The 144,036-nt window shown below is 36.0% G+C and overlaps 5 protein-coding genes across 9 annotated transcripts in view; 4 read left to right on the forward strand and 1 right to left on the reverse strand.

The window, feature by feature from the left end:
* The window catches only part of LOC129270769 (transcription factor atf-2-like), a 9,428-nt gene extending 2,600 nt beyond the window's left edge, over positions 1-6,828 (reverse strand). Inside the window, exons 1-2 of one of the 2 annotated variants that reach the window (XM_054908095.2) lie at positions 6,581-6,828; positions 1-1,040 (exon numbers count right to left, since the gene is read on the reverse strand). The exon at positions 1-1,040 is cut by the window's left edge and continues 2,600 nt beyond it. In XM_054908095.2, coding sequence (XP_054764070.2) covers positions 1-961 — 961 coding nt within the window. In that variant the 5' untranslated portion in view covers positions 962-1,040; positions 6,581-6,828. The remainder of the gene's footprint in view (positions 1,041-6,580) is intronic. The other variant, XM_064106592.1, reaches the window with a different exon arrangement.
* A 34,695-nt stretch (positions 6,829-41,523) lies between these two features.
* LOC129270770 (heterogeneous nuclear ribonucleoprotein A0-like) lies at positions 41,524-67,879 on the forward strand. Of its 3 annotated transcripts, XM_064106600.1 has the most exons (12): positions 41,585-41,692; positions 42,761-42,801; positions 43,959-44,125; positions 44,906-45,052; positions 48,537-48,585; positions 50,220-50,302; positions 53,870-54,056; positions 58,082-58,243; positions 59,846-59,896; positions 62,559-62,663; positions 63,564-63,641; positions 65,105-67,879. In XM_064106600.1, exons 1-12 carry the CDS (start codon positions 41,592-41,594, stop codon positions 65,230-65,232), a joined length of 1,299 nt encoding a protein of 432 aa, XP_063962670.1. In that variant the 5' UTR covers positions 41,585-41,591; the 3' UTR covers positions 65,233-67,879. The 3 variants fall into 3 exon arrangements, with proteins under 3 accessions (XP_063962671.1, XP_063962672.1, XP_063962670.1); XM_064106601.1 differs by lacking the exon at positions 59,846-59,896 and having other exon boundaries at positions 41,524-41,692; XM_064106602.1 differs by lacking the exons at positions 58,082-58,243; positions 59,846-59,896 and having other exon boundaries at positions 41,572-41,692.
* Positions 67,880-69,052: 1,173 nt separating this feature from the next.
* Positions 69,053-91,680, forward strand: LOC129270771 (spermatogenesis-associated protein 6-like). 2 transcript variants are annotated; one of them, XM_064106605.1, is made up of 11 exons: positions 69,053-69,514; positions 75,370-75,507; positions 75,941-76,165; positions 77,182-77,351; positions 78,450-78,549; positions 78,851-78,992; positions 79,766-79,887; positions 80,973-81,057; positions 82,440-82,762; positions 83,779-83,913; positions 86,878-91,680. In XM_064106605.1, the coding sequence occupies exons 1-10, from the start codon at positions 69,467-69,469 to the stop codon at positions 83,884-83,886; spliced, it is 1,461 nt and encodes a 486-aa protein (XP_063962675.1). In that variant the 5' UTR covers positions 69,053-69,466; the 3' UTR covers positions 83,887-83,913; positions 86,878-91,680. The 2 variants fall into 2 exon arrangements, with proteins under 2 accessions (XP_063962675.1, XP_063962674.1); XM_064106604.1 differs by having other exon boundaries at positions 69,319-69,514; positions 83,779-83,867.
* Positions 91,681-92,526: 846 nt separating this feature from the next.
* LOC129270777 (RNA 3'-terminal phosphate cyclase-like) lies at positions 92,527-117,940 on the forward strand. The gene is made up of 10 exons (XM_064106606.1): positions 92,527-92,775; positions 102,113-102,213; positions 102,636-102,779; positions 105,878-106,060; positions 106,903-107,044; positions 108,647-108,771; positions 110,651-110,709; positions 111,983-112,077; positions 113,051-113,155; positions 114,547-117,940. Exons 1-10 carry the CDS (start codon positions 92,731-92,733, stop codon positions 114,643-114,645), a joined length of 1,098 nt encoding a protein of 365 aa, XP_063962676.1. The 5' UTR covers positions 92,527-92,730; the 3' UTR covers positions 114,646-117,940.
* A 6,015-nt stretch (positions 117,941-123,955) lies between these two features.
* LOC129270774 (uncharacterized) lies at positions 123,956-133,123 on the forward strand. Its single transcript, XM_054908100.2, has 4 exons — positions 123,956-124,762; positions 125,848-126,060; positions 129,623-129,844; positions 130,446-133,123. Exons 1-4 carry the CDS (start codon positions 124,693-124,695, stop codon positions 130,619-130,621), a joined length of 681 nt encoding a protein of 226 aa, XP_054764075.2. The 5' UTR covers positions 123,956-124,692; the 3' UTR covers positions 130,622-133,123.
* Positions 133,124-144,036: the final 10,913 nt, after the last annotated feature.

Consider the following 144,036-nt stretch of genomic DNA (forward strand, 5'->3'; position numbering starts at 1 on the left):
GGGGTAGACTGTACTGTGGTAAACCAGACTGTTGCAGGTTAGGTTGGGCCACAATGGTCTGTGGTAAACTTTGTTGTACCATTCGAATCTGTTGTAAACCGGGCTGTACCATACTGGACTGTGGTAAACCTGGATGCACCATAATGGATCGTGGTAAACTGGGTTGCATCAAACCTGACTGAGCTATACCAGTCTGAGGTATACCAGGTTGTGCCACAATGGACTGTGGTACAACTGGCTGTGGTACAAGTGACTGTGACACACCCGACTGGGGTATAAGTACAATCTCCTGGGGAGGAGTAGGGATCTTTGACAAGGGGTTCTGGTAGGTAGGGAGTACCAGTGGAACGGGATGTTGGGGAGCACCAACAACTTCTTTTTGAGGACCTTGTGGTGGTGCCCTGACGTCAATGGCCACCAACTGCTTAGGCTCTTTAACAAGGCTATCCTGTACCAACCGTTTTATGTTTGCCAGCTCACTTCGAAGGTCTTCATTCTCTTGGGCTAGCTTGCTCACCTTGCTTTCCATTAAAATATCTGCCATGCGACGTTTTTCTCGAGATCGCTTCGCAGATAAGTTGTTCTTTATTCTTTTAACCCAGTATTTCTCGTTCTTCGTACTTTCTGGAACAAAATCACGTTGTTGTCTGCCGGTCGAACCGCCCATTAGATTCTTAGACACGCGTGTATCCTTCGGGTCATCCATTTCTGAGCTATCGCTGGTACTGGAGCGTTCTTCGGCATCCGAGTCCATACGAACACTGATCTTAATTCGGTGATCCTCCGAGGTCTTTTGAACGGCAGGATAGACCATCTGGACCGGTCTCTGGTGGAGTGGTGACGATGTCTTCAAGTTCTCGACAGCTTGATGAGGTCGCTTAAGTTTGGAACAATGCAGTCCATTTCTCCGAGTCTCATACTTAGGCGGAATGGTCTCCAGTACTACTATGTCGTCCTCCATTCTTGGTTATGACGTCGTACGATGTAATCTCCGAATGCAGTGGGTATATCACATCACGATGCTATCAGATATCGGGTACCTGAAATGAAAAAAAGAGAATAACAACATGGAATTACTTATCGAAAGCAAATCCCCTCAACCTTCCCCTTCCTTGTCTGGAGGCGCAAATGCAGCGTCATCAGCTGCGCAGGGCATATGGTGAGGAAGAGTGATTCCTACATGTAGATGACATGACGGCAAATCCTCCATGACCCTACATTTTGTATTTACAATAAACTTGAAATCAGTTACTTATGGAGGTGTGCTGTAATTGGGTGATATTTCAAAACTTCGTTTTACATATACACCAAAATCAGCTCAATGGGCTTTGTTCTTTTTTTTCCCCGTACGATTAAAAAAAGATCATATCATATTATAAAAAGAATGTAAAGCCTCCTGTGTATATACAAATGAGATAACATTACGGCTGGTAGCCCATATTCAGCTGCAACTATAGTTGTTGCTGTTGGTCTTCCATGGGGCCAGGCATTCGAATGAGAAAAAAATCAACAGACGATGACTATGTATTTTAAGACCACGCCACTTATATAATTTTGGGGGACGGCACCGCCCCCATTTTATCCCGATTTTTTTTAAATGTTGTCAATATCGATCAGGAAATTAATCTGCTTCAAATGAGATATGGAAAGCGTGGTAATGAAACATGACCCACTTTTTAACCCCTCTATAGCCCACCTCTAGTAAGAGGTAAGGGTTGCATTCCTCCAGGAAACAAAACCAAAATCAAGTCCCTAGGAAGAATGTATGCACATTGCACAAGATAACATGATCTAGATTCCCACTCAGAAATCAGATCAAGGATCACCAAATTTCGAGGGACGGGGATGTCACGCTAGGGATCGTGACAGTAAAATTAACCCGTCAGGCCCCATTCTGTATAAGATAATAATTAAGAACAAAATGTTCAGTCCGTTCATCCTATATTTACAGTAAACTGTGTTGAATCCATCAAGGGCGATTTTGAGTGTGAAGGTGTGTGTGTGTGAGGGTTGGAGGTGCCGTGGCCGATTGGTCAAAGGCGCCTGGCAATACATAAACAGTCCGGGGTTCGATCCCCGGCCGCGGCACCTATGCCTGTGAGCAAGGCATTTAATGTGCAATGCTCTTTTATCCTGCTTTCAAATAAATGGAAATACTATAGGCATTATTGGTAACTTGGTGTGCACTTGTTCTAAAAAAAAAAAAAAAAAAAAAGAGGGTGAGGGTGTTTGTGTGTGTATGGGGGGGGGGGGGTGGAAGGCAAAGGTGTTTGTGTTTACTCTAAAAAATTATCTCACTTTTAAAATGTCCGAAGGCAAGTGTAAAAGCGGTGGTTCCAAGGGGGGGGGGAGGGACAAATCTCTTTGCCCTCCTTTGATGCCGCCACTGCCAAGAGGATTGTGGGTCTGAAGCAAGTGACTACGGATTTATCGTCCTTCCCCTTCTACAGGGAAGGTTACTTGTTACAAGTCCCTGTACAAACAATACAGTATTCCGATCCCATACGCTCAGGGTTATGTAATCAGAATCATTGTGTAATAGTCTACATGCCAAGACCCGTTATTGAGATGCTTGATTTCATAATTGAGCGTCTTCGTAAAAGGGAGATTAGTGAATTAAAGATCAGGGCGGGGCTGATGCAGTATCCATTTATTTTGAAGAGTAAATGAGTAATAATTATGTTCAGGGTGACACACCCGATTAGCAGCTATTGCTATTGCTATTTTGTGGTCCCCCTTTACCAAAGATTTGTATTTTCTTGTTTCTATAACATTGTCTTTGCAGTGCATGTATTTTTTTTGGTAAGAAAACTTCACTTCTTCAGTATAATGGTAGATCGTCCTCAGTCTGCATGCAGACCTTTGGTTTTTCTAATTTCGCGCAATGCATAAATGCATGCAGAGACTAGCTGAAGTAGTACGAGGCGAATTTCACCAAGTACCGTGACTGCTACCCAGTGAAGAAGTCTGCAAGCACAGTGTCATGTTTGACACTTTAACCATGTCTATGGTGAAGACTAGACGCCAAACTCTATGTCTGTGTCGGTAGAGCCAGCCACAGTATATATATCTAGTCTCATTAATTCAGACTCTGCATTATGCACCAAGCGAGTTGCGAACAAGGGTCTGTGTCTGCAGACTACCAGCGAAAAAGAAAGATGGTTTGGAGTTTCGTCTTGATGGACTTGGTACAATTTGAGTCTGTGCTTATATACAGACTAGATCGTCCTTTCCCTTCACCAGCTATTCAGCAGCGATTGGGGATTATTGAAGAGTAGGTGATCCAGATATGTATAGTCTATTCAGCAGCGATTAGAGATTATTGAAAAGAAGGTGATCCAGATATGTATAGTCTAAGCGCACAGACTTTATACGCCATAGCTTGTTAGGAAGTAATTACATCACAGAACGACATTGCGGGGGTGGGGACGCCCAAATTGCAGGCGTGAAGGCGGCCTCAAAGCCGGCGTCGGCTTCAAACCCGACGCATGTGTACCAGGGGCCAAGGATCGTCCTATCCCAGACCTTCTCTGGCTGAATTATAATGCAGGTCTATCGAAATCGATTGCTCTAGTTTTGAGACAACCAATAAAAGTTGGTATTCTCCTTTTGTCAGACTAGATCTCTATCATTCTTCATTCATAATAAGCTGATACCGACACGCTTCGCAAACCATTTTATTGTCTTCAGAGTAACCCATTCAAGAAGGAGATCACTATCCGCAAACTGGCGCACTTATAGTTTCAGAGTTCACTTGGTCGGCAAATTGCGAAATGAAAGTTATGAAAGTAATTTTCTAAACGAACAGGTCTATAAAAAAAAATATATATATGAAAAAAACAAGCACAAAGCGTTTAAATGGCTGGCCACATCATTCAGTGACGAAAATTTTCAGTGTTCGGCCAATACCAGTCGGTTTCACCATCGAATTATTCTCATCATTATAGCAATTTGTATATTTGTTTTGGCCTCGCTCGCTTGCTGTTCAACCCCAAAAGTGCACCGTAGCCCCCGATTGCACAACTAGATGGGACAGATATTTGTATTTTCCTTGTTATATCAGAGATCTAGATCAATGGTTATATAACGTTCGCAAATAGTTCTTCTCTGTATGGTGGTTACGTAATCACACGCGTCACAACTTATTGATGAAAAGAAATCCACGATCACTGTTCAGAGGTGATATAGTCTCGTCACGCAGACCAAAGACATGACGTGGAAAAAGCGACTGGCCTAATTGGGGCAGAAAATGATCCAATCCGGATTCAATCTTAACATTCCCACTCTCCTTTTGGCAAGGCTCTCAGATGCACCCGCCCCCCCAAAAATAAACACACACACAGGGTGAATAAGTGAAATATTCAAAGGTCAAGTCCTTCCCAGAAAATTTACGCTGTAAGAAAAAATGATTTGAAATTACCCAATAGAATTGAGGCAAAAAATTGCCTTAATTTTCTCAAGTATTTTTAAGTTTGGCAGTTTTAAGTAAAATTTACTTTGCATCTATTTTACTCAAGTGAATTAAGTTACAACAAAAACAATCACTGAAATATAAAAAAAAACAAATGGGGGAGTGGACTTTCGAGATTCGACAGTCCGCTCCCCCACTTTCAGTGGCATCATTTTCCAAAAATTAGACTATATGCGTTGTCACTTACCTGGACATGATAGGTACTGACATTAAAACTTATACGCGACCGCTTCATCACAACAAATAAAACGGTGAGAATAATGATAACATTTTCCGAAAACCTAAAAAGAAATCTGAAATTTGCTGATGATTGACTATTTAATGGTGCTCTTTTTTATTCAACAAAATAATGAAAATATTTTGCACACCCCTATCCAAAACAATTTCAAGCACAAGTAGATATGACAGTTATTTAAAAATTTCAACATTTACTTGCTCTTAATGAATATTCAGATATTATTTAAATAAGGCGTTAATTGAAAAATATAAGTGCATTCAACATTATTTTATAAGTAAAACTTATCTTTGCCTAATTGGAGTTAGATTTACTTAATCGAAGCAAGCTAGCAATACGCGTGGAGGTGCCGTGGCCGAGTGGTCTAAGGCGCCTAGCTATACATGAAAAAGTTCGGGGCTCGATCCCCGACCGCGGCAGATATGCCAGTGAGCAAGGCATTACTAAATGCTCTTTTATCCTGCTTTCAAATAAATGGAAATGCTATAAATGGTAACTAGGTGTGAACTTGTTAAAAAAAATATAAAAAAAATAAGTGAATTTTCGTAAATGTATATTGAACCCAAATGAATCAAATAACTTAAAACTAACAGACAAGTTAAATCTACTGAAAACAAATCGAGAAATAATTACAAATATTATTATAAATTCTACGTATATACATTACATGTTAACTACTAATTCAGAGAATTTTTTACAGTGTAGATTTGAATAAATAGAGAAAAATCTAACTAGCATAACGCTTAAATTTCATCAAAATCGGATGTAAAATTAGAAAGTTATGACAATTCAAAGTTTCGATTATTTTTCACAAAATATTTATATACATTCACTCACTATTTCTTTTGTTTTTTAATGTTTTAATTGTACAATATTTCAACTTTTACAGACTTGACAATTAAGGACCAACTCGACCGAACAATAAAATGTTGAAACAATGGTAATACCACATGTTCAGGGCGGAATAAAACTTTTTTCGACAGGATAATTGGGAGAAAATTAATGAGAACATTTCATATAATAAAATACAAAAGAAATAGTGAGTGATATCATCAGTTCCCTCATTTGCATACAGACCAGGATGTGAATATAACTGTTTTGTGAAATTAATTTATTCGAATCAACATTTTGTTTGGGTGGACATGTCCTTTAATTTACTTTAGTACTGTATTTTCCCGGTTAGTTAAATTTACCTTCTGCACTTTAAATTATATTTGTAATAATGTCTAAATTCGTAAATGTTACCAACCGACCACACTCTAAAAAATAATGGGTAAAAGTGCTCCATGAGGGAAATTATGTGTCCAACAAAAATTGGGCAGTTCTTTTGGGGCATTTTTATTTATCAAATGTGATGAAAGTTTTGCCCATTCAAAAGTAATTGCTGCTTATTTTTAACCTTACTGGACGATATCATATATGCTTCCCACATTGGGTATATACTGTCTCAAATTGGTTGGACACAATTTATAATCACCCTCGTGTTGGTAAAAATTTTACCCATTATTTTTTACAGTCCAACCAACCAACCAACCAAAGTTGAGGTAAAATATGCCGAAGATAATCAGGAGCTGGACAGAGAGGAACCAGAAGAATCCAGCATCCAGGACCATGGGACTAGACTGGTATTATGAATGAGATTCATGACTAAAAAGTCATGGACAACTACCCCCCACCTAATTGAATATAAATATGCAATTTCGGGGATGCAATACTATTGCAATATATACCATCAAACAACGTACGAATAGCAGAAATAGTAACAGAACATGAAATGATGAAGGCAAAATTGTTTTTACAAGATACAAGATAGACACAGTGATACTGATAGACATGTATGACTGCAATTAATATAGTAATGTTGAATTATTTACCTACGTCTCTCTGTCCTGAGGTGAAGATGAATTAAACAATGTAAATATCAAACAGTTGAAGATGAAAAGAATTTTAAGTCACAACAGTTCTCAGCTTGTTATGGTGAAATATCGACAGCAAAAATGCACGTTAATTGGTAATGCACAAAATAGAAAAAGTGTTGGCCGACGAGCGGCAAGTGGTGATCTCGTAACCTACTTTCATGATTAAGCTCACTTCCCAACAGAGCAATGGTACTAAATGTTACGCAACCAGTTTGGCAATATGCGCATGCGCAGCAGATCATCTTGGGTGCACGAAATCTTCTTGCATCATCGTCTAGTCTAAGATCCATACCCTGATTTTGTTTTGGTTATTACTAAACCATGGAGGCATTATGATCCATGATTTTTCGAAAGGGGGTGGCACATTTTCCCAAGGAAAATTTTGACGAGAAAAAAAAAAAAGGGTTTCAACCAAAGATTAAAGGAATTTCGTCCACGAAATGATTTGACATGCAAAAAAGTCTTCACTTTCGAAGGGGGGGGGGGGGGGCATGATTCTGTTTTAACGGCATTTTTCCGTTACAAATTTTAATTGTGCCTCTCAAAGTTGGGGGGGGGGGGTGGGCACGGGCCGGCTGTGCTCCCCCCCCCCCTGGATCCGCCAGTAATGATCGATAGCAGATATAATGAATTTCGTTTTTCCTTTCAAATTGTTCGTTATTCCGAAGAATTTACTCGAGGGTTCGATGGTCTGAACACAGAAAATTAACTCGGGTGTCAAAGCTGACACCACTTGGTGTCTATACAGTAGAGGGGAGGAGATGTTGAAATTCCATCTGAGAAATGAACGTTAAAGGTCAAGTCCACCCCAGAAAAATGCTGATTTGAACAAATACAGAAAAATCAAACTAGCATAATCTTGAAAATTGACCCCTATTCACACACTTAACCTCTCAAATTCATTCTATTCTGGGTTGGGACACTATTCAAAAGAGACAGTATACTCACTTGATATTATTCATGTATAAGATTAGTAACAACATGTCCACTGAATATATGAAAAATATGTTTCATACAAAAGTTACTCCTTACCCTCTTAGAAATGAAAATAATATATGTTTACCCAGACCTAGAACCAATAGTTGTAAAAGATCTTTCTCTTACCGAGCTGCCTCTGAATACAACAGAATCCCTTTGCGCGTGCGTAATGTAAGTTTGTCACTACTTTTAATTCTTTTAAAATTACATTTTTGAAATATATCTGTGCTAAATGAAATTAAACCACTGATTTGTACCGGGGGGAGGGGGGGGGGTAGGTGTAAGTTATATGTTTTTTCTTTGTTTTTAATGATTTCACTTCTATGTATGATGGTCAACTTCCTTTAGTTTATGGTAATCATATCCTTTTTGCAAGTAAACTGGCTCCATGGAAGACCAGCAGCAATGCATTATTGCAGCTGAATATGGACTACCAGCCGTATAATTTACTTTATTTCTTACCTTTTATTATTGTATCTTAACATTGACCTCATCATCTCATGTTATATGTATTTGTATGTACTTTGTATCTGTTATTTTATATACGGAAATAAAACAAACAAACAAATAACGCTGAAAATTTCATCAAAATCGGATGTAAAATAAAAAAAGTTATGACATTGTAGAGTTTCGATTATTTTTCACAAAACAGTGATATGCACGACAGTTACATGCATGCAAATGAGACAGTCAATGATGTCCCTCACTCACTATTTCTTTTGTTTTTTATTGTTTGAATTATACAATATTTCATTTTTACAGATTTGACAATAAGGACCAACTTGACTGAACCAAATAGTATTAAACAATGATAATTCCACATGTTCACGGAGGAATTAATCGTTGTTTCACTTGACAATGAGGAGAAAATTATAACATTTCATGTTTTATGTAATAAAATACAAAAGAAATAGTAAGTGGATGATGCCATCAGTCTCCTCATTTGCATACCGACTCGGATATGCATATAACTGTTTTTTTAAATTAAGCAAAACTTTAAAATGTCATAACTTTCTTATTTTATATCCGATTTCGATGAAATTTTCAGTGTTATGCTTGTTAGATTTTTTTCACTTTTTATTCAATCAAGTTTTTGTTGGGGGTTGACTTGACCTTTATTGACTCAGAGATGAAAATCAACTTTAATTTATAGATATAGCTGAGTAAATGAAATAATAATGATGTTCAGCTATCAATCCTTCTAACAATAAAAAGTGTGGAAGCCACTGAACTGAATTCCAGGAGCGGATCTGGGGGGGGGGGGGGCGGAAGGTGCAGGCGCACCCAGTATAATGTAAAAAATTACATGTGCACTGCATTTGGAATGCAATAATTCTGCACCCCGTAAAATCAGTGATGACCTTATTTTTTGCTTGTCTAAGTGAACACCAATTTACTGATGACCTTTTACTTTTTATGCTTGTACAATTTTCAGGTACATTCGCATCGGCGTCCTATAAGATCGACGCGCGCATGAAGCCTATTCATGTCTTCGTATAGCATATAAGTGCACTTTTCCCGATATCCATTTGCTGTTTATGCAGAAATTGCTGGATTGGGAATTGGAAATAGAAAGAAAAAAGAAGACAGAAGGAAAAAAAAACAATATAAAGTGGAGCGCCTCTGGCAGTCTCGCCTGTATTACGCGATTCAATACAGCAGCATATGCAGTGCTGACTTTGAAAACGGCTATAGAGTAATTACTCACTAAAATCCCCATTCATATGATAATGAAGCACTATGTTCATTGACCCTACATGACATTTAACCTTGATCACGTGACCTGAGACTTGTTTGTTTGTTTTATTTTTATTGTGCAAGGTGATCAGTGCAACCTTGTGCAAGGTGATCAGTGATACTTTTTACCGCCATGTCCACATTTCATGAAATATATGTATATTCATAATATCCCTAAAATTTCAGTGTGATGGCCCAAAGTTTATCGACCTTAAATGGCCTTTGACCTTGGTCATGTGACCTGCAGGATAGTCACTGATACTTGATTACACTTATGACATATGTCCACGATTCATAAACTAGGCCCATAAAATTTCTAAGTTATGATGACATTTCAAAAACTTAACCTTAGGTAAGGATTTCAATGTTGACGACGCCGCCGCCGCCGTCGGAAAAGCGGCGCCCATAGTCTCGCTCTGCTATGCAGGCAAGACACACAAAAAAGAAGCTCAGATCGTATCGATCGGGTCTGATAGGCAGACTAAAGAAACTCGATAATTGGATCAGCGACCGAAAAAAAATGTCGATCACCTTCATAATAGCCTAGGTTTCATTGAGTCCTAAACATAATTTCTGGAAGTTTGATAACATTAACTGCGAAGGAAATTTAGAATTAATTTGAGATCATCCTCGAAGTTGACATTCGACTCATCCACATCACCATATTCTTGGTTTGGTTTATTGTCTATTAAAACACAAACATTGTAAAGCAGCTAATTTTGGTTTAAAGTATGAAAATGCAGACTATACTTACAAACTGCACGTCCGCGAATACGACCGCCCTAGTTTTCATTTTTACAACGCCGTCATAATCTTACGTAATATGACATCGCATCTCTCATTATAGAGGCTCATATAATGACCTTACGCAACCCAATCATGCGTGCGTGTATTGAAAGAAGGGGGAAGGGGGGGGGGGTAGGGGTGTTGAATCATATAACGAATCGCTCAATGATAGATATGTAAAAACATAAGTAGATCAAGGGCCCCCGGCAAGGGCCGCGGAAACGTAAAGGAGATCTGGTCACGATGCCACCTTTACGAGTTACTTGGAAAGCTATATTGATTGTAATAAAAAAGTACACGACCCTTTTCAAAGTGTAACCATACAGCTATGACAGCTCTATGGTGTAACGATGATAATTCTGGATACGAAAACAAATTTAATGCTACGGACATGGTGTTAGTCTTTGCGTGGAGACACACTTGTTGATCAAAATGTAAATCAGGATCTGTGCCTGCAGACTATAGTACTGAGTAGCTCATTGATAATTAAAGGACAAGTCCACCCCAACAAAAAGTTGAGTTGAATAAAAAAGAAATTTCCAATGAAGCATAATACTGAAAATTAATCAAATTCGGACGTGAATTAAGAAAGTTATGACATTTTTAAATTTTGGTTAATATCACAAAAGAGTTATATTTACATTCTAGTCAGTATGCAAATGTGGAGACTGATGATATCACTCACTCAATATTTCTTTTGTATTTTATTATATGAAATATTCTAATTTTCTCCTCATTGTCCTGTGAAACAAAATTTATTTCACCCTGAACATTTGGAATATTACCATTGTTTTGGTCCTTGTTGTCAAATCTGTATAAATTGAAATATTGTATAATTCAAACAATAAAAAAACAAAAGAAATAGTGAGTGAGTGACATCATCGACTCTCTCATTATCATGTCACTGAGTTGTGCATAAAACTGGTGTAAAATAAGCGAAACTTTAAATTGTCGTAACTTTCTTATTTTACATCCAATTTTGATGAAATGTTCAGTGCTATGCTTGTTTGATTTTTCTTTCTTGATTAAATCATTTTTTTCTGGGGTGGGCTTGACCTTTAAAAAGGTGAAAAAAAGGATTATTAATTTCTTTTGTTAAAATAATGGAAGAAAGAGGGAGTAAAAACGGAGAATGTTAAAAGAGAGGTTCGGGTTGCGAACCCCCCCGCACCCTCCTCCTCAACATAGTGCCCCTGCTTAGCTACTCTGTTCATCCTCAAAAAATACGGGAGGGGGGGGGTAAACTAATGGAGCTCATTTTGCAATAGGCCTATATCGATTCTAGGTGATGTTATCGTCCTTGCCCCTTCTGAAATAATTATCTTGTTATCAAAGTCAAACGAAGAATATCCTGAACTGACTGTCTTCGCTGCAGACCTCTTTCTGCCTCAATTAATGCAAGCTGGTGTAAATATGGGGGGGGGGGGTGGGGCTTGGAATCTTTCCCAGGACAATCACAGTGGGCTCATGTTTGTGTTTTGGTAGAGGCCTCCTATTCGGAAAGAATAATGTTTGAGTATTGATAGATAGGTAGGTAGGTAGGTATATAGATAGATAGATATATAGATAGGTAGGTATATAGATAAAGATATTGTAGATCGACATGCAGATAGGTAAATAAATAGATATAGGTATAGATAAATGGTTCATTGAGTTTTTAAAGGTCAAGTCCATCCTAGAAAATGTTGATTTGAAGAAATAGAGAAAAATCAAACTAGCATAACGCTGAAAATTTCATCAAAATCGGATGTAAAATAAGAAAGTTATGGCATTTTAGTTTCGCTTATTTGATATGCACAACTCAGTGACATGCAAATGAGTCGGTTGATGATGTCCATCACTCACCGTTTCTTTTGTATTTTATTGTTTGAATTATACAATATTTCATTTTTTACAGATTTGACAATAAGGACCAACTTGATTGAACCATATAGTATTAAACAATGCTAATTGCACATGTTCAGGGAGGAATTAATCGTTGTTTCACACGACAATAGGGAAAAAATAGGAATATTTCACATAATGAAATACAAAAGAAATAGTGAGTGAGTGATGTCATAAGTCTCCTCATTTGCATACCGACAAGGATGTGAATATAACTGTTTTGTGAAATTAAAAGCGAAACTTTAAAATATCATAACTTTCTTATTTTACATCCGATTTTGATGAAATTTTCAGTGTTATGCTTGTCGGATTTAAAATTTTTTTTTCGAATCAACTTTTTGTTGGGGTGGACTTGTCCTTTAATTTAGGGCCTTTTCACACGTGAATCTTGAATCGTCATTTTTATAATGATTTCAATTCGTCTTTAGAATCATCGGAACTTTCACACGCTCACGCAAAAACTGTGATATGAATTCGAATTCCTGAGCGAAGCCGGTATGTGTCCTTGGTGACTTGTCAATCAAAGCACTGCATCGCAAATGATGAGTGCATGACAATTGTATTATCTCCGAAAGTGCTTGAAAGGTCACGTAAGCTCCGCTCAACAAAAGACGTTTTAGAGGTCAAGCGTTTCACACGCAAAATTCATACCATTAACTGGAATTCACCTACGCAGTAAAATATGATTTCATGATTGTGATTAGCGTTCGTGATTCTAACCACCCTTTCACACGGTAAAAAAAAATCGTAATTTAAATGATGATTCTAGTGAAAAATAAGGCTAATGAAGAATATTTAGCACGTGCGAAACCAAACCAAATCACGATTAGAATCACGAACGCTAATCACAGTCACGATTACAATAGCAAATCATATCATTACAATGATGATTCAAGAATTACGTGTGAAAAGGCGCTGAACATGTTCTAGTTTGGTTTCACACGTGGTATTCGCCATTAGCCTTATTTTTCACTGGAATCACCATTCAAATTACGATTACGTATAGTCTAAGATATAGGGTTATTAGGGTTAGGGTTGCAATAGGGTTAGGGTTTAGTGTTAGGCATAGGATAGGTTAAAGTGTTAAATCCATATAGTTGAAGTTGGTCATTCCATTAGCAAATTACAGCGGAGCAATTGTCGACGGAGCAAATGTCATGGAACCAGATTTGGCAACAAGCCGAGCAACAGGCTAAGATGTGCACGTCTTTTGATCGTATTGTGACGAAGAAAACCCCTCTTACATCGCAACGCGCGCTCCCCTACACACCATCTCCATGTTGGTTCGCACACCCTCACCCACACACACCGTTATAATACTAGACCGAATGCTGCATGCGCGTTCAACGTAAAACAAATTAAGAGATTAAGCTCCGCCTACCGCTATCATTTGAAGACAAAATAAGCCCCCATGCTCGCACAATACCCTCACCCACACCTATGCTATTTTTTTTTCTATGTACAGAACATTCGAGATGTCACCAAAAAAAAACTACAACACAAAATTAGTATAGCGAGTAGGTCATTGCGGCAATGCGAACACCGATCTCGCATTTTGGAACCGCCATCCTCTTTCTCTAAGCATCCACATCTTCTCTCCCATTCGGTATTATGTCCTAAGACAAAGTGATCGCACACTGTAAAAACTGTGGTGTTAAAACTGACACCGGTTGGTGTTAATAGAGGACCACACCATGAGGTGTTAAAATTACACCTTAGAGATTGAACATAACACCAAAGAGTGTAAATGTAACAACCAAAGGTGTTGTAATAACACCTATAGGTGTTGTAACAACACCTATAGGTGTTAAACTAACACTGTCAATTTAACACCGGTGTAAAATCACTGATGTGGTCCTCTATGTACACCAGTTGACACCACAGGTTTTGCTGTGCAAGTGTTCATGAAGGAATCTTACCTAAAGTTGAGATGCGATGTGAGAATTACAAGAAAATAGCGTTGTCTGCATGCTACCCCAGACTGCCGCGTGTGTTCTCAACCATCAGTTTCGGAACTAAAAAAAAATTGTTTGACACATTTTACCAATCATTGGCCCCCAACAGGCAATTGCAAAATTACCCAATCAATTTTGGACAGACTGAGAACCCGGTCACGACTTCGGCAAAAACTAGGTTGGTTGGTTTGAAATAAATGCCTTTGTGATTAAATCAACTCATTATGCAAGGTGTCTTTGAAGGGTTTCAATAGACTTAGGTTAGGCATACTTCTTTTTTTTACAGCAAAAAGCGTTTAGTGTCCAGGTTCAACTATTATAAATCGTCAGCCATGAATTCATTATTCACCACCAAACAATGATTTGAGTGATATAATAGTACACTTCTCACGCAAAAAACAGCCGCAAGGGCCATCTGACCTGTACTCTCTTCTAAATATAGAATCCTCGCACAAAGCATGAATTTATATTTGGAATTTATGGAGGTTATTTTTAGCCGTCTTTTGTGAGTTATGGGCTATTTTTAGTGGATGCTTTTGTTGGGTCTAATCAATGAATTGAAAAGGATAACTGATCGTTATCTCGGTTTGTTCTTTTGATGTAATATTTTTATGTGGTTATTTTGTCCCTTTCTTCTACTCTCTATTAACTCCGTTCCTTTATTCAATACATTGTGCAACACACGCAATCTGATTTTTACCGAGCCACATCCATTGTAACCTATTCTATTGAATTCTCGGCATTAAAATGCATTCATAAGATTTGTAGTTTTTTCTTTGAAGTTAGACAAAGAAATATATTCCCTCCGTTCGCCATTTGTCAAATCCATTTCAATCAAAGTAGGCCAGTCAATGAGTTATCCAGCTTTATATAATAACAATTTTATTTATTTTTCCCTTGATAATAATTCGTTCTTAGAAATATTACCATGAATAACCTACATTAACTAAGTTCACAACTCGTCACCCGCTAAATGACTTTCACAAATCATCTAAACTTTTTATAATCACCCCAATGGTTTTCCATACTACTACTACTACTACTACTACAACTACTATAACTCCTACTACTATAGCTTCATGCTACTACTGTAAGCCTGATGTTACTACTACCATTGACCAATAGGTCCATACTACTACTTAGTTCTCGGGGGCGGGGCAGGTAGCCTACCTCCCCTATGGTCCGAGGAAGCAAGGGCACCCGGGTTCTGCCTAAATTATAAACGATAGAAAAGAAATAGAGAAAAGAGAGAAGAAAAATAAGAAAAGAACAAGAACAAGAAAATAAAAAAAGAAAAAGCATAAGAAAATAAAAACAAGACAGAAAAAAAGAAAGGAAAAAAAGAAGAAAAGAAGTAGAAAAAAGAAGAAAAAAGAAAAAAAAAGAAAAAAAGTAGAAAATTAGGAGAAAAAACAAAAGTAGAAAAGAATGGGAAAAATTAGAATGAAAGAAAAAGTAAAATATAAAAAAAGGATGAAGGGAAAGAAGTTTCCATCCTGCCAAAGAAGACTTTAAATCAAAGCAGTGGCAAAAATAGGCACTTTCTGACTGGTTGCCAACTCAACACAAGTCAGAAGAAGAAGTCTGTACACAAGTTATTGGTAGGATATTAGAAATGGGAACTGAGTATCATTTGATCCTTACGAGTATTTCATCATGTTCATGGGGACTGTTAGGTGCCTTGTTGATGCAACCAAGTTTCAGAGTAGTCTGGGTTTCAGACCCCCTTATCGAGCGAAAAAATGGCAAGGGTATGAATTGTATGCCCCGAATGGCGCAGACACATTTCCCCTACGGCGGCCACACGGCTAGACGAAAACAGCTAATTATTCATCATTTTTTATTCAAACCACCCTCGGTAGCTGGTATAATATTATGTTATAACGGCTGCTTTCGACTCGTCGTACGGCCGCCGTAGGAGAAATTTTACTGTGCCATTATTAAAGGTCAAGTCCACCCCAGCAAAATGTTGATTTGAATAAGTAGAGAAAAATCAAACTAGCAAAACAATGAAAATTTCATCAAAATCGGATGTAAAATAAGAAAGTTATGGCATTTTAAAGTTTTGCTTGTATTTCACAAAACAGTGATATGCACCACTCATTGACATGCAAATGAGTCAGTCGATGATGTCCATCACTCACTATTTCTTTTGTTTTTTATTGTTTGAATTATACAATATTTCATTTTTTACAGATTTGACCATAGGGACCGACTTGACTGAATCATGTGGTGTTTAACAATGCTAATTCCACATGTTCAGGGAGAAATTAATCACTGTTTCACTTGACAATGAGAAAATTAGAATATTTTATATCTCATATAATAAAATACAAAAGAAATAGTGAGTGGATGACGTCATCGGTCTCCTAATTTGCATACCGACCAGGATGTGCATATTACTGTTTTGTGAAATTAAGCGAAACTTTAAAATGTCATAACTTCCTCATTTCACATCCGATTTTGATGAAATTTTCAATGTTATGCTTGTTGGATTTTTTCTCTTTTTATTCAAATCAATTTTTTGTTGGGGGTGGACTTGTCCTTTAACACTTAAATTTAGTGATTTTATCAAATCTCAGTTTTAAAACCTGAGGCTATGGATGGGGAAATAGTTAGTACATGTGTGTACAACAGGTACACACAGGTACTAATTTAAATCGTACCCTGCAGCAGACCGCACGTGAATCATGTCCACCCACACACGCACACACAAAAAAACCCCAAGCACCAACTCCCTTCATTCTTTGATACAATATAAACCGAAGGCGTTGAATGAAATAACATTGTACTTGAAATCGTTTTTTATGGAAAATAACAATGATGCGAACAGGGATGATTCTATGATATGATTTTCATTAAAGGGGAAGTTTACCCTTACAAAGAGTTTACTGTAAAAATGGCAGATAAGATAATGAAAAATATTGCCGATATTATTATTATTAAATATCCCCTTTTTTTTTCTTTTTTTTTCTTTTTAATTTTACTTTATCTGTATTTTTTTTCTAATTATTATCATTATTATTATAAGACTATCGTATCTTACAGGTTACCGCATGATCCCGTCCCTTCTTACGACACCGTCCAGACATCGTCCTGTCTCTCCGGTGTAGACAGGGGGCTCCCTTTGGGATACTCTATATAGTCTTGAAACTCGAAAAAGAAATAGAAAAATAAACTGTTAACGAATCTTTTCCCGTGAAAAATGATCTCGCATATACCAATCAAATGTCCGTTTCGTTTTGTAAAGAAAAAAGATTAAAAAAAGGGTTTGCACAGCAGACTATATAGGTCATGGGCTAATATGAAATTGTAAGGTACACGTGATCACGTGATCATGCGCACACTTACCCGCTCAACCATCCCACACTCGCACACCCACCAGTTGTCCAATCAATACAGCACAAATATGTATTGTGTGTATTCAGCTTTATGGGTATTTTTCAGTGCCAAACGAGAAAAAAAAATTGCGGGGGCACAACACGGCGGCGTATTGGGCAAATTTTCCAAAGAGTTGGAGCGAGCGAACGAACGATTTTTTTTTGCATTTACAAAAATATCACTTTCTGACTCCTTTCATTGTCTCTTCCCTTCACTGTAAAAATTGAGGTGCTAATTTAGCACTTACAGTGCTTGCATAGTGACTGCACTACGAGTGCTGATTTTCTTGAAAATCAGCACTCGTAGTGCAGTCACTATGCAAGCACTGTCAGTGCTAAATTAACCTTCATTTGTTACAGTGTTTTAAATATTACAGTTTTTCGTGTTAGTGGAACTTTGAAGGTTCACTGCCCAAGCCTGGTCCCCCACCCCATCTATAGGACAGTACCGTGTTACGGGGGGGGGGGGGCACAAAGGAGCGTTTCAATGTCTTGTCGGTTGCGGGGTCGGTTCACTGTAAAAAATGAAGTGCTAATTTAGCACTTACAGTGCTTGCATAGTGACTGCACTACGAGTATTGATTTTCAGCACTCGTAGTGCAGTCACCATGCAAGCACTGTAAGTGCTAAATTAGCAGATTTTTAACAGTGTTTTAAATATTATAGTTTTTCGTGTTCGTGGAACTTTTAAAGGTTCACTGCCCAAGCCCCCCACCCCCATCTATAGGACAGTACCGTGTTACGGGGGGGGGGGGGGGGCACAAAGGAGCGTTTCAATGTCTTGTCGGTTGCGGGGTCGGTTGTTTCTCATCAGCAAATTAAAATCAAGGAAAGTAGTCTTACAGGACACCCCCTTCTGTATAGGTTAGGATGTTATAACAGAGGAGTACGACTCCCCATGATGGGAAGCGAAGTGGTGAGTGAAGTTTATTATCGCCCCTATTTACGCGAGGGCCTGCTAGAAAAGTTCAAACTTTTCATTTAAAGATTTCGATGGAGTGGGGGAGGGGGGCTGGTTAATAGGTAAGGAAAGGGTATGCCTTTACTGGTTCACAATTGTTTTTAAAACATATACATGTATTTGAAATCATACGAGAGAGCTAGTGAAGTGTGCGAGGAAAATACAATTTTTTTCGATCTACAGACGCTTTGTCACCATGGTTCATTATTAAATTTGTAAAAAATGAAACGCTAATTTAGCACTTAAAGTGCTTGTATAGTGACTGCACTACGAGTGCTGATTTTCTAGTTGAAATTTGAACTAAAAATCAGCACTCGTAGTGCAGTCACTATGCAAGCACTGTAAGTGCTAAAATAGCATTTCCTCTTTATGATGATCAAAACACGTTGTATACATTGTATACGACAATAAGCAGAGTATAGTAGAAGATGAAATAAAAAATGAAATTGAAGATATTTTCCATCGCCAGTTCTTATTGGATATACGTAATGATCGAGTAAATGCTGTTGAGCAAAATAAATTGAGAACTTATTAACTCTTTAAACAGAATATACAAACTGAGAAATATCTATCAACTGTTAAAATCAGAAAATACGAAGAAAAAAAAGTATGTCGATTTAGAATAAGTTCCCATAATTTACCCATTGAAACTGGAAGACATATAGACGCCCAGATAAAATACCCTCACATTTAAGAACTTGCAATAATTGTAATTCAGGAAGGGTTGGGGATGAATATCACACGATAATGGAATGTAATGTAAACACACCTGAAAGGGTTTTTTTTGACATAATAGCTGAAATGTATGTAATGCAGTTTAAAGATCTTAGCGATGAAGACAAATTTATATACACAATGAAAAAAATCATTGATAATTTCTGTAAGTTTATCAAAGCTATTATAAATAAGAGAGTGGAGTTATAACATCAACCACGTTTTTTTATTCAGGCTATTTAAAATCCAATGTATACCAAAGATATATCTCTATCATAAATTATATACATTTAAGTTACTTTCTGATCTGTGTTCGATAAAAATATAAATTGATATATATTTCATTATATATTGCATTATTATGCTATACTCTCTCTATGTTAAATTTCAATACGTTATTTCTCTTTGTTGATACATGTAGATGTATAATGTATATACTAATTGGAAATCTATGGAAAATGTATTGATGTATTACCATGATTACTGATTTATACGACATACAGTTATATATATATATTTTTTATTATTGTATATATTGTAAAACAAAATATTCATGTCAAATGAATGAAGTTTGTTAATAAATTCAAAATTCAATAAGAGATCTGTGTATCCAGGTCATTTGACTTGAATTCATCCTATTTTCATGTTGCCATGTCACTCCTAATTGCTAATAGCATTATACTTAATTAAAGCTCATCTGAACAGGCTTACTCCCCTAACAAAACATGTGATGCTGTGTAATAATTTGTGAAGACGACATTCATGTCTTTTATTTAATAATAATAAAGGTCCAACTATAGCGCACAGGAGCAAATAATGTAATTATTATTTATTCTCATTTCGTTCATCTTTCATTTTCCATTGCAATAAAGGCCTAAATATTTGAGGTGAAACCAACAATCAGCAACATTATTTTCATTATTGGTTGTAAAGGGGGCTAAAAGTTGTACTTGTATATTTTAGAACAAAACTGATAACTAGGGGTAGTTAATATTATATTAATAAACAATCAAAAGCACATGAATATAGTAACAAGCTTGTTTTTGGTTAAAATGAATACAATTGGACAAGCTCCTTGTGAGAACGGCAAGAAAAACTGCTACCCTGATTGGCATTCAACAATTCTGGGATAGAGCTACGTCGATCTGGCGCTGTGGCTGCCGGGCCGCCCATCAGTTGGGCAATAAACAAAATCGGAGCATTTCTATTTCAGATTATATTTCGAACATGAATTTATGCATTTTCATTTCTTTAATTTCAAAGTATTCATTTGAATATAAATTGTATCAAGTGTCCTGATGACTAGGTATCTGTTAAAACTTGAGTATTTAGACGTAGGCCTACGAACACCAACGCTCAAATTGTGAACAAGGTAGTCGTCGGCTGACATAAATTCCTCTTAATACATAAATTTCAAAGCACATCGTCAATAATCTTACCAGTCTAGTTGAATGAGAAGCTGAAAATGGGCAGTAAAATCATCTTCTAAGTTTTGATAACAATAGAATATATTTCTATAGAAGCAGTAGACAGTCGGACCATATACAGCCACGGGTACAGCTATCGGCCTATTTGGTGGAACGTTCTGCTGCGTGGGCCGCCGGGCGAGAGCATGCAGTGGGCGTTTGCATGGACGAAAGATGAAGGGCATATTATGGAGAGTTACCAGCGAGCATTATGGGCTTATTCTGAGTATAGATATGACCATGAATTCCTGATATATTGAGGAAACAACTAAATTATAAACTTTGTCTATTTCGTTTCACTGGTGTATATCAAACTTGTGGTAGGGTGCATGGAAGAACATGTGAATGTTCCCATCGACATTTTCTAACATTTCGTCATTATAAAATATCAATAATCGTTCTTACCTGAATTACATTGATTTTTTTTATACAAAAACTTGAATATTATACAAAATAATTTTACAGAACCAAAGTTATTTTTTTCTAGGTTTACAATTTTGACCGACTTGATAACCCTTACTGTAGTTACCTTTGCAATTATCAATGAATTTGCACTTTAATCATACTAATATATATTTCTATTCCACAGTATTTGCGCTTATTAATTATTATTCATTTCAAAGATATGCATTCCATTTTTAATGTATTGATTCATTTTATATATGGAAATGCATCACAATTCGGCTTGGCCGCCATGATGAATGATTTTTATCAAATAAACCATCTATCTATTTATCTATCTATCTTAACAAGACAAGTAACGGAAATTTATTTAGAACAATGATGAGCTTTGAAATATAATTATCAGGAAGATGGTTTCTTATCATGTTTATGTAGTTAGACGTTTCACATGATTGAATAATTAGCATCATCCGTTTCTTTTTTTATTTTCATTTCTATAAACACATCACTTTAAAAGTCAAATTATTTTAGTTATTGGTTATTTCTTGCTGCAACTTCCATCATAATGGAGACTCATCATTCATTTACGAAAAAATAAACAACTTCATGTAATAAAATAAGAAAAAGGAATGTGGGGATATGATATCATCGGCCCACCTAATTAATATTCATGAAGACATGCCAAGAACTGTTTCACCGGAATAATGCAAATCTTTGAAATTAAATAACTTCTTTATTTGTTATCCGATTTTGATGAATTTTCAGCATTTTGCTCTGTGAATTATACTCTATTTTATTTGGATATTAATATCTTCAGCCCGGAGCATCCCTTTATTAAGCATTTCAACAGTGTAAATCACATATTCACATAGTCAACAATGTGTACACGCTGTGAACAGTCACATTGTTGAGGTGTCCACAGTGTAAAAACAGTGTGAATAATATTTTCACATAGTCTACCGATGATGCCCAATCATTATCAAAACTACTTAAAGAATAAAAAAAAAAGAAGATATATTCAAAATTTGATTATAGGCATCCATTTTTATGCAGATTTGTTATTTTTTACGGTGAATTGAATAAATGAATGAATAAATAAACAAATAGACGGGTAAAAAAATACAAAAAGATTACAAAATCAACACGAATACCACTTAAAAAAGCATGACAGAAAGATGCATAGAAATATAGCTATACCAATAGTTACATGTTTGGCAATTACCCAATAGTTACATGGTTGGCAATTACCCAATAGTTACATGTTTGGCATTTACACACAAAGGTATGATTATTATCAGTTGCATAATTATATTTACAAGCCAAAACAATTTGAGGGGAATAACACGAGGTACGGGGCAAAAAAGTAGCAGTGATAAAAATGAAATCTAAATTTGTGATAGGTTTTGACGTACTGTATCAGGCAGAAAATAAAATAATATCATATTCCCCATTGTCGGTTCTTCTCATTTCTTGTCCTCTTTCTTTGTCAATTTTCCCACTCGCGGCTTTTGGGAATCTAATGCCCCTCAAGAATTTCAAGCCCCGCGTCAGTAATTACAATCCGATAATTTTGCGCCAGAAATTATAAGACAGCCCCTAAAAACGGATCGATGACCTTTTTCTTGGGATAACATTCAGAAAGAATCAACATTTTATTGTGGTATAGACGCAAGTCGGATCAGAAAAAAAAGAATTATATTAATCTTGATTATTAGATTGGTATTCTCTATATATTGATCTGTATTTTATGGTTTGTCAGTTACCATCTCAAAATGTGAATTTCATATTTATTCTTATTCATTTCCACATAAATGATTAAGAAATTACAAAACTTACATTCAATAGCATAATTGAGGATGAACAGATAAACAAAGGGCAAAACATAAATAATTATTTTGTTTCGACAAAAATTGTAATTCGAAAAAATTAAAACATACACAGTGATAATGATGTAAATGTTTGTTGAAATATAATGAGCCACTGAACGCATACCATGAAATATTATTGTGACCCCCCCAAAAAAATGGGTGCCATTCGCCTAATAAATTAGCTACCAATTATGTTTTATAATACCATGCTGTTGATGTTTTTGTTGTTGTTTTCTTCTTCTTAATTCTCCTCCTTCTCCTCCGCTTCCTCCTCCTCGTCCTTCTTCTTCTTCTTCTTTTCTTCTTCTTCTTCTTCTTTTTCTTCTTTTTCATCATCTTCTTCTTATTCTTCTTCTCATCTTCCTCCTCCTCCTTCTTCTCCTTCTCATTCTTCTTCTTCGTGTCTTACAAGAATCTAATAAAAAACATGATTTTTTTGTAAACCTCTTATGCCGATTTTCGGTAATTCAACAGAGCTCCAAAAGGGAAATTTTCCAAATTTTTAATGACAAATCTGTTTTATACTTGTATATTAATACTTTAATACTTGTAGCCGCATGCAAACAAAATAAAATAGATAGCTTCCAACAGACTTCACCCTTCATTTTTCTTGAAATGTCACATTTTCTGTTATTTGACAGAAGACTCAGGTAGTGTTCAAAAGAAATTTGTAAAACGGATGAACTTTGCTACGAAGAACATTTTTAGGGTTTTTTATGGAGCAATTTTTTAACAGTGTATAGAAACATAATTTATACCGAAAAATTCTAATTCATTTAAGGAAAATAGAAACTGCCTCTTGCTCTATCACCGTCAAATTAAATATTTTCATGTCATGTTGGTGCATGTTTGTCGAGGTATAGGCCTTTATAAAATTCGAATATATAACGCTGCATGTGCTTCTATATACATAATAGCCTTATTTTAGTCATTGCAGCTGACTTCTATCGACTTCATGAAGTCACTCTGATTTCTGGTTGGCATTAAAGGGGTACTCCAGGCTGAAAATTATGTGATTTTGAATAGATAAACTAGAATCAAACAAAACAAACAAAACGCTGAACACGTCATCAACATCAGACAAGAAATGCCAAAGTTATGACTTTTCAAAGCTTTTCATTATTTCGGTGAAACCGTTTTTTGCATGTTCTCGTAGTGTGCTTTAAACAAAATATTGCCGAACTTTCAATTGAATAACTTATTTATAACTAGACTCTTTGATTAAATTTCCAGCATTTTGCTCGTTGAATTTTACTCCACATCAGTGGGATATTATTTTCAGCCTGGAGCACCACTTAAATAAAATCGGAGAAATGACAGAATATTGAAAGTTTTGAAAAAAAAACCCAGACAGAGCATGGTATTTCAAAGCTTAACATTATATACATGCAGTTGCGCCATGCGTTACTTAATATTCCTTTCAGAAATTGTTATTTTTCAGATAGAAACAATGATTTTACTGCGACAATCCGTAGAGCATTTTTTAATGAAATCCTCCTAATCAAAATATATTAATTAACAATGAGAACGATTGATGAAAATCAAATTAAATACGAATACGAGGGGAGCTTTCCGCACGTGATGTCACAAAATAAAAACTTCATAGATCGATTGTTATTCTTCATTGAATGCATTTTCGCTAAAGCAACGTTCATTAATATTATTTTTTTCTTTTCTAAATTCAAAGCGACTTGAGGGCAGGTGCGCTTCGATTGCAAACTAACCCGACCGGGTACGCTCGGCGAGGTTCCCCATCATGTTCCGATGACTGAGCATGCATGCTGAAGTCCAAGAAAGTTGGATGGATATGGTGACGATGCCTATACATAGTAAAGAGATCACTTCGGAAATTTAAGTTTTCCAACATTTTCATAGTGCCCTTTTCAAGCATAATTATCGTGATTAATGAAAATTGTATAATCCTAGAATTTGAAAGTTGTTAAAATGGTTGTGTTCATTTTGTTTTGCCCAAATTTGGCCTATATACATGGGCAATTGAATATAGTTGGTTATAAAAACAAATTGGAATAGGCCTACTGTAACCACTTTGATAAAAAGACACTCATTGCCCTACTAAATATAAATTTAATCCTAGCATGTGGAATGAAACGTATTCCCATGTTAAAATGTTAACCAACCCAACTGATATTTTCATTGATGCCTTTAATTTGATTTTGAATGTAATAAATTGAAAAGAAAAATTTTGGTTTTAGAAGTTTATATGATAATCGGGGATACTGCTTTTATGAGAAATATTTTCTTTATATTGAACTTAAAGGGATGGTACGGGCTGAATGTATTTATAGCTCAATAAATAGAGTAGAATTCACTGAGCAAAATGCCAAAAATTACATCAAAATCGGATAAAAAATAACAAAGTTATTGAATTTTAAAGTTTAGCAATATTTTGTGAAAACAGTCGTCATGAATATTCATTAGGTGGGCTGATGTCACATCCACATTTGTTCTTTTGTATTTTATTATATGAAATCAGGTTTATTCAAATTTTTCCTCCAAAAACTAGAAAAAATGGATTGACAACTGATTTAGTGCATTACAGGATATTTATTGCTGCAACTTATTTCATTATAAGGGAGACATATTATTCACACAAGTATGAAATAATGAAAAAATATGATTTTATGTAATAACATAAGAAAACGGAAAGTGGGGATGTGCTCAGTGAATTTTACTTTATGTATTAAGATATAAATATTTTTAGCCCGGCCATCCCTTTAAGATTTTTATAATAAACATTTCTTATTGCCATAATCATGTATAATATAACACTTGGAAGGTATTACTTTTATTTCCATTATTATTTTAGGGGGCTATAAGTATGAGCTCAGATACCCTCAGTAAAGTTTACAATTATTATGATTATGCAGAAAATTTGTCGGACATAATTTGGTTAAAGTAATAATTCATTCTAAAAACTGAAATAGGTTTCTTTAGTTAATAAACTATTATGTTTGACAAAATGAACACACTTCAAAGGCGCACCTTAATATAAAAGTTGAAGTAATTAAACGTAGAATAAGGTTTGCTGGTCACTGTTTCTGTAGTGAGAATGGAATTATTTCGGATGTTTTTTTGTTGTAACTCCCTCATAAACCATATGGAAAACAATCTACTCAAATTTGTAATAGATATGCTTGATATAATTTTTTTTTTTTTCAAAATTAAGAAATACCTTTTAAGTGTCCCTGATTGACTGATTGAGTTGATTTGATTGATTTTAGGGTGCATATAAAATAATGTTAATTGAAATATATTGTACAAAATATTTATTGTGCTCATTTTAAAATAGAAAACAGAGATAATATACTGCTATCTACTGACAAAAGATATTAATCGAAGCAACTTTGGTTTCCTTTTTCAAAATTGACCCTTTTTCTTGGTTTGGGATATTTTCTGTATATTATCCACGTGATGTTAAAGGAATTGGAATCACAGAGCTCCCAATTTCTAAATGATAGACGTTTCGAAAGCAAGTTGCTTTACATATTTTTACATAAAACAATGACACATGTTCCTCTTTTACTCAGACACTCATGTGACAGAGTTGCTTCCATTAATTTGTCAGTCGACGACAGTATACATGTGTCCCTGAAATAAAATTGTTGCACTTTAAAAATAAACAATATCTATACAAAATAAATTAATTACATACCTTACCAGAGAAGTGCTTGATAGAAATTATGTTTCAAAACTTAAAAAAAACTTTGCTTTCACAAAAAAAAAAGCAAAACCTATTCCTGATAAGTATCTTGTCATTATTTTAAAGGACAAGTCCACCTCAACATAAAGTTGATTTGAATAAAAAGTGAAAAATCCATTAAGAATAACACTGAAAATTTCATCAAAATCGGATGTAAAATAAGAAAGTTGGGACATTTTTAAATTTCGCTTATTTTTACAAAACATTTTTATGCACATCCCAGTCCGTATGCAAATAAGGGAACTGATGACATCACTCACTTACTATTTCTTTTGTATTTTTTTATATGAAATATTTCATATTCTAATTTTCTCCTCACTGTCATGTGAAGAGAGTTTTATTTTTCCCTGAACATGTGGAATTACCATTGCCTTAACATTTTGTGGTTCAGTCAAGTTGGTCCTATTGTCAAATTTGTAAAATTGAAATATTGTATAATTCAATCAATAAAAAAAACAAAAGAAATAGTGAATAAAGGGACATCATCAACTATCTCATTTGCATGTCACTGAGTGGTGCATATAACTATTTTGTGAAAAATAAGCAAAACTTTTAAATGTCATAACATTCTTATTTTACTTCCGATTTTGAAGAAATTTTCAGCGTTATGTTTGTTGGATTTTTCTCTTTTGTTTCAAATCAACATTTTTCTGAAGTGGACTTGACCTTTAATATAAATTATATACCCCACTGACAAGATATCTCTTCAAATTTGATTTGATTGTTTTTACAGTGTAGAATACTTTTAAATGTTCATAATGCGTTCGTTAATTGTATTGTTTTTTTTGTCTTTAGGTGTATCCCGCCACAAGCCTCAGCTTTTAGGATATACGCCTTCTTCCTTTAACCCAACATGTACATATTTATATTTTTTCATAACAAATTCATTTATGTATGAATTAATGTTTACAAGAAAAATATGTGATGAAATGGAAGAAAATAAATGTTTTATTTGAATTGAATAAAATAAAGAAGAAAAAAAAAAGAATCATGTTTGTGTCTCTCATAGGTAGAAATTCAGTTTAAAAAAATACAAAAATGGAATCTATCTTGTCATTAAAGAAATTATTACATCAATCGCTCTTCTCAAAGCGTATCTTTAAATGTAAGTGGATTCTTTTCAAATGCATAAGGCTTATACAAGTATGTTAATTATTCACGTTGAAAAGAAAAATAGAGCCCCTATATTTGTCCTCCAATATGAACGATATTTTATAGATGACAAAACTGTTTCGAAAATGCATCATAAGTAAAGTGTAGAAAATGTAAAATGCAGCATTGCAAAGATAATAAACTAATACAGCTGTAATGTGGTAATGATAATACATTATCTCCTTGAATATCGAATTACGCATTCATTTGTGATAATTTTTCATAATTATGATAATCATTCTTAATACATTGTTATAGGTATTGGGAGTTTTCTCCTCATAATTGATATCGTATTATAATGGTCCCAAATCCCCCCGTAACTGAGATTATAAACCTACGGATTATAAAGTAAATTTCCAATAAAGTTAAGCATTGGCATAATGAGCAAAACAAATTCGAGGGGGCTAGATATGGCGTATCCCATAAAATTTATAAAAAGTTGCATGAGAGCGAAGCGAGCGAGCAAAAATGTCGACATATTCAAGATTACAAAAGTCCAATTTTGTGATAGACTTTGACATAATATTCATAAAAATACAATATTTCACCCTTCTCTCTCTCTTTTTCTTCATTATCTCTCTTTTTTTCTAGGTAGTGATTTTTTTTTGGGGGGGGACCCTCAAGTCCCCCATCTGTACGCCACTGAAGTTAATTTCTTCAAACATCGTGGTGACAAGTTCATGAAGTTATGAACTTGTACATATTTATAAAAATGATCGAAAACTGCTCGAAATCTTACCTGCATTGAAATTCTTGATATATTATCCTGTCCTGGTTTACCCTGTGCTTTCAGTGATTTGATGTCTCTTATCATGTATTTCGCTAAAAAGTTTTTCAACAAACTTCCTAATACTAAAATAAGGCAACCAGTGTCAAAAGCAGCCAGTGCTACCCAGATCGGCTCAGAAGATTCGCGGGCTCTGGCCCATGCACCAGACACCAGTATTCGGTCTGATGTTACAGGTCGTGGCGTTGGCGTTAGAATCCGAATTATGCTCACTTGAAATTCATTCGAACTTCACCTTGCTAATAAAAGCTGGATATTTTTGACCTGCTTTTATGGCCTCTGGACAATGGTCAATGGACAACGGTCATAATTATGACGGAATGGTGAGCAAACCGGTGAATCTTGCACGCGACAGAAACCGGTCAGAACTTGGCCTAATAATACATCTGATCTTGAAAAATATATATTGAAAAGACCACTCATGCATGTACCTTATTTTCTTCGTTTTGTAACACATATACCCGCATGCGCCGTGGAGCTATAATGAATATAGGGCAAGTATCCGAATTTTTATTTTTTTTTCTTTTTTTTTGTAAATAAAAGCAAACCCCAACATGATCATTTCTCTTACTCAGGCATATTTAAGAAAAGTTTACATACTTCCGTTATTGACCTATCAATATATCGATTTTATTCACTTATTCAGTTTTCTTAATTATATATATATATATATATATATATATATAAACTTATCATCATACTATATATACTATATATATATATATATATGTATAAAGTTCTTTTATTAATAAAATAACTTGTTGGCATTGCAAACTTGCATTACTCGTGAATATCATTTGTTTCGCATTTCTGATGTCTTATGATTATCGCCAATACGTGGAAAACCAAGATATATATATAAATATATATAAATATAAAATACAGGCCTATTGCAGGAGCAGTATAAATGGGACATTATATACACATTTATATATAGGCCTAAGCATATACCAGTATTTACATACTTTTTTTTTTCTTTCCTCTTTATTTCAGAGAATAAAAAAGAACCTTTATTTCATACTATTAACAAAAACAATAACGAATCAAATTATTTTACATAACTCTTTTACATACATTCTTTTTACACGTTTACCACACAAGATACAATATTTTATACCTACACTGTAAAAACTGAAGTGCTAATTTAGCACTTACAGTGCTTGTATAGCGATTGCACGACGAGTGTTGATTTTCTATATAGTTCAAATTTGAACTAGAAAATTAGCACTCGTAGTGCAGTCACTATACAAGCACTGTAAGTGTTTAATTAGCACTTCATTTTTTACAGAGTGAAAGCGAGAAATCATGGTATTTAGAACACAAAAGTTAAATTATCTGATTCCAAATGAACCCGATTCTCGATCAAACTGTAAATTAATATTTGAATGTCCTCTTAAGGCCACTTTGTTCCAAAATAATAAAAGTTATCAGACATTCAGAGAACAAATTAATTAATGTTTCTTCTTAAATTTTACAAAAAGAATATAATCCTGAATCAATTTTATTTATTTTTTAAAAGACGAGTCGAAACTGAAACCATCTTAATTGTGGAATGTTGTAAACTATACAGACAAGACATCTTGACTATCTCTACCATCAAACCATAAAGAGTTTGTCATTACTTCGTAACTGTTTTGAGGAACATGAGAGGAACAGAAATTACACCATGCTTGCCTAGTAAAACATCGATCCAAAATTTATTTGATTAGGATAAAATACATTTCAAATTTGTTCTGAACCGCCTTCAATATACATGATATAAAATAGTGAAGGCGCGTTAACTGTGTTTATAAAAAAAGTTACACCACTGCATTCCGTCTGCTCTTGAAATTCTCCTAATCCATATCACTTTAAGTGCATGGACATAAGACCAACCATTCACTCTTAAAATAGTTGGGCAAAATGCCCGACTTTTAACCAACCCTGGGCAACATACTTTCCACACAACTATTGGTTAAAATATGCCCAAATTGGGTAATAAAAACTAATAATTGGGTAATAAATTTGCTCAATTAATTGACCAGAATATATATATATTACCAATATACATTACCCAACACAGTGGACAGTATGTTGCCCAACATTTTAAGTGTGTTCTTACTCCACCTGTACCGTAATCTTGAATCATTTTGTTTATTGTTACTCTATTTTAATACCTTTCCAGGTAAACCTGTAAAGAATTATATTAAGATCATTAATAACTTCTATTGGTGGATTTGGAATAGTCAAAATCAAATACATGTTAACTTTGAAAGGAGGAGCGATTTTACAACAGTGACCCTTCCTAATATAGTGAGGTTTCTTCTAGACCACTGATTTATTAATTTCTTTTCTTGAAAACAACACTTTATCATAGTTAGAAGAAATTTTTTTTTCGTCTAATTCAATTGAGAAAAGAATACCAAGAATTCCCTAAGTTTGGTCTTTACCTACCGAATTCACTTTCAAATCTTCACATATAGTATTTATTCGATCTTTATAAGCTCATATCCACAGACAATTTGTCTTTTCAATATTTTCTTGAAAACCTGATATTTTTGCAAAAAAAAAAAAAAATCAAGAGTGTTAAAGGTCGTCCTCATCGAATTTGCAGAACCATCACGGAAGATCACGATGTCTTCTGCATGTTGCGATAGGCAATATGCAATATTAGATCCAGCCTTCGCCAATAGGGCGGGGGGGGGGGGCGGAAATTTTTTTCAGCCACATTTTCCCCGATCGGCCGCTCGAAGTTGATTTTTTTTTAAGGTAGTCCTAATAGTCACTTCTAAGCTTTATTCTTATAAATCAACATAAATATCTAATAATCTCATAAGCCTCATTTAAATAGTTCGAGCGCGAAGTGCGAGCAATTTTTTTTATTTCATGTATTTTGTCCTAAAATGTAAACATTCTGGGCAATGTTTGTGATCCTGAACGAGATATTTATCCAACTAAATAATTATTGCGAGCGCGAAACGCGAGCAGAAATTTTTAATATACGTTTTGATCTGATAAAAAATTGATCTTTTAACGGCTGCTTGCATTTAGCCATGAACACGTTAAAATGCGAGCGCGAAGCGCGTGCTGAAAATTGTGACATGGAAGAATGGAAATTCTAAGCACTTTTTGGAATCGTGAAAAGGATAACCTGATAACTAAACAATTGATGCAGGCGCGAGCTGAAAAATTCGGGATTTACACTTTAGAATGGGACACTCTATTCAATTTTGTAAATCATGAAAAGGATGAGTAATTGGAAATTAGCGCGAGCAGAAAACTTTTGATATTGTGATCTGAAAATGGATAGTGATTTAAATAGAGAACAAGCTGCGTATCTGAATTAACATGCGCAAGCGTGTTTTCAGATTTCGAACTAGAATCTGGGCATTCTAAATCCCTTTTTTATCATGAAAATCAATAAAGCGAGCGCGAAGCGCGAGCTCAAAAATATTTGATATTCGGATCTGAAAAAGGTCAATTTAAGCTATTTAAAGCACTTTGTAGGAAAATTGTGAGGTGGATATGAATCACAGTTAAAAGAGCTGATCTGTTTCTTTATTATTACTTTGAGTTTTGACATAGAACCGGGACATTCTAAGAACATTATGTCATAATATGAAAAAGATGACTATCTTCCTATTTCTCTTCCTAAGCACGAGATGAAACTTATCGATATTTCATTCTGAAACAGGGACAATTCGATTATTACCGGTAATATCTTATTTATTAATCTAATAAGCCTAATGAGAGCGCGAAATCTGTTAATATTATGGCCTGAAAACTGGAAATTTAAAGCACTTGTAATGATAAATAAGATGCATGAGTTAATATATTTTCAACAATCAATGCGAGCGCAAATCGTGAGCCGAAATTTTTGATAAACTGATATGAAATGGGGATTTTATAATAGAATTAATATTAAGATATACATAACTCACCAATCAAAATGCGAGCGTGCAGCGCTAGCTCATACGTTTTGACAATCTGACCTGAGTAGGGATATTTTGAGAATTGTATGGAATACAGGAAAATAATAGGTACCTGACAAATCAAATATTGCGAGCGCACAGCGCGAGCAGAAAATATTTAGATCATAAAACATAAATTTTTACAGAGCACCTTTTAAAAATCAATTTGTAAATCAAACAAATAATGAAAGTTTGTTTTCCTAGCTGAAATATGTTTGTATATTGACTTCAAAATTTGATATTTTGTAAATTATCTAAAAGGCAAAGGCAATGCGAGCGCGAAGCGCGAGCGAAAATTTTATATAGTGACATGAAAGATTTTTTTTTCCACGTCTTAATTCCCCTCGTCTTATTTTATTCACTAGTCTTCCACCTCTTATGTTTCCCTTCTTTTTTCTCATCTCTTTTCCCTTATTTTTTTTCTTTCTTTCCCCCTTTTTTCTTTTTTTTTTGTTCTGCCAAAGGGGGGGGGGGGGTCCGCCTATGATTAATTGTAATACCCTTAACATTTTGATTATTTCTGACCAAATATTACGTAAGCTTGCCTAACATAGCAGGATGAAGAAATTGAATAGACCAGGAGACTTTAACTCTTACTATGCCAGGCCCAATACCCCTCTAGTGCCAGGGATATTCGAGGGAATCCTAAATTGACCGAAACGTAAGCAGAGACTGATTTTAAAACGGTCATAACTCTTTACCCGTACGTTGTATAATGAAACCTTCTACACATGAAATGATGCATGGTTCATGGTCTTTATGATCATGTTATGACCTTTCATATTTGCAATCGGAAAAATTGAGAAAAGATGAAATATTTTACATCGTTTTTTTTCAATAAGTAAAACCTGAAAAAATATGATTTCATTAACATTTCAAAGAGTAAATAACCTGAGTAATTGTAGAGATACCAAAAAATTAAGAAGATAAAATGAAAGTTCAATGTTTACCCTTTCAAATGACGTATCTATTGATGAAATTGAACAAACAGAAATATGAAAAATAATGCTCTTTTTAATGAAATACTATTTTGCTATTCAAGTTATTTCCTCTGAAATGTGAGAGGGTTTATACACATGAAATTGAAACCGACCTTTCCATAAAAGGGCATTGTCGTCGATCAAGTGACCAATCACAGCACAGCTGCGATCCCCACGCAAACACACATAATAATAGATTAGAGACATGTATCTTCACAGTGCAGCCAACCGTACCCTTACATTCGTGTAGTCTTCAAAACAAGACCCTGTCATTTTTCAGAATGCGCGGTATTCCGAAACAACCGCTATGGGGGAAACAAAATTATTAGCGCAGTGTAAATTTTATGTCATTTCAATTCTTGTCAATATTGTCGTACTGCAAAACATGTTTTAGAAAATCGTAACCTGGATACGATTTGTGGTGTGCGATGCACTCAACTATATACTGTTTTGGATAATGTAGGCGATTTCTATCCAGTGTCGGCAACAAACATTTGCGACCCACTCAACTGTCGTTCTAAAGCATGAATCAGTGTAAAGTTTGGTCATATTTTGTCAGGGTCGATTCGTCGTACATACTATACGGGCTTTCGTACTGTAACAAAGTTATTGCCAGTCAGAAGGAGACAAAATATAGAAAACTAAAGATGATATATTGAAATATAGATAAAGAGGGATCGGACAGATTCAATACTAACAGGTTTGGGGTGTAAAATCCCACAACATAATATGGGCGTTCTTGGCAAAGTACACAGAACTAAGAAAAAAATGTTTATTTTTCGTGAATCAAGAAGAAGAAATGCAGATCAGATACAAACTAAAAATTCAATACACTAAATTTTCAAAAAGAAAATAGGCCTATTGGTTCTATATTTCTGGTCTGACCCCCCCCCCCCCCCCCCACCTCGCCTAAAAAAAATGTGAGGTCAGGTGGAAATGTTTATGTTGACTTTTAGCCCTTTTTGTGGTGACCAAGGTTGAATACAAAATTAAATGTATTTATTACAAAACATAATTCTAGCATAATATTCATACGTTATCATTATTACGTAACTAACTGATCTCACATCTCTCTCTCTCTCTTTCCATCTATCTATCTATACATCTCTCGTAATCTCTGGACTCTCTCTCCTTTCTTTTTCATCTCGTGTTTTTTTTTCCACTTTTATTTTACTTTTATACCTTTGCATAGATTCTGTGCTTTAATGATAAACGATAATTTACAGTGAGCTAATAAATTATAATGAGAGTAACAAAACTACTACTACTACTAACTACTACTACTACTACTACTATTACTACTACTACTACTACTACTACTAATTCTATTACTACTACTACTACTACAACCACTACTACTACTACTACTACTACTTCTATTACTACTACTACTACTACTACTACTACTACTACTACCACTACTACTACTACTTCAACTACTACTACTACTACTACTACTACTACTACTAACTACTACTACTACTACTACTACTACTACTACTAACTACTACTACTACTACTACTACTACTACTTCTACTACTACTACTACTACTACTACTACTACTATTACTACTACTACTACTACTACTACCACACTACAACTACTTTTTACAGCAGTACAAAAACTGGGTGTCCTGGTCGGTCAAATGAATCGCTTAAAATATTATTAACGTTGATATTTGTGAACACTCATTTTAAAACTGTCTAAAAAATGTTAATGTTGAGCCGTTTTGAAGTAAGAGACCCCCCCCCCCCCCGGCTTCCAGGGTAACCAAAATTAAGATAAATATAATGAACAATTACGCAATTAGAATTTTGTGATTGCAGTCATTATAAGACTGGTATTCTGACAATTTAAAGACTGTAATCTGGGCCAACTATGCATCTCGTACATGCCAAGGAATGGACAATAGATGCCGGATATTCTTTTTCGTGTGGATAATATAATGCAATATGAATATGAAAATATAATGGCAATTTTAGACAAGAAAAGCGCCCCATTGCATATTATGTCTTTGAATAATTGATTATTTTCAAACTTTAGGCTTCATTCATTCCGCAAGCGAGCATACATAGCAAGCGGTTTGAAAAAAGGCAACTGTCTACGTCGACATGCCAGGAAGCCCAATGGGATCTCTATTTGATATAAAATCGTAGCTGAACAGTGAAAGAACGATAAACATAACAGGTAAAATTCACTCTGGATATTTCATGATGGGGGTGAAATATTAATTATATCTGCTTCGGTATTAAAAAGAATAATCTTCGACCAAAGTAACCACCTGTCTGATAGCGACTACATTTTTATTGTTCATGCCACCAAGTCATGAACAATAGCTGCCCAGACTCCCTTTCATGAGGAATGTCTAATCCGCACTCCCTCCTGACCTATTATCGAGGAGAGCAATTTAGCACAGGATGTTCATAGAAATCGGGCCACGCGCGCGTCTTTTGATACTTTCAAAGGTTCCGATACGAACAATAGCTTTTCTCTCCCCAACACCTTCCATTGACTTATTGCCATTAAAGTACATAGTTTTTATTCAAATATTTGTTTCGACTTTAAGACATTTAGCATCGACAATATACGTCAAATGTCCTGTAATCTAAATGATGATGATGATGGTGATAGGGATGATGGTAAAGATGGCATGGATAATGTCGAGAATGATAACAAGAAATCACGGGGAAAACAACACACCTCCACCACCACCACCACCAGCACAAACACTGGCATCGTTACTTCCACTTATCAAAAGCATAAAGAAAAACAAATAGTTTAAAATAATTAAATTTAATTGTAGCTGAAGCCTATTTTGCATATTTAGAAATAAAGGATAAAGATGAGATTTAAGATTGAAGAAATGTATAGGCTATAGTCCTTGACAGGAAATTGAAAGATAAAAGGGGAAACAGAAATAACGAAGCAATGGGGTGTGAAGGTAGAAATTACTAACAATTTGTAGAAATTTAGATCTTTCTATTTTGTTGAACCTTATGATTGTTTATTCAAATAATATGTTTGTAATGGATCATCCGATATCAGAAAAGTAAGATATTGCTTTCGACAATATCAGAAACTATATTTTCTACACCTCTTTATTTGTGATATTTATAATTACCCCGTCATTAAAAATATCAATCTAGTAAGGATTAATTTTACTTCCCCTTCCCTGAAATAAATTATTAAATGGACATTATTTGCTGTTCAAATGATATATAAGTGACACCACTAAATTTCTATATACCGTGCATTGTCAATATTCATGCGGTAGGACTTATGCACAATCAACATACTCGATAAGTTAGTACATATCACATTTCCAATTATCAAATTTCCTTGATATATTATTTTTTTTTTCATTTAGTAGTAATCCAGTTTATGCTTCCAGATTTACCATATGAGCTCAGCGTGTAGGGAAATATACCAATTATCTTTTTGCTGGCAAAAAGGGAGAAACAAAAGAAAGCGGAACATCGGAAGAAATTATGCATTGATTGATATAAATTATTTCTCGCTAATAAAACAAATGAGGAAGAATAAAAAAAAACGCATTACGGAAAATGCATGACATTCACAGAATTTTGTAATTAAAAGATCATGAAAAGTGCGTTTACTCGCTTGATTCGCTCACTCCCATTTTCTCTTTTTTTTTTCCTTACACACATCATACTTTTTATTTCGCCCTTGCCACATTGACAACATATATTTTGTTGATGCTCAAAATAATATTTAGGTTTCTTTCTGTAACCGATGCAAATTTGATGTTTACTTTTTCCACCAAACTTGGTACGTAATTTGGTGTTGTTATCAAATTTGCTTGATTCATTTTTTCATTTAGTAGTATATGATATCAGATTTGACATATGAGCTCAGCGTGTAGGGGAATTTACCCATCATCTTTTTGCACGCAAAAAGGGAGAAAGAAAAGAAAGCGAATCATCGGAAGAAATTATACATTGATTAATATACGTTATTTCTCGCTAATAAAACAAATGAGGAAGAATGGACAAAAAAAAACGCATTGCGGAAAATGCATGACATTCACAGAATTTTGTAAATAAAAGATCATGAAAAGTGTGTTTACTCGCTTGATTCGCTCACTCCCATTTTCTCCTTTTTTTTTTCCTTACACACATCATACTTTTTATTTCGCCCTTGCCACATTGACAACATATATTTTGTTGATGATCAAAATAATATTTAGGTTTCTTTCTGTAACCGATGCAAATTTGATGCTTATTTTTTCCACCAAACTTGGTACGTAATTTGGTGTTGTTATCAAATTTGCTTGATTCATTTTTTTTCATTTAGTAGTATATGATATCAGATTTGACATAAGAGCTCAGCGTGTAGGGGAATTTACCCATCATATTTTTGCTGGCATAAAGGGAGAAACAAAAGAAAGCGGATCATCGGAAGAAATTATACATTGATTAATTTACGTTATTTCTCGCTAATAAAACAAATGAGGAAGAATGGACAAAAAAAAACGCATTGCAAAATATTACTAAACTTTGAAACTCAATAACTTTGTTATTTGTAATCCGATTTTGATGAAATGTTCGGTATTTTGCTCAGTGAATTCTGCTTTGTATATAAAACTATAAATACATTCAGCCGGGACCATCCCTTTTATACTAAGAAGAAGGTGAAAGAGAAGAATAATGATAATAATAATTATAATAACAATAACAATAATAATTATAATAATAGTAATACTAATAGTGATAATATTAATAACAATAATAAATGAATAAATAAATAATGAGTGTGATGATTGCAGTGCGCAGACGAGAGTTGGAAATGACAGGCTTCTTTACTCATATATTTATAACGAGAACAATTTTGTGACAATGCTAAAAACAATGTATAAGACCTTTCCCCCGCCCCCCCCAAAAAAAAATTAAAAAATTAAAAAAAAAATCCCGAAACCGTGCACATTTGCAGGCAGAAAAAAGCCTTGACACAAGAATACTACCATACTGGCCTGCAAAAGACCCGATCGATAGCTCATGAATATTCATGTAACAATAGCGAATGGGCGAGTAGTTTTGGGTGAGGAACATCGTACCGCTCGGTCATTGGTCAATTCCGAGCTGAATGTCTTCGCACATTCGCCTTTGCTCTGCCCATAGAGGTACGTGTATTGCTACACACAACCGTTATATCACACGTGTCAATAGGGGAAATCTTGATTCAGATCGCAGCAATATCCAAAATCAACTCTTGAAAATAATGATGCAAAAATACAATTTTACTCAAAAAATGTCTATGTAAACCACTATTTTTCATATGATAAAATGAATTGTGAATTCCTGGTCAGTATAACAACATAAAAAACAGAGAATATGGTGTTGATTTTCTGGCTGTAAAATTGGTTAAAAAAAAAAAAGTTCTCTGGGCACGTATACGTGCCAATGGCATTAGAGGGCTAAGGGCACGCATAGCTGCCAACGGCATTTAAAGAGTTAATAGCACACCAATGAACACTGACTTTATGAAGGTATTTGTTGCATTCCTACTTTAAATGCATATCATAGCATGTTGCACAATGTACTTGGCAAACTGTGAAAACCAGTCGTTCGTGGACGCGTTGTTGTTTTTTGTGGATGTAAATGAAAACCATAATTCAAAAGAATATATGAATAATCAAGACATCAAAGTTGGTGCTTATCTCATTAGATTTTAAACCACCATGTCACAAATGACCTTCCTCTGATCATGCGTATAGAATCTTTTGATCATGCGCAGAAAGGAACTACGGACTCAACCATCCCCCTGTCGACATCCTCTTCCCACTTCTAAAGCTTTTGATATAAAACTATTAACCATTACTGATGATTTTGCATCCTTATAAAATAATATAGTCCATTTCTGTATTGATGGACCGAAATTGAACTTACGAATAACTTTATTTAGAAAAAGATGGGAAACACAGTCAAGCGCTTTTTCAAAATCAATCGATAAAAGTAAGCCTGGAATATTGTCCTTTTCAGCACAATGCAATAAATCATACATCAGTCTAATGTTTTCACCAATGAACCTACCCGCCATAAATCCATTTTGCTGTTCTCTAATCGTACTTGGTGAACATGATTTAATTACAGGCTGACGCCCGGGGCTGACGCAAGTTTATATGAAACATTTAGAAGAGAAATCGGCCTCCATCTTTTCAAACTCCATCGGTTTATCTTAATTTCTTTAGGTATGGGGATAATAATGCCTGTCCTTTGTGTAACAGACAATTGTCCAGGTTCATAAGAATTATTCAAAGGCCTTAATAATAACCAACCTATATCTGAAAAGGAAAACTTATGAAAATCCATCTGCGCCAGATTTCCCATTTTTTGCTTTCTTTTAAAACTGAAAATAGTTATCTATCGGTCCTTCGATAGATTCTCGCTGTTCGTTCAAATTGGGTGCAGTCGACTTTAAAAAATAGCGTTCACGACTTCACGTCAACATTTACGTCAATGAGTTTTTCTGAGTACAATTTTAAAAGATAATATCGAGTTTCCTCAATGATTTCTTTTGACTTTATTATATTCGCGGGCTCTGACCCATATACAGCAGACACCAGTATTCCAGCGGTCGGATGTTTCAGGTCCTGGCGTTAGCGTTAGAATCAAAAGAAATTATGCTCACTTCAAATTCATTCAAACTTTACCTTGCTAATAAAAACTGGATTTTTGACCCTTGGATTTTTGACCTGCTTTTATGGCCTGTGGACAATGGTCAAGGGACAATGGACATATGACGGAATGGTGAGCAAACCGGTGAATTCGCACGCGATAGAAACCCGTCTGGAGAGTATGGCCTATATCTGATCTTGAAAATAATTTATATTTTGAAAAGACCACTCATGCATAATTATATACCTTATAATCTATTATATATTAACAGTTTACATACTTCCGTTATTAATCTATATATATTACATTGATATATTATTGTAATATAATATATATATATAATATATAGGTATATATATATATATATTATATATAGGATCCTTCAATGTCAGGATTGGATTTTATATCGATAAGCTTTTGAATTTGAATTTGAATTTGAATATATATATATATATATATATATATATATATATATATACAATGTGTATATGAGACAAAATTTCATAGTTGTAATTGATTTTGGGATCGAATGCAAGATTATATTATAATACATATATAGTGGTCCATAAATGAATGAGAACTAAAAGTCACTATAAATGTGCATAACACGATATGAATAACTAAAATTGCAATCGGGGGGGGGGGGGGGTATACGGCCACATCTATTTTTGAGTCCGATTTTTTTGAAGTAATATAGCCCTAATCTTACAGACATGAATGGGTATGAAACTTTGGGAAAGTATCTTTGCATAAAGCTTTTAGAAATGCCAATCATCTAAGGTTTGTAGACATGGCCTTGATCAGAAGTTTTTCAGGGGGGGGGGGGAGCAGGACAGGTGAAAAACTCAAAAGTGAGCGAGCTTGTTATACTGCGCTCAGTTGAAAGATTCCTATACATACTTAATTTTGGTGAATTTCATCATGTTCATAAACATTTTCAGTGAAAAAAATGTAAGCCTGAGTCCACTAGCGTACCTATAAGGGGGGGGGGGCAGTCTCTGCCCCCCTGACGAGTCACAACTCATGCAGGGGACGTATCCTTGCCCCCCTGACGAGTCACAACTGATACAGGGGACGTGCCCCCCTTTGAGAAGCCAAATTAATAATTTGTAATGTAAAAATGCAATAAAAACAGACGTGACTCGTACCCCCTCTTTTGAACCTGCATGAAGACCTTTTTCTCTCTCTCTTTTTGCTTGTCATTTTTTTTTTCTTGAAAGAAATCCTTTTTTTTGGTTGAAGACCTTTTTCTTTTTTGGCTTGTCAAATTTTTTTCGCGGACGAATTATCATCCAAAAAATTTGCCCCCTTCTGGAAAATCCTAGGTACGCCAGTGCCTGAGTCTTTCTGTCCCCGCTGCATACGACCATAATGATTGCAGACCATAGAGTTATATAAACCTAAACGTATTTAACTCTATGTTGCAGACATGAAAAGATATATTCCCGGGGTTTTTATTTAGGTCTGCATCATAGAGATGTATACTAATTACGTTATTAGTATATATATCTCTATGGTCTGCATGTATATTGAAAAACATATCCGCCAGGCCACTAGCGCGCTGTGGGGTAATGTACTGCGCACGCGCATTTGACGCATGTGCCATCGATGATCGATCTCTTTTCACTGAACGCCGTTTCTTTGCTGTGGGCTACATTATTTCTCTATCTTCAACACAATAATCCTAGCATAATGGGCGAAGAAGTTGGGTAAGAAGTACAGTTTGAATAGAGTATGTGCTAAAGTGAATGAATGTTGGTATATCTACTTTTCAAGATCTCGATAGGCCTACACATTAATAAAATAAACTTCCAATTCCTCATCATCGTGATCATCATCATGCTGCTGACTGCCCTATCCCCGCCCGCGCTGAACAGACTAAAAAGTATATGTGTGGGACTGTATTGTAAAAGTGTAAGCTCAAGTCATGTCAAATTGTCATGAATCATGATGAATAGTAGCAGCTAAGCCATAGGCAAGACTTCCATTAACCCAGGGGATTTTAGAGTTAAAATCAGGACATGTATTGATTGTGGTGAGTGATAGTGCGTGTGTATATTTAACGATGTGTGGTGATTGACAGTGATGGAGGCCGAGGCACATGTCAATTTGCAATTGCATGTCGAATTCTGGGCGCGTTTTTCACCAGACTCCAGAGGCAGAGTCTAGACAGCACTCTCTCAGTCTCTGTTTTGATCCTCCACTCATCGGAGATTAGCGATAAATCGCGGTCAATAGCATAGTCGCAGCTTTTTGAGGAATTACTCCCTGCCGGTACCATTTACCTCACCTGGGCTGAGTCATGGGTAAATTCCTTGCTGAATGAAGGAAAAGGCACCTGGTGGGTGTTTCGTAAAGCTGTTCGTAAGTTAAGAACGACTGGTGAACCTTTCTCATGCGCTAACTAATCACCAATGAACATATGGTGAACATCATTTACTACAACTACAAGGAAGGATCACCGGTCGTTCTTAAAGTCGCTCTTAACTTACAAACAGCTTTATGGAACGGCCCCCAGGTAGGTATTTCATAAAGCTGTTCATAAGTTAAGAGCGACTTTAAGAACGACTGGTGATCCTTTCTTACGCGCTAAATAATTACCAATGAACATTAAATGGTGAATATCATTTACCACAGAAAGGATCACCAGTCGTTCTTAAAGTCGCTCTTAACTTACATGTACGAACAGCTTTATGAAACGGCCCCCAGTGCTCGGAATGTAAAACGATGTACAGTGCAGTTTGAATTGATGATCGCCTTATATCTTTTATTTTCAGTAAAATCTTTGTTGGCGGTGTGGAACGCTCAACACAGCCAGGTAAGTACAAAAGTTCTACCTTCCATGGTTTGTGTTGAAAGCAAATGAGTATAAATGGTGCTTCCTGATTTTGTTAACTTAAACTTTAAAGAATAATCTCTTTTGTTAAAATTTGTGCATATTTGTACTTTGAAATTGATAGTCACAATGATTGTCTTTACCAGTCAACACTATCAAAGTACTAATTTAATCCAGTTTTCAGCAACATTTCTTCTTTGATGGGAAAGCAAAATTTGACGACCCTATTGGAAGAGAAAATTGAAATGACAAATTATACACCGATCGGAAAATGATACGCTACTAAATAAAACAAAGCCAGTTTCATGCAATTTACAGCTTACCAGCTTAGAATTACGTACTTTTAGATTTGCAAACATTCAAAATGGGTATCATTGTGCTTTTTACCCACAAGGAATGGATGGAGCTGTGATAACATGCTTTTGCATGTAGAAAAGTCACATTCTTTTACTTGTTTTCCAGTTCACAAATTCAATATTTTTTAGACAACGTGCGAAGAGAAGTGTCTTGATTGATTGCTGATTAGTGCTGAAATCAGTATAAAAAATATCGAGCTGGTATTTGGTAAGCTTTTAAAATGCATGGAACTTGCATCGTTGTATTCTGGTTCTTCAAAGCTTTCCAATAATATAGTTGTTTTGACTTCCAAGATGGTCTTTAAAGAAACTGTGAATTTTAAGCGCAAAATCAATTGGTGTTTCTTTGTAGTTTAGTACGCAACGAGCTTGAATGGTTTGCAGTAGAGCAGACATGATCATTATTCCACTTACAGAATTTATCAACTACAATCTGTATAGTTGATCATTAAACATAGCTTAACCACTTTGAGAAATTTTCTTCCAAAATGCAATCCCTTGACCATGGTCCTGTTTCATGAAGCCATGTTACAAGAACAATGCACAATTTCAATAACAAGTTTATTATCAGCCAATCACAGTGAATGATTTCAGTAGCTTAAAATTGTTATAATCAAGATCCTGTATCATGAAACTTGGTAATGAGGCCATTTTTTTTGGTGATTGATCATGCACAATAATCAATGCAATCAATTTTAGAAAGCACCTTTATGATCAATCATCAACTTTTGTGATACAGAGCCTGAACCTATTATTAGTTCAAGTTACCTTTCTTCTCCTTAGATACGTTCCGGCAATACTTTGAGAAGTATGGAAAGCTGAGCGATTTCATCTTAATGATGGACAAAGAACGTGGTGTGAACAAGGGCTTTGGCTTTGTGACCTTTGCCGATCCAGGCTGCGTAGAAGCTGTTGTATCTACGAAAAACCACAGGCTGGATGGAAAAGAGGTGCGTCCTTGTATAACAGGAACATTTTCCAATTTCAAATCAGTGATTTCTTATCTAAAATCAGTAACTTATTAATTTCAAATCAATTTTTCATTAAAATTTAATACCCATGAAGCTGAATATTCAATATTCAGTGAGTATTGTCATAACGATTGGGGAAAAAATGAAATACACAAATTAAAATTTCTTTATTAAAAGGGATGTTGTAATGGGAATGTGAGATGTTTATGTGTGGCTGATGTACTGTGACTATACTGGGAAACTGGCTATGTTGCTTACCCAGTATTAAGAGCTTTGATTGCCAAGGTACAATGTCTGCTACAATTTAAAGGGTGTCCATATTAGCATTAAGCATAAATGAGTTCAAACAGAATCCATCAAAATTATCAAACTGTTCAAGTACTAAAAGGGTAAGTATGGCAACTGCTTTAGTTTAGCTTTAAGCGGGGAGTGAACTGTATGTGGTCTCTCATTGACTGTGTGTATAAATACATAGTCTGTATAGAGAAACTAAATTGTTTTGAGAGGAAAAGTAATTGCTTTGCTACTTCGTAACATAAATATTGTGGTACAAATGTATTGAGTAGTTAATTAGCATGTATCATTCAAGTGGGTCTATATTACTAGCATAATTATGGGTCAGGAAACTGGCCAGGTATGAGTAGTTGAGGGCTCCAGATGGCGCTATTGGTTTGTATCTGCTTTAACAAGATAATGGTAGTAGAGTTTCTGTTAGAGGAATGCTGACTTTGTGCCACCTTACAATGTTTTTTCTTCCAGCTTGATTGTAAACGTTGCAAAGCCAGAGGAACTGAGACCAGACAGGGTCCTGGAGATCAGCAAAGGAAGAAGAAGATCTTTGTCGGAGGTATTTCACAACAAGCCACCAAAGAGGATTTATTTGCTGTGTTTAGCAACTTTGGAACAGTAAGTTTTTCTTTGATCGTATCTAAACCTTGTTTTCTATCATCTATAGAGTACCGAAATGTGACGTCACTGTCATGACAATGAACCGGCTCGTTCTAAACACAGTCGCAGCTGATGATCGTCTATACACATTTGTGTTTGCAAAAATTACCATCATTCTGAGTTTGCAAGCGATGAAATTCCGTTAGCAGCCATTTTCTCCTATGAGAAACACACTCAGGGTTCATTTGTTTAGAACCAGGCCGCCATGACACCATGGCAACTGATCTCTAAATGGGTAATTTATCCATATACATGTACTTGTAAGAAAATGCATGGCCCAGGTGACATATTTTATGTAACAATTTATTTTGTTGGTTCAATGTACACATTAATTTAATCAGGGCTCGACACTAGCGGTGGTCCGACGGTCCCAGACCGGTAAAAATCGCTGTCGGACCAGTAGATTTTCAGAAATAGGAAGATTAACTGGTCCGACATGACCAGTAAAAAATATCATTGTCGGGCCAGTAATTTTTCCAAAAATAGTAAGATTTAAGGGTCCGACATGACCAGTAATAAAATCCATTGTTGGACCAATAACTTTTCCAGAAATGGTCAAATTTCACTGCAAACCATTTCCCCCCGTTAAATTATGTCATTCACACACAGAATACACACACTAGAGTAGCATTCAGTGTACATGTAGCCAGCTACACAACCCACGTGGTAAATTCTCTACTGTCTGCGCGAACGAAGCTTGGCTAAACTCTGGCAGAAATCTCTCACAGAACTGTCAAAATTCACGGTTCATACTCATGAAAGGCTCTTATAATGTCCATATTTCCTAAAAATTGGAGTAACTCTGTCATTTGTAAGCAGTAAAAGGAGAAATTTTCACTTCTGTTTTGGTTCAAACAGATCGGGTTTCGGGTGATAGCGTCTGAATACATAATAGCCCCACATATGCATTTATGTGTGTGTTGATACACTTAGTTTCTGTCTTTCTTTCGTAGCTATTTTAATTGAGCCAAAAAGAAACTGATAAATTATTTGATGATAGTTTTAGCTCTCTTCCTCTGTTTTCTTCCTATTTTTCTTTCCTTCTTTCTTTTCAATCTTTCTTTGTTTCTTCCCTCTCTTCTTTCATTTTTTTGTTACTGTCTTTCTTTTTTAATTTCCTTTTTTCTTTCATTTGTTCTTTCTTTCTTTCCTTTAAAAAAATATTTTTCCCTATTTCTTTTTTCTCTTTCTTTTCTTCCTTTCTTCCTTTCTTCCTTTCTTCCTTTCTTCCTTCCTTCCTTCCTTCCTTCCTTCCTTCCTTCCTTCCTTCCTTCCTTCCTTCCTTCCTTCCTTCCTTCCTTCCTTCCTTCCTTCCTTCCTTCCTTCCTTCCTTCCTTCCTTCCTTCCTTCCTTCCTTCCTTCCTTCCTTCCTTCCTTCCTTCCTTCCTTCCTTCCTTCCTTCCTTCCTTCCTTCCTTCCTTCCTTCCTTCCTTCCTTCCTTCCTTCCTTCCTTCCTTCCTTCCTTCCTTCCTTCCTTCCTTCCTTCCTTCCTTCCTTCCACCCTTCCTTTCTTCCTTCCTTCCTTTCTTCCTTCCTTCCTTCCTTTCTTCCTTTCTTCCTTTCTTCCTTTCTTCCTTCCTTCCTTTCTTCCTTTCTTCCTCCCTTCCTCCCTCCCTCCCTTCCTTTCTCTCTTTCTTTCTTTTTGATATTTTTTTTTCTTTAATTCTTGAGTCCATCCATCCTATATTCATCTCTTCTCTCATTCCTTTCTTTCCTTCCTTCTTTTTACCCTTTTCTTTCCTTCATTCTTTGTTACTTTCTTTGTTTCTTCCTTCCATCCATCATTTATTTACCCTTTCTTGTTTTATATTTCTTCCTTCTTCCAGCCCTTTCTCTCTTTCTTACATTCATTCCTTTCTTCCTTCCTTCCTCCCTCCCTCCCTTCCTTCCTCCCTTCCTCCCTCCCTCCCTTCCTTTCTCTCTTTCGTTCTTTCTTTCTTCCTTTCTTCCTTCCTTTCTTTCTTCCTTCCTTTCTTCCTTCCTTTCTTCCTTTCTTCCTTCCTTCCTCCCTTCCTCCCTCCCTCCCTTCCTTTCTCTCTTTCGTTCTTTCTTTCTTCCTTTCTTCCTTCCTTCCTTCCTTTCTTTCTTTTTGATATTTTTTTTTCTTTAATTCTTGAGTCCATCCATCCTATATTCATCTCTTCTCTCATTCCTTTCTTTCCTTCCTTCTTTTTACCCTTTTCTTTCCTTCATTCTTTGTTACTTTCTTTGTTTCTTCCTTCCATCCATCATTTATTTACCCTTTCTTGTTTTATATTTCTTCCTTCTTCCAGCCCTTTCTCTCTTTCTTACATTCATTCCTTCCTTTCTTCTATCTGTCTTGTTCTTTCCTTTTTCCCTTTGTTAAATCTATCCTTTTACCTTTCCTTTTTTTGACTGCTTGCTTCCTTTCTCTCCTTTATTCTTTCATTCCTTCCTTTCTTTGTCTCTCAGTCTCTTTTTTTCTTCCTTTCATCTATTCTTTTACCTTTTCTTTTTTTATATTGCTTGCTTCTTTCTTTCCTTCCCTTCCTTTATTTATTTCCTTCTATCTATCATTTTACCTTTCCTTTATTCCTTCCTTAATTCCTTTCTTCCTTCTGTCAAACCTTCCTTCCTCTCTTTCTTTCTTTTGTCCTTTCCATCTCTCCTTTTGTCCTTTCTTTTTTATTGCTTCTTCTTTCTTTCCTTTACTACTTACTAGATTTGTTCTTTCTTTCTGTATTGCTTCATTTCTTTCCTTCATTTCTTTTTTTTTCATTTCTTTCTTTCTTTATTTTTGTTCCTTCTTTATTCCTTCCTTCCTTTCATTCTTTAGTTCTTTCTTTATTTCCTTCCTTTACATCTATCCTTTCTTTACCATTTCTTTTTTTCTTCCTTCCTTTCTTTTATTCTTTTTCTTTTCTTTCTTTCTTTCTTCTTTCTTTCTTCGTTTCTGTCTTGCTTTCTTTTTGTCCTTCATTCCTTCATTTTATTTGGGGGGGGGGAACGAAAGGCTAGAAAAATAAACTTGCGCCTTTTTTTAAATGTTTTCTTTATTTTTGGGGGACCAGTAGATTTTAGGTTCGGACCAGTACAAATTTGAAAAACTGGGTATCTACTGGTCTGACATGAATAGGTTGGACCAGTAGAAAAAATGGGTTAGTGTGGAGCCCTGATTTAATTAAGCCTTATTTGTGGGCAGAGAAAATAAAAGATCTTATTTGGAGTCTTTGTAGAGGAACGGCTTATTAGACATTTTCCTGAGTTAAAAAAATCTTGGAAATACCAGTCATGATGTATATATGTAAAACAAAGTACTTAGGGTAAAATATAATTTTGCATCCACTAGAAAAAGTAGCCCTTGTACATTGCAAAAGGGGTTCAATAAAATACCATATCCAATTTGGAATGAAGAGAAGTCTGGGAGAAAATATAGAAATTACATTTGCCTTATTGTTTGATGTTACATTTCTAATTTCAGGTCGAAGATGTCCACATTATGATCGACAATGAAACCTTAAAGCACAGAGGTACGTTTGAATTGAAATTGTTGTATCTAATTGAAGCGTGAATGTCATTTGAAGTAAACTTGTAGTATAAAGTAATTGCATGTAGTATTTGGTTGAAATTGATAAGTAGTACTCGAGAGGCCGAACACATCACATTTTCTAAATCTATTTTAGTTTTTAATTTCTGAATTTTGTACCCTGTAACTTGAAGTAAATTTGACCAACAACTGAATTGTACTATGTAAGATTAGACTAGGAGTCAGTTGATAGTAAAATGATTGGAATAAAGTGAAGGATTTATGTACATGTACAATAAGTGGTTGCAGATTTTTAAATAGTTTTAAGGTAATGATATACAATATAATACAATATATACAATATAAATTTTTGATACAAATTAGTGAAAAAGGCAGAGCCTATTCTTTGATGAAAAAGTTTGTTTAAGTAATTCAACCAAGGGGCTGACTTACATAAGAGTTGGGATTTAAAGTACTCCTTTAAGTGCCGACGTGCACTCGATATCTAAATAGAATTTGATAAGTGAATGTATGGTGGGCTCCTTAAGTAGAATCTGAGCAATAAGGTGAGGCGTTATGTACAGAGCACTAGCCGGAATTTAAAGTCACACGTGACTCTGAAAAACCACGCAGGTCCTCAGTGAAACTATGAATGGCATGTTGCAAGACAATATTTGCAATCAATTTTTTATGCAAGAACCAGGCAATCAATTGCAAATTTGCAATGAATAGCATGACTTTTAATTGGTATTTTAAACTGAAATTGACTTACAACTGATTGGAAGTTTCTTGCAGTACCCTATATGAAAAGAAATCCCACAGATGTCTGGAGAAAGTTTAATTGCAATGATCAAACAACCAAATTGCTTTCTTTTTAGCTCATTGTACATGTAGAAATCACAAGAGGATGACGGGTGATACAGCCCTCATCACAGCCCTAATCCCCCCGAAAAATCCCCCACCAATTAGAATGCTTTGGGGCAACCTTTCCTTGCGTCGCTCATAGATCTGCAAATAAACAATATTCAAGAATATTTGAGAAAATCTGTGTTCTACTTCTACATACGGTAAAAGAGGTGATTGCATTTGCTGCGTAATTGCCGTTATCACAAGGAAATGACCCCCAAATTCAGCAATCGCCCCAATGTGAAATAGCCCCCCCCCCCCCAATTTTTATTTATTTTTTTATACTCAAGGGTTATTAATTTTCAACTTTTTTCCAGTGGATTTAACTGCTTTTTCAATACAATGCTCACTGCCCTGGCTTTTTTATTGGTATTTTTGCGGAATAATCAAACAAGTATGGTGATCTTAACTGTATTGTATTCTCTCCTAAGTTTTTCTCTATTTTCATGTAGGTTATCTCAGAGTAAGCTGTAAGACTTGCCTTTTTTCTACAGTGCAATGCGATCTTGTTATATTCCAACCAAGAAAGATCTGTATCTGATCAAAATGTTTTAAATATATTTCAACTTTCAATCAAAATTGTAAATCTAACCTAAAATTATTGATGGGTTGGAAGCTTGCATGCACTGTAGAAGGTATGTCTTGCATTTGTACCTGTAAGCTTTTATGTTTACGTTATTATGGAATGGCATGTATCTACGTACCTACCCACCTACCTACCATGTATTCTAGGCTTCGGCTTTGTGACGTTCGAAAGTGAAGAAGACGTAGACAAATTGGTCCAAATGCAACACGTGGAGCTGAAGGGGAAATCGGTAGAGTTTTAAGTCTTATATCTTAATTATTTATTTTCCTTTGCTGAGAACAGTACAAAGGTTGAGAGAAAGAGAGGAAGAGAGAGAGAGGTACACAGAATTTCTTAGAAATTGAAAAACGGGGATTTATTTTGATTGAAAAAATACATTTGAAAGGTTGTTCCGTAATTTTTGTTTCCTGCTATTAAGAAATTTCATGTATAAAATATGAAATGAACCCCAAAGTGCGAAAAAAGTTTCAATTTGTAATATTTAGATTTTTTTTGGAGGGGGTAGTGTCCTCAACCTGAGAAATTTATTTTTGGTGACAAACTGATCTGTGTACTTGTTTGAGTGAGAGTTGAGAGTTTTAATGTTCTGGCATTTAACAGCTACTTTGAAATAAGTTAAAGTACTTGGAGCACAAAGTTAATTAAGTGTTACTGCTTCTTAAACTCTTTCTGTATGTCTTTAAGTCAAGCAAATGTAACATAAGTTAAGCACTTTGCAGTATTCAATTGTTTAAGTCTCTTGCTAAGTTTTGATTTTTAGATTTGCATGGAAATACTTACCTCATTTTACTTACATAGAAGAAGTGTACGGTATGGTGATACTGATAGTAGAGTCTGTGACATTAATAATGCCATGAATAACCACTCTGTAATGACTCTAAGTACTTAATAGTAGAAGTATTACCCATCATGTGATATGATGTGAATGAAGTAAATTGATGTGTAGTTTGTAGAGTAGTTAAAAAAATGAATTATTTTGAGTATGCTCCAGGTAGTTTAATTTATTAGAAGAATTTGCTTTTAATTTCATTATTGATTCATGTTGTTGACTGTTCTGCTTTGGTTTGTCTAATTTCAATTGTCCTACATTTATGATTAGAAATGGCGCAAAATATACTCAGACAAATATCTCTGACCAGGGCTCGACATTAGCAGTGGCCCGGTGGCCCGGGGCAACCAAAAATGAGTGTCGGGCCACCAAAATGTTTTAAAAGCCTGCAATCGATGGCCCAGTCAGGCTACCAAAGTTTTGATAAATTGTGATATTTTCTATTGCTTTGGGGCCACTAAATTTGCCTTTCGGGCCACCAAGAATATGAAATTTATGATTTTGGTGGACCGATCGGGCCACCAAGATAAAAAAAAAAGTTAGTGTGGAGCCTTGTCAGACACAGAATGTGTATCTGGAGACTTACAATAATTAAACCCCCAAGAGTCAGTAATTATAATTATTTCAGCTTAGGACTCTAGGTTCATTGTGAAGAAAATTTAAAAGCAGAGCTCTCATGTACAATGTTCAATGGAGTCTATTTAAGTTTGGGGGTTTTGAAGCTAATGACAAAGTCATTCACATGTTTAACAATGTCTACTAACCTTGTTTCATCGTGTATATGTTTCCTGCTAAATATTTTTATTTTTATTGAAGAGAGGTGGGTGCTTGAGGGTAATCGTTATTTAATACCTGGCCAAATATACCTCTCTTTATGGAAAAAAAAGATGGGACTTTTACTTCATCATGTTCACTCTTTTGTCAACTTTTGTGTGCACTACATGTATGTCCTATCTTTAATGACCCAAACGCGAGCTAAAAGTAATAATGAGAAATGGGTAATATATCGGCTACATAATACAATAATGTAAGATTGATGCATATTCACCGCCTGACAGCTGGGTATTTTGCTTAAGAAAAACTCAAAAATTAAAGTGCTTCGACAATTGGATTTATCAAGCTTTAACGGCCTGAATTATGTGACGCGGTCACATTGTGTCAGGAGGGTTGTCATTCCATAGGTTAGGAATTCGATTAAAAAAACAAATTTGCAGATGAAAATGGCCCTGACAATTTATAGTCGGTGTTCTAAAGAATGGAAACCTACAACTTTTCAATAGATTTTTTTTTTATTTCTTTGGCATTTATTGGGCCTAAATTTCTATGTGAGGAAAAGTTGTTCCACATAATCTAAATGCAGATAGAATTGGAAAGCTATGCCAAATAAGCGGGAAATGAAATGTGGCAAATGCTCGTCCAAAGCTGTAGATGTCATCAATTTAAGCTTGCAGGAAAATATATTTATGATATCTCTATGTGATAAAAGTGAAGAAAATAAAATGCGAAATCTGAAAAGAAGCAAAATCACCCTGTTTTTTTTTACTTTGCACAATCTATGGAATCTCAACACTTCTTTAAACACAACACCTAATGTTCTTGATAATTTAGAGCTATTCTTTAGCAAAATACTCATCTGGTAAGTGGTAAAAATGCATTAAGCTTGCATTGCTGTGTTTATTAGTTTATAACCATTTGATTGGTATATATGACTTGTCAATTTCATTTTTGGGTCCGGTATGGGTCTTTAATGCTTAGATAGTCATTTAAGGTAGTCTTAAATTGGAGTGAGTTAGCAAAGATGACTCTGCCAATCTATAATTTCTCCTGTGCCTTTATCTGAATAATACCTTCAATTCTTTGACTTAGATAATTAGTATAAACTCGTGTCCATACATGTATGCATGGAATGAACAATTTTTTTTTCAGTAAATGAACTTTAATAATAGTTTGGCATATATATTACATACAAATTATATATTTTTTTACTGGCAAACACCCTTTATTCATATTGTCTTTGGATTCCCATCAATGTATGGTTCTTTCTGTAATCCTATTAGAATCATAAGTGAAAGGGAAAATGTTATATTATTATTAACAAATTAGAAAAAAATTAGTTGAAATTTCCTTCAGCTTTTAGGATTCAAGAAGCATTTTTTCTAAAGGATGTATACATGTAGAAGGAAATAATTGACCCTATTAATAATTATGATAAATACAATAGTTTATAAAAGAGAACATTGATGTTTTAGTGGGCCACTGGGCATTTCATTGTGTTGGAGGCACATGCTCGATTTGACAGTGCTTGTAATATATCTAATGCAGCTTGATTTTTTTAAACATTGAAATGACTGCATTCTTAAATGTTTCATCTTGGTCATGTGATGAAGACATAGTCTGGGTTATGTGACATGATAATGTGTAATAAACACTCATGTTTTGTTGGGAATTCTTTATTGTAATTGAGGAACCGTAAACTTTTTAAGTAGAATAAATATAATTGGTATCCATCAAAAAATTATTTTTTGGGAGGAAAATAAAATGTCTTATTGTCATAAATGAAGGCAAGCAAAATTTGACATTCAGGCTTATTGCAAAGGTTAATTAATTTGGGATTCTCATTTTCTAATCCAATTTTGAATAAACAGATACCATCATACCCATCCTTCAAATCAAATCAAATGAATCATGTTTGTACATAATTTCTGCTTTTGCTAGATCAGCATTGAATTATCTTTCAATAAAAGTAGTTGATTTTCTTTTTTCACTTTTCCATTGTGTGTTGATCTTGAATTAACTTCTAACCCTAATGATACAGACACACAGACAAAACCGATTGTTTGTTGGTATATCGTTGTACATAGTGTCATGAAATAGCTCTGATTGGGCTGGAGTCGGTTTTCGTTGGTGTGACTGTCTCTCAACATTGGCATCACTACTTATGCTTGGTTTGGTCTCTTGTTTTTAAAGATGGAGATCAAGAAGGCCCAACCTAGGAACAATCCAGGACAAGGTAGAAACTTTGGCGGTCAAGGCGGTGGTTTCCAACAACGTGGTGGCGGCGGCGGTGGTAACTGGAACCAAGGAGGCGGATATGGCGGCGGCAGCAACAACTACGGTGGCGGCAGCAACCAGTGGAACATGGGCCAACCCATGGGTAGGTACTGGGCTAGAAAAAAGGAAAAAAAGAAAAGGCCTTTGTTACGTGTCATTCAAAATATAGCCTTCTTATATTGTAAAAAAAACCCTTGCTGATTTATGTGTTTCATTTATATACACTGCCAATCAGGAATCTTTTTATGAAAGGATACCCAAACAAAACCAAATAAAATATTTTCCGCATTTATCTACATCAATGCCAGTCTTATTTAGTTTATTTTTTTGATAGCAGATTTTGCATTACTTGGTGTGTCCGATTTCTCATAATATTGCTTGTACATTGTACCTGCAGAACATTTAGATGGGGTTTAAAATAAAACATGACCAGCCTTATCGGCGGAAAAATATTGCCGGTAATATGATAAAGCACCGAATCTGAAAAATCATATATACGTTCATTATGATCTGCACTTCTGTGAAGGCAAGGAACGGCTGAAAGCAAGGAAGGAGGAAGTGAAATTAAGGCGTTTTGTTTTTATGGATTTCATGTTTTATGGATTATGGTACTATCCCATAGCAGAGCTGCCAAGTAGTACGATTTTTCTGTATTTAGTACGTGTTTGCAACCAAAATACGGCAGTACGTTTTTTCTTTAAAAAATATGTTTTTTGTATTAAAAAAAAAAAAAAATAATAATAATCTCTAGTTAAACAAACATGAGAACGCTGCCTCATGCATTACCAGGGGGAATCCTCGGTTGTTTTCCACCAGTCACTGGGAGTTTCGGCCCGTTAGAAACAATACTCCCTCTTGGTGGTGGGCCAGCAGTGCAAAGCACCACCTTCCCCCTTGGTAACAAACAAAAAAAAGGGAAAGAAAAAGGAAAAAAAAAAGGGGGAAGAAAGAAAGAAATAAAGGACAAAAATAAGTTGTTAAATTGCTGGTCACCCTCTTCCTTTGGACATACTTGGTCCAAATCCAAGCAGAACCCTTCTCTGCTGTCTCAGAAGCAGCCCTACAAGCATGCTTATTCTCTCTATTTGAGAAACCCAACTCCCGAAACCACCTAGACAATGATTTTGCTATGAACCCACGACAACCAACCTCAAAGGGGAAGCAAAACACCTTCCAGCCTTTGCCTGTACACTCTGCCACAAGTTCAGAATATCTTGTGAGCTTGCGCTCAAAGGCATAGTAAAAATTATCCTCCCAAGGGACGGTCAACTCTCCTAGAACTATTACCTTTGCAGAGTCAGTCCACAAAACAATATCGGGGCGGAGATTTGTAAACACCACATGCTGTGGGAAACTCCCTTTTCCGTCCAGGTCGACTCTCACCTGCCAATCACGAGCTGAGGACAAGATACTGGGCCTCGTAGACCTTGCCCTAAATCTTGGCCTAGCCCCCTCCTTCACAAAATCAATATGGGGCATACCCCCATTTGCAACACCCTTCCCAGAATTATGAGATTTCATCCTTTTTGTAACCGCCTCTTCAACAACCTTCAAGACCTGGTTATGCCTCCAAGTATACATCCCACAACACAGGCTAACCTCGCAGGCACTAAGTATGTGCTGAAGGGTACCTCTCCCTCCACAAGCACTACACTTATCAGGCTCGTTATACCACTTGCTGAGGTTAACGGGCGTAGGCAAAAGATCGTAGGTCGAGCGAACAACGAAGGAGATTCGAAGTGGCTCCATCTGCCAAAGTACAGACCATGTTAACCTTCTGGCTTCTGCCCCCTCCCACTTCGTCCATGAGCCCTGCTGGGCCTGGCCAACTGCTGTGGCCAATCTCTTCTCCTCCTCAACCTCTCTGATCTCCTGCACAATGAGGTCGCGCCGCTCCCGGGCTGAAGCTGCTGACCACCTCTTGGTAGAAGTCCAGCCCAGGCCCAAACGACCGGTTTGGGCAGCACCAACCATCTCCTTGTGCCTCAGTCTCGACTCAGCCTCTTCCACTGCCTTATCAGCATGCCACTTCCTTCCCGATTTCACATCAGGCTGGTAATCTCTAATGACCGGATCGCTAGAATCACGAAGCATCATAAAAGATCTTGCTTTCGTCACCTTGACTTCTTCAACCAATGACTTGACGGGGATGTTCAACTTTGTCTCAGTACTATGGAGAGCAATGTTGGTCAGAGAATTTTGAACACCCAGCCACCTCTTAACATAGACGTTGATCTTACGCTCCATGGCTTCGACATACGACAAACCTATCTCATAGACAGTTAATGGCCACATGATGCGTGGCATCAGCCCAAACTGAAGACACCACAGTTAAAGTTTGCCTGGGAGGCCACATTTATCAATTGACTCCAGACCTTTCCTGATCTGTTCCTCAGTGTCCTTAATTCTTCCTACATCTTTCAGGTCTTCGGTATACCAACGGCCTAAACTCTTAACCGGCTCATCCTGGATAGATGGGATCTCCTCCCCACACAACAGGAAGTGAAAATCACTTAGCCTACCTCGTTTCAACACAAGGCTCCTAGACTTCCTCGTCTTGAATTTCATCCTTCCCCAATCCATTAATTCCTCGAGCCTAGCCATAATTTCCTTAGTAGCCTTCGTACTTGGACAGAGAATAGTGAGATCGTCCATAAATGCACGAATTGGAGGTAGTTCCTCTGCACCAGGGAAAGTCACACCACATCCGAATCCTCCAGCAGACCTAACAAGGACATCCATGACAAGCACAAACAAAATGGGAGAAATTGCACATCCCATTGGAATACCAACTTCCAGGCTCTGCCAGTCTGTGGTATACTGCTGAGTAGAGAACCTCATCTTAAAACCTTGGAAATACTGCATCACATACCTGGTTACCCGAGGGGGAATCCACAAGAAATCCATCGCAAACTCTATCAATGCATGCGGAACTGAGCCATATGCGTTGGCAAGATCAAGCCACACAACTGCAAGGTTCCGTCGCAGTTTCTTTGACTGCTGTATGGTCTGCCATATCATACTGGTGTGCTCCAGGCACCCATGGAAACCTGGGATCCCGGCCTTCTGCACAGAGGTATTAACTAGACCATGATCAACGACAAAGGAAGAAATCCTCTTCGCCAAAATACCAAACATGACCTTCCCTTCAACATTAAGCAAGGAGATAGGCCGAAACTGACCTAGTGAAGTGGAGTTCACCTCTTTAGGAATATAAACACCATCAGCTTTACACCAGGAATCCGGGACAACACCTTGCCTCCAAACTACCTTGAGAAGACGCCATAAGAACTTCCTCAATCTCCCACACTTCTTATACACCTTGTAAGGGACACCATTAGGCCCTGGTGCTGAACCTGTCCTTGTCTTTTCCAAAAAGCTAACAACCTCTGAGAGCCTTGGCTCAGCAAGGTCAAAGGGCTCTCCCAGCTCAGTAGGCCTGGCCAGGCTGTCTCTATTTCATAAAACGTACACAAATATGGTTATTAGATCAATGTAATTTCAGGTAACTTTTTTTTTTTTCAATCATTTTGTAAAAACCAGGGTGAGATATACACAAGTTCCAATGTTTTTTTTTTTCATCTGCAAGAGCAGTGCACATTTTAGCTTGCATGCAGCTTGAGCGCCGTGATGGGCGAGTGCGCCAAGCATTTTATTATGAAATACACTCTTTTTGGGAAAAATACAAAATATTTATCTCACACGGTAAAAATACTTTTTTTGTCAAAATACTGATTTTGGGGGATAAGAATACTGAAAATGCAAAATACAACTTGGCAGCTCTGCCATAGGTATCTTGGTGCTTGTCCATGAAAAGGGGGGCATTTGGGTACCAAACTTACAAAGTTCAGAGTTAGTCTAAAGCCATACAGAGCAGCCAATGTAAAGAAATAATGGTTAACTTTTCATAATTTACAATAATTTAAACGGTCATATCATGCTACCAGGATATATCAACATAATCATAAAGCCATTATCGAATATACAATATTTGTTCAATATCGCATCATATAGAAATATCCCCCAGCACTGAATCGAATCTACCATCATCACCAGCAAGATCGGTGTCCTCTGATCACCTTCAATTTTCTTTCCTTCCGAAAGATTGTAAAAGTTTTTTTTTTATAGGTCAATTCGGTGGACAAGGTGGTGGGTACCAACAGCAAAGGGGTGCCGGCGGTGGTGGATTTGGTGGCGCACAACAGCAGCAAGGCTTCAACAATGGTTACAGGCAACCTCAGCAGCAACAAGGAAGCTATGGGCAGCAACAACCACAACAGGCTTATGGAGGTATGTAGGAGAAACGGTGTTTACCGTGTATATTTTCTTGCCCCTGCTCCATATGGTAAACCTGTCAGCGGCTAAAGTCTCTGGAAGGTACTCGATTACGGCCTAGTTACACCAGAACTGAATCAGCTGCGAATCCTCGTTTTTGGGTGGTTTCGGGAGTATTCTGTTCTCCCTCCGCGAATGCGAGGAGATTCAGGAAGGATCTGGGAACATTCAAATCCACCAAAACCATCTGAATAAGGCTGAATTTGGCTAGAATGGGTCCTAATTTATTCAGGAGAATTTGGTTTTGGTGTAATCCTGGCTTAAGGTATTGATTGCGGTTATCCCAGATTAGTGGACTGTACTTTTATGGAGTGCCATTTGCCAACTCGGTCAACCAGTACCAAAATGAAAAGAAAACGGTCATATGAGTATGCAATGAATTCATATTAATTTACCGGTACACTATCTTTTGTCATGAATGAAGATTAAGGTACCTTGTCAAAGTCAGATCTGTGTTTTTTGCGTGGAAATCCTGCAGACGTTTGTTTATGACATATTTTGATATTTCATCTTAGGCAAAACAATGGGGGAATGCAAGATAGCCTTTATGAAAAGACACATACATGCAGGTAGCACCTTTGTTCCTAAAAGATGTGGCTCAGACTTTTGACATGGTACCTTGGGAAGAAGAAACCTAGCATTCCATACGGATATGAGATACCTCCTTCAATGTTATTTAAAAAAAAAGGAAAATCAGATATTAACGGTAAAAGAAATAGTTGCTGCAAATAATTATTTCATGACAAAGCCTTTTAAATCAAGGTTAATGGTCACAATATCATCATTGATCTACATCTGGTACATTAATATAAACTTATCTTTGTGAAATCATGAAATCTTAGCTGAAAACCGAGCATTCTGATGATCACTAAGACGCTAACACAGAAAAGCATATGTGGGCAGTGTATTAATATTCCTCGGAAAAATACCTGACATTTGATTTTATGTGCTTATTTTGCTCATTCTCAGTAATTACACATTTTTTTTTCCAGAGTCATTCGGCTCATATTTTTTATTTATACATACAAACACTTTAGTGGTAATTTTATTGGATTCTGTTTGAACTCAATTTTGAGATCATTACCACAACTGGCATTTACCTTTCAAGAAGATGTATTGATTTGAGCGATTAATCATTATATGCAGTCAATACTAAATTGGTATAGCCAATATTGTCTCATTATTAACAGATAACAGTGTAACACTTTCAAGCCGTAACAATTAATATTTCAATCCTAGCCTTCCATACTGTACATGTATGTTTGCTTGAGCACAGTTCTAATCACCAACGTGCATTTTTGGTCAAGAGATTTTGGTTGAATGAGCATGATAACATGATTTTGAAATGTCTGTCAAAGGCCAAAAGTTAGTTTACATGCATGTCCTTCAGGTAATATGGACTTGTTTCTCTCAGTATGCACAGCTCATTGTATGTTCTACATACGTAATGGCAAATGTATAATAATGTGCAATAAGTGTAGTTAAGGTATGTTTATAAAACAATGAATGTGAGTGACTACATGTATTGTCCTATTCTAATTACTCCATTTATTCCAGGAAAACACAGTGGGGGAGGTGATAATTATGCAGACCAAAGATCTCGCAATGGTAAACCAGTCAAGAGCCCACAGACTATATTGTGTTTGGTAGATTAATTAATTCACTAAAAGGAATTAATAGTGGATATGGATTCATTTTTTTTCTTGTGTTCATTATTGTTGAATTTGATGGTTTAAGTAAATTTCAAAGTTAATCCAATTTGGGATTTGTTTACTTCTCAACCTATTTTAAGACTTTTTATGCAATGAAAATGCATTGCAGATTATTGGAAATTATTCTGAAATTGAAATTAAATCTTTTTGCAACCAGCTATTCTCTATGTAAATTGTCAAAATAGAATATCTACCACCCTCTTTTGGCAGAGTTTCAATATGAGTGCTGATCTTGCAAATTTAGTGATCGGAAATCAGAAAGCTACAAAGAAAGATTATATATATCCTGAAATTTTCTTGATATTCAATTTATTTACATTTTTTATGCAACAGAGATTAATTAAAGAGTTTGAATGAATTCAAAGAGGTTATCTGACTGGGCTTGTGTTATGTTGTTTTTACATTCTTGCATCCTCCTACACTTTGTTGTTTGTTCTCTCTAACAATTTAGTTTTTTATATTGTAATGAATTGATGTTCTTGACATTTTCTTCTGTTACAACTAATACCTGGTTTCACAGCCTTTCGTACACAAAGAGATTTTTATTGCATGAACATTACTCTTTATTTCCTACATTTTTCTGGAGACTTAGCCATATTTTAATTACATTACTCTTTTAACCAGGAGTGGATGGTATTTGAATGTGGCATGTGAATTGTAATTAGGCAGAATTGATTATTTGTGTCATTAAAAGAAAAAAAATCACAATTCATCAAAATTGTGTCTTGAGAACATCTTTTGGCCCAGATACCCACACTTCTGTGATATTTCATCAAGAACAACACGGATAGACAAGCTGCACTCTGCAATGGTAAACTTGTTTGCCGCTGACTCTCCAGTCCAAATACAAAAGGGTGTTATGGATACTTATATAGCACCTAAAGGATCACTGGCTACCAAACACATTTGCTGTGCGCAGCACATCAGTGGTATATCCATTATCCAAGCAGGTGGCAGAGAGAAGCACACTCCCTATCATTGCCCATTGAACATATTTGTTAATTAGGTATATCCAGTGCAATTGTCATCTGCGCCCCTCTATATTCCAATTACTTTTTGCACCCTCCAATCCTTAATCTGCCACTGCCCATCCATCCATGTAATAGTCCTGATAACTGTCACAGAATCATTTAAGGGTGTAAAGTTACAGGCCAACAGATGATTGAGACAGTTTTGTTTTTGAGAATCATACCTTAGCGAATTTGAGAGGTTTTCAACTTATTAAAGGTCAACACTAGCCATCTAAATATTTTCTTCAAAATCTTCTCTGAGGTTTTCTGTTTGTTCTTCTGCTTTTTTTTTCAAAGTTGATTTATTGACACAGAGTGATTTCTTATGGTTCTAGGGAGCATATCATGAAGCTAATTGTCAGTGGTTCTCATGGACAATTCTTATGAACTACAAAAAAAAAATCCTTCCATTTACATATGATTGCATGGAAAATCACAGACAAGGTGCTTCATTAAAACACTCCTCTGGTTTTGGTGCTGGTTTCATGCACTTGTTTATACTTGAATTGTACTCTGTCAGCCTTTACTGGGACTTCATGTATTAAGTCTAATGCTACAGTAAAACCAATGAAACAGAATCCAAATCGACTGATGAGGGTATGTTGGGAATAATGCAAAAGCTTTGGTCATCCTGGGCCCCGTTGCATAAAACTTTTACCATAAAAATCTCTGGCAAATTTTTTTGCCAGAGTTATTTTAATGTGTTATTTTCAATGGCATTGACTTTGTTTGCCAAAGTTTTTGTTCATTTGCCAGAGTTTTTTAAGGCAAAAGTTTTATGCAACGGGTCCCTGGAGTCGGGTTTGCCGATTTGACTGTACTTTCTATAGCAAAAGGGAGGTTATGCCCATCATATCAGTTGACCTGACTGGTTTGATTAAAAGTCTCAGTAATTTTTGAAATAATAAATAAACCTCACTGGCTTGACACAAGCATAACTGTTATTTTGGTCTTGTAAATTCACTTGTAGTTTCAGCTGGTACGACTGACTCCAAGTTTCTGTTAAAATGCTGAGTTTTCTTGTTCTGACAACTTGATTTTTTTCAGCTAGGCTAAAATGTAATATAGATGCCTGTCTGGAGGCCTTTGCCAGATTTCAAGCCCTGACAACTTCTCATTTCAGGCTGCCCAGGCTTCATATTGTATACAACACACACTGGAGATTTGTTATGTTCTGGCCTTATTTCAAGCAAAGTTATTAAACCTGAATGGTATATCTGATTACAAGTAATTTGAATTATTAGTGAACTTATAAATAAACAAAGTTTATGAAACTAAGGGGATATTGCACTAAAGTATTTGCTATTAAATTTACAATTGGCAGATCAACTCGGTTTGCACACTCCTTGTTGCAAAAAACAGATCAGGAATTGATTGCAAATGTGCAAATAACTGCAAGACATAGGATTGATTTAGGGACCTCAAATAGATTTGGGATTGATTGCAACGCCCCATGATACCATAGCTTCATGTTGAACAAAGCTGCAGTGTTACATAATAGAGTTCAGTTGGTTTGCATTAATGATGGTGGTTTTATATCCCTGACAGGTGCACCCAGCTATGGTAATTACGGAGGATACCAACAAACCCAACAGGACCCATACAGCCAACAACAACAGCAGCAGCAACCACAGCAACAGTATCAAAACCAAGGTATACCTATTTGAATTGTACTTGCTATGATGTTTGATGGTTTGCATTGTGTTATGAACAATCGCGGAAGTGGTTTAAGGTACACCATGTCCATGTGTAAAGTCCTGGAAAGGACTGAGATTAAAAGTGGATAGAGGGAGAAGTAAAATGGAGAGGCGAGAAAGTGGAGGTTAGAAAGTAGAGTATCTTTTGGAAATGAGTGTAGTCCTTAAAAGAACTGTAAACCAGAAGGAGTGGAAAGCTTGAGTAGTAGGCAGGATGAGAGGCTTGAGTAGAAGGCTAGCTAAGTTGGAGATGTTAGGTATACCTATTTGAATTGTACTTGCTATGATGTTTGATGGTTTGCATTGTGTTATGAACAATCGCGGAAGTGGTTTAAGGTACACCATGTCCATGTGTAAAGTCCTGGAAAGGACTGAGATAAAAAGTGGATAGAGGGAGAAGTAAAATGGAGAGGCGAGAAAGTGGAGGTTAGAAAGTAGAGTATCTTTTGGAAATGAGTGTAGTCCTTAAAAGAACTGTAAACCAGAAGGAGTGGAAAGCTTGAGTACCGGTAGTAGGCAGGATGAGAGGCTGGAGTAGAAGGCTAGCCATGCTGGAGATGTGAGAGAGACTTGAGTAGATGAGGGAAGGCTGGCTTGAGAGTCGGCGAGTGGAGTTGTAGAGCAGGAGCGGGAGAGAAGACTCAACGTCTCGGACAGGTCGACTGTCCGTTTTTGCTCTTGAAGACGAACAATCAACCTGCCTGAAACAGTGCTAGTCTGCTGGAGTGTTCAATATCAGTTTTCAGTGCACGCCTTTTGCACTGCAGTGAGATGCACAAGACTGGTTAGATATCTTATTGCTTGAAATATTACACCTAATTGAATAAAATTTGATAATGCCTTCTCTGTTCTGTAGGATCAATGGGAAACTATGCTCAAGAAGCTTCAACATATGGACCCCAGAGAGGAAACTACAACCAAGGGTATAACCAAGGTCAGTATGTCCCTCATGAACATTGAGGCCAGGGGCCTGTTTTCCTGAAAGGGTTGCAATCAAACGCCAGACCTGCCAACCGGTACGTTTTAGCCGTACTTAGTACGTTTCTGCAACCAAAATACGGCAGTATGTTTTTTCTTTAAAAAATACGTTTTTTTTTACAAAATCGTAATTTTTTGAGAAAAATCATCTCTATATGTCTCTATTTCATAAAACGTACACAAATATGGTTATTAGATCAATGTAATTTTTTCAATCATTTTGTAAAAACCAGGGTGATATACACAAGTTTCACTGTTTTTTTTTTTTCATCTGCAAGAGCAGTGCGCATTTTAGCTTGCATGCAGCTTGAGCGCCGTGATGGGCGAGTGCGCCAAGCATTTTATTATGAAATACACTTTTTTGGGGGAAAATACAAAATATTTATCTCACACAGTAAAAATACTGATTTTTTTGTCAAAATACTGATTTTGGGGGATAAGAATACTGAAAATGCAAAATACAACTTGGCAGCTCTGAAACGCAACTACAAAACATTAACGCAGCTTGATTTTCGACCAAGCAGAAGTGCATGTTTGGGACTTGTGTTGGATTTGTTTGGAGTTGTGTTTAAACGCGAGACTCTCTGCAACAGGCTCCTGTGTTGGCGAAACCCAGAAAAGAGAAACCTGACCGAAAACAGATTCTTGCCCATTTTTAGAAACATGCTGAAATTCTCTGGAAGAACAAGTGGAATACAAAATGATCCTGCTAATTTATCTTCATATTCCATATGGACAGTCATACGACAATATTATTTGTCAGTATAGAGCAATGTGGACAGTTTGACTAATGTTGGAGTCGGTATAGAGCAATTAAAAGGGAAAATGATGGGTATGGCATATGTTAGAAATATGATTAAGTTCTCGTTTTCAAATCATTTACTTTGTCATGGGGGAAATTTGTGCTGGATGAGTGTAGAGTGTTGTGATGTTACACCGAGTATCACTTAAAGGTTTTGAGTCGTGGAAAGGATTGACCAGTGTCGACAACCACAGTGACAATGCTGGCCATGTGACAATTTCAAAAAACAAAATGTCTGAACTAGTTTTTATCAGTCCGATATTTGATACCATTATCATTGAAATGTTTCACTGATCTTATGTATTTACTCCAATCTTTTCTATATAAGGCTTGAATTTCGATGTTATTGTAGTATGTTTTCTTTTCTTTTTAGAAGGTGAAGTCAAACCAGTGGGGTGTTTCAAGTTGGATATGACAACTTTATTTGATTTTAATTGGATAAGAAGCACTGTTATTATAGTAACTCTTGGATAAGCAGACTTTGTCATTGAAAACATCTGACCAGTCCTTTCATGAAATGCTCTCTCGCCCTTTTCTATTTCCACCCCTCCCCTCTTCAAAGTATGTGGTGTGCATTATAAATGACATAATATTGTAATTAAATCTTGTTAACACAGCAACCCCACCGGCACAGCAACCCCCACAACAGAACTATGGGCAGGTAGAGGGTGGACAAGACATGTACGGTAGCAACAACTATGGCAAGGGCAACGTGGGCAACCAGTTCCATCCATACAGTCGATAATCGTCTAACCATGCTCCCGAAAGCTCGTGGGGACAGTCCTCGCAATCACATACATGTTTTCTATGTTTAATATTAAAGGTTTGTTTTCACTGCTGATATTTTCAAGACCCTGCTTGTAAATTTTTCCCATTATTTGTATCCAGTGCTATCGTGTTGTTTGAGGGAGGGGGGGGGGGGGGGATAAACTTGTCTTTGTTTGGCTTGCTTCCTTTTAAAGGTAATCTCTGGCAATTTTGTAGGTTTTCTGTGAATTGTTAAATATTACTGCACATTGTTAAGTGGTTGCTCTGGATAGTGAATTACAATATTTGACATGTAAATGATTCGTATCAAGAAAATGACTATACCTTACTCTGGTTCAGCTTTCCACAGTCGTAACACGTTCAAATTAATTAAGTTTTGACACATAATTGCAAGAAGAAAATGATGATGCCTTGCCTGGTAGTTGCACAAGTTTTTAAGCTGCAGTTTTTTCTACAATGGACTTTAGTAACACCTTCAAATGAATTGAAATCAAGCATTCCCTCTTGCTTATAAATATATTGAAGACATGTCAATTGGTGGATTTTGAAAGGTGGATTTCTCTGTATATATTTTTTGAAACCACTGGTCATTGGGTGTCTACGCTATTGGCTTTGAAAGGTGGAAATAATACCAGTAAAAAAATAGCAAAGATTATGTTGTGCGTATGAGCGCTAGAGGAGTGTAAATGTAAATGTCATGGATCATCGTAGAAATCATTAAAACACTTTTTAATCCAATTGTACAAATACAAGGAATAATATTTCATGTTAATACATGCTATAGATTGCGTTTTTTTTTTTTTTTTTTGGGGGGGGCATATGTTTGCATGCTTTGCTTGATAGCTTTACACTCGGAAATTCTGATGATTATGGCTATTAACTTTGTCACCTGTTTAGTTGATATTCATTAATCACGTATGACTGCAACAGTCGAGTCACCCTTGAGTGTGAGAACATTTTTAATGTCTTTAGTACTGTATTCTGCCTACATATTTTCAATCAGCTAGAATCTCAGGGCTATTATGTCATATACAAGTTTTTAACGATTTCTGTCAATGAGAATTCAGTGAGGCATTTTTTTTCTCCAGTAGAACAGAACAATGCCTTCATCATATATTACATGGATTTGTACAAATTCATTTTTCAATGTAAATTCAACATATTTTGATCATTTTTTTTCTGCACAATAATTTTGATGTTAGTTGGCCTGTCCATAAACATATTAAAGTTAATTTCTCTCAAGGTAATCCTTATAATGACATCTTTTGTTTAATTTATATATTGTTAATATTTTTTTATATTTTGCTTAACAATTAAAAAAAGAAGAAGATCATTCCGTACATTTTGATAATCAGACATCTATCTATAACTCAATTATATCAAGTCATAAAAATACTTCTTTGTTTATTAGTGATATTTATTGTTGGGGAATCACAACCTGTTTTGTTGGTTAGTCGTTGCAGAAAGAGTTGCGATCAAACGCAACTAAAAAAATCTTGCGCAACTTGATTTTCAGCCAATGAAGCACCCGTATTCGGGACTTGCGCTTGATATTTTGACTTGCGTTTAAACGCAAGTCTTTCTGCAACAGGCCCCTGTACTATTGCATTTCATGTCTAAATATGAACTTCATATCAGTTGGGTGTATCACAAAGAGTTGAGTATGACTTAGAGTCTCACTTAAATGTCCAGTTTCATGCCGAATAAAAGGCATCACCGGAAATTATGCGAAGAGGACGCACGCAACTGCATATTAATCACTGAGACTGCGCGTTACATAATCATGTGCGCATCAGCAATTAAGCATGACGCTAATTCACACTTAAATCTTTGTGAAACACCCCCCTGCTTTCAATACACAGGAAATGATCTCGCCCTCTAGATTCTATTTTTTTTTCAGTAGCAGACACCTTGATTCATCAAAATCTATCATTATTTCTTTTAAGTTTGAAAGGATAATCCAACTCTGGTAATAAAGTGATTTGTAGAGGAGGAAAGAAGAGAAATTAGAAAAACAGGATAGTGAAAGTTTTCAAGAAATTGGACTAGAAATACGAAAGTTGGACTAAAATTGAGATCAGTTTGTGGCTTGTGGATTGGAGCATATGAAGTTTGTGGTTTATTATTATATCACTCCCTCTCCTACATCGTAATGACAACATATATATGTAGCAAGTTGTAGATCTCCACAGGTTTAGAGATTTGACTTTGAAAAATAAATAACTTGTTTCTCCAATTTTGTTCAGACCTTAACCTTTCTACTCATCCACTTTTTCTCTTTCTTTTCTTCTGGAATGACTTATGATTGAGTTTTGATTCCCCATGGATATTTTTACACTCTCTTGATTGTTGATTGCTACCTTTTCTCATTGATTTGTATATTCAACAGTTTTGTACTAAAAAAGATATGTAGATTGTAAGGGAGGCTGGCAGATAAAAGATAAATGAAAAAAAAACAGTTTGGTTCGCTCTGTATGGAAGAGAAGATGAAAGTCAGATTCAGTTTTACTTAATGTGAATACAGTTCCTGTACCACTTATCAGTTACGATGAAGATGAATTTTTGTTCTATATTTTTGAAAGAGATCAATTGATTAAAAGATTCCACATGTTTTTAGCTAACAAGGTTTTGTGATCTTTGCTCATGATTTGTATAGAGAGCGAATACTTGCATGATTGTATGGGAAGTTCACCCTTGCGTAAAGTTGATTCAGTAAATGCAGAAAAATGGAAGAAACATTGGTGAATATTTGGTGAAAATAAAATCAAGGCTTAAGAGCTATGGATTGGTTAAGTGTTGAATTTGTGACGTCAAATGCGATCTGCTCCCCCTTTGGTCTGTGATATAATTCCATAAATTGCCATTTACTCTGGAAATTGTGAATGATTCCAGTTGTGCATTCATTTCATCATCAGAAGCATCATCATGTACCTGCTTATATAAGATAATTTCTTCAGGCAAATGGGAATTTATGGTATTAAATTTATGACATGTGGGGCAGCTGCTCACATATTTCTTTGCAAATTCAAATTTTAAGACATAACTTTGATTCTTTCATGATTTTTTCCCCATTTTTCTGCTTTTATTGAAACACCTTTATTTTCAGGGTAAAATTACCCAGTGAGTGCTGAGAATGATGGTACCAAAAAGATTGACCCATTTTTTATATATTTTGATTGTAATGAAGACCATGAGCGTGATTTGTTAATTGTGCAGTATGGGAGCTTCTCGGTGTAAAGTTTTAATAAGAAAGTGTGAACGTTGTGTGTGTGTGTGCATGCAGTTGTGGCACCAAGGGGGGAGAAGACATTGCCCAGTTCCCCCCCCCCCCTGCTTGTAATTTTGATACATTTACAAAAGAAAATGCTGTTTCATGCATCCTATTCAAACTGTTAAAGAGATTTGTTCTTCTAAACTGTTGTGTGGGGGTGTGTTGTGTGTGTGTGTGGGGGGGGGGGGGGGTCTTATCCATCTATCAATGAATGATCTGTCTGTCCATCTTTCAAGGCACTTGTACAAATTTTTTTTTTTGTGAGCTGGATGAGAGGCAGGAGATAACGTGGGTGATGTGTGAGAATGAGTGAAAAAAAATGTACCCGGTATATTAGAGGGTCATAGAGATATCTACAAATAACTAGGATATATGAGGGCCTGGGGCCCCCTGGGCCTACCGTACCAGCCCATGCAGTTTGTTAATTAAGAAGCATATTGAATCACAAGGTCTCCCCCATCCGTTCATTATATGATAAATCATGACAAGTTCAAAGGGGCAGGGTTAGGCCCATAAAATACTAGTAGGGTAGGACAGAGATTCTGAACATCAAACTCGTATTTTTTTATTTTTTTTTATGTTAGTCTAATTTCTAGTCCCTTGAATTGGGAAAAAGGGTATATATGCATGCCAGTTATAATGCCAGTTATAATAATGCAACATGATACTTTGAGTTCTTAATTTTGTAAGCAATAAAATCATACACAAAATACACAAGTACTACAACTATACTAGGCAACATAATATTCTTCACAACATTGAGAGCCTCATCTCGTCGCGTCTCGACCGCAAGAAGACTAGTCCGTAGTCGACCTATCGCTAGCGCGTCCCTCGATCGTCAAGACAACGCAGGTTGCAGACAGTTGTTGGATCTGACTTGCCTGAATTCCATAACAGCTGGCGATAACCACAATCATCAGGAATTCTTTTGTTTTTTACCATGTCTTGCAACGCCTTACGCATCATCGTAGATTTGAACATTGAAGCAGTAAGAATCTTCTTGTTTTCTTTGCGTTGTTTTCCTCATCCCTCTGGCTCTGCATGCCATGGCCTGAAAATACATTGTCCCACCTGTTGACCTTTGTGTATGTGTAACTTTCAGAGTAGTTTTCACTAGTCTAGACTCTTCTAGGACTAGGGCTAGCTTATATAAAAGACAGTAGGCCTAGTTGCAGCAAACAATTATTTCATGAGAATGTCTTTAAAACCCAGGTTTATGTTTTAATTGTCAAAATATTGTTTTACATCTAAAGTTAGATTTTTAAAAATTCAAATTAATGTAGCCTAGGCCTAACGTCCATGGCCATGCGCAGTGAGTCGCCATCGGCAGTCTTCAACCTTCAATTTTGCAACCAAAAAAAAAAATTCTTACCCAAATCTTTGTATGACTATGTATGAGATGAAAGTATCCACAAATCCTTTGAAATATATGATAAATTTTTCTCCTGAAATTGCTACAGTTTTTAGTAGGGACGGTAGTAAGAACATCATGAGACATGAATTACACACTTCCGGAACGGCGACACAATGATGGGTATATTTTGAGTCGCCGATTCGAAAAATCCAATACATTTACTACACAGACATATCGCGCATGCGCACACACACGCACCGATCGTACACAAAAGTGCATTGACTCAGCTGCATTGTTGAAACCTCTCCATGGGTTAAGATATACGTTGAGTCGCCAACCCCTCTTATTTTGATAACAGTTGTCACCCCCACCTTCAAAATGAAATGATCGTGAGCATTTTTTTATAATCGATATTTTGATACCAAATATTGGTAACTTGAGCGGGCAGTTTTGGAAACATCGATTGCTTAGTGTGGGCGTCTCAAATCGTCGCCCGAGAAAAATGGCAGCTTAAATTCGCACCGTACGGACCAAGTTTGCAAGTCTGACTTTGACTGCGCTTAACTCCTTTGTCTTTTGCTGGATCTTTTAACCAAACGTTGCAGCATTTCAGGGAATTACTGAGGATTAATATCAGATGCCACAAGACACTTTTCAACATTGCAAAAGATTTCTAGAACCATTGTAGTCAGGCAGTGACAGGTGAGTGGCGCAACAGTAAAAAAATTGCACATGGCGACTCACTGTGCATGGACGTTAAACTTATCTTTGTAAAATCATGAAATCTTAGCTCAGATAATTCTGATGATCACTTACACAGAAAATCATATGTGGGACTGTATGGTTGGAACTACCCCTTATCGACCACCTAATTTTTTAAGCATCGTATCTGCGAAAATATTTATTAGTTTTTACCCAGTTTTTGTCTCATTTGTGCAGAAAATTGGGCAGATCAGATTCCCATGTTTTGTTTCCATCGGCGACTCCGATTCAATCCGTGTATATATCGGCGAACAACAAATACCGTAAGACGACTTTAAATTTGCTCATTTCCACCCTTTGTAAACCGACCACCCGTGATACCACTCATGGGATCAATGCATCTCGCGTGCGAAGGATTCATATGCACATGGTGCACGCGAATCTTTCACACACTTTTTACTAAAATAACTATGCCATTCCTTTTTAAATAATGTTTCTAATTGTGCTATGACACTTACCGAACCATATGGATCGTTTCTTGACTTCTCTTTGGTGTGTTTTTTAATAAAATAAAAGCATTTTCTCGTGATCTTCACGTAGATGCCGCAGTATGATCGTGGGTATCAACTTTTGCCTAAAGAGGGCGCACGATATTATTCACAAGACGTTTGTTTACGATCTGCAGCTTGCACTGCTAGCTGCATTTTAGACGCTCAGCATTATTTTCCTGTTTCTGTTTTTTTTTTTTTTTTTTTGCTGTCAAGCGGTATTTTCGATTGTAGTGCCATCAGCGATGATGAAATGTAAAGAGTCGCCTTGAAATGAAGAAAAATTGTGTCACATTAATTCGTTAGTTTGTTTCCTATTTTTTTGCCCTTTTTCTTCTTCCTCATCTATGATCAAAGGTGAATACCTTTTTTTGATATCTGTTCTAAAAGCTGGACATTTTAAATATTTTGTTCAAATAAATAAATCAACAGGATAGTAATCAAAATGCGATAGAGCTGCCCGAGCTGAAAATTCTGATGATACAAGGACTTGAAAATAAAACATTCTGAGCACTTTTTATAACCATGATGAGGAGACCTATATGTATATATATATATATATATATATATATATATGTATATGAAATAAGCTAACACGAAAAAAATACGTTTTGGGGACTGTTAAATAAGAATTCATGAGTGGGATAGGTAACTATCTATTCTATTCTTGTTCGTTTTCTATTATTATTTTGTGTGTTGTGTTTATTTTTCTTGAAGCACCAAAAGGTGGACATGTCCGATAAAATATATTAACGAAGTCATGCACCATTATTATCATAAGCTAACGGATCAAAATGCGAGCGTGAAACGTGAGCTTCTTTTTTTCTTAATTCAGTCTTAACGATACTTTTTCATCATATTTTAAAGGTGAATCTCATGATTCAAAATGATAAATGCTTGTCGCACGGGCAGAAATAGCGGGACCAACGGTTATTTTCAATATTCCGAACTGCATTCTGGACGTTGTATAAGCACCTTTGTATAACAATTAAAAGGGTAGGCCTATTTACCTTACAAATTATGCGAGCGCTGAACTTTTGGACATTTAATCCTCAACAAATGGACATTCTAAGCATTTTAAAAATATGAACAACATCATAACTGTCACTTACAAAAATGATGCCAGCGCGAAGCTCGCACTTATAATTTTTGATATTGATGACAGGACTGTATCTAAATGAAAAATAATGCGAGGGCATTTGCGCTTAAGATTTAAATTTGGGATTTGAAAAGTCCGACAGATAACCTATACTTTTAAAAAAGGAATGACATCCAGAATTCAAGTGCAAAGCGCCAGTAGATTTATGTTGAAGTTAGACCTAGAACAGGGACGTTGAACCTTTATAATCATGAAAAAGATGGTAGTTTTATAAATAAAACATGGAAGTCTAATTTTGTTTTAGTGTTAATATTCAGATCTTCAAACTTGACATTTTCCTATCCCCTTCATCATTCTCTCTCTCCCTTTCCCAATTTTCGTTCTCCCTTCTTTTCTTCTCTCCCTTTCCCTTCCCTTTTTCGCTTTTCCTTTCCTTTCCCTTCTTTTCTTTCCTTTCTCCCTCCCCTACTCTTTCTCACTCTTTCCATTTTTTCTTTCCCTCTCCCTTCCCCTCTTCCTTTCCTTTGTTTAATTTCTTTCTATTTTATGGTCTCCTTTTCCCTCTCTCTCCTCTACCTTTCCCCCTCCCTTGATCTGTCTTTTCTTGTCTCTCTTTCCCTTTCCCGCCCCCTCCATTCCCTTTCTCGCTTTTCCTTTCCCTTCTTTTCTTTCCTTTCTCCCTCCCCTACTGTTTTCTCGCTCTTTCCATTTTTCTTTTCCCCTCCCTTTCCCTCTTCTTTCCCCTCTTCCTTTCCTTTGTTTTCTTTCTATTTTATGGTCTCCTTTTCCCTCTCTCTCCTCTACCTTTCCCCCTCCCCTTTTCCTTTCCCTTTCCCTCTCCTTTTTTGTGCAAACATTAACACGAAAATCTTGCTTCCTACACACACACACACAAACGCCCGCAATCTAACACACGTAATGCGAAACAATCGGGACATTATCATTTTGTTCATATATATATATATATATAATCACAAAAGGTTTAGTAAATGCCGTAAAAATAAAATCGTAGATTTTAAAAGGAGCATATATATATATATATATTGTATATTTTCTCAATGAACATTTTCATCTATTTAAAGCTTTGAAAATTAATAAACAACGATTCCATAGGCGAAATCTCAATGATCATTAGGAAGGTACTTTACCCATTTTCATTTTATGTCATTGTGATTATTCCATACTAAGGCAACATATTGTGGATATAAAAATACGTGAAGGAAATGTTCCTCTTCTGTTTTATACTTTAACAGAAAACATTTTGTTCAACCAAATTATGATTTGTATTTCCAAATTCCATGTAGTATTTTCATTGGAAAATCTCTTAAAGGTCAAGTGCACCCCAGAAAAAAAATGTTTGAATAAATAGAGAATTATGAAACAAGACTAACGCTGAAAACTTCATCAAAATCAGATGTAAAATAAGAAAGTTATGACATATTAAAGTTTCGCTTATTTATCACAAAACAATTACATGCACAATTCATTGATATCTAAATGAGAGAGTCAATAATGTCACTCACTATTTCTCTTTTATTGTTCGAATTATACAATATTTCAATTCTCACGACTTTGACCAAATAGGACCCTCTTTAAGTATATACATGAGAATGAGATGCAACCTGTTGATTTTTGGTACAATTTCCTATTATGCGCCGACGACTAGAATCGAGAATGTTCGATAGGAAAAATTCGCATTTCGATTTTTGTTTGCGTAATTTCCACCGCAGTATGAAGGATGACTAAGGACGGACCGAGCGAAGTATCCTGGTTGAGATTTGGAGGTAAGCGATAAAAACACCTTTATCAAAAATTTCTAATTCATTTTAAAAATGAACTAAATCATACGATCAAGATTAACATAGTGGAAAAATATTGAAAGATTTGGCGTTTCATAGTCCCTCACATTCGTGTGATGAATGAAAACGTCAAAATGCACTATGAAATCACATGCGTTGTGCGAGGTTAGTATACTAACCTCGCATGTTGTGTGAGTGCCGTGATACACTAAGTTTACGGCCGATTCTTGTCGCAGTGGCGGAATATTTTGACTCTTCCAAATCAGTTCTATGAATGATCAGTAGAGGCGCACGGCCAATATTGGAGACTGTCTCCAATGTGGGAGATTATCTCCAATATCAGAGACTTTTGTAAAGAATTTGGGTATCCAATTTCAGAGACAGTCTCCAGTTTTGGAGACCAATTTCCTTTGTTTACATTTGCTGCTAAAGGATTACCTTGGCGGCAAATAAAAATGTGTTATTGTGATAAGCAGATTCCTCATGAAAAATTTCCCCCTTTCACCGTCTACTTTTGTTTTGATAAGGATTTTTGTTGTCAATCACACACAAAACAAATGGGCTTTTGACCTCAGTGAGACAAAATTTTGGGTGGAAAAAATCATGCTTTTGTTGGTGTTGTTTCTTTTGTCCTTTTGCAAAGCAAGTCTCCAATGTGGGAGATTGTCTCCCCTATTGGAGAGAGTCTCCCATATTGGCCGTGCGCCTCTACTGATGATGTCAACATGCTAAATGATCGTCTCACTACTTCCACTGCGAGCTCCGGCACATGATTCGACGATTGACGACAGATGTTTTGTTCTAAAGCCGTTTCCTATCGGATTTCTTGGTATGAACAACTGTTTTTCGGCAGGGTTCGGGTCTAGTTAAAATAATTGTGATAAATTCTACTAAATTTTTACCTTTTCCCCCTTTTTCTTTCGTAAAATAAATTCTTACTGTTCCTGTGGACACTGCGCCTACTCTCCCGCTCGTATCGTTTGCAATACGCAATAATTTTAATGCACGCAAGGTGGCCAGTTTCAAAAGAGGTGGTCGATATGTGGTGGTCTCACTATACTATTAATATTGCTTCGAAAAATAAATACCCGACATTTGATGGAATTCCATGCTTATTTTGCTCATTTCTCAGCAATTAAGCATATTGATCCAGAGCTATTTGGCACATTTTTTTTAATTTATACATGTCATGCAAACACTTTGGGGGTAATTTCATTGCCAATCATTGCATTGGTACTCAGGGTACTTGGATTCTGTGTGAACTCATTTTGAGATCATTGCCACAACTGGTATTCATCTTAATTCATTGCTTATCAATTGGATTTATTCATTGTTCCGCAGGTGACCTGTCCCGGTGTGGTCCTGAAAGACCGTCAGGATGTATACCTGAGTGTGTGTATGCTGGGATTCCAGAAGAGGACTTTGTGTCTCCCTCCATTCTTCCCGCTCCTGTTCCATCAGAAGTTCAGATTTGAAAGGGTGAGAAAGAGGCATGGTTATCTGAGAATGTACTTCTGTCAACACATTTTATTTTCACTGAAGACACACCTGTTTAATGCTTCTTAGTGTTTCATTATTAGTAGAGCACTTATAGACTTCTGATAAAGTGAGTGTTTAGTGCTCCATTTATGATTATTATTAATTACCTTTAAATACTTAAATATTTCTCATTGCATATTTCTCCCCTTTTTTTGTTTCATTGTGTAGTGTGGATTTGGTACATTATAAATAAATGCTACTGTGGCAAGTTGGTATTCTCTGTTCTGTGCTAAAAATAGGCAGCATAGGATTTTTGCAATCAGTGCTTTGCAACTTCATTGATACACCATTTTATTGATTGTGAAGCATATTCTTGATTTGAAAAATTGTTTCTTATAGCCTTATTACATGTTTGTTACCTTCTCATTCATAGACCTATGCAAACTGTGGTGACCCGGCACACTTGGCCCACGTTCTTCAGTTTGAGGATGTCTTGATTGAACTGATTCAACTAGACGAAGATTTCAATCAAGATGGGACGGTTCTGGCCTTTTACCAGCTCTCAACCAGAGATTTCCTCTATCCAGAGGACTCGATGCTCCCCCGCTACGCCGAGTCCGATCGGGAGGTGCTCATGAACAAGAAGATTTGGTTTACGGTGAGTGATATAGATAGGGACATATGCTGTGCTCTGGGCAGTGATTGGGGATTTCCAGGGCTCTTTTGAGCATTATGTAGGCAAATTCGCCCTGAGCCCCCATGTTCATTCTTTTTTTCTGGGGAAGTTTAAAAAAAAAAGTTTGACTGAAAATCATACGGGGGCATCACTGTTTAGTGGTTAAGACATTCGTCTTTCAATCTGAGGGACGTGCGTTCGATTCCCAGCCAAGGTATGTTTTCCTTCAGCAAGAAATTTACCCACATTGTACTGCACCCAACCCAGGTGAGGTAAATGGGGACCGGCAAGAATTAATTCTTCAAAAAGCTGTGAGCACCAGAATCAGTAGACTAGCTTAGCAGGGCTATTATAGGAGCGCGTGAAGCACCTAACAAGGTGGATATGTCCTCTATACAAATTCTTTATTATTTATACTTAATTTCCCTGCTGCCTTTGGTATACCTATAGTATGACCACATTTGTCAGGTCATTCTCATGAGATGCAAACTATCATGTATAAATAAATGTATAAATCCATTTCCACATTCTTTTAAATCCTTTTCCTGAATCCAAAAGTTATACAAAAAGTTGAAATTACAGAAACTCTTGAAATTTTAGTAGGCTTTGACAGAAATGTTCGGTAACAATTCATTACAACTTTTTACAGAAAAAGGGTTCTTTCTGTTTATAAACTTCTTTTTTACAAACCCACCGGGTATGGAAACCTGGGTCCTGTTTTCAATAATTAATTATTGCATAATTTCAATTAAGATTTTACCATTAGCCAATCAAAACCCTTGATTCCAGCAGCTTTTACCCAATCATCACAATTTGCTAGTAAAAAAAGTAATTCTTAATTTTTTCCATTTATAGGTTTCATGAAATGACACCCTTTAGGTGCCTGTACATATCTTAGATGCAAATTAGCCAATCAGAGTCGACAGATTCATTATCAATCTGGTTAACATCATCTTTCTGTTCTTAAATTTCTCTTTATCTTCTTAATATCTGAGTAGGGCCTTTCACCGAAGCTGGAGTTTTCATGTAAGACCACCATCCAAGACACGGGCACTCCAGCCTTAGATTATTACAGAGATCGCGTGGCCGAGCTTGAAGACACCAATGAGGATTATGTCGTTGTTACGCCAAGCAAGACGAGGGGAAGGAAGAAAAAGAGTCTCAAACGGTAAGATATAGCATTAGTTTGTGTTTATTGGGTTATGGATCAAGTGGAAGCATTGCGGTGTTGCAACACTTGTCAAAGGATGTATTGTAGTATGGTGGTTCTGAATCATACCTTGTGAAGAGAAGGTTGTGTGTTGGAAGCCTGCCTTGACACACTAGCGTCTTTTGGCAAGGCATCAATCTACACTTTCAGTTGGCACTCTCCCCCAGATGCCCGATGGGTATCCATTATTATACAAATAGCGAATAGGCATGAGTGTGATGGTGCGAGATTTCGCTCTAATCAACTCGTTGAATAGAGAGTCTCTTTCACCGAATGCGAAATCTCGCACCATTGCACGAATAAGAATATTCGCTATTTGTGTTGTACAACGCCTCGGAATCTAGCGAAATATGAAAAAACATGATTTTTTCCCTGCAGTAATCTATGAAAAGGGAGAGAAATATTAAAAGCGAAAAGTAAAATCCCACAATCGCACATGACCTTTGGGCAGCATTGCGCATTTAGCCAGCAGGCTATACGTGTATTGCACCTTCAATCTTACTGAGCGCAATGAATTAAATCGTATTGTGACGTCACCTCCTAAAGCCGTGCAACTGTACATTTTGGATGGTACGTCGTGCATGCAACGGTACGAAGGATTGACATTCAGTATCTCATGTGCTCGCGTACAACAAGTTAAGTAGGCGTGCATTATGTGAGATCCAATAAAGTACATGGATATGTACATGTATTTGTAGCATTTGAGTTTTGGAGATCTTCTTGACTGCTCCCCAGGGAGTGGGGTAGTGCATACATGGAATATGCGCAAGACGGAATTCAGTGACAAAGGTATATGACATCTGTAAACTGATTTGAACAATGTTCCATTGTATTAAACAATACAAAATGGGAAATCATTGTTTTATCGACTAAATTAAAATTGGAAAAAAAAAGTAAAGGCCTCCAATTGGTCATTGACATTTTGTCATTAATTGCAAGCCTGTTTATGAGTCCCAGAATCCTGTATAAAAAACAAGACAAATTTAATAAAGAAGATTTGTAGATCAATGCAAAATACTTGTTATTGATTGCATTTTTGTGAAATATTTACTGTAGAACCAAGAGTTATGAAGCACCAACCATCTCATCGACAATGAAGGCATCGGTGATGAATACTTCAGGGATCGAAGATAGACCACCATTTATCATCAAAAGGGTAAGCCATTCTTTGCTGTCTGATCATGGCATTTTTTCATGGACTGAAGGAGTTGCCATCCATTGTGACAAATGAAATCCAACGCAATTTCTAAATGTAAGCTTTTGATAGGTTTAAAATCAGGTTTCTTTTGATTCTTTGGATTGTGATTGATTGCAAGTATATATGCGGTAGGCCTCGGGAGCAGGGTAATTAGCTGAAAGTTATGTTGTGGATGCCAACACTGAATCCCCCTTGAAGTGTGAAAAAGGCATGAATGAAGTGCATTTCTGCTCATTCTTTTTTTTTGGGTCACTTGTAGAAAGACACTCATAACCGAGCTACCTCACCATACAGAGCAAGGTCCCCATCACCACGGCGACCTGCATCAGCCCCGCCCAATCGACCGAGAACACCCATCTCATTCAGAACAGGTCCCCCTGAAATCACTGGAAACTCATCTGGTAAGACAGCTTCGAATTCATCATACAGTATAAGCTTCAGAAGTGTATTGGTTCTGACTCTCGCCTTGTTATTAGAGGGTCAAATTCTACTGCAGTGGTACTCACTGTCCATTTGTTGGAGTGTCAATTAATCCATTTTCTTTAGACACCAGAAATTGTTCGTCATCTAAAAATGAAAAAAAAATAGCCAGAAAAATTTATTATTATTATTATAAGAGCGTCCTGGCCCAATGGATAAGTCTTCTGACTTTGAAACAGAGGGTCGTGGGTTCGAATCCCAGCCATGGCGTAATCTTCTTCAGCAAGAAATTTATCCACGTTGTGCTGCACTCAACCCAGGTGAGGTGAATGGGTACCCAGCAGGATTAATTCCTTGAATGCATGAGCGCTGAAAGGCAGCTCGAGCTAAACCGGGGTAATAGTAATAATAACAACGTGCATCGGAATATAATTTCTTGATGGATGGCGCCATATAAATGCCTATTATTATTGTTATTGAATTTGGCATTTCAAGAGGATAGAGGATACAGAGTTACAAACAAGTCGGTGAGAAGAAAAATGACAGTGTCATGGTGAAGGATAAATATAGTAGGACCTGGATGAGAGTTTGAGATGCTGCCTGGGTATGGAAATGGTTTACTCAATAACTGTAACCATTCATTTGTAATGGCTGATATTTTAATCCTTACTCAGAAGTTTCATTTCAATATTTCTTACCCACATACATATAAGTTTAATTTTACATTTTCATATATTTTGAAAATCTGAATTAGAGTACATCTCTGAAGCTGACTGTCGTATCTGTAGGATATATCAGCGTTACTTTGGAAGACGTTACTGGGGCCATAAAAAATACTTCCATCCTAACAATGGCATCAAATTCACATCATCAGAGGTAAGATGGATTTTCTAAACAACAAATAGATTAAATGACAAATTTATATGACTCCATACAATTTCAGGGTTCCGAGCCCATCAGGGAAATTTAACTTTTTTCCAGCCAGGGAAAAATCAGGGAATTTGATAAAAAATAGTTTAAATCAGGGAATAATGCCTCAAATGAGGGAAGAAATCAGGGAATTTTGATCAGCCCAAAAGTTGAAAGCATGGTAGTCAGTCAGACTGTTATATTTTGTTGCATATCAAATCAACTTCCATTGAATGACTGGTTATAGTGGTACTGATTAGTTTTACATTATTGTTTTTATACTGAAAATACATGTAATTCAGTGCAACAACTTTTATAGAAAACATGCGAAACCTGGAATGGGTTTAAATAATTATCAAGGAATTTTTAAATTTCACCCGGGATAAATCAGGGAATTTTGTTTTCTTGAAAAGCTGGGAACCCTGAATGTTAATCGGGTAAAATTGCCAATATATTTTTTAAAAAATAGTATGAAAGCCAAAGGGTCTTTTTTTTTCTTGAAGCACATAGGCCTGTATTCAGAACTCTGGTAAACACGTGCTTCTCAATTATGAACACACCCTGCATGATTTATTGCCTTTATTATTATATGTCTGGCGATTTGAAATTACCTTCATGTAATAAAGTAACCTCCTTCATATAATGAATAAGTTAATTCAAGTTTGAATTTAAATATTATGAATATAATAAAGATGTAGATGCTTTTATTTATTATTGTTTACAAGTGCCAACCAATGAATGTCTAATTTAGTTATACGGACAAACCATACTACTGCAAGTATTTTGAAATGAAATATAACAACAAAATGAACATATACATGTATGTACAATGATTATAGTTACACAGTTAAGTCTTCTAATACCGTGCAAGGGAGGCAAGGAAATTGGTCTTTGTGAGCAGGTTGGCTTTAGGAACACGTTCCTGCAATGTATGTTCCAATGGAGAAAGCTGTTCAAAGGAAACTTAAATTGCGGTCTTTATAGACAGGTGGTCTCTCTGTATAGATGGCTGCTAAAGCAGGTTTGACGATATATATATTTTTTTAATGCAGCAAATGCGGAATACATTAAGAGATGAAGAGTTAGAGAGAATCCTGAGTACCAGAGTAACAGATGTCGATATGGAGAGTTCAGAAGGTGAGGAGATTACTGTTTACATCAAGAATTTAGGATTGTGATTAATGAGGAATTCACCATCATTATAATTTACAGCATCAGCAGAATCATTGGGAGCAGCGTAATCATTACCATCATCGTTATCATCACCATCATCAACATCATCATCATCACCACCACCACCATCATCACCATCTTCATTTTAATCATCATCATCATCATCAATCACCATCGTGATCATCATCACCGTCATCATCATCATCACCGTCATCATCATCATCATCATCACCACCACCATCACCACCATCATCATCACCACCATCATCTTCACCATCATCATCATCATCATCATCATCATCATATCATCATCATCACCATCTCCACCATCACCATCATCATCAACATCATCATCTTCATCATCATCACCATCATCATCATCACCATCACCATCATCATCAACATCATCATCTTCATCATCATAACCATCACCATCATCATCATCATCACCATCTTCATTGTAGTCATCATCATCATTACTAATCATCATCATCATCATCATCATCATCATCATCATCATCATCATCATCATCATCATCATCATCATCATCATCATCATCATCATCATCATCATCATCATCATCATCATCATCATCATCATCATCATCATCATCATCATCATCATCATCATCATCATCATCATCATCATCATCATCATCATCATCATCATCATCACCACCACCACCACCACCACCACCACCACCACCACCACCATCATCATCATCACCATCATGATCATCATCACCTTCATGATCATGATTATCATGATCATGATCATCATCATCATCATCATCATCATCATCACCATCTTCACCATCATCATCATCACCATCATTATCATAATTGTTGTTACACTCCTCCTTAGCGCGCCCTTTAGAAAGTTAAAACATCAACTTTAATTTTTTAAATCCCAACCACCACCTACCCATTTTGTTATATCTCTGTTGCTCAAACTGTTGTGCTCAAAGAAGAGCTTTTGTACCAAAACATGCATTCTTATTGCAGGACATTACGCAGTCATGAAATTCAAATAAAAACACAAGATATAGCAAAGATGAAAGAAGAGTCATAACATTCATAAATTGCTTTTCAGAAAACGTATTAACTAAAAGAGAATTACGGCATTAATATAATGTCACCCCAGAAACTTACTGCTGCTTCCATCTTTCATAATCATCATCATCCTCTTAAATCTTTAATGTCATTATTACATGTTCTGATACAGTAATTGTTAATTGAGTAATTAATTCAAGTTCACACAATCAGAATTTTATAGTCCACTCACTCCACTGTGTGCTTGCTGTAATTTACTGAACATTATTTTGTATTCACCTGCTTCTTGATAGATCTGATAGATTCTATGAATGGCCTATCAGTGTCCCTACCACCGGTTCCAGGACCCGCTGTAGACTACGCTCGTCTTCCCTACTCTCCACGGCTCTCCCGTTCACCCCGCCTTTCAAGGTCCAGATCTAGATCGCCACGCCTGTCACGGTCCAGGTCCAGGTCTCTGAGTCCATCAAGGAGATATGCCCGTTCTCGTTCACGGTCCATGAGTCCTATCTTAGCAAGACCATCCCTTCGGCAACGGTTAAGTCCTAGACCAGGATCTCCTTCTCATGCAGATCTCATACACCATAGAGTACAGAGAGCCCTGGATAGTAATTATGTAAGTTTTCATTGTTTGATTCTGACAATGTGTTATAAACATTAACTTTTTCATGTATAATACGTGGGCCCCGTCTTACAAAGAGTTACAAGTGATCCAATCAATCGCAATTCTATGGAAATCCAGTATTGTCATATTATTTTCTACAAGAAATTTTGAAAATGTCCTTTGTAAACAAAAAGAAGTAAACTTAATTTTCAAGATAACCATGGATGTACATGTATGAATCATAATATAAAAATATTTTTAACAAACATGCATTGCAGATGTTGACATTCCTGGCTTTCCATAGTTGTGATTCATTGGATCAATCGCAACTCTTTGTAAGATGGGGTCCTGTTTACTAGTATATAATTACAACTGAAATTTGAAGGAGAAATCAACCCTGACTTTAAGATGGTTTTTAGTAACTAATACCAACAGACTTAGAAATATGTATAAGTGAAAGATTTACATAATCTGTCAAAAATTGTGATTTTGAAAGTTTTTATTTTGTGACATCAAATGTGTCCAATTGCCTCACACATCATCTGATATTGACTCTTGAATTCTCATATTTTGTAAAATATGAGTAGTAATATTTTCCCACATGAGCAAGACTGAAATAATGTGTCTGCTATCGCACTTAATCCACAGGGAAAATTGTTTCCAATTTTCAAAATAAATGGCATTTTATGGCATTTATGTTGCAAGACCTATCTGGGGAAGCTGCTTACATGTGATGTCACAGATTTAAAACTTAAAAAATCAATAACTATGTCATTTTTTTCTGGATTTCTGCTAAATCTTTTGATGTTTCTGTGTTTTTTGATGCATGATTCTTGTTTCGTTGACCATCAGTTTTGTGATTTGATTTCCTATCCATTATTCGTTCAACATTGATCTGTTTAATTTGATCCTCCTTGTTCTAACATCAATCATTCACTTTTATGATTACTGGAAAAATTAACATTTTTCATGACCTTCATTCAACCTTTGACCTTTGAATTGTTGCCTATTGTTTTGTTTTCATATAGTTGGATGATTCTGATAGTTCAGTGACCTCAGAAGAAGCACTTGGTGCCCTAAGGTCATCTCTTAACGGCAGCTCTTTAAGCAGCTTTAGGTATTCATCCCTGTATTGATCACTGTTGGTTCACATTTTTTGTGAGGTTTGTTTTATGATTTTCACATCTTCTTGTTTCTAATGCACTTAACTTTACATTTTGTTGTCTGGCTGGCAGAGCAGTGGTTGGTTGTGCGAGCTTGGCGATTTTCAATTCCTGTGTGTCCGACATTTAGGGCATGAGCTCAAGTGCGCTCTATATGGATGTAAGAAAAGAGATATATACAGTCAAACCAGCTTTGGCTCCGCCAGTATACCGTGTGAGTAAAAACACCTCACAAATCCCCATGTTAAGGAAAAATATTTCACAAATGCGTAATCATTGTATATGGATGGAAGAGTATCTTCTCCTGATTATTTTGATACCATATTTATGTGGTATGTCTTCACGCTTGGATAATCATTAGGTATTCTTTGCAGTGATGTACATTTTGACTTGCACCAGAGTAAGGCATGACAGCAATGAATGAACCCCGATGCCAATGATTTCATAATCCTACATGAGTTAGTAAATATATTTGCAAATCCCTTCTCAATGAAATTAACTTGAGAATTGATACTAAAAAGTGTTTATTATTATTATTAAACAATTATAATGTAAATTATTGAAAAGATGTTTTGTAATGGATGTTAATGCAACTGTCGAAGGATTATGACACCACTGAATTCTTGATTCATCCATTGCAGCCATGCGTTACTTTGGCGTAAATCAAAATTTACATCACTGCAAAGAATATCTCCTGATCATCCAAGCACTAACACATACCTCATAAATATGGTATCAAATTATTTGGAGAACATACTCCTTCAGGTCATATAATATAATTATATGTTCAGGAAATAATTTTTTCTTTAATTGGGGATTTGTTAGGTGTCATTTTTTTTTGACCACCTGTCTCTAAAGACTACAGTTGGAAATGATGCATGCATACATGCATCCTATGGACCTGTCTGCCAGCCAGGCAACATTTTTTTCTTTTCTTTTGATTTTTGAAGCTAAAATGATTTTCATATTTTCACCAAGCTGCTCATAACCCACAATACATTGCTAGGCAAGGGTTGCTGTAATGTGCCTTGTCATTTAGCTGGCATTAAAAATGGAAATTAAGAAATTTGCTTACCTGAAAGAGTAACTCTTTTCCTACCCACTGGCAAAATATGCATCAATTGATTTGTATCAATATTTATGTCATTTCTGTTGGAAATAAATCTGAATCTGAAATCTGAATCTATGCCTTTGTGAAAGTCAACCCGAATGAGATGCAATGATTTGTTTTTGGTTCTGTAACATTAAGTTGTAGTTACAACTAATAATAATCTCCATTGAGATTTATTGTGTCTCTTTATGTTGCACCACCCAGGACTGATGCACGCTTCATACTTGAATGAACATTAAACTCGAGGGACATTGATTTTCCATTTAAAAAAAATGTTTTTTTCATTTTTGAAAACATGTTATTGTTTCAGACTTGATCTAAACTGGAAATTCTGTTTTGTCACAGAAAATATATGCAGCATGAATACAAATATTGTTTTGCAAAAATGAATGTTCACATGAAAAGTTAAGAACCAAAACAGATTTTCCAATTTGAGACAATGGTATGCCTGTCCCTAAAACTCCAAACCAAACTCTCTCTTTATCTTGCGAATCCCTCTGACAATCTTACTTCAAATTAGATAGTTATGTTGGCCATTGTTTGATAACGTTTGAAAAGTTAATAGCAAACTTTGATATAGCCTTGGTCATTTTTTGATAGCGTTTGAAAAGTTAATTGCAAACTTTGATATAGCCTGCTCTTTGAAAGTGTTGAATCTCCACATTCATATTGACTGTAATTTGGGGTTTTTGAGCTGGGTGATGAGATTCTATTTTGTTGAATACCTATTTTGTTTGTTTTGTTTTGTGTTTGCATTTTAATTTCTGACACTAGGCTAAGGAAGCTGATTGAATGCACCTCTAGTGGAATCAGCAATAATGCTGACATGATTAGATGACAAAATTTTGCATTTCTTATAAAATCTTTTTCCAATTTGAATTTTGATTATATGGTAACAGTATGGATTGTAACATCATTTATCAAAATAACATGTTTGAAGAATTCATTCTAATTTTTATGCAAATATTTTGAAGGGTCATTGTTGAGACCACAAATCCTTGTATCTTAAACAATTAAAATGATATGGAAAGTAATCTTGTTTTGTATGTACTGCCATTATTTTGCCCCTTAAAGATAAATATCAGTTTTGGTAATGATCTCAAAATGAGGTCGAACAGAATCCAATAAAATGACCACCAAAGTCTTTGTATTTATAAATGAAAAATATGTGCCAAATGGTTCAAGAAAAAAAATGTGTAATTGCTGAGAAATGAGCAAAATAACCACGGGAATCCATGAAATGTTGGGCATTTTCCGAACAATATTAATACACTGTCCCACATATGCCTTTTTGTGTTAGTGATCGCCAGAATTACCGGTTTTCAGCCACGATTTCATGATTTCACAAAGATAAGTTTATTTCAATGTCCCAGATCTAGGTCTATCATTATATGGTGGCATTTAACCTTGATTTTATAGACTTTCTCAAGAAATAATTGTTTGCTGTAACTATACTTTCCTTTACCTTTACCTTTAAAAAATAAGGAAAAGCAGAGAAAGAGGAGAAAGCATACAAAGCTGGAAATACAAGTTCTGAGCTACATGTTAGCGTACGAGAGAGGAAAAATCAACCTGGGTGTTGTTTTATTTGTTCATAAGATACATATCACTCCACATCCCACATGTCCCTCTGAGGTTGCTGCCAACGGTCAATAATTCACACAATACACTTTGACGTGATTGTATATGTCTGCATTTGGATTGTTTGTGTCGCAGCATATGATAGAAAGTTTATCTAATGATAATAATGATGTTAGGCAGTTATTTAGCGCCATCTATCTAGAAATCTATCTATCACTCATAATTTATTCTCTGATATAATTATTTGTATTTTGCTATGTTGATTCTTACAGTATATCAACAGACTTAGGAGATGGTCATCACCTGTCTACCATGAGTTCTAAGATGTGTGGCAAGACCCACCGTCAACTCTTTGAGGAATCACTAGCAAGGATCTATCGCAGGCTACACAAGAAGATTAAGAACAGTACCTACTAGTATTACCAGTCAAGCACCAAGAAATGATGTACATCTGGACCCTGGCTTACATAAAGTTGTGACTGATCCAATCAACCACAACTATGGATAGCCAGCAATGCCAGTATCTGAAATGCATGTTTGTCCAAAATATTTTATACATATGATGTGTATTCATGCATTCTTTGTTTTCTGGAAAATTCAGTGTGCTCCTCTTTGTTTACTCAGGACATTGTGGAAATTTCCGTGAGGAAAAATTATGACAATGGTGGATTTCCATACAGTTGAGGTTGGTCTGATCAATTGCAACCCTTTTTAAGACAGAGCCCTGGGGCCCGTCTTACAAAGAGTCACGATTGCTCCAATCAATCGTAACTCTAGGGAAATCCATCAGTGTCGTAATTTTTTTCTACAGGAAATTTGCAAAATGTCCTTTGTAAACAAAGCGAACACACCAAATTGTCAAGAAATCGATGAATTTACGAATATACATCATATCTAGAAAAATTTTGATCAAGCATGCATTTTATATGTTGACTTTGCTGGCTTTCCATAGTTGCGATTGATCGTAACTCTATGTAAGACAGTCCCCTAGACGTTTATACTGTGATATCTTCATGTCAGTCATGGCAACATTGAGATATCCATGTCAAGGATGCAGGTTTTCTTCAACTTTGTAAAATTAGAAAAGGCATCACTGGCCTTTCCTTGGTGACAACATCATATCGATTGTTAGAAATGAAAAAATAATTTGTTGATATAAAAAAGCAATATGACGAATCTAGGCCCTGTAGCATAAAGCTTAATGAGTGATTGCAAGACTGATTTTTATGATTGATCATAAAGAATATTTAATGTTATTGATCATAGAAATAAGCCCTACACTTGTTACGAAGCCTTATGTTAAAGGGCTCCTTAATAAATTGCCTGTGCCAAATGAAATATTGCTGTCACTGGAGGTGATAACTGATCAGTCATAATGGGTGTTGCAAGAAAATATTTGCAATCAATCGCAAATATTCTGTTGCAATTTTTCAATGAATAAGGAAATTTTAGCTGTAACAAATCAGATTACACTATTTGTTGCAAGGAACAGTTCAGCAATCAATCACAAATTTATAATTAATTACAAGAGATATGATTGATTTAAGGAGTGAAAATAGACTTGCAATTGATCACAAGTTTCTTGCAACGCCCCATTAGTAGCACAATTGCTTTTGTGAAAAGTCACTTAATTTGAATGATTTTTTTCTTCTTTTAATTGATGTCCTCTCTGAATCCAAGCTCTCTGTATTGAGTTGTTCAGATCTGATGCAACAAAACTTAACGTTTTCATATTGTGAATTCTGGCCTCAGAAAGTGCTCCAAGATTGCATGGCAAGCAAATGACGACATTATTTTTCTTTGGTGCCATGGCTCATGTTATTTGACTTAATGATTTTATTATTACATCATGAGACTTTAGCCAGATTCTGGAAAGATAATATTTCAACCCTAAAAGGACTGGGGGGATGATGGCCTCTCCTCGACGCTTCGCGTGATATTTCAGAAATGAAAAAAGATAGCGCCGCAAAATTTTGTATGACTTTTTTCTTTGAAGTCTTGCGCAACTTTTGAGACCAAATTCGGGACATACGGGTAAAGCATTGCGACGTCACATTACTTTTTATGAGACAATGTCATGCCGAAAATGGCTCATTTTAATTGTGTACAAAGTCTATGGGAGATGAAATTCATAAAAGGGTGATTATTTTTTGTTCTAATCGGTCTGCTTAATTAATTTAGGATTTAATTTAGTTGTTAAATGGTCTAATAATTTCCATTGAAAAAAACAATGAAAAGCAAAATATGAAAAAACAAAGAAATACATGAGGAAAAAATTGGCTTTCGCAACTTTTCTTTGTGGAAACCTTTGAATTAGATTACAAAGATGAGATCTGCAAAAAAAGAATAAAATTTGAAGTGAAATTGGGTGTTAAATATGGAAATAATGTTTTTCTTGATTAAATTTGCAAATTTTATTTATAATAAACAAAAATTATTTTCAGAATTTTAAAAAATACTATCTTGTAGTTTATGTGGTAAGGTATGTGCATGACATCGCGATTGCGTGAACGGTGGCCGAGATCAGAGGGGGGGGGGGGGCTATCATGGCCCCCCCCCCCCCCCCGTCCTCAATACATCTCAAATAGCCCAGTCCTTTTTGGATTAAGTGATTTCCACAGTAACCATTATTCTGCATTTACCCCCATTATTCCTCATGCTGCTCTTAAATTGCAATCAATATTCTTTCTTTTAAAACTGAAATTGAAACAGTAATTGCTGTTACATAATCATATTGCAGGGCAATTGATATTTGAATGAAATAATTTGGAATTGTAAATGTATATATGGTACTGTTTTTTTTTTTTTATATACATTGTAGAAAGTTCATTTTTAAAGATATTCATATTTAGCCAGGCTGGTCCATTTGGGAAGTAAACTAGATATATACATGTATACCTTTTAGATGAAAGCAACATAAAGGAAAAAGATAATAATGGTCGCATATATAATTTTACCAATTACTGATTAAAATAAGGAGGCAACTTGGAAGGTAATACTTCCCAAGTAATTTTTTAAGGAAAGGGCTGATTATCGCAGCTGAATAGACATCTTTGGCCCATACAGGACAATTCAAACACAACTCTTAAAAAAATTAAATATCAGTCACAGATGCTTGGTTTTAAATGTTTTTAAATGAAGTTGATTTTTTTATTTTTGGAATTGCATTTAATTCAGACTAGGGTCCAGATGGGCATTTGGCTTCTTTGCCATATTGTGTACAGTACCGTACTCATTTTTATGAAAAAAAGAAATTTTTCAGTAAATGTGCAACTATAAATATGAGATGAAATGATTGAAAAGAGAAAAAGATCTCCCAATATATGTAGAATGACACCTGGGCCGTGTTACATAAAAGTTAGTATTATAGTAACTTTGCCATTTAATGGTAACAATGCTAATCAACCAATCAGAATCAAGGATATCAGGGAAGCTACCATTGGATGGCAAAGTTCCTATAAGCGTAACTTTTATACAATGGGGCCTAGGTGAATAACAAAAAACTTAAGGAAACGTACTGACCATCAAATTCAGAAGAAATTTATATTATGAATACATATAGAGTGACTGTGTTCATATAGAATTAAAAAAATTGAGTACATCTGGGTCCCCTCAACACAAAGGATAGCAATTGGTCGTACGCTTGATTTTCACGTTTGATTGTACATTGTGGTCAATGCAATCAATCCTAAAGGTATTCTTCTATGATGATTGCTAAGCTTTGTGTTACGGGGCTCCTGAATAAAAAATAAATACAATTCTCAATCGTACATGGACCAAATCAAAATGGCAATACGCTCAAGCCATAGAGTATATTCATTAATTTCAATTAAATTGATATTTACGTGGCATTTCTTATATTTTCTTTTAGATCATTGTTGTAGGACTCTAGTTTCTGTTAATGATATTGAAACAGTAAGAAAGCAGCTGTATATAACTGTATAACTGAATATTGACAGTTAATATTGTGTGCTTTATTATGAAAATTTTATTTTCTTTTACATTTTGATACTTTTTTTCACTGTACAACACACATCACACATATACAAAACACACGTGAAACTGTTGAGGATTAAAAGAAAAAATTAGAGCAATGTGTGTAGAATTCTTGTTTATGGGATATGGTGTGATGCATTACATAATATCAAGTATAGATTCAGAGAATGTAGGCTTGCAGGGAATACACTTTTGAGAATCCTCTGTAAAATGTTTTATTTTCTGTGTGTCTTTCTTAGATGGTCTGTTTATATAATATATTCTGTGACATTACAGCCAGAATTTGTGTGATAAAGTTAACTTTGTAGATTTATCAAACTAGAACTTAGGTAAGGAAAGGAGTGTGTACAATTTGAAAGTAAAACAATATCTAGTAAATGTTGCCTCTCTGTTATTGAATCAGAGTTTATTATAAATCTGTATTTAGAAATATTGTTTCTGGATAAGCTTCATTAATTAAACTGAAAATAATGATGTGATATTTTCAGTGATGATGCAGCCTATGGTAGAAACATGAGACAAAATTAACAAATTAAATATGCTTTCGCACATAAGCTGGTGGAGTGCCTGAACTAGTAGCTAACCATAGCTGTAGTCTTTGACTAGATGTCTCCTTCCAACAAAAGTTATGAAATTTGTATTAATTAACTTGATTTCTACAAATAAGAATGCATGATTGACTAAGAATAGATGTGATTTGATATGAAATGAGTATGAAATTATTTACTAAAACAGAATCCTTTTCTGGGGCGTTTTTGAACGTGAGGTTTATCACAACAAGTTCCAAGATGCTTGAAAAGGGAAACGTAGGCTGTTTCATACTGATTTTATGGGAATGAAAAATGGCAAACGATGTAGTACAGTTAGGTCCATGCTTATATATCTGATTTTAAGGTAAGATAAAGATATCCCCTTTGTAAGACTGCTTTATATTCTTTTGCCTTATTCAGACAAGATGTTTCAAAACTCACTACAGCAAAGCTGAGCTGCAAGTTGTGTCAAGTCAAAGATATATGATGCCTAAAGTCCGTGAGGTGGGATACCTTTGTCTGAAAAAAAATCTTTGCTAAAATGCAATGTCGGAAAAAAAGAGGCTATTTATATTATTTATTTAGACTGCCATTTTGAGGTACGGTACTATGCTTTGTGAGATATATAAAACTAGTAATGCTGTGTTAATGCCAAATGTAATATTTCTCAACAATTATTGGAGGCAAAATATGGAAAATAGTGTACCCAATCCATATAGGCTTTTATCCATGAAATCAAATGAAATTTGAAAAAGATGGAATTTCATACCATGCAAATATATAGACAATTATATCAAATGAGTTAATGAATAAATTGAAATTGACTTTCTTTGATTTTGTGTCGATTTTTTTTTTTGGTATTGTTCCAAGCTTATTTGATAGCTATTTTTTAAAACATGAGAGTGTGCATGTAAACACAGAAGGATAAAAAGAAGAAAAGAATCAAGACAAAACAGATGGCAGATAAGAAAAAGAGAGCATTCAAATTACATCGAGTATACCTCATGAGGCATGATATATTGATTTGTCTAAATCTTGCAGGAAAACTTTAAACAAATATGCATGTTACAAATCTGCATCAGTACATGGAGTTGTACATGTACCTTATACTTCCATGCTTCAACTTTTTTTCTTTAGATAATAAGACAAGATAATTAAGACTTTATTCACTCTATCGAACCCCTCGTGGGGTATAGGTATGAGAGTAAAACACAACATGTGAACAAATTATAAAAACAAATGCATTGTATGGCAAGCAAGTTATAACTTCAATGGCTATGGAGAACAAATGAAAATTAATAAATACTAGTGTCAAACCAAAAAAAAAAAACATTTCTCTTTAGTTCTCTTGTAGTTGGAGATGTTTTTTTTTTCTTTTTTTTTTTTCTTCAATTTTCTTGTTCGCGTGGAAGCTAGCTAGCTACGTTAAGTATTTGTCACCGGCAGAGATTCTGGAATTCTAGTTTGAACAGAACTGTTTCAGAATTCCCGTCGAATGTGTTCTTAACCTTCATCAACTTCGTGAAAATTCTAATTGAGACCGAAATTGAGGACTAGGGGAAACACTTCATCGAGCCTCTGGCTCATAAGATATTCAGGATGGCCTCTGCTGCACTTATTGTTGATGGGAGCCTGAAAGAGGGGGTAAGTCCCACGTGTGTTGTTTTTTGTAAGTACGGTACCGGTACGGTACTCCCAATTTTCTGGCCTGCCTACAATTTTCACTCGGTGCTCACGCTTCCTGGCTCCTGGTGTTTTTTATGTTCTCTTTTATATTCGACATAGATTGAATCTATAGCACGTACGTGCATAGCGCCAACTTAATGTGTTCCGCCATCTTGCTTGTTGGTTGCCGATAAAATGCGCATTTTCAGATTTTTTAACGCTCAGTTATTATCCATGACTGAAACATTGACCAATCAAAAACTAAGATTCTACAAGAAATATGAATATTCATATACGAAAGTATAAACATAGATAATTCAGTTTTATGTGAAATTTAAACCCAATACTTCAAAATATGATTAGTTTTATGTCTCTAAAATGACCCTTAAAACCAGAATTTTATTAGTAAAAAATAGAGGTTTTCCCAAGTTGCCATGGTAACGCGGTCTGAGATATAAAAGCTTAGCAAACACTTCATTTCAGTGATCGAGGATGTATTTGTTTACGGTATACGTCTACATAAATTATAACATTTTTTTCCAGACCATGGATGAACTTTCAAAAAGAGACATTTTAGGCAAGTTTTTACGATTTCCGGCAATTTTCTGACACAGGCACTTTGAAAAGGTAATTTTTACAGAATTAGAAGAAGACATCATGAATTTTCCTAATTATCACGACGGATATGCAACTTACTTGTAAACAAATCAAACAAAGTCTATGATACATTTTCGATAATGCAAAAAGAGACATTCAAGTCTCTGATTGAGAGCCGCAGATTGAACATTCGCACGGCGCAATGGTAGCGTTTTCGCCGAATTCGTCGGGGCGAAAACTCCAAGAGAGCCGTACCACTCACCAGTCCCGAACGCTGCGCTGTATGTTTGATGATTTATCTGGTGCCATTTCGTGCTTATAAATTTGTTTTTTCTACAATGCCACTATCTCATTAAAATTGTTTGTCATGATAACATTGGAAATATTATCGTTTAATGGCCCAAAGGATCGACTGTAATAAAAGGTACTTTGAAATATTGTCAGAGAGTGATTAGTTAGGTGATGTTTATGGTCAAAATTTAGTCATGGCTTCGGGTGAACTTACGCGAACGCGGTCACTTGCTCACGGGGCGAGTCGGCCTGGCCCTTTGGTGGAAGGCCGTTAGGCAACGTGCAGTGCAGCTAGAGCAGAGTTGGGGAGTTATAGGTATAAAAATACTTTGAAATAATCTGCAAATATTTTTGTCTTATCCCTTTGGATTACTTAGATAACAAATTCAAATTCTCAAAGTTTAAATCAAATTTTAGACAGTGACAACAATTGATGGTGCTGTATGGGGGGGGGGGGTGGGGTCTTGCATGCCCCCAATTCACGAACAAGAAAAAAAAGGAAAAGGTAAGAGAATCTTGCGAAATTGTTCAATTGGATTTTTGTAACCAAAAGTCAAAATTATGCTTATGTCGCTTGCTTGCAACTATATATTTTATAAATTTTGCCTGATACGCCATATCGTAGTACCCTCAATTATTTTCACTTGTTACGCCACTGACATGACTGATATAACATCTACTAGTTTATGATAACATTATTTGGTTGCGGGATCAAAGCATCAGCTATATAGCTAAACATTTATACTTTATGCCTGTTCAACTTCCAATACAGGTTTAGGCCTGTATTTATGAGATGTTAAGATCTATGGGTGCCTTTATTATTTTCATTTTCAATTAAAACAATTATTAATTATGTATTAATTTAGTATTAACCTCGATGATACATTTTATTGTATTAAATCGTACAATTTCTGTTGTATTAAGCCCCTTATTAAGCCCTTTTAAAAACATGCTCAGTAGCAGACCCCCCCCCCATATATAAAGACAATAGAAGTGTATATAGAATTAATTGAACCCCCCCCCTTATTGAGGACAAAATGAAAGAAAAAAAAAACTCAAAATAATCGACCGCCCCCCCCCCCCTTTGACGAGGCAGCTGTCGGTGGCCTGATGTCTTCATTGACTTCTTTTTGCTTGTAAAAATAATATTAAAGAAATAGGGGCTACTCTAAGTGTCCCCTGTGAAAATTGATTTGGATCTGCAAGTGCATGAGGCTGCGCCCCCTCCAACGTCATAGCTACCCCATATCTTTAGGTTCTAGCTCTCATATTTTTCAGCTCCCTGGTTTTTTGGAAATAAAAAAAACGAGGCGAAAGAAAAGAGTGAAATAAATGAAATACGATTAATCAAAATTTGAGTTGTTTGAAAGAATTATACTTATCAGAGAAACTAAATTAAATTCTACAACCATGAAGAATAACAGCAATCTTGATAAATTCTGTTTTTTTTTCAAAATCAGAACCAATCAACCTTTTTCTGATTATTCTGTCACTTTCCATATTTTGGAGAAAAAAATAAAAGTGTTCATCGACGCCCTGTACTGCATGATGAAACTGTATCCCCACTCGGCCCTCGTAACCCCCCCCCCCTCTCTCCCTCTCCCCCTCCCCCACCACAATGCCCCTTGCTCATTTCTCTTATCTCACCTTGACCTTAATTAATTAATCTTAACTATTTGGCGGTACAGTCAAACGTGACTGGTCGCCATCATAGTTTCATCCCCAACAAACAAGGAACAACAATAACAATTCTGTTTTTCGACCCAACATCATTCCTTTCAATACGCGTAAGGCTATACGTGGGCATGCACAAACAACGTGGGTTAACAAAAACTGACCCGCGTTTGGACTAAAATTGTGATTAAAATAAAAATGTTATAAATATGAAAAAAATATGTGTATAATGAAGGATATCTGATAAACGGAAAAACATCAATCGCTAATTCATAAAAATGCTGGAAAAGATTTGACAGAGGTTTTTAACAACGGTAATCAAGGGGAATTAGTGTATGGGTGAATGGCGTTCGAGCTTTAGCCGAGCGTTAGCCGGAGAGGGCGCGGGCCAAATCTGCCTGAATCTGGCAATATGGCGTCGTCCATTAAGCTGACGTTAGCCAGCGGCGACTGCACGTACGTGATAGTGATTGGTTCAAACAGCTCCATGATGTTGTGACCAAACATAAATCTAATCTAACTTGCACTTGATACAATAAAAATTATTGTTTGACTTTGTCTTTGACTTTAGTTTGAGTTTGAGTCTGACAAATAATATTTGAATTTTGATTATAAATAATTATATGAAAAGTCGAGATGAAATGCGTAGATCTAAATCTGTGTTCTGTCTGAAATTATTAAAAGGTTAAAGCTGGGATTGTTATCCCCAATCGCCATTTACTCTCCCAGGCCTAACTTAGTTAATGTTCAATCCATTTTCTGAAATTCTGTTGTTTTTTATTACTGTCTAAATTCTGTAGGCCTATATTACTTATTACTATTAGATAAGTTTTTGACAGCATGAATGCTAGTCTTCTAGTGTAATCAATTTGGAGATATATGAAATAAATTAGCAGGATTTGAAGTTTTGGACCTGTGCTACACTCAGGTGTCAGTGCAGTGCAGAGTTCAAGCAGTTAAAGTGATCATTTCACTTTGTTCTGATTTAAAAAATTCTCCTTTTGGTTCCTGAAAATGGGCTAAACATTAGGCTTATAGTGTAATACCATCCCAAAAGTTTCAAAGTATTATATTTACAGGATCAATTTTAAAACCTTGGAGATGTAAACCAAAGTTTGAAATAATTGGGAGTTGGTTTCAATGACTATAGACTATAGTAGGTCCTATGTGTATACAGGGAATCTGTGCACCACAACACATTAATTCTAGATGAACACAGCATAACCTACATACAGTGTGTACAAGGTATACACTGAATGTATGATGGGGTGTCCAAACTTCGCGCACTTTTCAAAAATATTAATCAGGCTTAAATTTGTTCGCAAAATATTCATAATTTATACAAAACCAATTCAAGAAATAGTTACCACATTGACGGCAAGATCGTAAACTATAAAATCATGGACGAAAATGTAAAGTAGGTCAAGGGGATTCGCCGGTATCGCGATCTCAAAATTCTATTCCGATCGGCGAATGCGCGCTGTGCTGGAAAACCGTTCAAAAAAAGTGTGACCTAACTTCGCGGACCAAAGTTTTTGTGGACATTTAAAGTATACATCCAAAGAATCAAAAGTATTTTATAATGACTTTATGTGGTCATCATTGTAAAGGGGAAGTATTACTAATCAGATATATAACTTCACTTTTCAAAATAGTGATCAGAGATTGCAGAAATCAGCTCTCAAAAATGATTTATTTTCATGCCATATTTCTGCCTTCCACCGGTCCTCTTGCGAGCTCCAGCTGAGTGACGTCACACAATGAGCAGTGAGCAGCTGAGCTGACAGCAGCCCATTGGAGACGATCTTTCCAATCAGCGTTTTTTGCTCTTAGAATTGTTTATTCCTCTTAAGATTGGTCTTGTTATATAGATAAAAGTTTGAATTTACTGAACAGTGAAAAAAAGTGCACATTTAACGTATTTTGGTGACCGATATTTAGCTTAGAATTTTTTTTTTTTTTTCAAGAAATATAGGTGAATAAACAAAGCATATTTTCACGTAGAAATCACACTTGCGTCACATTAATGTTATAGTCAATATAAAGCATAGACATTCTTCTTTATGACTGAACAAAAATTATGAAATTTCATTAAGTAGCAAAGTCAGGAATCACAAAAAAAACACGGCAATATCCATCGCGAAATGACTGAAATTGCAGTTGAATTGCCGAAGCATTATTAGGAAACAGCGGCGAGCGGACTTTCTTTCATATATCTTAAAAATGCCTTCCTGTTAGGGCGATGGTCTGTGGCCAAATGCGTTGGCCATTGTTTTGTCATGTGCGAGGACCCTGGTTCGAAACTCGGATTTTTTTTTTCTGGGTATTTTTTTTTTTTTTTATTCCTTCCCCGTCCCTACCCATCTTTTTTTTTTTCTCTTTTTATTTTCTTGTGAAATTCTATTCAGACCTGTATTTATCAAATCTTGCTTCTTAATTGCTGCTTTTGATTTTCAAGTTCTTGATTAGATTATTTCTACTCTTATTTGGGATGGGAGGGGTAGAGTTAAAAGTCAAGTCCACATCAACTAAAAATTATTTGAATAGAGTGATTTCCCTTGTTGTTTTTACTCAAAACAGTCATATACACAAAACAATGATATGCAAATTAGAGTTGTCACTCACATCACATTCGTTTCTATTTTTTGTGGCATTTTGTTTTTTATTCTTTGCAGATTTGACGATAGGAAACTCTTCATCTGATCACAATAGGTTATATTTACGGAACTGTTAAAATAGTAATTATATAAATTTGAATCAAAGTTTTTAAGAAATTTCCTGCAATATCTTGTTATTTTTCTTTAAATTCAAATGAATTTTTGATTGCGTGGACTTCTCCTTTACTCTTAATGTAGGGAATGCATAGCAAAATTTATCCAGAAACAAAATTGTCTTAGAATATGCAAATCAGTAATTGGACACATGTTCACTTTTCTTTCATCCAGGCCACTTCCTCACATCCACCAGGCTTTCAGTCTGATGATGAACCATCACACAACATTCACAGTGCTTCACAATAAATATTTCACTTCTGTTCATACATGCAATAAATATTGTGGAAAACAAATAAAAGGCGTACCCATATTCAAATACCGTTTAAAAGGACAAATATATTATACCTTTCGAGAAAAATCAGCACGTTAAATATCTGATAACAAAACATAATTATGGGGCACTGCAAGAAACTTATGTTCAATTGCAAATCAAGCGTAAGTCTTAAATTCAAATTCAAGCGTAATAAGGTCGAGTTGCAATCGCAATTCAACTACATGTTTAATCAAAGGACTTTCCCTTGATTTGGGACGTGTGATTGAGTATAACATTTCTCGCAAAATGCCCTAGTAACATTAAAATTGTTCTTTCGTTTTAAATTGTGTGTTATTATTTTTGACAAGCTGTATTCCTGTCCGAGTAAAATTTCTTAGTTCTCTCCAAAACTGTGCTCAAAATTGTTTCCAAGATTGATAAAGAAATTTTTTCTTTTGTATCATTATCATTCCACAACTTGCAAACCGTAGGTCCTGGAAAGAGTGAAGAAAAAAATGGCTATATCCAAATCATAGTAAAAGGACATGATGGAATCTCCCAGATTGAGGTAGCAAGCAGAGACCAGAAGTCACCAGAGTTAGCAATTGTGCAGATCTGTGTGTAGAAGAGAGAAAAAAAGAAATAGTTTAAATAATCAAATCAAAGTATGAATTTAATTATCGTGATGATTGATGACGTGCGGTGGCATGTAATTCCCGGTCAACAACAAATGATAGTAGGTTTAGACACCTGAAAAGTTCCACTCAGAACACTGGTGCTCTACCTCAAGTGATGTTTGTGTAGGCCCCACTCCACTTCACTACCGCTACACTACCGTACATGTACGCCACACTTACCCGGGTAAGTGTGTAGCGTAGTGTAGGCTGTAGCAGTACTCCAGTAGTGAAGTGGAGACTACACGAACATCACTTGAGGTACGGTGCTCTCTGAGTCTCTGTGTCATTACAAAGATTGCATTTATCTTCATTGTTGAAGGCATTACGCATACATATATGCAGCAACACTCTAATCAGAAAGAAACACCAGACTCTAATTTTGGCCCACCCAAGGGTTCATTACATGCCGCCGCGCACAGAAAATTCAAGCAATAGAAGTCGTGGACCCAAGAAGTGAGATCCCAGCACGCGCGACCCACTAGTTAGAAATCCACTGCCAAACGCGGTTCGTGGTTAGTATACTAATACTAACCTCGCAATACGTACTAGTAGTATACTAATACTAACCTCGCAATACGTGTGAGTGATTTTGGCCAGGAATCAGGGTAATCACTGCTGAAAATTTGTCTGGCTTCATGACATCGGCATCATGGTGATATAATTCTGTGTATAATAAAAACTTAAACATTCCTCTGAAACAGCAGATTTTCAGCCATGGTCCATACCACTCAGTGCTCCTAAATAATTTAATTGCCTGCCTGAGTCCTGACCAGTTTTAGAAATCTGAAGAAAAAATCTGCTGGAATTGTGCCACTCACACGTATTAAGTATACTAACCCCGCACCACGAACCGCGTTTGGCAGTGGATTTCTAACTAGTGGGTCGCGCGTGCTTAGCCTGGAGGCGTCTGGGATCTCACTTCTTGGGTCCACAACACACGACTTCTATGGCTTGATTTTTCTGTGCGTGGCGGCATGTAATGAACCCTTGCCTTGGGTGGAATTGTACAAAAACATTATTTCTAAAATAAAAACTTTTTAATTTTAATTGTAGTTATGCCAAAATGCATGATTCTAAACTTATATCAGATCTGTATCTGTCATCTGACCTGAATGCATCGTCAGAACAAGTACAGTTTCCAAACATGCTTACCTTGACTTTTGACTGGATCAAACAGCGTAGCCTGCAACATGCATCGGGAGCAAGTGAATGGGACCGTGCAGTTTGGAGTTTTTCAATAGTTAGTAGAGCAACACAACGAAGACTGTCGAGTGGACAAAATCGATCTTTCCAGTTCACAATTCAATAAAAAACGGGCAAAATAACACAGTTCTGGTTCCCTTATAGTCTGAAGTTGTCGAAAACAGAATTCGGATGTCACATTACATGAAGAAAACGGTAAATTCGGAAGATATTGAAGAGGTCAGTAAGGTGATTCAGTGTATTATGCACAGAGGGATGATGAGCTCGATTATTGTGTGACGTCATTATTCTCGACTGTTTTCACTGCGTGAACTGTCGGTCTGGGGGGCGGCTGGGGGGCTTAGAATGGTCTCTAATAATTTCATTTCTTGCATTTCCACGACATCGATAAGACTTTTTAGTGACATATTTGTGTATAAAAAGACAAGACCTTTCCATTCATATATAATTTGTCTATAATCATCACTTTCGTGAATTTTCTTTGTGTGTATACTTTAAACAAAAACTCAAGCTCAAAAAGTGAAATATTTATATCAGATTGATGGCAAAATGCTATAGAATCGGTTAGTACCACATTTAACTCACATTTTTGATGATTTATGCTTGGAAAATGGTGATATCGTGATGCTTGTTGAGAATATCAGATTTCTTCAAAACGGGCGCTAACGGTGACAAATTTGCCGATCTTTTGCCAATATTTTCATGAATACTGAACTCATCCTAAAGAAACTTACTCCAAAGGGTAATTTTAGGTCACTTTTCACGTTGATGATGTCAGATTTTAAGGATATTGGCTAGTTTTTTAGATAATGACCGTCCGCGAAGTATGGACACGCGCGAAGTTTGGACTCACTGCCATACAGTGCAGCTAATAGTGTGTGTATAGGAGATACACACAACAGAAGGCAGTCAAAATAGCCAACGGACTTTTTGAATTGGAGAAAACTGGTCATAAGCTGAACCCGTCTACTAGACGGTTCTCAAAATCAGGCTAATAAATTGCTACTTGTATCTAAATTAGAGTTTTTCATCCTATATTGTGGTCTGTTTCAGGGATTTTGAGGACAAATACAGGCACTCATACGCACGTTTCAACTCAGTTTGAGAATTTTTTAAATCAGCTGCTCACAAAGTTAAACGATCCCTTTAACTGCTTCAGTGCTTGATTGTTATAAAAGGCTTTGTAACTCTGCTTTCTAAATATTCTACAGCTCCTCTTTCTTTTATGTTTTTTCTATATTCTAGATGGAATTCTTGCTAATTTTTGGATTATCAGGCATATTTGCTAAAATAGCCCAATTAAAAAAAACAATTAAAACCTTGTACATAAGATGAGGGGCAAGTTGAAAATTTAGGTTTAACATAAAAGATTGAAGGTGTAAATAATCACTAGATCAGTATTAGGGAATACTCAGCAGCCTGATGTTCAGGGTAGTATCTTCAAATCTTGGCTCAGATTTTCACTTAAAATACTTCCCCTGATTAATACAATTAAAGACATTCATATTGGCCTTTACTAATAATATGTTCTCTCTCAATAGGCCTACATAATACATTTTTTTTTTCAATCCTAACAAGGAAATTAAAACAGTTGTTACAAATACAAGAACCAGAAGTTAATGCAGAGTGATATTATATTTGAGTAATTTAAAAAATTTTCAGTATTTTTAAATTCCCATTTTGACTTTCAGATTATCATTGTTAAACTACATCTCAAAAGGTCACATCATTTACAGGTATTACTATTAGAATAAGTACTGTTTTTCGTTAGTAGTTTAAACCATTAAAATGCCATTACATTTTTTTTATTATTTTCAATTATGCTCTTTCATTTCAATTCAATCTAGGGTGGTCAAATTTTAAGAATAGCTACAGCTTTAAGCTGTTTGTGCCAGAAACCCATAACAGTAAACAACATTCGCGCCAACAGAAGTAAACCAGGACTAAGGTAAGAAAATTCACATGGATTTTTCTTCGTTCAGCTTCTTCCATACCATGTTTTTCTGTCTTACCTTCAAAATCTGTCTCATTGATGATGTTTCTGTTATTATCTTTTTTAAAGAATTTATTATTGTTTATTACATCATTATTATTATTACTAAATGGGTTCATTATTGCGGACTGAAATAATCGCTAGAGGGTATTCATTATCTTTGTTGTTATTATTATTATAACTATTATTGCCCTTTTTCATTATCATTATTATTATTATTATCATTATTATTATTAGTAGTAGTAGTATTATTAATACTATTACTATTATTATCATTGTTTATACTACTTTCCTATTGATCATTTTTTTCTCATAATAATCATTCATCATCATCTTCATCATATGGTCACTAATGTAATCTTTCTATAATGCTTTAGACCACAGCATCTGAGCGGGATACAGCTTGTGAGTCGCGTGTGTGAAGGGTCATTGAAAGGAGATGCGGTCGGGTCAACAGAGATTTCCTTCTATCCTGGAACGATTGGAGCTGGGAGATATACTGCTGATACAGGAACAGCTGGGTAAGGTTACACTTTGATGTTACCCTTATTTTGGTAGGAACATTTAAAGACTTGAGCTGGGAGATATACCGCTGATGCAGGAACAGCTGGGTAAGGTTACACTTTGATGTTACCCTTATTTTGTAGGAACATTTAAAGATTGGAGCTGGGAGATATACCGCTGATACAGGTACAGCTGGGTTAGGTTACACTTTGATGTTACCCTTATTTTGTAGGAACGTTTAAAGATTGGAGCTGGGAGATATACCGCTGATACAGGAACAGCTGGGTAAGGTTACACTTTGATGTTACCCTAATTTGGTAGGAACATTTAAAGATTGGAGCTGAGAGATATACAGCTGATACAGGAACAGCTGGGTAAGGTTACACTTTGATGTCACCCTTTATTGGTAGGAACATTTAAAGATTGGAGCTGGGTGATATACCACTGATACAGGAACAGCTGGGTAAGGTTACACTTTGATGTTACCCTTATTTGGTAGGAAAATTTAAAGATTGGAGCTGGGAGATATACCGCTGATACAGGAACAGCTGGGTAAGGTTACACTTTGATGTTACCCTTATTTTGTAGGAACATTTAAAGATTGGAGCTGGGAGATATACCGCTGATACAGGAACAGCTGGGTAAGGTTACACTTTGATGTTACCCTTCTTTGGTAGGAACATTTAAAGATTGGAGCTGGGAGATACCACTGATACAGGAACAGCTGGGTAAGGTTACACTTTGATGTTACCCTTACTTTGTAGTAACGTTGAAAGATTGGAGCTGGGAGATATACCGCTGATACAGGAATAGCTGGGTAAGGTTACACTTTGATGTTACCCTTATTTTGTAGGAACGTTTAAAGATTGGAGCTGGGAGATATTCCGCTGATACAGGAACAGCTGGGTAAGGTGATGGTACACTTACTTTTGTAGGAACATTTAAAGAAACTGACGTCTGAGCCTGTGTTTGTAACAATTACAGGCATGGTCTTGATTGCAGCTCCGTAGGCTGCATCATCTCCTGCGAAGGCATAACCTTCCACCATATCCTTTGGTTCATCTCGCAGGTTTTTGGCAGATAGTAGAAGCTCTCATGGGGTGGAACCTTGCTATGTTCAATAAGGAGATTATAGCTCATCTTCCAAGAGGGATAGCTCAAGGGTTTGCCATTGAAGATAGGAGGTTCTGGCAATGGTAGTTGATGAAGATGAAGTGTATCTCTTAAATCACTCACTAGATCTGTTTCCTTTGGAACATCTTTGTTCCCAGGTGGATGAGAGGTTGTAACATGAAAACATTAGGGTTAACTTTATATTCATGTCCAGACCTGTCATGATGTACATCTGATTTTACACTGATTGTTTCCAACCGCAGTGCCGTCAAGACATCAAAGATTTCTTTCATCGCTTGAGTATGATCTTTCTCAACTTCATCCCACTGGGTTAGGATGTCTTCATCATATTTACATACGTCAGAGTAATCTTCTTGTGCGACAATTAGATTGTCCATACAAACTTAGAGGGCATCTCTACTCTGTTTCATGGTATCGTAGTCTTCTTCGTTGAGCAACAGTGTTCTCAGTTTGCTGGAAGTACGTCTCCATTTACAGAGAGCACTTCTCCAAGTACGTGTCTTCATATCTATAGTCCCCTGCATGCCCTTTTCTGTTGGCTGTTTTATTTGTATCTCTGGATCATCAGCCATCTCATAGTCTTTTTCAGCCATGTTGCAAGCAGAAGAACTTCTGATCCTCAACATCCATGGGTTCTTCTTCTTCTTCCCCACTAAACCTCTGATTCTCCTTGATTTTGTGAGGGCTATCGAATGCGAGTTAAATCATCTGTTTCTTCAAGTGGGGTTTCTGCATCTTTCCAATGTGTTTTTTGAGGTAGTGTGGATGGTGTCTTTGTTGCTCTGCCTACTGGACAGAGCCAGTCTGCTATGCTTTGGCCTCTTGTTTCTTAGGTTCCCACTCTGTTCTCTGTCACTGTCATATGTTGCTGTATGTGAAGGCAACTCTTTCACCTTCTTAGTTGAGGGTTTTGCCTCTGCAGTATGCAGGAAGCTGGCTGACATAAAGCTCATCATCAGAAAATGACTTTCTCAATGACTATCAAGTGCACACATAGGCCTATGTAGCTACACAACACATATAAGGGAGAGCAATTACAAGTAACTTTCCTTCAGTACATAGGTCAAGTGTACAATAAATTGGTACAAAAATTTTGAGTGATAACAAATTTCAGTGAAATTAAATTTTAGTCCATATTTGCCACACTGGCTGTTAACAGGGGTGTGAGAGTTTAGATTTTTAATTAATTTCAGATCTTTTTTTGTTTTGATTTTCAGCTCAATCTCAGCCTATTTTAGGCTTTCCTCTGTACAAAAAGTATGGGTGCTCTTTCTATTTCAGACTTTTTCAACACTCCTCAGCTCTTTTCAGATCTTTTTACTTGTGACCACTCACACCCCTGTGTTAAAGAGTATAAATAACCAAATAATGATTGGACAAACTTACACTTCTGAGGCAGCGTAGCTTTTTTAATCATTCACAGAAAAAGTGCTAGTACCTCTCATCACATGGGTCATTTATATTTCCGTATAATACAATACTAATTATACTAACTATAATAAATTATTTGTAGGCTTTACACTTGAATTAATGCCATGCATTTTACTGGAAATTTGTGCCCTTAGACAGTTAGACTAAATTTTTAAAAAGTTTTTGAGCAAAACAGTGTATACATGTTTTATTGTTACAAGGGCACAGAGTCCGAGTAGCACCCTCATACCTTTGGTCCTACAAGTCAAATTATGGCAATTGGGTGGACCAAATTTGGTATAATATGCCCATGGACTTGTTAAGTCAGGTAGCTAGATCTAAATACCTCAGATTTTGGGGGTATGTTTTTTATTTTAAAAAGAAAATTAAAAAATTGTGCCTTCTGATTGTCACTAGTGTCCATCATAATCACAAATACATTCCCACACAGATTGGTTAATGTCATACAAGTTAACAAAGTAAGGCTTGGACATTTAAATCTCTATTTATGCTCTCTCTCTCTCTCAGTCGTGCTCTATGTCATTACATTATCAATTTTTTTTTATCGTAGGAGTGTTGTACTCCTAATGCAGGTCTCCTTTCCCTGCTTGGTCTACACGTCAGGTGACACTCATGTGACCTTGATAGGGGGTACCAATGCCGAGATGGCTCCTCAGATAGACTATATGAACATGGTCTTTCAGCCGATGGTTCAGAAGTTTGGTATCAACTACGAGTGTAGAATTGTCAGAAGGTGAGTGCACGTAAACTTACATAATAACCCATGGTGTAGTGGTGTAGTGGTTCAGTCACTTGGCTCTTAAACCAAGGGTTGAGGGTTCGAATCCCACACGGTGCTAATGTCCTTTGGCAAGGCACTTATCCATGTTTGTTACTCTCCACCCAGGTGTTAAATGGGTGCCCGGTAGGATGTGAAAGTCAATGCGATTAGATTGGCATGTGCGCACCGATAAGCGGTTGCCTGGCCAGGATACTCCCCAGGAAGTAGAGATGGTGCACTCTATTGGGGCGTTGCAAGAAACTTGCGATCAATTGCAAGCTTATTTTTGGTCCCTTAATCAATCACAAGTTTAGAAATGTCAGTAAATCTAAGTAAACTCAAACTGATTTCTTTGGTCTCGAAAGATTTGACACGGGCAGTGTGACATTTATTCCTTTGGTATACAAAGAGTGCAATGAATTTAGCTTGACATCTTAAAAGATAAGTGGTATGACTAATATTGAAATGTGTAGTTGGGTATAATTAGGAAATGTGAACTTTAAATCCCAATTTACATGGTATTATATTTGCATGTCAAAGTCATTGGTATATATCTACATTTACAGATTGATGAATCGTTAAACGTGAATTCATATTACTGATATTAAAATAGAGGTATTGTTATAAGGATTTATGTTGATATGGATTTTCATGAATGGATAACTGGGGTTCAGTGAAGGAGGGAAGGAAGAAAGGAGGCAGGGAGAGAACAAACAAAGAAGAGATGACAAAGCTTATTTGAATTATGGAGCATCCTTGTGTAGGAAAAGTTGTTTTGTATTTAACATACATGTACACCTCTTGCTATTTCTCAGAGGCTATTATCCCAAGGGAGGAGGAGAGATACAAGTAATAGCCAGACCAGTACGTGACCTTTCACCTATCACATTGACAGAGGTTGGATCTGTCACCAGGGTAACAGGAAGAGCCTTTGTAGCCGGCACCTTACCTCGAAAGGTAAAAATACAAATGCTAAGCTAAATAGCCTGCTCAACCTTGGCAACAGGCGTCAATTTGGCGCACTTTGACAAAAGCACTCATCAGCCGGAGACAATTTTTAATATACACTGTAGATTAAGCGTAATTTATGAAGGAAGTCTGCATAAACCATTGGTTCAGCTGAATGTTATTAAAACCACTTTTGTGATTTTGGGTCATTGTGTCTACATGTTCTTTCAGTTTGGTCTAATTGTCATTTAGTTTACACTATGCTTAGTCTAACAATAATCCAATTCTCATTTAGTCTAATACCGAGATTGTCTGATTTCTCCTTCACTACGCTACACTACAAATTAGACCATCTGAGAATGAATCGGTCGTGTGGTCCAGTGGTTAGAGCATTGGACTCATAATCGCAAGGTTGTGAGTTCAAATCCCAACTCTGCCATTGTCTCCACTTTGATAAAAAGGCCCGAGAGTGATATCTGTCGTCTATAACGTCAGCCACTATGACTGATTAACCTAGATGTAAAATGTTTCATAGGTAATTGGTTATATACCAGCTTGCCGTTTACCAGCAAAATGCTGTCCTGCCGAGTTCCTACGGAAACAAAACAAAAACAAATCAACAATGGTACGCCAAGCTTCTTGATCTCACATGAGAGTTGGTAAATCATGTACCAAGCTACTTGTATCCCTACATATGTAATCAACAATATTTAAAGGTCTCCGTCCTCTCGTTATATGAGGGAGGCGCAACAAAAGTACATCAGGGGCCCTCTTACAAAGAGTTGTGATTGATCCGATCAATCACAACTATGGAAAACCAGCAAAGTCAACATATAAAATGCATGTTTGTTCAAAAAAATTTCTAGTTATGAATTTATATCCATAAATTCATGGAAGATCTTGACAATTTGGTGTGTTCTCCTTTGTTAAAAAGGACATTTTGCAAATTTCCTGTAGAAAAAATTATGACACTGATGGATTTCCACTCTTTGAAAGACGGGGCCCAGAAATAACTTCCTTCTCACTACGGAAATGGTGACCAGCGAAACTCATGCTACGTTAAATTACCGTGGTGGAGATAAATGTAGATGGAAGATCTCCATAAATTTATCTACTTCATCTCCTTATTAATTCATCTTTGTCAAATGAAAATTGGGTTGATGAACGGTTCATTTAACCATATAGACCAAGTGGGTGTGAGATGAAACAAGTATAACCTAACTGGGAATTCGACAAAAGGTAAATGGGCTAAATGACAATTAGACCAAATGGTTAATAGATGAACTGGGGGGTGTTTCACAAAGATTTAAGTACATGTATGACTTCGAGTTGCACTTATGTGCCGACGTGTATATGATATGCAACACGCAATCTTATTGATCAATACGCAATCGTGTGCATCCTCTTGGCATGATCTGACCAATACGGTCTTGCCTTATATACCGTACACAACTAGGCATTTAAGTGCAACTCTAAGTCATACTTAAAACTTTCAAAACACCCCCTGGATATACATAAACTAGGATTAGACCAAATGGGAAAAAAGTGATTTACCCATATCAATTGAATTTATTTACATGTAATTCCTTCTTTCTCTCTTCTTTGTTCTAGCTCTCTCAGATCATGAGTAATACAGCAAGCAGTATAATCAAGAAAGCTTATCCTGGTGTAGATGTTCGGATAGATTCTGTACAAGAACCTCATGGAGCCGCAGTTGGAAACGGATCAGGGATCATGTAAGAAGCTGATGAATAAAACGTTAAAGATGGTTGTCCGCACAGGTGGATCGGGGGGGGGGGGGGCTGTCACAGCCGGCCCATGCCCCCCCCCTTTTGAGAGGCACAAAATTTGTGATGTAAATATGTCCTTATAACACAAGTGTGCCCCACCCCCCCTTTTGACAGCGAGGACCTTTTTGGGGGGGCTTGTAAATTTTTTTCATGGACAAAATGACCTTTAATTTTGGTGAAAACCTTTTTTTTTGCTTGTCAAATTTTCCTCGGAAAAATGTGCCACCCCCTTTGGAAAATCCTGGATCTGCCCCTGGTTGACCACATACTTTGCAGTTTAGAATAAGTTGATGTGAATGGAGTCTATGAAAGACACCACACACCTTACGATTTGTCTGTGACCCGATGTTGGAATAAAACTTTGTAAAATGTGATACAAATATTGAGAAATGGAATATCTTACTATTTAAAGTTCTAAATCATTGTAATACTTACGTTCAACTCTGTGACTATGCTACAGTCCTTATTAGATTACAAGCAAATTGGGATATCTCGTCATGATGACGTCATTTCAATTGTATGTTTGGCTATGATTTGACACCAATTTGGCCTTTACTCCTAAATAAAGGCTTGCAATCAACCAAAATTGTTTTATAACTATTCTTACACTTAATTTGAACGTCAAATAAAAATGAGATTTTAATTCACATTTTCAGAAAAAAGGTAAAATGAGATTTAGTCCAAAATCGGATTGCGGACCAGTCATAAGGTGTAAAGAGGGCTTTAATCATCAGTGTTAACATTGAGTGCCTCTGTTGACTAGGGATAAACATCCTCATGTACTCTGATTTGAAATGTGCTTGAAATGATGTAGCATTTGTGGAAGCAAGTGCACTTCGTCCTTGATTTGTGGTATAATTGATTCTGGCGGTCAACTAGAATAAGGAAATGACACATGTACATTGTTGTCATCCGTATCAGTCCACAATGAAATGTGTATTAAAAGAGGTAATCTATACAATGAAAATGATTAGATATCTATTTATATACTTTTTATATATACATGTATGCTAAATCATACTGTTATCACTAGCTTTGTGCATTGAACTTTTTAAAATCTTGTATTGTTTTAATTTATTCTCTGTATAAATCATGGTGAATAGATTGCAATTTATTAAAACTGTTCCACCAATTTGATTGCAAATAGTCACAATTTATAGAGGAAATTATTATACATGTTTATTGTGCAAAAGACTATGATAGATAGGCATGATATACTTGAGTACATTACACCCTTTACAGAAGGAAATACTTACGGTTTCACAGGCCTAATTACAACTGGCAGGCAAAAGATCTTTATTCGACCCAACCCATTCTCAATTTTTAAATTTGATATTGCTGATTGACAAAAATGAATGAATATGACTGACAATCTGGCAGGCAAAAGATCTTTATTCGAACCAACCCATTCTCAATTTTTGAATTTGATATTGCTGATTGACAAAAATAAATGAATATGACTGACAATCTAACTCTGATTCTACATGTAGGGAGGGTACCTACTGAACTGGAAATTGGAAAGATATATCACCACTTTGGAACTATTTTTTTACAGGCGGAAGAATTAGGGCCATTTTACTCTCTCAAGTGATGAATTTGATCCTGTCAGGTGTAGTCTTCGTAAATGCCAATTCATTTTTAAAATGAGCCGGTGGAGACATATATCCTATCCACTGGTAGTAAACATTCAACCCTTGAATTTCCTCCTTATTTTTCATGATTTTTTTGAAGTGCCACTTTAACACACGAGTCTATGGGAAATTATTTAGGCCTGTGATACCATAATATATGACTTTTCTCATTTCTCTCTGTGTGCATTCCACAGAGTGGTAGCAGAGACCAGCACTGGCTGCAGACTAGCTGGATCCAGTCTGGGAAAGAGAGGTGAGAATTCTTACAAAATAAGATAAGTTGGGTCCCAATGATATTGATTATGATGATGATATTGGGGAATGGTTTCACATAGCTGCCAACTATTAGGATTTTCATGTCAAATTATGCCATTGTGCTTTTGCCCTTAATTATTACTATTTTGAGGGCAAAGGAGTTTGTGAACATTTAATACTATAAAGTAATACATTGGGCAGTGGCGAACTCATCTGAAGGCGACCAGTGATGCTCATTATTTGTTAACATCGCTCTGAATGTTATCATCACATGCTAAATACTAACTCGATTGTGTTTTTTTTTTCCTCTTGGATTTATCATTGATTTATGCAAAAAAAAGTACTAGAGATTATTCTAAAATCTGAGCCTTTATAGAGGATTCATTTCTTTTTAAGGAATCTGTTCTTTTGATATTACATCTTTAAAGAAATTTATAATACTGTGTGTCAGACATGAAATTATGACTTTTATGTCAAAGTTATGGCTTTTGAGCTTCTGGATTACTACTTTTCATATTGGAAGGTGGGCAGCTCTGGTTTCATTGCATTTTCTATGGTGACAATTGCTCCGATGGAAAATCTGCATGTTAACCTCCAATACCAAATAATAAACCCTAATCTTATTCTTACCGTTACACTATTCTGAACCCAAAACTCTTTTACAACCCTAACTCTAAACATATGTCCTCTGAGACCCTCTATTAAGGCTGGAGCAAATGTTGCAAGAGCATATGTTGTATCACCATGGGGAATATTTTAGTCAATTATCTTCACTAAGGGGTAATATGAATTAAAATCATGTCAAGACAAGAAGGACCATTTCAGGAAAGTTGTCTGCACTGAAAAGTTGTCATATGATGATAGATACCACAGTAATAGGCATAAGGCAGACCCCTGTGCTTCTCAGCCAATAAAATCAAATAGGAAAGTTGTCAGATCTGACAGATTTTCTGACGAGTTCTTAGACAAAAAATATTGATGAAATGACTGGTTCTCGATTGTATATTAACTAGAAATGCAGCCAAGCTCTGGAAATAGCTTTTGAATACACTTGGTGATACTCAATTTTCAATAGTCGTCACTATACAGGTTGTCAGATGTTTCTCCCTAATTTTGATTAGCTGAGAAGCTACGATGTCTGACCTACTATGCTAATTGTCAAATAAGATAGACTTTGAGATCAGTGATAAAGGTGCTTCCACAACATATTTTAACTACTTCAATTACTAATATTAACAATAATATTAATATTTTTTGTTTCTTTTAATCAGGTAAACAAGCTGAAGATGTAGGTCGTGATGCGGCTGAGGAATTGATCAAGAATCTGCAACATGGTGGCTGTGTCGATGAATACCTCCAAGATCAGGTCAGTAGATCACTATCTGCCAAGGGAAACCTCAAATTGGCAATGTTTGTTATTATTTGATTGTACTTATTTGTTTTTTATACAATGCATTTATGTCTTTAGTGTCTTTTAATTTACCATGAATATTTTTTACTAATTTTTTTTAAATAGATATCATTCATTTTAAAAATCAAATTTAAATTTTTTGTTATGTTATTTATGTTATTACTTTTATTAGTCTTTTCTAAGGGGGATACACATGTACATGTATGATAGTATTATGTATATCACATGAATCAGAAGGAACCCCGGGGGGGCCACTTACATTGACGAGTGGATACCATGCGCGACCAAAAAAACACGTAAAAAGGATGTCTTTTTGAAGATAGGGCACGTTACGTACGTAACGTGATAAGGGTGTCAAAAACACAAAAATAATGAAAAAAGGGTATTTATTTCGCTAGGAAAGCTACGTGTTTAGGGTCAAATTTGCGGGGATGATAAAACAAAATTAAAATGTTTTATAAAGGATGTCCTTTTTACCCCAACACTACGCGTTTAGAGTCCGATTTGCGCGAGGTGTGGAAGCTGGGGCCGTACTAAACCAAATGGTATGTAAATACTGTAAAGGTAAAACCGACGACAGACGGACCCATGACATAACAATAAGATATCGCCGTACTTGTTTAGGGGTTCTTTTCAGGGAATACTTGCCAAGAGTATCCATGTATCGTTTTGTTTCCAATACTTGTTAAGGGTAGGATTTCAGACGCCAATACGTGTTAAGGGGTGCATTTTCAGAATATGGAAAATACGTGTTTAGGGTGCTTTTCGAGACCCCTTGGTCGCGCATGGTATCCACTCGTCAATGGAAGTGGCCCCCCCGGGGAAGGAATATAAGTGGATGTTGGTGTTTATTGTAAACAGCTCTCATTTATCATACATGTTGGATTAAACAGTATGCTAATTAGATTTTTTTTTCTTCTACCTCTAGCTCATCATTTTCATGGCATTAGCTAAAGGTCAATCCCGAGTGCGAACAGGCCCCATCACACTACATACAGAGACGGCTATCCATATAGCACAGCTTTTGACTGAGGTATGTAGATTTTATTATTTATTGGATTTAATGGGGTTAGTTGAGAGTGCGAACAGGCCCCATCATCCTACACACAGAAACAGCTATCCATATAGCACAACTAGGTGTGTAAATTTTAGTATCAATTAGATTTTATAGTAAGTTGAGAGTGCAAACAGGCCCTATCATACTTTACACAGAAACAGCTATCCACACAACTTACATGTAGCTATTCACTTTTGAATTCTATTTGGATTTCATTTATTAGAATAAAAGTTGAGAGTGTGGACATATATTTTACACTAGTCGCACAAACAGTTATCCACGTAAGCTATAAACTACTCACTAAGGAAAGAGATTTCTGTTTGGATTAGATTATATAGCCTGTTAACTGAGAGTGTGAACAGAATGTTCTTCACATTTAGAAACATGTTATATTTTGTGTGATCAAGGTATAATCTGAGGAAGTATAATATATTCTTCTTTGAATGAGAGCACTGAAAAAACAACATCAACCAGACAACCTTCCAAGTGTAGTTTTGACCTTCAAAATATCCCCCTACATTTTTTTCTGCTCCAGTTCAACTGAAGGCACTTGCAATGGTTAACCCTAATACTCCCAGGGTATTTCTGGTTGTGTTGTTTGTAGATTTTGTGATAGCTACAAAATTTGCATGATGATAGAAAATGATATATAATCTATGTGCTTGCATATTAGAGTTTTATAGGAAAATGAAACCTTCAGAACAAGATAGCTTGTGCGAAAACAGAAAAATCAAAGAAACAGATCAACAAAAGTTTGAGAAAAATTGAATGAATAATAAAAAAAGTTATGAGCATTTGAAGTTTAGATTATTATTGTAATGTAGGTCCTCCCATTGGCAAAGAGACAAAGATTTGTGATGTCACATGTGAACAACTTTACCATTACCTTTGTGTATATTTCACTTAAACTGCCTCTTTTTATCACATCTATCAGTAGATCATGTATTCTTTCTAGAGGAGGGCATGTACTACAGATTTTCAAAGAATACATTATGGATGAAGAGTTTGTATCACCATGAGAAAGAGCAAAAAGAGACATTTTTCGTATTGCCAATGGGAGGATCTCCATAGCATTAGTGATCGCAATATTCAAATACTCATAAGTTCCTCATCGTTTGTCTGATTTTTCTCAAACTTTCTTTGATCTTATTCTTTTATTTGTCTGTTTCCACCCAAGCCCACTTGTTCCAAAGGTTTCATCCCCCTTTAAGTTTTTGGCACCTTTGTCAAGAGATGCATGTAGAGCCGTAACATTCTTACAGGAATCCTGCAAAGGTCTCTTCATTGCCAATCCTCACATTTCATCCCAGACAAAGCTCTTTAAATTCCCCCCTCTCTCTCTATCTTTCTCCCCTTCTCTTATCCAGGCCAAGTTCAGTATATCACCATTAACCGACGGTTCGGGTGAAGGGGCTTACATGATAGAATGCACCGGTATAGGCCTACAAAACAAACAAGTAGCCTGAACATCTTCCCCATGCATGCTTCATTGAGGGTGATACATCAGGAGATCCTGGGACAACTCCCTCGGTGACCGGACAGCTGTCCTCGATGCAGCTGTCATTTGGGTAATGTGTCCTCCGGAAGACTTTTCCCCCGGAAGCTCTCCTCTGGGAGGGATGTGCTCCATTGGACTTTATGTTTGGAGAGCGTGCTGTGGGGAGTCATCATTGGATGTTTTGTCCAGACTACTGTAACTTGAAAATGGCTGATGCTCATCTTTAAGTCGATGATCTAACCGGATCCCACTCCTAATAAAGCTAAAGCTGCTGAAGCTATTATTATTTTGTAAGAGTAGTTGAGTGATCATGCTATGTGATACTTCAATAAGATTGAATTATGTAATTAATCTAAACTTAATCCGCATGGAGATGTGCTCCATGGGACGTTTGAAGTGGGAATTATATCAATAGGTGTCATATGGCGCCTTGTCCTGAGTAACTTAAATGGGTGATACCTGTCCTGAAGTCGGTGATCTTACTGGATTATACTGCTGCGGAAGATGTTTCTTTGTTAGAATATCTTGATAGAGCTGTATACCTTAATAATACACAATGCCTGTGATCCCTAAGCGCTTAGAGACAATCTTTGTGATAAGCGCTATATAAATGATGTTAATTATTATTATTATTATTATCCCATGCCGAGTCAGGGAAAGAGCTCACGCATAGCCGGACCGTGGCCTTGGCATTTCTCTGTTACTCCAAATGGCACTTTCCATGGAAAATATAGTCAGTTGACTTCGTATTTCTGAAACATTTTCTTGTTCATTCTTATTTCTGAAAGATCTAAGTGTTGACCAGCAACACAGGCTGAAGTGGTCTTATTAATTACAATATGATTACAAAGCACATGATCAAAAAATAATTAGAGTATACATGTACAAAATTATAACTGTGACTGGGATTGGTGTCCCAATGGAATAATGCATATTATTATCTATATAGAGTGTTTTATTGATGCATTAAAAAACATGTTTCGGTCTGCATCAAATGCCTGTTCAATACTAGAGCGTATACCTAAAGGCCACCGCACACCTTGCGACTGTTTGCGATCCGATTTTGGATCTTGGACTGCTATGACGGTGCTACGTAACTTTTTAGATGAACTTGCCCTGTTGGGCAAGTAAATTTTAAATAGTTGGAATATACTTGCCTGATATCTATTTCACTTGCCCGAAAAAAAATCCTTGAAAAAAAGTTTTACTACTTCAAAAGAAAATATTATGGTTTTAGAAACCATTGACCTTTTTTTATCTCTTTTGACATGAACTGATGTACCTCGTTCTTGCATTTTTTTTTACAAAGTGATTTTATCTTGCCCGCCATGACCAAATTTAGGGTCGGTATATCATATCGACCCTAATTTTGGTAATTCTACTGTGAGAATTTTGCTTGCCCAATTCGGGCAAGTAGTTTTGGTCTTTACTTCAAAACACTTGCCCGACTATAACTTTTACTTGCCCAGGGCAATCGGGCAACTGCTTATGTAGCACCCTGTATGACATCATTACGACTAGATATTAAAATTGCTTTTATTCTAAGAAGGATGATAGCATAGTCACAGATTTGAACATAGGTATTCGTACGATGATTTCGAATATTACACAGTAATATATTTCAAGTCTCAATATTAGCATCAAATTTTACTACGTTTTATTCCAAAATTGAGTCGCAGACCAATCGTAAGGTGTGCGGTCGCCTTAAAAGGAGCGAAATCCAACGAATATCCAATAGGCCCCTGTACAAAACATGCTGTTCAATATGACACCATATTCAACAGTCTAGTGAGCGTGCGCTAATGCGTGAAATACACAACGTGTTCAACAATGAATGCAATGCGATGCACAATGACGTTATAATGAATACATGTAAGTCACATTTCAACAATCATTTGATCTTGTGAAGTGATGTGCCACAACAAGTGCGGTATCAAATACTTATTTATAGATTTATTTGCTATTAAAGGGGAGTTAACTGTGTGTGGTCTCTCATTGACTGTGTGTTATAAATACATAGTCTTAGAATATACTTTTTCAGATATCTACTAATACTACAGAGAATGAATTGACCTATAATTGTATTTGTAAAGATAAACTAAAATGTTTTGAGATGAAAAGTAATTGTTTTGCTACTTGGTAACATAATTATTGCGGTATAAGTGTATTGAGTAGTTAATTAGCATGTTATCATTCAAGTGGGTCTATATTACTAGACTACACTAGCATTATGGGTCAGGAAACTGGCCAGGGGTGAGTAGTTGAGGACTCGAGATGGCGCTGTTGGTTCGTATCTGCTTTAAAGCATGGAGAAAGAGCACAATGAACTTAAAAAATGTACAGGATGTAAACACAATTTGTGACATTTTAAGCTTCCCATAATTTTAGCACAGAGTTAGTCCATGGCCTAAGTTAAACTAGACAGGCCCGTTTGCTCTAAGCATTACTTGGTGTATTACTTACTTCTTTTATCGATGATCCAAGTTATTCAGGGATATTCAATAATATCTATCCTGTCTCTGGGTTTATTGTCACTTTGGCATCGTCTACTTTCCTTATTGGTCTCATCCCACATAGCGTAATCCTACGTTGTCTACAACAAGTTTGTCTCATCACCAGTTGATATATTTGCCATGTGGACCATTTACCATTTCCAGCCCTGTTGCATAGCAACCATAGTTTAATTGCTCGACAGCCAATCAAAAATCAAGAATTTTGTGGAAGTTGTCCACGAAGAATAGTAAAGAATTTATAGAGGCAGAGAATCTCAAGTACTTGAGACAGTAATGACAGTAATGACAGTTTATAAAACTGACACTGACTACTAGTATTTATTTTCATTGAAAATGTGATATCCTTCTAGGTGTGTTTCTTTAAATTTGAGGCTTTAAAAATATTGAAAATGTTTAAAATATGACTTGTAAAGTTCATAAAAGCCTGACTGTAAGTTATAAACGTGAAAAGCTTTATTTTTATTGTTTAAGTGGATGAAATCATTTTATATTTGTTTTGATTAGAATATTTGCAAGGAGCTTTAAACAGTTTAAAGCTCCTTGATATTTGTGAGGAATCAGTCAGCGGGGAGCATTCTTCATGAAGAGCTTTGTAAGTGGTTTTCACTGAGGACAGCTACTCTTGCATCTGACTTAGTTGAAAGTCGCTTTGTCATTTAAAGTTGATGACAAGACATTTCATGAAATATCACCTGGGATGTTGTTGAAATAATTAAAGATATTAATTCAGTGAATTCAGAAGTACTTTTATATGTAATTGTTTGTGTGCATTCTTTTCTGCAATATCTTCAAGATAAGATATAAAAATGCATTAACTTAAAAGGTTAAGTGTACCAGAATAAGAGTGATTTGAGTAAAGAAAACAGGTGTAAAACTGGATGTCTCATCTAAATAAGATGCAAAATGAGAAAGTTATTGCATCTTTAAGCTTTTCTTATTAAAAAAAACACTGATGTGTACATCATCCGTGCAATGCAAATGATAGAGCCTTTAATGACACATACAATACAGCACCCACTATTGTTTTTTTTTAAATATTATATCAAATATCAAATCAGTTTCAAGTGTTTTCTTATTTTTTTTTCTCTAATAATGTTAAACTTGGTTTTAATCCACATGAAACATGTACAGAAACCATTATTTTGATTGACCATATTTTTATTTAACAGCAGAGTTTCTTATGTATGAAGTTGAACTGTTTACTATTCCACAAATAATGAAGTACAAAATAGGCTTATATGTGACATCATCGGCTCACTCTGTTACATAAATCCCATGATGTGCATATCACTGTTTTGTGAAAATTTGAAAATACAATAACTTTCTTACTTTAGATCTGATTTTGATGAAAATTTCAATGCTATGCTCATTTGCTATTTCTCTCTCTTTAATTTAATTTGTTATTCCCCTATTCATTCATGTCAACTTGTTAGTGAAGTGGACTTGACCTTTAATCCACTTTTGTTTTATGTTTTTTTTTTGTAATTTATTCATCATTGAGAAATAAAAGTGCTCGATACTAGTATAATGTATATGCTCATTCTGTTGAAATCATTTTTAGTAAGAGATTGTTATCATATGCTCTACTTCACTTATATATCTCTCAAATTGACAATCTTGAGTGTTTTACAATAATGTGTATACTAATATACAGTTCAGTGAAGTCAAGCTGATATTATTCAGGAATGTTCATTCCAGTTTTGCATTTCATATTTGATATATGACATTCTAATGTTGACTGGAGATTGCACAAATCGAACAGATGGTAAATGCAAATGAGGGTAAATCAAGAGATCAGTGCAGGGGCTGATCAGTATTTCATGAGATGGGGCTCTGTAAGTGGGGTCTATGACTCTATTCATCCAGAATGTTTGAAAATTACATCCCTACAAATCAGAAACATCCCCAGGGGCCTGTAACACAAAGCTTAGCAATGATCGTAGAACACTTTTCGACAATCGATTCCATTGACTTCAAGTTACAATCGATCGTGAAAATCAAACATACAATTAATTACTAACCTTTGTGTTACGGGACCCAGGTTTGGATGTGAATGCCCCCAGAGACATGTGACAAAGTGTACCCCCCCCCCCCGGGTGACATCCCCCCAAAACAAAAGAGAGAGAAAGAGCTTTTTACTTTTCACTTGATAAACGGGGAAGCATGCTGCAAATTTTAGGTAAGAAGGGAGGAATCCACTGAATCCGAGTCTGGAGCAATGTTGGAGGGAAATTGGCTATGGGGATTGGATAAGAGATAAAAGGAGAGGGCATTGTTAGAACCAGATTGAGGTGCATTCTAGCTTTCAAACAAGGCCCTGTGTCTGTTGTGATATATATGTCACATACCTACCGACTGGGAAAAATACTATTCGCAAAAAGCCGAGTGAGTGCGAGGATCTCGTGACTAATGTCTCTCGCTCACTCGGGTATTGCCCATTCTCTTCGTCTGCCACTAGTCTCGTCTCAGCCACTGTTTGACGAGGAATAGAGCCAAGTCGCGAGGCCTTGTCAAAAGGCTTGGTGCATTCCCCCTCTTATCAATGTATCTTAATCTAAGAAAATTGTAATTTGTGCCCCCTTTATTTTCAAATTTTCGATTTTCGTCCCCTATTTCAAAATACTAGACCTGCCATTGGGAGAGGGTACAAGAGGGAGAGTGGGCAAGTGGAGGGTGGGGGGGGGGGGGGGGGGGAGGGAGGTGATGATAGGTAAAAGATGAGAGATTTTGGGGTGGTAGGTATTAAGAGGAAGCAAGAAAGAGATATAAAGGAAGGGAAAAATATTTTTGCGAGGGGGTTGATGGAAGCTAGGCATGTCACCCAAAAGAAAAACAAAATGTATCTTCTCAGAAAATGCGCTCTATAAACCTTGATTTAACATTAATGTTCTTGATGCTAAATAGATATGGAGAAAGGAAGGAAATGGGATACAGTAGGTCATTTTGTAAACGAGTATTAAGAAAAATTGATTAATGTTGCGATCACAATAGCATTTACTTCTTAGATTAACCTAGAAGTTAATCACTGCGATAACTCGCTGCATCGCTGCAAATCTTTAATTCAATAAATTGTCTAACAAAAGGCGAACGTGCATGGCCGGATATCTCGCATCTATCCCCTTCTCGTGGGGATGTTCTTCTCCATTAATTTTTTTTTCGATCAAACCATCCGATAATACCATGACAATTCTTTTAATCCATAGTGAGGATTGATTTCTCTTTTTTGTAATCCCCTCTCTATACAGAGAGCACACAGGTGTGGGCTAATGAACCCCCATCTTTCCTTAAGTCGACTTCATTGACCAAGTTCGCTCGCAATCGATCGCGAAATCTTTTGTTTGCGCCCCTCAAAGAGAAGCTCTGGGAGCAATTCTCTATTTCGCGCCCAATTTAAATAAAAGTATAATCTTTTAAGACGTGCATTGTGCATCCTTTTCAAAAGACTCGCTTGTTTAAGAAGGAATTTGTTGGGAGAGGAGGGTATTTTTGTGCACTTCAACGTTCACATTTAGGCGAAGTTGACATTTTTTCTCACAACTGCGAGATTTACAGGTAGATCGAAAGAAAATATGTAGATGGTGATGAACAATGGAGGGGAAGACGAAGACGAGAAGAAATTAACAAAGAAGAAGGAGGAGAAGGAGAAAAAGAAGGAGAAGAAGAAAAACAAGAAGAAGAAGGAGAAGAAGAAGAAGAAGAACAGGAAGAAGAGGAAGAAGAAAGAAAGAAGAAGAAGGAGTAGAAGAAGACGAACAAGAAGGAGTAGAAGAAGTAAATGGAAGAAGGATGGAAGATGATCTGCCGGTGATCTGCCAATACGTTCCTCTTTCTGGTTATTATTATTTTTGCTCCATTTAGAGCGGTTGGTACGGGATTTAGACGCCTTTCTTTTTCTTCTAAAACCATGACAGCAATAAGCATTACCTGTCGTTTAGCTCCCAAAGTCGAAACGAGAATGTAAATGCTCGAATAAGATGAAAGAAATGTGAGGTCGTGTATATAGTAATCGCGAGAATCTGTCACATATAATTTTTAGGAACCAACAATGTTTACTTACTCAATTGTCAAAAGTCACCTGATGGAATAAATAATTTCAGTCACAGTTTACTTCCAAAGTGTACATTAGGCTTAGTTCCTTGTTTTCATTCTTTTTATTTCCTTTTTCTCATTCTGTCTTATATGATGATCAGAGGATGGATTTATTTTCGCACGCCATGATTTTTTTTCGCCGAATGTCAATTACCGGGTATACCTGCTAAAATCCTCTAAAGTCAGTACTTATTCTCGTATGTGGTGAGAAAACAACCCTGCTGGGTGATTGAAAAAAAAGATTGATCCACACAATTTCTAAAGAGTAATCTTCTATTTAAATTTGGATGGATTAATGAAGATCAAGATTTAAAACGCGACAATAAGGCAATCAAGGATTAATTGATAGAACAGGCCTTTTCGAGGAGATGATCATTGAGCTGAGATTATTATTTAAGCCTAGTCTTAACCATGAAATATCCAGTCATAAGTGTTACAATATACTGGTATTTACTTGATAATCACAATATACCGATAAATATAAGAGGAAATAAATATACTTCAAATATAAAAGCAAGGAAATTGACAATAGTGTTGTTTCAATTCGACCAACGTCACCGGAAATTAAGACCATACTTATACCACCCTCATGGCGAATGGGGTTGAGAGGGCTAGGGACACAGGTCCCCCAAATACCGCGGGAAAAAAAAAGGAAAGGGAGAGCCTGAAATGTGATTTTCCCGCGAGCTTTATGTCAACATTTATTACAATGTATGTCTGTGTGTATGTATATTTCTTGCATGTCGGTTGTCATGATGATTTTTTTCTTAGTTTATTTTTTTTAGCATTGTTTGTCATTCTTATGATTATGTGTGTATTTTGGGGTCTTATTTTCAGGGCCAAAAGAGTGCAGTGGTTATATAGTTCACTGACGGGTTTACCCTGGGTAAGAGAATAAAATAAAAGTATGAATGAATAAATGAATGAACGAATGATTAAATAAATAAATAAATAATAAACGCATAAACAAAATAATGAATGAATACATAAAAAAGTAAACGGATGAATGAATGAATGAATAAAAGTACATGTAAATTAAATTTTTAGTTTAATTAATCAAAAATTAATCGACCGCGACTTAATTATTCCCCTTTGCCCCCACCCCCGATATCCACATCGCTCCTCTCTTTCCTCGTCACTATTTTCATTCCGTTCTTTCTCCCTTAAAAGACAAGTCCACCCCAACAAAAAGTTGATTTGAACAAAAAGAGAAAAATCCAACAAGCATAACGCTAAAAATTTCATCAAAATCAGATGTAAAATAAGAATGTTATGACATTTTAAAGTTTCGCTTAATTTCACAAAACAGTGATATGCACATCCTGGGCTTCCTGGCTGGTATGCAAATGAGGATACTATGACGTCATCCATGCAATCACTATTTCTTTTGTATTTTATTATAATTATGAAATATGAAATATTCTAATTTTCTCCTCAATTGTCAAGTGATACAACGATTAATTCCTCCATGAACATGTTGACTTAGCATTATTTAATACTATATGTTTCAGTCAATTTGTTCCTTATTGTCAAATCTATGAAAAACAAAATATTGTATAATTCAAACAGTATAAAAAAAAAGAAGAAATAGTGAGTGACGGACATCATCGACTGACTATGTTGTGCATATCACTGTTTTGTGAAAAATAAAGAAAACTTTAAAATGTCATTATTTTCTTATTTTACATCCGATTTTGATGAAATTTTCAGTACTATGATAGTTTGATTTTTCTCTATTTATTCAAGTCAGCATTCTCCTGGGGTGGACTTGACCTTTAATTAGTACGAGTTGGTGATCTTCCCTTATACCTTTCACACATGGTCTGTAATTGTAGACTATTATTGTATACAGGCCTTCAAGCATACACCTGTATGTGTGTTGACCGTGTCTATTGGAATGGACGATCGAGGGAAAGCGAGCATTCTTGACCATGGGCATTGGTCTATTGTTGGGGGATTAGCTTATCGCCTTCGATTATTTACACAACATCTCCCACCTATGCGACCATTTCACACCGGAACGATTATTTCAATCTCCTATCGTTTGTGCGGGATGGATGACGCATATGGCACACTTCGACCAAGGAGATATCTCCTTGCTTCGACCGGATACTTCGTTGAGATGTTTATTTTTGGGGGGGATCACACTTGTTGAAAAATATAGTAATGACCTAGGAGTAATGATATTGAAGAGGGGGGGGGGGGGGGGAGGGTAAAAGAGGAGGGGTAAATTGAATTTTGTGTATAGATTGAAGAAAAATATTCATTATGCCGTATAATGATACATCCTGGAGGATACAAACGAAAGTATGCAGAGCTATGTACATTTTATAGGGCAGGCCGGCAGAAAGTATATAAGGCCTGTAGTTCTGGAATATGATATTTCCGATATTTTCTCTATAATAAGCATTATACTGTATCCCCTATTAGAGACCTGTATTCCAATGATAAATTTATTTCCACAGATTGCCACCGGCCCCGCCCTATCCCTTATACTGGAATTATCCTGCAGCTATAACCTTCTGTATACTGCGGTTCCAGTACTAGTACTTCCACTACCAGGGAAATTTGGCAAACAATCAGATCAAATATTCGGTGTGAACGGGGCACCATTCTCGGAACAGCCCCCTTACCCCTGGTTGGTTCCCATGAATGCCCCCCTTCTTTTGAAACAATATACCATGTAATCCCGTGTGTGCTGTGGTTGGTTCAGCACACGTGTGAAGTAATCGGGCACTTCAGAACTTGACTGTTGGAGAAAGAGCCTTGTGTGTGTTGACAACTTGTCACTTGTCTTATTACACAGCAACCTGTCATCACTTCGTTATTTTCTAGTGATATCAAGGATTGTGAGCACTTCACCATCATCATCATCTAGCTAGCTACCCGACTCTGCATGCCTTGTACCTCTCTTCAGAGGAGCGATATATATAAACCTGATTCATTTCATCTTGAAGCGCCTTCTTGAAATCTCCGCGTACAACATTTGCTTTTTCTTCAAACTTTCTGTGATTATCCCATTGGGACATTCGAAGGTTGTGGACATTCAGTTTGACTTGGTTTGTGAGAGCATGGAGCTATGATGAGAGAATGAAGGGCGAACTCCTCTGAGCTGAGCTACGCATTTTGAACTTGACACGCTTGACATCGCCATTTTTATCAAACTTCAATTTCGCTTGATAAGACTCAAAGAAGTTTTGGAGTTGTCCCCGATTCAAGTTCAGAGTTTTTGATAATCACGGTCACATGCTGTGTACACCGTATTGTTTATGACAACTGCCCTGGCTTTGGGGATAAGAATTTGCTTGCTGCCCAAGTTTATTTGAGTGTCTCTGCGTGAATGATGTTGTGATGAGGAAACTCTCCTTTGTACGCTGTTAACCAAGGACATAATTATACCTGCAGATTCCAAGATGGATCGCCTCATGCTTTTGCCAGTTTTCATCATTTTCACGCAAGTTCTTCTAACTTTCCAATCAGAAGGTAAAATTGTCATTCTCAACGTTCCCACCTCACAGACTGCTCATTATGCTCATTGTATTTTTATTTTTTTTTAGTTTTAATAATATCATTATTTGCATGATTATTACATGTCGTTTTGCAAAGATGTGTGTAGATGTTTAAGAATGACGTAATGTGTACAGAAGTGATGATATACATATGAATAATAATTATATATTTTGGAAATGCTGATTCAAACAAGAATTTTCGTTACAAATTCGAATGTTTAGTTATTCACCATAATAAACAAAAATATTATCATAAACAAGATTATAATCGTTGCCTTGTATTATCTTACTTATATGGCGCCAAAATTCTGAATTAAGATTAGCACGTCATAATAAATGCATCCATTGTTGATATAAGGGGGTTAAGCAGAGGGAGGTTCATGCCGGGGGTTCATGTAGGGTGTCTATATTTACCCCTACAAAAAAAATGGAAAAGGTTTCACAATTTCGGCATGCTCGCACCGGTTTATAATTCAGAATCGGGAACTCGATAATAGTGTATGATTAAAACTGCCAAGTTTAAATGTTTTCATATATTTGCATTGCAAATAATTCTCAAATTGTCAATATAATGGGACAAAACGATTTGTTTGCCCCCATATTTTCATTGGGGAGGGTGATCGCCCCTGCCCCCCACGATCGACTCCTCTGGAGGGAGGGGTATCATTGATTGAAAGAGGAAAATGAGTTGTCAAGAAAAGAATGAATTATTGGAAGGTGGTTGGAAGGGGCTAATATTAAAGAAATGAATGAGGGGGGGGGGGTGATGAAAACAAATTGTAAGCACTCTATTGTTTATCATCTAAATGTTGTATGCTTATTTCGGATTGCCCATATAAACAAACATGATAAACAAGTCATGATCCCTCTTTAAAATTAAAGAATGAAATCACTGCATCTTCTTCTTCTTCTTCTTCTGTTGATTTCCTCCAGTCCTGGAGAACTGCGAGATCCAGTGGATACGCAGAAAAAGTGGTTTGATAAATACATATAGAAACAAAAGTGCATCGTGCACTGACAATGAAATGACCCCGCGAAATGGCCCTGTTTACTTTACAGCACAATCTTCGAGCCGATCTGGTAGGCGACAAGGGTTTCTGAATGGACGTCGAGGCGAGATGGATGGTGATCTCGACCTCTCCGTGGTCGTCGAGCGTCGTCCACCCACTGACAACCGAAGACCTGGTCATCGTGATGTGGCATTAGCAAGCTTAGAGATCCTTGTAGCCGGACAACGGACCAAAAAACCAACAACGCCAGCACCTAAACAAGGTAAATTTTAAAATCGCATTTAATCTTAAAAGTTGAGCCCCCCTTATTTTTTATAGATTGGATTATAATTATCTGCATATTCAATGCACCTTTCCTTATGCACAAGCCTTTCGAAAAGTAGTAGATCTATATTTATATTTTCTTGTGTATTTTATTTGCGAATGGAGACTATTATTTCTAATTTAAAATACTAATTTGAAATCAAATATTTTTTAATGAGAATTTTCAAAACGCGAGATGTTCTTAAGGTGTTGCACTTTGTCATTATGAAATTATATCGAATATAAATCGATATCTAATATATCCTATTAAAATATTTTTCTATTTTTCAGCTGATTAGATTAAAATATTAGATTGTTTGTATATTTGATTCTGATCGAAGATATTGAAATTGATAATCCCTGACTGTTCCTTTGTTTTTTTGCTTTACATCCCATTTTTTATGAAGTCTGTCGCCGCTGACAATTTGCTTTTGATTAATTATATCATACTTGAATGATACAATGACGCAATGAGCCAAAATGTGAGGGGTATGGGGGGGGGGGGGATAGACGTGATATTTGGGGCAAATTTTCTTTAAAGTGTTGATATTTGTATTTAAAATCTAAATATGTGAAAGATTGTTAAAATACTATTCAGAAAATTTCATGTTTCACCCTCTTCCCTTTACTTCTCTTTCGTTTCTCCCTTTTTTTTATTGGGGCGCGACTTTTTAATATATCATTTCATTTTTATTTTCATTTTTTTTTTGGGGGGGGGGGGGTGGGGTTGCCATGGCCCCAATCCCCCATCTGTCAGCCAGTGCAATGACGATGGGGTCCATTAGTTACATGTAAGTTTTTCAACATAAGTCCTCTTCCTGAATCTCGCTTTCTCTTGTAATGAAAAACAACATTGAATTAGAGAATATCGTGTCAAAGCTCACAATTTATGATATAATATGAAAAAATTATATTGTTTTGAAAGTTATATAAGAATTCTGATCCGTGTCTACATGAATGAAAAATGTATTAAACCTATCAATAATCTCTACATGTACAAACGTTTCCGTCGATATGTTGAACCTTCATTTTCATCTGCATCTTTCCATCTTAACCATATGGAAATGATAACGTAAATTTTCAGGTTTAAAATAATGTTTTCCTAACATTTAGCTAACATCATCATGATACTTTCATACTGGTTTTTGCGCTAGCTGTGTTGTAAATACACCACGTACCCCTCCTATATGCGTATATTTTTATATACCACTTTCACATTCCTCTGTAGGCCTATTGCTTCTATATTCGTCCATCGATGATGCTTAACAGGGCCTATACATTCATAGGGGGTCTTGTGAAGCCAATAATTTCTCTGATCGTTGGTCCAAGTTCAGCAACAATGGGGTCAATTGTTGGTTAGGTCTTAGTACCACAAAAGGGGGATCTGTTTATTGTCCTATCCTACATCAGTGGCACAATGGGATGGCTTAACCACTATCAAAGGATTGGGGATAGTCGAAATGAGGGGGAATACTTTAAGAAGGGCGATCGAAATACCAGCTATTCTTTGAGGCCATGGTTATTTTCACGGGCCATATAGGCATGCATGCACGTAAATGGAAAAGTGGATGAAAAGAGGTATCCAGCTGTCAGAAGGCTTAGGCGACATATAATAAGAATGAATTTCCAAGTAATGTAAACTTCTTGACCAGTGACTTAACGCTGAATGAATAGGCCTACCATGATGTGTAATGTTTCCATTATCAGTTTCGATTTTGCATCAATTTGTGCCTATGAAGTGATAGTGTTATGGAAGGTGTTGTTAAATATTTATTTTATCTTATTGGGTTTGGCACAGCAGTGCATTGTCCAATTACCGCAGTCGTTTTTTTTCTGTGTCTACATATCTTAATGTTTAAATTATTCAAAACATTAATTTGCTCCAAGTAATGAAATTATCTGATCTTGTTGATTACATACGAATTGGTGTATATATCGAGAAGACCTCTTGCTTTCTTCATCAGATGTGAAACTAGTAGAACGCAAAATAGCAAACTAGGAAAACTATAATATCCTATAATTCTTAACAATTTGACGAGTTACTGTTAATAATGTTCAAACATGATATAAAATGGACCATAAACATTATCTATATCGTGTATTTTTAGATACCAAAAGTCCGCTTTAATTTTTGAGGCACTATAGTCTACACATTGAACCTTACGCACATTATTTTTGGAAATCGTGAATTATTATTATTATCATTATTATTATTTATATACTGCGCTTTTCCCAGAATGGCCCAAAGCGCTTACAACAAGAAAAAGAAATTGTTACTTTGTAAATGCCTTTGATACAAAATCACGCACACAGTTAACGTATCAATCTGATTTTTTTCTTTAAAACACACAAATTGGTTACCATGGCTACAAAGTTCAGGGACAATCATGTCAAATTATTCTGCTGAAATTCATTTTGATGAAAAGGTGTATTAAAAAAAAAGGGGCAGTTACATTTCGTTTGCTGCATGTTGTGTTTAGAAAAGTGTTTATGATTTTTGTGTGACGGTCTCATTAAGAAAACTAAACACTGCAAAAACGCCGGTGATAATTCAACACCAGCCTGGTATCTATATCGGAAAACACCAGAGATGTGTTGTTACAACACAAGTTTGTCGTTAGGCTAACACCAATTCTTTGATTCTAAACCGGTGTTGTTATAATTCCTCTTAGGTGTTTTCCGATATAGATACCAGGCTTGTGTTAAATCAACACCGGCGTTTTTGCAGTGAAAGAATCACTGCAGATTCCAATACAACAGCCATATCAACGAAACCGACTAAAAATAACCGATGGTATTTCGCAATAGATTCGGTCGGTCTAGAGTCGATTTATCCGGTATAACTATTCCAACTTCTGAAATCCATTCCGCGGTTAAAACTTCTAGACAAAATGTCTTCAATCTTTATTTCATAGTTTTTCCCCTCTATATTTCCCCTTCTCTAGTTACACACACCGCCCCATTCAAATTCATTAAATATTCTTTTTCTCCTTATTCATTCTTCTCGATCCAGTTACACGCCCCCTTTAAACTTTATAATATGTCATATTTTGTTTTCCTTATTTCTTCATTTTCTCGAGTTACACACTGCCCATTTTAACTGCATTTCATCGTTTGTTCTCATTATTCCTTCACTGCAAACAATGCGGTGTTAATTTTAACACCAGCCTGGTATCTTTATCGGAAAACACCAGAGAGTTGTTGAAACAACACCGGTTTGGCGTTAGGCTAACACCAAATTGGCATTTAAGCAACACCAATTAGTATTAAACCAATATCGGTTTGATTCTAAAGCGGTGTTGTTTCAACACCTCTCTATCTGGAGTTTTCTGATAGATACCACGCTGGTGTTCAGTCAACTGTTTCAACACCAGTGTTTTTGCAGTGTTCATCTATAGTTACGTCGGTCACCCCTTTAAGCTTTATTTTCATATTTTGTCCTCCTTATCCCTTCATCTCCAGTTTTACACCACCCTTAGACCTAATTTCATATTCTGCTCTCTTTTCTTTTTCTTCTCCAGTTACTCGCCGCCCCCTTCCTGTGTGTCGGAACGGTGGTATCCGACTTCTGGGTAGTTTCTGCTACTGCACTTCCAAGTTTATGGGCCGGTACTGTGAAATCTACAGGTACAACAGCAGCTGCGGACGCGTACCGCACGGCAGATGGGTGTATCTGAACTGCAATAGCTGCCATTGCGTGGCCGGTGTTCTCAAATGCCAACCCCATGTGATGCCCGGTTGTGGTAAGTTGAATTCATTTCAAGGTTGAAAATAAAGCACCGTCCTGATCATGTTCATACCTACGTCACAAAGGAATCTCAACGTCAAATACTAAAATACCATGGTCTTTTCTCTACTTTAATGATAGCTGTTTTTCCTGAATTACAATGAACACTGTATTTGACAATAATTATGTGTGTTAGGAGGGGGTGGTGTAATACTCCCCAAGCTATTCTATGCCTCCAAAAATACATATTGCTTTGTAAAAATAAGTTCCCGCCCACTTTCAGAAAAAAAGACGCGCACTTTATTTTCAGGCAAGTTGGGTGGGGGGGGGGGGGGTGGTCATTAGTTCAGTATTTGTGATGGACATCTTGAATGAAAAATTACACTGGGTGATCGAACAAGATCTTGTTTTGGAAGCTCTCAGAGTTTACTTTACCATTGAAAAAAGCACAGAATTAATTATTTTAATCCAAGTTTTTTTCTTGCCATTGTAGGGTATTTATATTCTTCTCTTTCCTTGTTGTATGTCACAAAAATGATAGTTAATGAATATTTCTGATATTTAATTTGAAGATTATTGACAGAACCCTATTCTCTTCATTTTTTTCTCTCCTTCAGATATTCAATCAGAAGTGTCAACCACGGTGTCTCTACCAAATGATGACGACGATGAACTCGTGGCGTTCGAGTACAACAGCGCCACCAGGCGGTCTTATCATAACTGGATAGTTGTCTCGTCGCTGATGATGGCAGTTTTGATGTGTCGGATTCTTATCAGCATACCAGATAGATAGCACACCATATAAACTTTTAGAGAGGATATTGTAAATAGATGTACATAGAGATGATTTATTTTAGATAAGTTATTCTATCGTGTCCTAATTAGTACCGTGTTCAACCTTATGATGTCCGCTCTCAATACCCGGCTTTATGGTCTTTTCTTTCCCGCGCTGTCGGTTATTTTTTCTTTCTCCTGTCCCCCTTTCTTCCTCTCCTGCTCTCTCACTCTTCTCTCTCTCTTTCTCCCTCTCGCCTCTCTATACTTATCTTTATTCTCTCTTGCACCTTCATACAGAGCCAGCCTTCAACTATACGTCACGAACTGCTGTTCTCTCTTTCCCCTCTTCCTTTCTGTTTACCTCTCTTCAATCTCTATCAATCTATGTTTTTTCTCTCCCACGCACTTTCCTTTACTTCCCCTTCTCCCCCCATACACTCTTTGCCAGTGGGTTAAATACTCATTTTGGTTTTGTACATCCCATTCTATCTATTTGACTTGATCTCGGAAGAGACGTGACATCAAATTTCCCGTTCCGTCCAAACTGATGTACCAGAATTTATGTGAAGCAGTACTCAGGTTATTGCCTTTGGTGTTTTCCACCCTTGGTACATGAAGTTCACGAAAACTTGAATTATTTAATGTTCTTCAGCAAAATAACTCGATACATTTTGCTTTTTCGAAGTTAATATTTACTTTATGATTGCAAAATAGTACTCTGTTAGTATTGATTAAAGTTACATCTTTTTAAATTCAAGCGCAAGAAGTTGTGTCAAAATGAATGTCAGTTGTTCATACTAGAACGAAGTCGTTCTATGAAGCCGTCTGTTTTTTTTAACGTTTTTTTTCTAGACAGTATAATGTTCTTATGGAAATTTTATCTGAATCTATATATTAAGTGAAAAGTAGTTATTTCTATTGCACGACAATCGTTGTTTTGATGTAATTTATCGCTGTAGGGCACACCTAGGCCCCGTAACACAAAGGTAAGTGATTAATCGTATGCTTGATTTTTACGATTGATTGTACGTTGTAGCCAATGTAATCAATCGTAGAAAAATGTTCTACGATCATTGCTAAGCTTTGTGTTATGGACCACTGGTGATTCGAAATCATTAACTCTTCCTTGATTTAACTCTTATATTGAAAACCTAAATGAATGATATTAGAAGAAGGGGCGGCATTAGAAATCAGTGGGTAGTGATGATTTTCATTTAAACAGATGACAAAAATGTGAAAAAAAAATGAACAGGTAAAAAAGGAACAGATGAAAAAGGGAGAAAAGAAAAAAAAAGTTTGGAAAGAAGACTTGATCGTGTAATTACGAAATAGTTGTTTATTATTTAACAAGTCGGACACCAACCCTTGAGTTATTCTGCCGCCTATATTTGAATACCGTGATGCCGCCCCTAATTTTAGGTCAAGAACAGGGGGCAAAATCCGTTCTCATTGTATGTTGGTACGTATACTGGGAATGTGAATTCCTGATTTTCTTCATACCCCGTTTAAAAACATATTAGGAGGTGGGGGACGTATTCATTTTGTAAACGTATGCTACACATGTATATTTTGTACAACCCAAGAGCGATTCACAGGGATCATTAATTTCGCATTTTCGATAGCATTACACTGCAAACACTCCGGTGTTGATTTAACACCAGCCCGGAATCTATACTACATGTCCACACCAGAGAAGTATTGAAACAACACCAGTTTGGAATCAAATCGATGTTGTTTTAATACTAATTGGTGTTGTACAAACACCTATCTGGTGTTAGATCAAAACGAAACTGGTGTTGTTTAACACTTCTCTGGTGTGGACATATACAGATTCCGGGCTGGTGTTAAATCAACACCAGAGTTTTTGCAGTGTACTGACACTGAGGGATCGCCCTCACCCATCTATTTTCCTCGCTGTATGACATCGTTATTAAACATTTTTACAAAACGGGATGTGCAAACACTGCACTGCAAAAACGCCGGTGTTAATTCAACACCAGCCTGGTATCTATATCGTTCCATACCAGAGAGGTGTTGAAACAACACCGGTTTGGCGTTGTAGGCTAACACCAATCGGTTTGATTCTTAAGTGGTGTTGTTTCAACGCTTCTCTGGTGTGGATCGATACAGGTACCGGACTGGTGTTAAATCAACACCGGTGTTTTTTGCAGTGTTGTTGATACTAATTGGTGTTGGTACTGGATGGGTAAATTGGTCTCACCTATCCTCGCCTGCAGCACTGAATGTTGGTCTACAAAGATAATTATCAGTAAATAGATCAACATCATTATCTTGTCCGTCCCAATACCATCTTCATTTTAGTTCGGTGTTATGTCTGGGGATACAGTCACCATCCTCATCAATACCGTATTCGAATTGACCCATTGACTTTGCCAACGTATATTGCTCATATTTGTGTTATGTTTTCCTCGTGTCTCTTTATTCTGTTATACCGCCGATGCCTATTCTGAAATGTTTATGTCTAATAAATCTACAGTTATTTTTCTTGTTTTACGCATATCTTCTCTGACCCTTGCATCATTTATTTATTTTCGATGGAAAATATAGGGCATGCAATAATACGGATATTAGGAGCTAATGAATTCTATGATTTAATCCAGATTTTTGCATTTTAAAGGGGAATCCAGCCTTGGCCATAAAATGTTGTGTTGGGAAGGAGAAAAATAAATTAAACAGCATGGCGAAAGTTTGAAAGAAATCGAACAAGCAATAAGAAAGTTATAGCTGCTTTAAAATTGAGATCACTAATAGTATGTAGATTTCAAATTGGCAACTGGGTAAGTAAATTATGACAAGGGGCAAGGACAACTTTCCCATATGCCATGTACTTTATTATCAGGGATTTGTGGTTTTCTCCTAAGTACCCATTCTCCTAGGGCAGTAATCTAAATATAATCCAGGTAGTATATTGTTTTATGTCCTCATGAAAGAAAAATATAATTTGAAATAAAACTTATGGGGAAAATGACATTTTAGCCATAATATGTATTGGAGTACATGGAAGAGTAGTCCTTGCCTTACATCACTATGACATCCCATATGCGGCCAATTTGAAGTCTCCATGGGTATAGTGATTACCAATATTTACAACTTTTAAAAATTCATAACTTTCTTGTTGTTTGTCCAATAATGTTCAAACTTTCACCTATCAACTTGTCTGATTTTTCTTTTTCTTATAAAAACAAGTTTTTATTTGGGTTGGATTCCCCTTTAAGTAGATTTAACGCAACCCCCCAAAAAACGTGTATAAACAGATGCCCGTCCTTTTTAGCGCTTCAATTCTACCCCTCTGCATCTATTCCACCCTCTTTTCTCTTTTCCAATTCCGCACCCCTCACTTCTCACCGCCCCCGTCCCACAGTTCGGTCCGTTTCGCATTTACTACGGGAAAACTCTCTACAACGCACCAATTCCTTGAAAATGCAAGTCAAATTACAATCATAGAGAGCTGAGAGGCTTTTGTCGAAAGTTCGTGGACCGGGACAGCATCGGAATCTCTTCACTCTGGACAACGACATAAATTTATTATTTGCAATTGTTCGTCCGGTGCAGATCTTCGGATGATCTGCTGCCCCACCATGTAGTCCACCAACTTTCTACAAAAGCCTCTCAGCTCTCTATTGTGATTTGACTTGCATTTTCGATGGAATCGAAGCGTTGGGAATCGAAGCGTTGTAGCTAGATAGTTTCCCAGTAGTAAATGCGAAAACTACCTAATATCTCAATCCCCCTTCCCATGGTACGTAGGTTTTCAGAATGTATACAAGATTGGATGATCTATATATCTGACTATCCATTTACTATAGTTCAGCTTTTATTTTAATGAATAATGGACCGTGGTTATAGGTATTGAAGGGCATTTCCAGCAGTTGCCGCTCCAGGCGCTGTTTCTCCTACATACTCCCAAAACGCACCACAGTACTATTATCATGATTATGAAATTCATAACTGAGAAGCTTGTAAACTATACAGTTACACCATGGACCGGTTACACCGACAACACCGGTTCCATGGTGACCAATAACATGCCATACGAAATAACGTAATATTTTTGCTGTGTCTGGAGACGGTTTCGTGGGTGTGACTGTAGTATCCGAAAGAGCGTTGTGAGACAGCCCAATGTCCTTGATTCAATCGGTAGTACTATTATACTATAATGATTGTACGCATCTAATATCACTTAAAGGGATTGTTCAGGCTGGAGATTTTCATATCTTAATAAATAGAGTAAAATTCACAAAGCAAAATGCTGAAAATTTGATCGAAATCGGATAACGAATAACAAAAGTTATGGCATTTTAAAGATTTGCATTATTCCGGTGAAACAGTTCCAGGCATGTCTTCATGAATATTCAATGGGGAACTTAATGATGTCATATCCCCACTTGTTCTTTGTATTTTATTATATGAAATTAGATTTAGTCAAATTTTTTCTACCAAGAACTGAAAAATTTGGATTGACAACTGATTTATTGCATTAGATATTCATTGCTGCAACTTATTTCATTATAGAAGAGACACATTATTCAAACATGTATGAAAAAAATGAAACAATTATGACTTCATGTAATAACATATGAAAAAGGAAAGTGTGGATGTGACATCATCAGCCCACCTAATGAATATTTATGATGACGTGCACGTACACATTTTCACCAAACAATGCTAAAGTTTAAAATTCAATAACTTGGGTATTTGTTTTCAGATTTTGATGACATTTTCAGTATTTTGCTCTGTGAATTTTATCTATTTAGATATAAATATTTTCAGCCCGGAGTACCCCTTTAACCATTAATTCACAAATGAAAATGTAACGTCAAGAGAAGTGACTTGTATTGATATTTAATTGTTAACATGAATAAATAGAGATAAGGGGTGCATGACTCCTTGGAGGGGGGGGGGGGGACACCGTAAGATGTAGGAATGATAAATGATTCCCATTTAAAATTGATCCCTAAAAGCCCCCGCACACCTCACGACTGGTCCACGAGACCATGCACGATCCGATTTTTTGAACAAATCGCATTTTGCTTATTATCTGACATTGAGAATGAAATTTATATGAGGTTTAGTGTAAGAATACTAATAAAATAATTCTCGATAATTGCAAACCTTCATGTTTGAGTAAAGACCGAACCGGTTCGAGTGGTTTCAAATGGTAGCCAATGATTGCTATGACGCGATTACGACTGGAAATTCAATTCGTTTTTATTATAATATATTTATTATATTTATATATATACAAAATATTAAACGATACCAGGAGAGCCACAGATTGATATATATTTTATTACATTTATACCGGCATTTATATATATATACAAAATATTAAACGATAGTAGGAGAGCCACAGATTGATACTCATACGATGATTTTGAATTGGATTCGAATTGAAACCTTATTATCCCTTTGATTCGCCACATACTGGTGCATTACAAATACAAATGTTTACAAACATGACAAAGAAAATTAAGTTTACAAGTGGGATGACAACCTACATGTTAACATAATAATGAACTTGATTTACCGCCCTTTCACACGATAAAACAAATCGTAATTTGAATGATGATTCCAGTGAAAAATAATAGCACGTGTGAAACCATACTAGAATCACGAACGCTAATCACAATCACGAATTCAAATTCTACTCCGGAGGTGAATTCTAGTTAAGTTTCACTAAAATTACAGTACGAATTTTACGTGTGAAAGGCTTGACTTCCAAAACATATGTTTGGGGGCGGAGCTTACGTGTCCTTTCAAGCACTTCCGTAGTTAATACAGTTGTCATGCACTCATCATATAGATGCAGTGCTTTGATTGACAGGTCACCAAGGACACATATCGCCTGCGCTCGGGAATTCGAATTCAAATCACAGTTTTCGAGTGAGTGTGTGACAGGTCCGATGATTCGAAAGACGAATTGTAATCATCAATACAACGATGATTCAAGATTCACATGTGAAAAGGCCCTTAGAACTTTACACTGTAGTACGTTCGATGTCTCAATATTTGCATCAAATTTTGCTTTTGACTAGGCGTTTTTTTTCCAAAATCGGGTGGCAATGCAATCCTAAAGTGTGCGGTGGTCTTTACAAAAAATACAGTGCGTATCAATAAAAAGTGTACACTTTGAAAAAAATCCCCCAAATGGAATAAAATATATTATGAGGAATATTTTTTATTCTTTGACCTCATCTATCAGATGAAAAAAAATGAATATTTTGTCGGAATCTTATCCGGGAATCTTACGCTCGAGTGAGTACTGCCTATTTTTCAACAAAGCTCGCAGAAATCGGTTCGCGCAAAAATGATGGTTTTCACGCTGTGTCAGGCCCCCCGGAACTGACTATGTTGTGCATTTCTCTCGGGGGGGGGGGGGGGGGACATTTTGGGTCAATGGAAATTAAACAGATACATTGCATATTTTTGTAACAATTTTTCTAACCGAATTAACATTTTAAGCCTAGGTTAACAAAATTACTGTATCAGGTTGTTTGTGCCTGCTGGATATGAGGACATACCAGTGACCAATCAAGATCATCGTTGCATGCGCACTCTGTTTAAAATACTGACCGGGAACCAATCAGTGCGCTTGTTTCATATTTGTAATTCATCGCAAACCTTTGTGTTACGGAGCCCAGGGGCGGTATTCTGAAAACGTTCTTATCTTAATTTTGTTCTTATCTACGTCACGATCTCAAATTGGTATTCTGAAAACGTTCTTATCTTTTTCTTATCTTTTGTTCTTATCTTTTTCTTATCTTGCTAAACATCCTATGCTGAGCGCGTAAATGCATTACTCGCGCATATAATACAAAAGCGCGCTTAAAAGATAAGAACAAAATGAAGATAAGTGGTATTCTGAAAACGTTCTTATCTTTTCTGTTTCTTATCTTTCACGATATTTATGATGATATTTAAGATAGCTAGAGGGTTATCACATCCCACGATGTCCGCGTTCTTTCTTGCTCAAACTCGATGGTCACTAGTAGTAACAAGTACCCACAAGTATTCCTCCCACCCTTTCTTTCATTCACCCTTTATTTTCCCGTCTCTTTTTTCTATCCCTTTTTTCTTTCTTTCTTTCTTTCTTTCTTTCTTTATTTTCTCTTTTTCTTCCTTTCTATCTGTCTGTCTTTCTTCCTTTCTATGTGTCTGTCTTTTTTCCTTTCTTTAAGTTCATTCTTCTTTTATATTTTTTGTTTTATTCTTTTGAATCTTTGAATTTCTTAACTTTTCTTTTGCTTTGTTTCATTTATTCTTCATCGTTCTTCCTTTTTTATTTTCCCTTTTCATTTTATCCCTTTCTTTCTTTTCTTGAATAAGTCTTTATTTCTGCTTTTATTCTTTCCCCTTTCTCTCTTCCTTTCCTTTTCTTTTCTTTTCATTTTCTTTCTTCCGTCACATTTTTGTAATCTTTTAATTTCTTCCTTATTTTTTTCTTTCATTCTTTCGTCCTTATATGTGCTTTTCCTTTTTTTTCCCCTTTTTCTTTCTTTCTTCCTTCCCTTAATATTATTTTTCCCCTTATTTTTTTTTTCTTTTTTTTTTCTTTTTCTTTTTGGGTTCTTTTTTTTTCTTTTTTCGTTCATTCGTTTGTTCTTTCTTTCATTTTTTTCTTCAATTTCTGCTTCCTGACACTCTTGTGTCTTATTTACTTTCTTTTTTGTGTTTCATTCTTTATTCGCTCATTCTTTTTCGTTCATTCTTTATTTACTCTCTTTCTTTACTTTCCTCTCTGTGTCTTTCTTCTATCAATTAAAAAACAATCTTTTTCTTAATTCTTTCCATTAATGTTTTTTCGTTTTCTTTTTTTATTCATTCTTCACTTTTCGTTCCTTTTCTTTATTTGAATTTACCTCTCTTTCTTTTTATCTTTCTGTAATCTTTATTTTTGCTTTAATTTTGCTTTCATTTTTTTCTCTCTCATCTTTATTTCTTTGTTTCATTTTCCTTTTCCTCTCTTCCTTCACTTTTTACATTTTTTTACTCTTTCGTTTTCTCTTTCTCTCACACTGTCTTTTTTTTCAAACTTTTTTCTTTTTCGCTTCTTCATTACTTCATTTTATCCTTTTTTAATATTTTTTATTTTGTCCTTTTACTTTTTTCTTTTAAGTTTCTTTCTTTTCTTTCTTTATTTTTTCTTCCTCACTTTATCATTGATAATCGTTCTATTTCTTTTTCCTTATTTTTTTTTATTTATTTTTTCTTAAGTCCTTTTTGATTGCTTACTTTCGTTTACTCTTTACTTCTTTCATTATTTTCTGCTTTGTTCCTTTCATTTTTTTTTTTAAATTTCTGCTTCATTCTGACACCTTTCTGTCTACTTACTTTCTTTCTTCATATTTTATTCTTTATTCGTACCTGCTTTATTTACTTTTTTTCTTTCTTTATTTTGTGCACGTGTCTCGAAATAATAATCAGTCATTGCGTATACGTGCAACCCGGAAATCTTATGGGCGCCGCCATTAATTTTCCATTTCGTCAAACTTCGCGCTGATTGCTGGATCCTTTTTTGGTCTCATGAAATCTGAGCCAATCACAACCATCGTTCCCTTACAAAATATGAATATGCATGATTATAAAAGAGATTTTCACCCTCTTTCATATCATATATATTTTGTTATGGTTCTTAGTTGAAAAATAAATTAAAATATCGCTTTAAATGACCCATTTTTCTCATGAAAAAAATTAATTTAAAATAGATATATTTTAGTCAATCATATAAAAAAACTGCAACTTTTTTATTAATTCTTTCAAAAAATATATTATTCTAAATGATCACCCCGATCTTTTTCTCATTTACAATTACAAGTGTTAAATTCATCCTGAGGCTGCAGTGCCATGTGAAGAACAGCAAATTCAGAGTGAAATATTGTGAGATTTGACATATGTATCTCTGGAGGACGATTTTTTGGAAAGTAAGGGATATTTAGAATTATCGCTCGAAGGATTCAAAAGAATACATTTCAATCGTTAATATTTGGGTGGCTTTTGAAATAATGTTGCTAATAAATATGTTTTTTAATAAAAACTAACGATAGATAAAGCCGCCAACATGTGAATTTCACCGTACGCTGCCTTCTTAGGCGCCCGTGCGTAGCGGCCTCGATTTTCCCTGGAACGCGGTGGCCTGTGTAGTCCCATATTGGACTTTCCGCGTTACATTGAAATTTAACCTACTCATAGTTATTCATGATCCTTTCAAAATATAACTAAATGTTGTAAGATTCAAATCTGTAGGCATATCAATAATATATGTTTTCATGAATATCATTTGTGAATTTTAACCAGTTTGAGATACAAACACGCTTTCAAATTCAATATTCAAAGTGAGTGACTGAGTTGAAATAGGTGAACAGCTCCAACTCGCGACTGATTGTGCAAGTCAAGCCAAGGCAATTGACTGTTAATATCTTCCATTATGCCGATTAAATAATGTTCAGTTAGATCCATCTTACCTTTGTATTTTTGTGCTCAACGCCAGGTCAACGGTACTTGATAGTTGAGTTGCTCGCTGACCAGGCCAGGTCCACGTCCACACGGGGGAGGGGGCGGGGGTGGGGGATCAGTCCGGGGCATTTTCAATGATTTTCTTTAAAATTAGACAACCCCATATCTGCATTAACATTTAATGCAATTTTTTTTTATAGATCTTTGATACAAAACTTTCTTTATTTCATCTCGATCACTACCATCTCTCTCGCTCTCTTTCTTGGGGTTAAGGCCAGAAGGGTACGTGCGTTGAGGGCTCTTTTCTGTCAAGATAGCCTATTCATCATGATATACGCACATGTTTCTCATTGATATCTTGCTCTTTGGGTCTGAATCAAAATTACCTCATCAATACAGTGAATAAAGAGATTGATCTGGGTACATATTGTTGCCTTGACTAGAGATCAGAAATTGATTTATCAGCATTTTCCTTTTTTCACATATGTTTCTGACATCTGCTAAATCTTGAATACTTTGCAAAACACACGTAGTGGACAGCATGAAGAGTGATTAGAAATGATTACAATTATTTTGCTCTTTTCTCATCGAATATAAATTTTCTTTCAAGTAATTTCGTATGGTTATTTACTGTAATTGAGATTGTGGTACGAACAAGAATATTTTAAAAATTTTTATTTAATATTACTTCATATTAATTTTCTTATCATGACCGCTGAATCCATAATCATATTCGGTTCAGAGTTTACCAGGAGTAATCTGTCTAGCCAGGAGCAAGCAAACATGGTTCGCATGCTTCAGAAACAGATTTTGTTTCAGGTAAGAATGTTCATGCCCTGGCTACTGATGAAGAGCATGCATGTTTAGTTTTGTTTTTAGTTTGATAAAAATTGTATTTTAACAAGATTACCACAATGAGCATATTTTCCTTGCATGTTGAGAGTTAATCAGAACGTGTAGAAATGAGGGGGGGGGGGGGGGGCAACATTATGATTGTCTACATTAAAAACTCAATGATTGTATTAAAACTTAAAAGACCAGTAACAGTGAGAGAGAGAGAGAGAGAGAGAGAGCATAAAGGAAGATTAATTTGCTTTATGAAATTGTGTTGTTCACTTGCCTTCAATACAGGTCTACATTGTTTTGTTTACCTTTCGTATAATAATATTTGAAATTCAATATCTATAATGTGTTGTAAATTTGTTTAATAGGGGCCAGCCAGATGAAGAGTTTTAAACATTAAATTCATTTAATAAATTTCTCCTCAAAGTTTCCAAGGGAAAATAAGAGACATAAGCTACCTCCAACTCCACTCGTGATAAACATATAACATTACCATGAAAAACATTTATATAAATACTAACACAAAATAAAAAAAGAATCAAACTACAAAATTGCAACATTTACATTATAATAGCAATAAATAATAAACATGATTTTTACATAAACAAGTACAAATTGGCAAAATGATTGAAGGAATAACAGCGAGTGGAAGAAGTTACATTAAACAGCCATTATGATTATTATTATCATTACTATTATTATTATCATTGTCATTAATTTATTTATAATTATTATTTTATTTTAATTGTTATTATTATCATTATTATTATTTCCTGCTGCAAAAATATAAAACAATCATATAATTTCTTTGTGATTGAGTATATTGGCACAGCTACACATGTGGATGTGGGGCAAGGGGAGGGGAGGGGGGGGGGGTGTACATCCTTTTCATCACAATATTGCTCTTTTAGCTTTAATTTTCTGGTAAATTTTTCAGGAAAATTCAAAACTGGAACTCTCTTTGTCTTACTAGGTATTTTAATGCCACAGAATCAGCACGATTTTGTAAGATTTGGGATGTGGTGCTCCATAGACACACACATAATGACACAGTACACACTATAGGGGCCTGCGGACAAGGGTAGATTCAAGACTCAATAGCGGGAAAGTTTGAAATTAACACTTGTAATTGTCAATGAATAAAGTGTTGCAAATGACCTAAATAATACAAAAAATCATGAAATTAGGATACAATAAGTTGCAGAATCGAGATATTATTGATGATTTGAACTATACCCAAAATGTGCAAGAGCACCACCGTAACTCGGGAGGACGTGCGACGCCGGGGAAGAAGGCTTTGTTTTACTCATTAAACATCATGAGTATTGATGAATGTTATATGTATTGATTCGTTATACATTCCTAAATTCGAAAATCGACACGACTTATTTGCCGGACCATCCCTAAATTAATTATTGTGGCCTAAAGTCACCTCATAATTACGAGCCTGTCTCTTACGATTTTTTTTGGTAAAATTTGACGAGCGCCCTCTCGCAACGTAGTGGTGAAATTAACCAAGATGGCGCGACACATATACTTTCCATTGACTGCGTGTAACGTGCACGTACGTATTCTCTTGACATAAGGAACGCTTCTATTGGTTAAACTGCCAATATAAAGCGCATTTTGATTGGTAATATCCTAAAAATGGGCGTGTTGAAGATAAGAAGGAGGCAGTCCTTACAAAGATAAGAACGCGTTAAGAAGATTTTCAGAATACCGATTTGCAATGATTTTAGCGCCTTCTTATCTCAATGAGATAAGATAAAAGATAAGAACAAAGATAAGAACGTTTTCAGAATACCACCCCAGGCCTATTATTTCATGCGTATCAAAATCAGCGATATGGTCAAGGTGTGTGTGTGTGGGGGGGGGGGGGGGTGATAGGGGAGGGGGTAGTGGCGCTCGAGGGAGTGTTTTGGCCAAGAAAAAAAAAAGGCAGAAAGGGGAAAAATATCTTTAAATCAACCTTCTTAGCTACATTCCATGTGCTCTTCATGATTAACGTCTACTTTTATCCGTATAACTATTTTCAAGGTTTGCGCAAATCATTTTTCATGAACATTTCAAAAGTAAGTAGTGCTTTGTCTCATGCGAAAAGATTTTGTCGATATAGTCATAATCGCCATTCGCATGAATAGACCCGAACCAATATATAAATGTGGAAAAGGCTTCAGGTTATTACAAATCTATCATTTTATATGAATATATTAAAAAAGTATAGACCTTTTTTTGGATACGCGCTGTATATGCAGGCTTTTAAAGTGATTACTGTTTATCACACTATCAAATTGTTATTCGCAAATCGATACAGAGGTTCGAGCATTATCATTATCTAGATCAGATTCTAAACGCTTCACGGAAAGACGAGCGTATCATTACTTTACTAATGGACCTTTCGTTTCTCTACTCTTCCGATATCCTACTTTCGTTTTCTCTCAATAATATTAAATGTTTTATTCATGAGACCCATAAGTGGAGGCTGGCTTATATCAAAAGCCTGGGTTTATTGGCTTATTATAATTTAATATTATTATTTCAATAACGATTCGTTGCCACCATTCGCAAACGATGAAAAATGAATTCCGACTGAAAGCAACCCTTGCCGATTCCAAAACCAGTACGCCCACGATGATTTCTAAAATCAATACTTAAGTGGTACTCCGGGCTGGAAATATTCATATCTAAATAAATAGAGTAAAATTCACACAGTAAATGCTGAAAATTTCATCAAAACCTGATAACAAATAGTGAAGTTATTACATTTTTAGGTTCAGCAATATGTTGTGAAAACAGTTTTACGCTTGTCTCCATGAACATTCGTTATGTGGTATGACGATGTCACATCCCCACTTTCCCTTTTCTTATGTTATTACATGAAATCATAATTGTTTCATTTTTTCGTATGTGTAAATGATTATGTCTCCCTTATCATAATGAAATAAGTTGCAGCAATGAATATCTATCAATTTTCAATCCAAATAGTTGGTGGAGAAAAAATATAATAAACCTAATTTTTTGTTTAAAAAACACCAAAGAACAAGTGGGGATATTGGATCAGTTCTCTTTATTTATGAAATCAGTTAATTCCATCGACTTCTAACTCATCTGCCG

Source organism: Lytechinus pictus, chromosome 11 (assembly GCF_037042905.1).
Source record: "Lytechinus pictus isolate F3 Inbred chromosome 11, Lp3.0, whole genome shotgun sequence".
Taxonomy (NCBI): Eukaryota; Metazoa; Echinodermata; class Echinoidea; order Temnopleuroida; family Toxopneustidae; genus Lytechinus; species Lytechinus pictus.

Excerpts from the sequence above, each read along its gene's own strand:
- LOC129270774 (XM_054908100.2), top strand. The coding sequence starts at position 124,693 with ATGGATCGCCTCATGCTTTTGCCAGTTTTCATCATTTTCACGCAAGTT. Across the intron at positions 126,061-129,622 it reads AACGCCAGCACCTAAACAAG|TTACTCGCCGCCCCCTTCCT; the intron begins GTAAATTTTAAA and ends TTTCTTCTCCAG. Across the intron at positions 129,845-130,445 it reads CCATGTGATGCCCGGTTGTG|ATATTCAATCAGAAGTGTCA; the intron begins GTAAGTTGAATT and ends TCTCTCCTTCAG.
- LOC129270777 (XM_064106606.1), top strand. The coding sequence starts at position 92,731 with ATGGCCTCTGCTGCACTTATTGTTGATGGGAGCCTGAAAGAGGGG. Across the intron at positions 107,045-108,646 it reads CCGGCACCTTACCTCGAAAG|CTCTCTCAGATCATGAGTAA; the intron begins GTAAAAATACAA and ends TCTTTGTTCTAG. Across the intron at positions 108,772-110,650 it reads GGAAACGGATCAGGGATCAT|AGTGGTAGCAGAGACCAGCA; the intron begins GTAAGAAGCTGA and ends TGCATTCCACAG.
- LOC129270771 (XM_064106604.1), top strand. The coding sequence starts at position 69,467 with ATGTCTTGCAACGCCTTACGCATCATCGTAGATTTGAACATTGAAGCA. Across the intron at positions 75,508-75,940 it reads AGAAGTTCAGATTTGAAAGG|ACCTATGCAAACTGTGGTGA; the intron begins GTGAGAAAGAGG and ends TCTCATTCATAG. Across the intron at positions 78,550-78,850 it reads CACCATTTATCATCAAAAGG|AAAGACACTCATAACCGAGC; the intron begins GTAAGCCATTCT and ends GGTCACTTGTAG.
- LOC129270770 (XM_064106600.1), top strand. The coding sequence starts at position 41,592 with ATGATCGATCTCTTTTCACTGAACGCCGTTTCTTTGCTGTGGGCTACA. Across the intron at positions 45,053-48,536 it reads TGTTTAGCAACTTTGGAACA|GTCGAAGATGTCCACATTAT; the intron begins GTAAGTTTTTCT and ends TTCTAATTTCAG. Across the intron at positions 58,244-59,845 it reads ACCACAACAGGCTTATGGAG|GAAAACACAGTGGGGGAGGT; the intron begins GTATGTAGGAGA and ends CATTTATTCCAG.